Here is a 130,405-nt window from a genome sequence, read left to right as displayed (position 1 = left end):
TCAGTCCTGTCCAACTCTTTGCAATCCCATGGACTGTAGCCCACCAGATTCCTCTGTCCATGGAGATTTTCAACAGACAAGAACACTGGAGTGGAGCCTTTCCTTCTCCAGGGGAGCGTCTCTACCCACGCAGAGAACCCTCAGCTCTCCCGTCTACTGCACTGGCAGATGGATTCTCTATCACTAGGGTCACCTGGGAAGCCCCAAAATAATAATAATGTCTTAAAAGATGGTTATACAACCCAACTTTGACACAAGAGTAGAAAACATGTCTGCAAAGTGCAAAGACTCTTAGGTAGCTTTCAAAACCATAGAGCTACATTGGCTCCTTTTGTAGTTCAGTCGCTAAGTCGTGTCCGACTCTGCGACCCCATGGATTGCAGCACCGTCAGGCTTCCCTGTTCTTCACCATCTCCCACAGTTTGCGCAAATTCATGTCCACTTAAGTCTGTGATGCTAACTAACCAACTCATCCTCGGCCGCCCTCTTCTCCAATTCACTGCTACAGCAGCATATGGATTGTCCCTCACTCTACCATCCCATCCAGTTTAGAACTAAAGCACTTCCTCCAGAAAGCCATCCTTAACTGTTCCAAGTCTGTGTCATTTTCCTTTGATGTCCTACAGTGAGGATTAATTTTTTTGTGCAATGGACCCTTCAGTCTGGTTAAGTCTTTGGGCCTTTTCTCAGAATGTTTCTACATACATGTAAAACCGTACTACAAAAGAAACGAACTATACTGAGACAGTTATAAAAACATTTAAAACATCATGTGTTATGGTATTATACGAGCTCCTTAATTGATACAATCAACATTTAGCTGCTGATCCAGGGAACTACCACAATTCTGAAACAACGAAAAGCGTACATTACATCTGAATGTATCTTCTACAACTTTAATGCTGGGATGTGAAAACATACAGCTAATACTACTGTGGGAGGGTCTTGTTTTGCTTTTCTGTGGGGGAGGAAATCTATAATCATAACTGTAGATTTAATTTTAGTTAGAAAATAGAAGAAACTTTTTCCTGTCCAAGTACAAGGGGTGATCTGAATTATAAACACCCCAGATCAAGAATCCTTGCTCTAAAACATCTGGTTTAAAAAAAAGCAATCCACAGTAGTCGTCACGTAGCTTCTCAGAGTGAGAAAAAGCAGGTATTAAGGGCCAGTTACAGGGAAAACATCCGCGGCAATCTTTTAAATATTCCATACTGTTACAATACGCTTGGGTTTTGTATGACTCAAAGTAATTCTAACGCACATCAAAGTTTGAACATCCCTACAATTTTTTGCAGACGTCTCGACATCCGTGGTATCACGTACAACCACAATAATGTGAATGAGGATTTTAAAGTGTTCTTGCTTGCCTTACATAATTTTATGTCCACTCTAGTTTACTGTTAAACCTCCACTATATAAATTAATAGATGCAGTAATTGTGAAAATTACAGAGCTGTCTTCCTCTGGAAATCAGGCTCTCTACAGTCAGCCTTCACGTTGATCAGAGACAATAAAAACTCAACTTTCAAATCACTGTTAATCAATTATTGCAATTAAACCACTGCCGTACTTAAAAGGCTGACATCAAGGCAACGGGTCTTCACATAAATGAGGACGTAACACCGCATTAAGGCAGTTTTTAATTATCGCTTTACAAGCCATCGCACAGCCAAAGCGCGTTCACGTTCCCATAGGACACCGACACTCCGCTTTTCCGAGATCAAAGGGATGCCTTCGGGCGACACAAAGCCGACCAGGACGCTAGCGCTTTTTCCTCTTGTCCCCACTCACCTCCCCGGGGCCAGCGCCGAAAAACTGGTTCCCGATCAGCGGCGGGGGAAGAAGGGGGCGCTCCTCTGCCCTAAAGCGGCGTCTGCGGCCGCGAGCCGGGAATCCGGGCGCCGGCGGCCATGATGCGCCCGCCATCTTGCAGCGGCCATCTTACAACGCAGTTCTCCCGCCCCGAGACACGAAGCCAACCCCCTCCTGCCGCGGCTCCGCGGCTCCACCGCGAGCTACCCGCTCGCGGCTCGAGGTCGCTCCGGAGCGCCAACCCTCGGACACCCACGCGGACGGGGGAGCCGGAACGGCCGCCGCCGCCTCCCCTCCCCCACGCCACATCACTTCCCCTAACGGCCGCCATGGCGCGCCCGCCGCCTCCCTACAATAGGCTACTTTCTCCGCGCCCTCTTCCTCTCAACGACAACAAACACAGCGCCAAGGCTGTGCCACGAGGCAACGGCTCCCTCTCGCACTCTAACGCCTGCCTAACGATTTCGCCTCCCAAAGGGTTTTTATCCTCACGAAGCACAGAAAAACGTCGCCGCAATGCGCTTTCTCCGCACAAAGTCCTGCCCGCCGCCGCCTCGAGGCACGGCCCTCGCCATCCCCGGTCCCCAAATCTCAACCGTCCCGAGACCGCCTCCCTCTCCGGGCCGTTACATGCTTTGTCCCCAGGGGATCAAACTCACCCTCCTGGAATTTAGGCTTCGGGTCCTGCTTCGGCGCCATTTATAAAAGATTTACCACCGCCGCCGCCGCCTCCTCCTTCTCCCACCACCCCTGACTACCGCCCCCTACTCTCTACCCCACCCAGCTCCGCGTCAGACGCGCCGTCAGGCACCGCCAACTCTACATCCTGGGCCCGATTTGCCAGCGCCCACAGACCGCCCAGCACCGCGACCGGCGCAACTGCCGCTCCAGCCAACGGCTGCCCGCCGCGCACGCGCCCCTGCGCCCGCGCCGCCCCGGGGCACGCCGGGATTGGTAGTTCCGAGGCGTTGGAGGCGCCGAGGGGCGGGGGCGGGGCGGTGGCCTCCTCCCCTCCCCCACCCTTAACGCCCTGCCCCACCCCCATCCCCAGGGGCGGCGGCGTTTTTTTTTTCTCCTAGATTTGATTTTAAGTTCTTGTCTTAGCGAGGGACAGCAAGGCTTTGCCTAACCCACACAAAAGAAGTTGGGAAAGGCTCAGTTGCGGAGGTCCATGGGCAATATAGGGCCGCAACGATATGGGCTTGGGAATGGCCAGAGAGAAATGGCGGCCTCTGAAACCCCTTTCCAGTAGCATCTTGAGCAGTTTCTGCACAGGGAAGCTTCAGGTCCAGCAATCTTGGCCAGAAACGGGGTAGGTCATGGAGTCTGCGTCTGGATGTTTCCTCGTTCAGCAAGCTCACTAACAGTTTGTTTGATGGTGCTGACGGCCATCTGTGGGGTCCTGGGCCTCCCCTTCCCCACCCGAGACCTGCGGAAATGGGACGAAGCGGGCGACACTGGGCAGGCTGAGGGGTCGACCTCTGGCTTTTAGAGATGCTGGAGCTCTGCTTGCCGCCGAAAGAGGCGACCCTGAATAACACTACACGTACACCGTACCGACGTCGGGGTTCTGCACCTACCCTACTTGTGCAGTTTTTTGTCATCTAGTTGTTATTAGGGCACAGTTAGTTGCTGTTACTGAATATACACGAGTCCGCCTGCAATGCAGGAGACGCGGAGGGCGCAGATTCGATCCCTGAGTCGGGAAGATCCCATGGAGAAGGAAATAGCAACCCACCCCAGTATTCTTGCCTGGAAAATACCACGGACAGAGGAGCCTGGTGGGCTCCAGACCATGAGGTCCCAAAGACTGAGAGATTGAGCACTAACTATTGAATATACACAGGATTTAAAGGAATTTTCTCCCGTGGTTCACCTGTTCAAAAAGTCTGTCGTGTGCTTAGCTGCAAAATGGGGAGAATAAGACCACCTTCCCATGGGTTCCCTGTGAGAATTGCACAGGCTGAATGGTGAACTGGTGCTCAACACACAGTTAAGGAGGATACATACCAAAGTCCTTACCTTGGCATTTGAAGTCCTTGCACAAATAGCCCCCAACCGTCCCTCCAGACTTTATACTTGTCCCCATGCCTTTCTAAATTCTGCCCCCCCACCCCCGTGAACAGACGGTGCACCCAATGAGTTCCAGACCCCTCTCCATTTATCTGACTCCAGTTTCTCCTTCAATCTTCCCTTAACACAGCCCCTTCTCTAACCGCAGAAACCCACAAAGAACCCTCACTCCATTTGTCTGTATAGCATCTGCTCTGCACTACTCCTGAAAATATCGAAGAAAGGGGTAGGAGCCTCCTGCCGACGCCACCACCACACCAAAACTCTGAAGTACACGTCTTGTTTTAACGTTTTGAATACAAAATATTTTTAAATTATTCAATAATTCAAAACACGTTTAATATAAAAATGAGGACAGTGAGACTTGCCCTGGGTCTGTGCTTCCAGGGCAAGGGACCCAGGCTGAATCTCTAGTCAAGGAAATAAGATCCTGCAGGCCACCCTAGGTAACCAAAAAACAAGCAAACAAAAAGCAGAAAAACAAAACAAGGCTATGGACTAGTCAGCTATTGCTCTAGGCTCTAGGCTCTTCTGTTCATGGAATTCTCCAGGTAGGAATACTGGAGTGGGTTGCCCTTCCGTGCTCCACGGGATCTGCCTCTTGGAGGGATTGAACTGAAGTCTCCTGTACTACAGGTAGATTCTTTACCATCTGAGCCACCAGGGAAGCCCTATGTTCTCCCCCCCCACCCCCTTATGTTCTTTACTTATCTGCAAAATATACCTCGTTGGCTTAAAAATCAGGTACTATGCTTGAAGCTTTAAAAAAAATAAAGTGAAGATAGAAAAAAGACCCTTTCCCACCTCAGTCCCTTATCTGTTCCTACCTCCAACAAAGGTAAAGCTATTAAAAGTTGTTTAGTATCCTAGCAGCCTCATTGCCTTCTTTCTCCAAATTTTTTAAAGTTAATCTTTTTGCCTTTATGTTTTAATTATAAAAATAATATTTACTATTTGAGTCTCCCACAGTGCAACAATTTAGAGACATAAAATATAGGGCAAAATTTGAGGAACCTTTTGTTTTTCCTCATTTTCCTCCCCATCATTTTGCAGGGACATTTTTCTCTCTAATTGTTTTTTTCTCTTTACGATAAATGGACTGTATATATTGTTCTGTGTCTTCTTTTTTAACTTCATAATATGGCTAGGAAGTTACTGAAATTACATGTGTCCGTCTCACATTTTTGATTGTGATGTAGTATAAGTAGACTATATTTATCCAACCTTGGTTCTGTTGCTTGTAGCTTTTTCACTGTTAGAAATGTATGCCTTTCAACCTAAATCTTTGTGCCTGTTGTTTTTACACTTTCAGGACCCTAGATGTAGGGTCCTAAACTTAAATTTAATGAATACATAATAAAAAATAAATTTAAATTTGTCAAAGTCTTCATCAACTTACCTTTCAAACAACAATTTAAAAGAGGACCTGATCCCCACATCCTTGCCAAACATGGTATTATCTGTCTCTCAAAACGTGTTTTAATAAAAGAGGAAGTCATGTGCACAGGAAGCCAGACATCAAAGACAATATACTTCAACGATGGTATTAGAAGTCTGGATATTGGTTAGCTGGGTTGGAAGGGGGAACTGACTAGAAAGGAGCATTAGGGAACTTCAGGGTGCTAGAAATGTTCTATGACCTTAATCTGGTGTGGTTCCATGGGTGTTTACACATGTAAAAATTTTTCAAGTTGTACACTCACTAGTAATGCGCTTTAATACAACACCTATCGGTTCACTTCAGTCGCTCAGTCGTGTCAGACTCTTTGCGACCACATGAACCACAGTACGCCAGGCCTCCCTGTCCATCACCAACTCCCGGAGTTCACCCAAACCCATGTCCATTGAGTCAGTGATGCCATCCAACCATCTCATCCTCTGTCATCCCCTTCTCCTTCTGCCCTCAATCTTTCCCAGCATCAGGGTCTTTTCCAATGAGTCAGCTCTTCACATCAGGTGGCCAAAGTATTGGAGTTTCAGCTTCAACATCAGTCCTTCCAATGAATACCCAGGACTGATCTCCTTTAGGATGGACTGGTTGGATCTCCTTGCAGTCCAAGGACTCTCAAGAGTCTTTTCCAACACCACAGTTCAAAAGCATCAATTCTTCAATGCTCAGCTTTCTTTATGGTCCAACTCTCACATCCATACATGACCACTGGAAAAACCATAGCCTTGAAAAGACGGACCTTTTTTGACAAAGTAATGTCTCTGCTTTTTAATATGCTGTCTAGGTTGGTCATAACTTTCCTTCCAAGGAGTAAGCATCTTTTAATTTCATGGCTGCAATCACCATCCGCAGTGATTTTGGAGCCCCCCAAAATAAAGCCAGCCACTGTTTCCACTGTTTCCACATCTATTTGCCATGAAGTGATAGGACCGGATGCCATGATTTTAGTTTTCTGAATGTTGAACTTTAAGCCAACTGTTTTACTCTCCTCTTTCACTTTCTTTTTTTCTTTTTTCTCTTTCACATTCATCAAGAGGCTTTTTAGTTCTTCTTTACTTTCTGCCATAAGGATGGTGTCATCTGCATATCTGAGGTTATTGATATTTCTCCCAGCAATCTTGATTCCAGCTTGTGCTTCCTCCAGCCCAGCATTTCTCATGATGTACTCTGCATAGAAGTTAAATAAGCAGGGTGACAATATACAGCCTTGACGTACTCCTTTTCCTATTTGGAACCAGTCTGTTGTTCCATGTCCAGTTCTAACAGGTGCTTCCTGACCTGTATACAGGTTTCTCAAGAGGCAGGTCAGGTGGTTTGGTACTCCCATCTCTTTCAGAATTTTTCAGTTTCTTGTGATCCACACAGTCAAAGGCTTTGGCATAGTCAATAAAGCAGAAATAGATGTTTTTCTGGAACTCTCTTGCTTTTTCGATGATCCAGTGGATGTTGGCAATTTGATCTCGGGTTCCTCTGCCTTTTCTAAAACCAGCTTGAACATCAGGAAGTTCACGGTTCACATATTGCTGAAGCCTGGCTTGGAGAATTTTGAGCATTACTTTACTAGCATGTGAGATGAGTGCAATTGTGCGGTAGTTTGAGCATTCTTTGGCATTGCCTTTCTTTGGGATTGGAATGAAAACTGACCTTTTCCAGTCCTGTGGCCACTGCTGAGTTTTCCAAATGTGCTGGCATATTGAGTGCAGCACTTTCACAGCATCATCTTTCAGGATTTGAAGTAGCTCAACTGGAATTCCATCACCTCCACTAGCTTTGTTTGTAGTGATGCTTTCTAAGGCCCACTTGACTTCACATTCCGGGATGTCTGGCTCTAGGTCAGTGATCACACCATCATGATTATCTGGGTTGTGAAGATCTTTTTTGTACAGTTCTTCTGTGTATTCTTGCCACCTCTTCTTAATATCTTCTGCTTCTGTTAGGTCCATACCATTTCTGTCCTTTATCGAGCCCGTTTTTGCATGAAATGTTCCCTTGGTATGTGACATAATGTTGTCCACTGGATAAGGGAATGGCAAACCACTTCAGTATTCTTGCCTTGAGAACCCCATGAACCGTATGAGAAGGCAAAAAGATAGGACACTGAAAGATGAACTCCCCAGGTCGGTAGGTGCCCAATATGCTACTGGAGATCAGTGGAGAAATAACTCCAGAAAGAATGAAGGGATGGGGCCAAAGCCAGTTGTGGATGGGACTGGTGATAGAAGCAAGGTTCAATGTTGTAAAGAGCAATATTGCCTTGCATAGGAACCTGGAATGTTAGGTCCATGAATCAAGGTAAATTGGAAGGAGTCAAACAGGAGATGGCAAGAGTGATCGTCGACATTCTAGGAATCAGTGAACTAAAATGGACTAGAATGGGTGAATTTAACTCAGATGACCATTATACCTACTTCTGCGGGCAGGAATCCCTTAGAAGAAATGGAGTAGCCATTGTAGTCAACAAAAGAGTCTGAAATGCAGTACTTGGATGCAATATCAAAAACGACAGATGATCTCTGTTCATTTTCAAGGCAAACTATTCAATATCACAGTCTAATCTAAGTCTATGCCCCAACCAGTAATGCTGAAGAAGCTGAAGTTGAATGGTTCTATGAAGACCTACAAGACCTTCTAGAACTAACACCCAAAAAAGATGTCCTTTTCATTATAAGGGACTGGAATGCAAAAGTAGGAAGTCAAGAAACACCTGGAGTAACAGGCAAATTTGGCCTTGGAGTACAGAATGAAGCAGGGCAAAGGCTCATAGAGTTCTGCCAAGAGAAAGCACTGGTCATAGCAAACACCCTCTTCCAACAACACAAGAGAAGACTCTACACATGGACATCACCTGATGGTCAACACCAAAATCAGATTGATTATATTCTTTGCAGCCAAAGATGGAGAAGCTCTACACAGTCAGCAAAAACAAGATGGGGAGCTGACTGTGGCTCAGATCATGAACTCCTTATTGCCAAATTCAGACTTAAATTGAAGAAACCACTAGACCATTCAGGTATGACCTAAATCAAATAGCTTATGACTATACAGTGGAAGTGAGAAATAGATTTAAGGGACTAGATCTGATAGACAGAGTGCCTGATGAACTATGGATGGAGGTTTGTGACATTGTACAGGAGACAGGAATCAAGAGCATCCCCAAGAAAAAGAAATGCAAAAAAGCAAAATGGCTGTCTGAGGAGGCCTTACAAATAGCTGTGAAAAGAAGACAAGTGAAAAGCAAATGAGAAAAGGAAAGATATAAGCATCTGAATGCAGAGTTACAAAGAATAGCAAGGAGAGATAAGAAAGCCTTCCACAGCGATCAATGCAAAGAAATAGAGGAAAACCACACCTATATCATACCATAAAAATACCTTAAAAAATCACCTTTAGATTTTATTATGAAAATGTCAAATGTACAAAAAAATAGAACAAGATATTACATATCATTTTAATTCAACAACTGTGCGTATTTTCCCATATTTGCTTTATATATGTGTGTGTGTGTTGTGTGTGTGTATAAAGACATCAGGGCCTATTATGCCGGATTTCTTCGGTGTGTACTTCTGAAATAGAAAGGCATTCTCCTGCATACCACAATACCATTATCACACCCAACCCAATTAACCATAATTCCCTAAAATTAGGTAATTCCTGTTTCACATTTCCTCACCTGTTCCTAAAATTTTTTATGTTTCTTTGCTTGTTGCTTTTTTTTTCCAAAACAGGATCTATTAAATGACAGTGTATTGCATTTGGCTGTTAAATTTCTTAAATCTTTTAATCTAGACAGAAAGTTCTTAATGTAGGAGTCCATGGATACCATCAAAAGGTCCATGAACTTGGATGGGAAAAAAAATTACATTTTATTGTCATCAAATTCAAGGTGAAATTTAGCATTTCTTTTCATTATAAATAAAGGTAACAAACCATGATAAAATCAGCAGCACCTGTGTTTTTATCACAATAAAAATAGGTTTTTTTCATTATCACTTTAGTTCTTGCATATATCTCAGAGATATTATTTACAGTTATCATTGTTTTGAAATTACTAAAGTTACTAGATCTTGCCTGTGCATGCTGAGTTCTGTTCAACTCTTTTCAACCCCTATAGCTCTCCAGGTTCCTCTATCCATGCAATTTCGCAGGCAAGAATACTGGAGTGGGTTGCCATTTCCTCTTCTAGGGGATCTTCCCGACCCAGGGATGGAACCAGAGTCTCCTGCTTGGCAGGCAAATTCTTTATCACTGAGCCACCTGGGAAGCTGAAATTAATGACAACTACTTAATGTAAGGTATCCTAAAATAAATTTAAAATAAAAATCACCTCCCCAGTAGAACACTGACTGCATTTGCTTCCTGGGGCTACCATAACAGAATACCACGCTGGATGGCTTAAACAACACATGTATTGTCTCACAGTTCTGGAGGATAGAAGTTCAAGAGCCAGGTGTTGGTAGGGTTGCTTCTTTCAGGAGGCCCTGAGGGAGAATCTGTCCCAGCATTTTTCCTCAGCTTTTTTATTTTTAAAAAATATTTATTTAGTTATTTTTGTTGTGCTGGATCTTAGTTGTGGAATGAAGAATCCTTAGTTGCAGCATTTGGCATTTAGTTCCCCAGCCAGGAATGGAATCCCGGGCCCCCTGCATTGGGAACTCGGAGTCTTAGCTACTGAGCCACCAGGGAAGTTCCAGCTTTTGTGTTTTTTTTTGCTAGCAATCATTATCATGTCTTGGTTTATAAACTCATCACCCTGATCTCTGCCTTCATTTCATATGGCGCTCTCCTATGTGTCCAAACGTGCATTTCTAGGGGCATGCCTGTGTCATTTCCCTCTTTTATAAAGACACTAGTCATATTGGATTAAGTGTACATTCTATTCTGATATGCCTTCATCTTATTACATCTGCAACAACTCTATTGCCAAATGAGGTCACATTCTGAAATATTAGGGGTTAGGACTTCAATGAATGAATATCAGGAGAACACAAATTCAACCCATATCACTGATCTTCAATTTAAAATAGATGTATACTTAAAAGTAATATATTATCTTCATTGACTTCTCATCAGTTTACCAGCTTGCTTTTTCTCTGACAGAGTTTGCCTTTTGAAAAATTGTACCTTACTTCGCATCACCTAGAGACGGAGGATTCTTTTGTAATAATAGAAGTACTTAGGGATCCTCATTTTCAATTGCAAATTTTTCCATGTGTTACTTTCAAAGTCTGAAATTGTATCTTGAACTGCTGATAATAACATGATAATTTTGGAGAATGTTTGATAATTACTGGGAATGACAGAAAATATTTCAGATAAGAAAAGAATTTATCGTTCTGAACATAAAAGCAGGAGTAATACCCAAGTCTCTCGGGTCTCTTGCATTGGCAGACAGATTCTTTACCACTGAGACACCGTGGAAGCATGTTTTGAGATATGTTTTTTTTTTTTTTAGTTGAAGTCTTAGTTCAGTTCAGTTCAGTTCAGTTGCTCAGTTGTGTCTGACTCTTTGCAACCCCATGAATTGCAGCAGGCCAGGCTGGAGAAGGCGATGGCACCCCATTCCAGGATTCTTGCCTGGAAAATCCCATGGACAGAGGAGCCTGGTCGGCTGCAGTCCATGGGGTGGCTAAGAGTCAGACACAGCTGAGCAACTTCACTTTCACTTTCATGCATTGGAGAAGGAAATGGCAACCCACTCCAGTGTTCTTGCCTGGAGAATCCCACGGTCGGGGGAGCCTGGTGGGCTGCCGTCTGTGGGGTCGTATGGAGTCGGACATGACTGAAGCGACTTAGCAGCAGCAGCAGCAGCAGGCCTCCCTGTCCAACACCAACTCCCGGAGTCCACCCAAACTCATGTCCATTGAGTCGGTGATGCCATCCAACCATCTCATCCTCTGTCATCCCCTTCTCCTTCTGCCCTCAATCTTTCCCAGCATCAGGGTCTTTTCCAATGAGTCAGCTCTTCACATAAGGTAGCCAAAGTATTGGAGTTTCAGCTTCAGCATCAGTCCTTCCAATGAACACCTAGGACTGATCTCCTTTAGAATGGACTGGTTGGATCTCCTTGCAGTCCAAGGACTCTCAAGAGTCTTTTCCAACACCACAGTTCAAAAGCATCAATTCTTCAATGCTCAGCTTTCTTTACGGTCCAACTCTCACATCCATACATGACCACTGGAAAAACCATAGCCTTGACAAGATGGACCTTTGTTGACAAAGTAATGTCTCTGCTTTTTAATATGCTGTCTAGGTTGGTCATAACTTTCCTTCCAAGGAGTAAGCGTCTTTTAATTTCATGGCTGCAGTCACCATCTGCGGTGATTTTGGAGCCCCCCAAAATAAAGTCTCTCACTGTTTCCCCATCTATTTGCCTAGTTGATTTATAATGTATTAATTTCTGTTCTACAGCAATTCAGTTATACATATGTATATATATTCTTTCTTATGCTCTTTTCCATTATGGTTCATCACAGGATATTGAATGAGATATGCTTTGAGACTCCAGTACTGCTGCTGGAAATATGTTCAGTTTGGGTTAAAAACTTAGGGAAAAAAAAAAAGAATTAAGAATGCCCTGTGTCTGTTCTTAATAGCTCCCTGATTAATCACTGAAACACTGAAATAATCTCACAGTGATTTAAACAGCCTATAATAGTCACTATCCCTTCCCAAAGGCATAAAGTAAATTGATTTACTTAGAGGAATTCAAGGATATGAAGTAAATATGCACAGTATAAACCCTGTGAATTAGAGTTGATCTCTGAACTAATTTTCAGTATTGAGAGCATAAAGTTAAAATTATGCGTTTCAAACATTTTGACAAAAATCACTTCAGAAATATTTATGAACCCTTTCAATTTCATTACTCTTTCATGTCTTCTGTCTCCTAATCTTTGGCATTCCGCTGCCCTTGGAATAGGCCACTCCATAACAAATATTTTCCTACACAGATAATCTTTAACTGTGTATATATCATATGAAATTGTTTACTAGCTTCATTGTTCCCTGTTTTAACTTGTTCAGTTGTAGTAGTTTTTAATGCACTGAATTGTGTGAAAATAAAAAACTCTGAACTGAAATCAGTTATATGTTGAGTTGTTTGAAAATAAGATCCTCTGGATTGAGATCAATTATTATGAAGGATGAGAATTGATAGTGAATTTGAAAAGTTTGGGAGAACAACCACCCAAAGTGGGACTCAAACCCTCAACCCTGGGGTTAAGAGTTCAACGCTCTACTGACTGAGCTAGCCAAGTAGCCAAAAATGGTCCTTTTCCTATGTCTTCTCCAAGTAATAAGATCAGTTTAACTTGTTCCAAGACTTATATTTTCCGTTTAACTTTTTTTCTCATAATTTTTTTGGTAAAGTTTTTACTACTCTCAGAATTGTGTTTCATTTCTGATTCTGTGCACATAAACTTTTATTGTTTAATAAAGTATGTAAGCAGGCCTCTAGTGGTCAGTGGTGAAGCCGGCTGATGCAGGCAATTCTGAACTACTGCCAGAAGAACCGATCTTTTCTACTTTCTAGAAAAGATCAGAATACAAAACACAGCTGCAGAGTGGGCTGGCCTCTCTAGGGCTGATTGGCTTTGTGATTTCTGGAATTTTTCTGTCGCAGGAGGTGGTTTCATGAAGCTATGCCTCATTGTTCACATATAAGAAGATTATTAAAAATGATAAACTGAGAGACTGTGATTGACATGTATACACTACTATATATAAAATACACAACTAATGAAGACCTACTGCACAGCACAGACAGCTCTATTCAATGTTCTGTGGTTACTTAAATGGGAGAGAGGAGAACTCTAAAAAAGAGAAGATACATGTATGCATATGGGGGCTTGTTTGGTGGCTCAGTGGTAAGGAACCTGTCTGCCAATGCAGGAAATGTGGGTTCCTGGGTTGGAAGATCTCCTGGAAGAGGAAATGGCAGCCCATTCCAGTATTCTTGCCTGGGAAATCCCATGGACAGAGGAGCCTGACAGCTACAGTCCAAGGGGTCGCAAAGAGTTGGACAGGACTTAGTGACTAAAACCACCTCGTATATACGTATAGCTGATTCACTCTGCTGTACAGCAGAAACTAACACAACATTGTATAGCAACTATACTCAATAAAAATTAATTTTTAAAAAAGGCATTGCTATAATCCAGTATTTAGGGGAAAACAAACAGAAGTACCAAACATTAAAAAAAAAAAAAAAGCTAATGAAATCTCAGAAATAAATTGAATTAATTATGATGGTTGCTCACACATAGAGCTATTAATAAAAGGTAAAGACATTTATCCTATAGTGTGTGGGAAGGGACCATTATTCCAAACCTCTCTCCACTAAAATGAAAAAAATTAGACATTTATTCTGCTTTTTCAGTAGGAACTGTAGTTTCCAGTAATCAAACAGACCCAGTTGATGAGGGAGTGCTCTACTTTATAGGGTAGGGGGAATGTAGGATTAGAAAAAGCATAAATTGGCAAATCCCAGGATTATCCATTGAGGTTAAACCCTCAATTAGTCGATAAGGTTCAGGCAGGGTCAAAGCAACACTACACAGGTTACTTCCTAGACCAGGGTCCCCAACCTCCGGGATCTCATGCCGGATAATCTGAGCTGAGTTGATGCGATGAGGATAGAAATAAAGTGCATAGTAAACATTAATGCACTTGAATCATCCCAAAACCATCCCCTTGACCCTGACCATGGAAAAATTATCTTCCACAAAACCAGTCCCTGGTGCCAAAAAGGTTTTGCCAATGGTTTGCTAATCTTCAATGAGATTGTGTGTCTTTAGTGGTGATATAACAAAGTACACAAGCTCAATGGTAATTATTTATGCTAGCCAAAAAATGTTTTATGTGGATCCATCAACCATTAGATATTAATTCCAGTTATAGGAAATAAAGAGAGATGAGAAACCAAATGAACAACAGCACAAGGAAGCAAGAGCACAAAAATCAGAAAGTGGGAAATTCTGCAGGACAACCAACCAGGTGTCTTCAACAAGTAAGTACTGTATTTTCTAAAACTATCTTCTAAGTTAAAAGAGAGTGGCCATAATAATCAGATGCAATAGGTGATCTTGGGTCAGATACCGTTCTGTATTGTCTATGTGTTCCTTTGTTTAAATTATGGTAAAATAAATAAAACAAAATTTACCATTTTAACCATTTTTAAGTGCATAGTTCAGGGGCATTAGTATATTCACATTGTTGTGCAACCATCACCACCTTCCAGCTCAACTCCAGAACTATTTCATCTTCCCAAATTGGAACTCTGTACCCATTAAACAGGGCTCCCTTGGTGGCTCAGTAGTAAAGAATCTGCCTGCAATGTAGGAGACCCAGGTTCCATCCCTGAGTCAGGAAGATCCCCTGGAGAAGGAAATGGCAACTCACTCCAGGATTCTTGCCTGGCGAATCCCATGGACAGAGGAGTCTGGGAGGCTACAGTCCATGGGGTCAAAAATAGTTGGACAGGACTGAGCGACTAAAACCACCACCACCATCACCCATTAAATAACTCCTTATTCCCCCTCTGCCCCTGGCCACCACCATTCTATCTTTTTAATATTTATTTATTTGGCTGCACTAGGGGCTTCCCTGGTGGCTCAGCGGTAAAGAATCTGCCTGCAATGTGGGAAACCTGGATTTGATCCCTGGATCAGGAAGATCCACTGGAGAAGGAAATGGCAATCTACTCCGGTATTCTTGCTTGGAGAATCTCATGGATAGAGAAGTTTGGTGAGCTACATTCCACGGGATCCCAATGAGTCGGGCACAACTGAGCAAGTAAAACCACCACCACCTATCTGGCTGTTCCAGGTCTTAGTCAAGAAACGCAGGATCTTCCATCTTTGTTTCTGGCATGTTTCTGACCAGGGGTCAAACCCTGGCTCCCTGTGTTGGCAGTACGTAGTCTTAGCCGCTGGACACCAGGGAAGTTCCCTGCTTCCACCTTTGACTTCTGTGAATCCTGTTGCTCTGAATGTGGTGTACGGATATCCAGTCGATTCCCTACTTTCAGTTCCTTTGGGTGTCTGTCCAGAAACGGAATTACTGGATCACATGGTAATTCTACGTGTAATCTTTGGAGGAAGTTCCTTTGGAACTTTACCCTCTATTGTAAGTCACCTCCATGGTGCTGGTCTATGTTTCTTCTTCTTCAAAATATGAGGTGGAGGGGAAAGACGAGATGAGAGTGAGAGAGGGGAGGCTGAGGCTGAGATGGGATGGGTGGAAAAATGGATAAGCAGAATGTGTGGTCCGTGCTCACAGTGGAATATGACACAGCCATGAAAAGGAGTGAAACTCTGACACAGGCTACAACGTGGATGCTCTTTGAACACACAATGCTTAGTGAGAGAAGCAGACACAAAAGGACACACTGTCTTAGCCTGATTGGGCAGCCTTAGCGAAATAGAAGGCTGGGGCTTCAGCAACAGAAATGAGTTTCCTACAGCTCTGGAGGTCTGAGATGAGAGTGTCTGGATGGTCAGGTTCTGGTGAAGTTCTGTTCTTGGTGGGGGCCGGGGTCTTCACTGCATCCTCACATGGAGGAAGGGCTGAGGGGGCTCCTTGGAAGTCTCTTTTATAAGAGCATTAATCACATTCATGGGGTCTGTACTCATATGACCTCATCACCTCCTCAAGCCACCCCCCCTCCTCCCACCATCACCTTGGAGGTTAGGTTTCACCATGTGAATTTTGGAGGCACACCAACATTCAGCCCAGAATAACCACAAACTATATGATTCCATTTACAAGAAACATCCAGAACAGGCAAACCCAAAGAGGTGGGTGAGTGGTGCCAGGCACTGGGGGAGGGGAAGGGCGATGGGAAGGCCTCGATAAACCCTGCATTTTAGGATGTTCAGGAATAAGCCAGTTCTGATTCCATGTTGGAACTGTTTCTTTGACTTGCTCTCTGTTAATTTTGTTACTATAATCTCCCATAATGGCTCGCCTCAGAGAATCCTGCCCCTCTGCTTGACTATTAAAATAAAGTGCCTTTGTTCAGGAGAAATTAACACATCCTCTGCCTGAGGCTTGCTGTTGTTGTATAAGATATGATTAACGGCCTTTTTAGTTTGTTTCCTCACCTCCTCCATCTTTAATTCATGAAAGAACCTGGCATCCAGACCCTGACAAAATGGTTATTTGGAGACATTAATTGGCCATCTTCTTTGTCAGCCAGCCCTCAGAATGCAGTCCTATTCCTTGCCTCCACACCTCGTGTCATGCAGGGAGCAAAGCAAGCTTGGACTTCTGCGTGTCCACACCGGAGGGACCCCGACCTTGCTCTTGACCTCTGCCCTCAGCTGATTTTAATCTGCATCCTAAGCAGCTCTATGCCAGAAGGTAAAAAGTAAAGTAAAAAGTTTATTGAAAAGAAAGCTACGGACAGAAAGGTGCACGAGTGAGCTCAGAGAAAGAGGCATGCCTTTGAAAGTTTAAATCCTTTCTAAGGGGGTAGTTCTCACGGTCTTTGCCTTCCCTCAGGCCAGTCATCTTGCTGTGTTCCCCCCACCCATTTGTCTGTACGGCATCTGACTGTACACCAAATACATCCCCTGTCTGGTGTTTACTCTTACAACACCCTTCCCCTTGTAGTTACACATCAGAAAGAAGGCCACCGAACTGCCAGACTCAATCAGTGAGTTACTGACACCAGTTTATGACTGTCTTTGAAACGATGCAAGAGGAGGAAATCAAGATCCTGTCACCTTTGTTCCTCATCACTGACTGTGAGACCTCCTCTTACAAACTCCTCATGGGGGGCACAGTTCTTGAGGCACGAGCCTACTGTGTTCCCCGCTTCACCAGCTGAGAATTAAAGCTACTTTCTATTTCCTCCAAACTCTGTCTCCATATTTTTTATTTGGCTTCACCTGGCAGAGAAAGCCAAGATTTTGGCCAGCAGCAATTCTCGTTCTTGGCCATTGTCAACCGTGCTGCCCTGAAAAGAAGGGTGCGCGGGTCATTGTGAATTCTGATCTTCTCTGGGTCTAAGCCCAGACGTGGGATTGTCAGACCATATGGTTTCTGGATCTTTAGTTTATAAGGAACCTCCTTGCTGGTTTTTATCGTTCCTGCACCCGTTTACATCCACACCAAGAGTGTAGGAGTATTCCCTTTTGCCCAAGCTCTGCCAGTCGGATTCTCTCTAGATGTTTTAGATGGTGGCCATTCTGACCTATTGAGGGGACTTCTCATGGTAGTTTTAATTTGCCTGGGCTTAGTAGTTAGTGAGCAGAGTACCTTTCCTGGTGTTTTTTGATCTTGTACAGCATGAGTACAGTTTGCCTCTTGAAATTCTCTTCTTGAAAGTTGGCCCTGTTTGAATTCCTTTACGATGATTTATCCCAAGACATAACTGAAGGGCAGGTGTCATTTACAGACCTCCAGGCCTTGTGAATATTAACAGCCTAAAAGCACCAATTTTAAAGTTGTCCGAAAAGTGGTCCTGAGGAAACAGCATTACTTCCTGCACAACTCTGGTCCTCAGGCAATGAGTCTTATGGAAAACTCTGCTACTGGATCATCCACTAAGGAGAATGTGCCAGAAGAAATACCCAAGGCTTGGGTTTCTTTTCTCTTCCCCCTTACCCTTTATCCCCAGAACACACCAATTTTTGGAACACCACTCTGCAGAGGGTGCTATCATCTGTCAGTGGGGCAGCCCTAAGGACGGAGGCTGGAGTTGGGAAATAGGGGACACACGGTGCCCAGGGGACCATGCGAAGCTTTTCCAGCCCAGAGGCTCCACCATTTTTGGGGTGAAGTAGGTGTGGTTTCTCTGCAGCTGAGCCCACCTGGATCTGTAGATTGGGCGCTCATGCAGATAGCAAGACGCCCTCCAGGTCCATCATAGGGAGCACGTTTCCTGCCACATGCTCCCAGCTCTGTCTGCCCCGAGACCCTCCAGTTTTGAAACCAAAGCCTGCTCAGGCTCCAGGAATGTGACACCAGGCCAGGTCATATGGTGTGAGGGCAAGAGTCAGCATTCTTTATTTCTTTTCTTTTTTGTGTTTTTCTTCTCTAATTTGAAATGGAATATATAGCTGAATGACAAGGTTGTGGGTTTTTTTTTTCTTCCATTTTGGATCTACAGCAACTAGATTCACTTACACATAGATGTACATATGTTCTTTTCTGTGTTCTTGTCCGGTACAGGATATTACAGAGTGTTGAATAGGATTCCTGTGTTACACAGTGGTTCCTGGTGGCTTCATTTTATAATATTAGCCTCCCTATGTTAGACTAAAACAGCTCTTTTCTCCCTGATCCACACCTTTATTTTCTGGGGACCATAGTTTCTTTTCTAAGTCTGTGAGACTGATTCTCTTTGGTAAAGAAGTTCATTTGTATCCATTTTTAGATTTCAGCTAGAAGTAATATATGCTAATATGTCTCCCTGTATCCCTCACTTCAGTTAGTATGGTCATCTCTACTTTCTTCTCTGAGGCTGGACATAGCATTACGCTCTGCTTCTTCATGGCTGAGTGACGTTGCTTCGTGTCTCTGTACCCCATCTGCCTTATCTGTTCATCTGTCCTTCTGTACCTAGGTTGCTCCGTGTCTTTGCCCAGTCATAGGATTGCTAGGTCTGAAGGTACTTCTCTATTTTGTTTTTTAAGAACCTCCATACTGTTCTCCCTGGAATGTGAAGTCAAGTGGGCCTTAGAAAGCATCACTACAAACAAAGCTAGTGGAGGTGATGGAATTCCAGTTGAGCTACTTCAAATCCTGAAAGATGATGCTGTGAAAGTGCTGCACTCAATCTGCCAGCAAATTTGGAAAACTCAGCAGTGGCCACAGGACTGGAAAAGGTCAGTTTTCATTCCAATCCCAAAGAAAGGCAATGCCAAAGAATGCTCAAACTACCGCACAATTGCACTCATCTCACACGCTAGTAAAGTAATGCTCAAAATTCTCCAAGCCAGGCTTCAGCAGTACGTGAACCGTGAACTTCCTGATGTTCAAGCTGGTTTTAGAAAAGGCAGAGGAACCCGAGATCAAATTGCCAACATCCGCTGGATCATCGAAAAAGCAAGAGAGTTCCAGAAAAACATCTATTTCTGCTTTATTGACTATGCCAAAGCCTTTGACTGTGTGGATCACAAGAAACTGTGGAAAATTCTGAAAGAGATGGGAATACCAGACCACCTGACCTGCCTCTTGAGAAATCTGTATGCAGGTCAGGAAGCAACAGTTAGAACTGGACATGGAACAACAGACTGGTTCCAAATAGGAAAAGGAGTTCGTCAAGGCTGTATATTGTCACCCTGCTTATTTAACTTCTATGCAGGGTACATCATGAGAAACGCTGGGCTGGAAGAAGCACAAGCTGGAATCAAGATTGCTGGGAGAAATATCAATAACCTCATATATGCAGATGACATCACCCTTATGGCAGAAAGTGAAGAGGAACTAAAAAGCCTCTTGATGAAAGTGAAAGTGGAGAGTGAAAAAGTTGGCTTAAAGCTCAACATTCAGAAAACGAAGATCATGGCATCCGGTCCCATCACTTCACGGGAAATAGATGGGGAAACAGTGGAAACAGTGTCAGACTTTATTTTTCTGGGCTCCAAAATCACTGCAGATGGTGACTGCAGCCATGAAATTAAAAGACGCTTACTCCTTGGAAGCAAAGTTATGACCAACCTAGATAGCATATTCAAAAGCAGAGACATTACTTTGCCAACAAAGGTCCGTCTAGTCAAGGCTATGGTTTTTCCTGTGGTCATGTATGGATGTGAGAGTTGGACTGTGAAGAAGGCTGAGCGCCGAAGAATTGATGCTTTTGAACTGTGGTGTTGGAGAAGACTCTTGAGAGTCCCTTGGACTGCAAGGAGATCCAAACAGTCCATTCTGAAAGAGATCAGCCCTGGGATTTCTTTGGAAGGAATGATGCTAAAGCTGAAACTCCAGTACTTTGGCCACCTCATGCGAAGAGTTGACTCATTGGAAAAGACTCTGATACTGGGAGGGATTGGGGGCAGGAGGAGAAGGGGATGACAGAGTATGAGATGGCTGGATGGCATCACTGACTCGATGGACGTGAGTCTGGGTGAACTCCGGGAGTTGGTGATGGACAGGGAGGCCTGGCATGCTGCGACTCATGGGGTCGCAAAGAGTCAGACACGACTGAGCGACTGACCTGAAGTGAAGAATTAGTGATGCTGAGCATGTTCTCATGTGCCTAATCACAGTTTGTATGTCTTCCTCTAAGAAATACCCATTTCTATGTTTGGCCCATTTGTGTCTTGGGTTGTTTTTGTTTTCGATATTGAGTTGTATGAGCTGTCTGTGTGTTTCAGAGATGAATTCCTTGTGGGTATCTTCGTTTGCAAATGTTTCTTCCCATTCTGGGTTGTGATTGTCTTTCCTTTAGGGTTTCCTTTGCTGTACAAATGTTTTATGGTTAATTAGGTCCCATTTTCTTACTTTTAATTTATTTTTCATTCATCTAAGAAGTGTATCCATAAAAACCTCGCTGTGATTTATGTCTATATGTGTCCTGCCTTTGTTTTCCTTAAGCTTTCACAGTATCCATCCTCACATTTAGATCTTTATATTCTTTGGAGTTTATTTTGTGTATGATGTTAGGGAGTATTCTAACCTCATTTTCTTTGCCTCAGTAACCACCACACCATCCTTCACAGTGTCTGTTACCAATTTATATTCCCAGCATCAAGGGAGGATATTCCCTTTTCTCCACACCTTCACCGGCGGTTATTTTTTGCAGAGTTTCTTGAGAATGGCCACTCTAACTGGTGTGAGGTGATATTTAATATTTAACAATGTTGACATCTTTTCATGAGATTCTTTTTAAAGGGTCAAAAATTTTATATTCTGTGAAAAATGACAGAATGATCTCACTTCATTTTCAAGGCAAACCATTCAACATCATAGTAATCCAAGTCTATGTCCCAACCACTGATGCCAAAGAAGCTAAGTTGAATGGTTCTCTAAAGACCTACAAGACTTTCTAGAACCAACAGCAGAAAAAAGAGGTCCTTTTCATCATAGGGGGTTGAAATGAAAAAGTCAAAAGTCAAGAAATACCTGGAGTTACAGGTAAGTTTGACCTTGAAGTACAAAATGAAGCAGGGCAAAGGCTAACAAAGTTTTGTTAAGAGAACACACTGGTCGTAGCAAACATCCTCTTCCAACAACACAAGAGACAAGTCTACACATGGACATCACCAGATGGTCAATATTGAATCAGATTAATTATATTCTTTGCAGCTGAAGATGGAGAAGCTCTATATAGTCAACAAAAGCAAGACCATGAGCTCCTTATTGCCAAATTCAGACTTACATTGGAGAAAGGAGGCAAAACCACTAGACAATTCAGGTATGACCTAAATCAAATCCCTTATGGTTATACAGTGGAAGTGACAAATAGATGCAAGGGATTGGAGCTGATAGAGTGCCTGAAGAACTATGCATGGAGGGTTGTAAGACTGTATAGGAGGCCGTGATCAAAGCCATCCCCAAGGAAAAAGAAATGCAACAAATCAACATGGTTGTCTGAGGAGGCCTTACAAATAGCTGAGAAAAGAAGAGAAGCGAAAGGCAAAGGAGAAAGGGTAAGATACACTTAACTGAATGCAGAGTTCCAGAGAATAGCAAGGAGAGATAAGAAGGTCTTCATTAGTGAACAATACAAAGAAATAGAGGAAAACAAAAGAATGGGAAAGACTAAATATCTCTTTCAGAAAATTGGAGATGCCAAGGGAATGTTCTATGCAAAGATGGGCACAATAAAGGAAGAAATGTCAAGGATCTAACAGAAGCAGAAGATATTAAGAAGAGGTGGCAAGAATACACAGAACTATACAAAAAAGGTCTTAATGACGTGGATAACTATGATGGTATTGTCACTCACCTAAGACTCTGATGCTGAGAGGGATTGGGGGCAGGAGGAGAAGGGGACAACAGAGGATGAGATGGCTGGATGGCATCACTGACTCGATGGACATGAGTCTGAGTGAACTCTGGGAGTTGGTGATGGACAGGGAGGCCTGGCATGCTACGATTCATGGGGCCGCAAAGAGTCGGACACGACTGAGCAACTGAACTGAACTGAATTGAGTGCCAGACATCCTGGAGTGCAAAATCAGGTGGGCCTTAGGAAGGATTATTATGAACAAAACTAGTGGAGGTGATGGAATTCCAGCTAAGCCATTTGAATTCTAAAAGATAATGCTGTTAAAATGCTACACTCAATATACCAGTAAATTTGGAAATCTCAGCAGTGGCCGCAGGAGTGGAACATGTCTATTTTCATTCCAATTCCAAAGAAAGACATTGCCAAAGAAAGTTCAAACTCCTGCACAATTGCACTCATTTCACATACTAGCAGTGTAATGCTCAAAAGCCTTCAAGCTAGGCTTCAGCAGTATGCGAACCAAGAACTTCCAGAAGTACAAGCTGGATTTAGAAAAGGCAGAGGAACTAGAGATTGCCAACATTCGTTGGATCATAGAGAAAACAAGGGAATTCCAGAAGAACATCTACTTCTGCTTCATTGACAGCACTAAAGCCTTTGACTGTGCGGATCAAAACAAATTGTGAAAAATTCTTAAATAATGGGAATACCAGATGACCTTACTTACACCTCCTGAGAAGCCTGTATGCAGGTCAAAAGCAACAGTTAGAACTGGACATGGAACAATGGACTGGTTCCAAATTGGGAAATGAGTACGTCAAAGCTGTTTATTGTCACTCTGCTTTATTTAACTTATGTGCAGAGTACATCATGAGAAAGGCCGGGCTGGATGAATCACAAGCTGGAATCAAGATTGCCAGGAGAAATATCAACAACCTCAGATATGCAGATGATACCACTCTAATGGCAGAAAGTGAAGAGGAACTAAAGAGTTTCCTGGTGAGGGTAAATGAGGAGAGTGAAAAAGTTGGCTTAAAACTCAGCATTCAAAAAACTAAAATCATGGCATCTGGTCCCATAACTTCATGGCAAATAGATGGGGAAAAAATGGAAACAGTGACAGACTTTATTTTCTTGAACTCCAAAATCACTGCAGATGATGACTGCAGCCATAAAATTAACAGACACTTGCTCCTTGGAAGACAAGCTATGACAAACGTTTCTTCAGCCGTTCAGTCATGTCTGACTCTTTGTGAACTCATGGACTGCAGCATGCCAGGCTTTCCTTTCCTTTACCATCTCCCAGTTTGCTCAAACTCATGTTCATTGAGTCAGTGATGCCATCCAACCATCTAATCCTCTGTTGTCCCCTTCTCCTCTTGCCCTCAGTCTTTCCCAGCATCAGGGTCTTTTCCATTGAGTCGGCTCTTGCATCAGGTGGCCAAAATATTGGAGCTTTATTTTCAGCATCAGACCTTCCAATAAATATACAGGGTTGATTTCCTTTAATATTGACTGGTTTGATCACTTTGCAGTCTAAAGGACTCAAGAGTCTTCTAGCACCACAATTCGAAAGCATCAATTCTTCACTGCTCAACCTTCTTTTTGGTCCAACTCTCACATCCATATATGACTGCTGGAAAAACAAGTAGCTTTTACTCTCAAATTTGTCTTCACACATTTTCTGCTATTTTTAGACTCTTGGTTCATACTCCATGTAACCATGTAGTGTGGTAATTAAATACTATTAGAAACAAAGTTTTATTTTAAGGATGTGGTTTGCCTACCAGCAGCATAGGAATGTTCCATTTTCTCTAGCTCCTGTTACTTTGGTATGACATCTCAAAATTCAGAAACTCTTACTTGTTGTTATGATTATCAATTTCATTTTAGTTCAATTTGAACAGAGAAGCAAAAAAGTGAGGGGGCCAAGTTTTTCAGGTTTCTTTAGGGAGAGAAAGGAATCTGTTAGAAGACAAAGTACATGCAGCTTGTGGGCTCTTTGAGTCACTCATTGTTTGCAGGAATTTTCTTGTCTTTTTTTCAAGTGTGATCTTTCATTCCTATAATAACAAATAACAGAATTTGAAGAAACTAATTTGAAAAGATGGCTTGCTTCTACTCAGAAAATCTGAACACAAAGGAACCAATGAAAACCGCAAAGATCAGGATGCCAAGCTTTTAAGAATATTTTAGGTTTGCAAATAATAACTAGTATGTTTGGAGAAGGCAATGGCACCCCACTCCAGTATTCTTGCCTGGAAAGTCCCATGGACGGAGGAGCCTGGTAGGCTGCAGTCCATGGGGTCGCTAAGAGTCAGACATAACTGAGCAACTTCACTTTCTCTTTTCACCTTCATTCATTGGAAAAGGAAATGGCAACCCACTCCAGTGTTCTTGCCTGGAGAATCCCAGGGACGGGGGAGCCTGGTGGGCAGCCGTCTATGGGGTCGCACAGAGTCGGACACGACTGAAGCAACTTAGCAGCAGTAGCAGCAGCATGCTTGTTTTTCCAAGAGTATATTTTTACTCTGATAAATAATAAGCTTTTCCAGAAGGCTTCCAGTGTCCACCTCCTGCTGGAGGCCTGGGATGCTGGAATCAGGCGACTTCCTGTCTGTCTTTACAAGACACTGGGCTGCACTCTAAGAATATTTTGGCTCTCCCTAGGATCTGGACCATCAAGGGGCCACAGAAATTGGTACCAGTTTTGTTTTGCCTGTTGAAATGTTTAATGACAAAGGTTCTTTCAATTCCTGATGTGGCTGAAGTGTGGAGCCCAGTGATGATTTCTTTAAGTTGCCACATAAGGATGATTCCTCTGTCCAGCAATGATAGACCCTGCATGTGTGTGGCCTGTACCTCCTAGGAGAGCATTTTCCAGCTAGTTTAAACCTGACCAAGTTCTGTCTACATGGTGGATTTACATCTCTCCGAGTCCTGTCTAGGGGTTCCCTTGTGGCTCAGATGGTAAAGAATCTGACTGCAATGCAGGAGCCCTGGGTTGGGAGGATCTCCTGGAGAAGTGAATGGCTACCCACTACCAATATTGTTGCCTGGGGAATTCCATGCATAGAGGAGCCTGGCAGGCTACCATCCATGGGGTCACAAGTGTCAGATATGATAACACTTTCATTTCACTTTTCAAGTTCTCTGTACACATTGATTATGTTTAACGAGACCGTGTGCTTTCTTCAATAACATTTAGACCTGACAGTGTTCTGTGTGCACTAAAACATGGAGACCCAGGTGGAGACCTGGCCTGGCCTCTGTCTGGAAAACTCCATGCCTGCATCTGAATGTCAGTGCTCAGATGTCTGAGGTCTGGGGCTGAGGTGGGCTTCTCTGGGGAACTGTGCTCTTCTCTGAGTGGGGTTCCATGGCCCTCCCAGGGGTCAATGCTACGGTAGAGCTCTTAGCCTTTTCTCCCTGCTAGGTTCACCTTCCTGGGCTCCTGAAGACTCCTCAGGTGGGCTACCTGGTAATTATTGCAATTTTCCAGCACATTCAGGTTGAGTAGGGAGGCAGGTTCACCTGGTGAATTGATTCCAGGGCACAGTGATCGGGCATAAAGTCAATGGGCAGCAGGTGAGGTTGCTGCTGTGACCTCCTTCCAGTCGACTCTCCTCTGAAGAGAACAGAGCTGCCCCTCATCTTTCAGCCCAGCTCTCCTGTTTTCTCAGCACCTCAGCGGAACAAGAAAGACAGAGCCTGCCAGAACCAAGGTAGTGTGTTCAACTCTAGCATGAGTTTCAAACCAGTAAAAAAATCACAGAGAATCAAAGTGAAAACAGGAGGGGCCTGACTTCTCAGAGACAATTGAGGGGAGAGGAGATGGTCCCTACACTTCTTTTTAGGATCCCAGGGGGTCCCAGAGAACTGACTTGTTTACACATTGGTGGCCCTCTGACCATAGCCATGGTGTCCTGACTGAAGGGATGTGTGACCCCAGGTGGGGGCTCTGGGGACTTTGTGAGTCTTATCCCATCTGCATGGGTCAGGATTATGTGTGCGGGGAGACCACACACAAAAAAATAAGAAAAAAGGAAGAATACATGAGAGCTTCACTTGTGTTAGGAATTAATACTTTATGGTATTCACTTTATACAGGCCTGTGCCTGTTTGCCTCTTTACCCCTGGGAGGTTCACCCTCCCTGGGGCTCCTGGGGACTTCTCAGGTGGCTACCTGGTAATTATTCCAGTTTACCAGGACAAGCATGGCGAGAAGGGAGGCAGGTTCACCTGGTGAGTTGATTGCAGGGCACATGGATCAGGCAAAAGGCCAATGGGCAGCAGGTGAGGTTGCTTCTGTGATCTCATTCCAGTCAACCTTCCCTACTCAGCAGAGACCAGACCTGCCCCTCGTCTCCCAGCCCTGTGTCTGGTGTGTTTTCTCAGCACATCAGTGAACCAAGAAAGGACTGAGCCTGCGAGAACCAAGGTAGTGTGTTCAACATTATCATGACAGCTGTAAAAACAGTTAATATCACACAGACCCAAAGGGAGAAGAGGAAGACTTCTCTGGGACAGTGTGGGGAGAGGAGACCAGCCCTACACTTCTTTCTACCATCACAGAGGGTTACAGAAACCCATTCGCTTCCACTTTAGCTGCCCAAGCAGCAAAGACCTGGTGTCCTAACCAAGGGTCGTGTGATCCCAGGTCTGGGGATTGTGTGGGTCTCACTCCATCCACATGGGTCAGAATCCTGAACCCGGAGACCCCATATCTGCTCTTACCTGCAGTGTGTTTTGTCCCCTTGGAGATTCCCAACGTCTGAATTGAGGGTGTTGCCCTGATTAACCTGTGTTCCTTTTTCTTCCCTTCACCTTGTTGCATTCATATGGGGTCAGGCACCTTTGGGTGGGTTGCTGCTCTGTGTTACGCTGAGTGAAAATCTTTGATGGTGTCATATTAGTATCATAGCCTATCCCATATCTAATCAGAGGGATAACCACTGTTTGGTGTCCACTAGACTGAACTCGGGTAATTTAATTTGTTATTTTATATTGGAGCAGAGTTGATTTCTGGTGTTTTGTTTGTTTTAGGTATATAGACTTGCAGGAGACATGGATTCGATCCCTGGGTTGGGAAGATCCCCTGGAGAAGGAAATGGTAACTCACCCCAGTATTCTTGCCTGGAGAATTCCATGGACAGAGGCACCTGACGGGCTGCAGAACATGGAGTCACAAAGAGTCAGACACAACTGAGCGACTAAAGGGCAACAGCACCTGTTTTAAGGTTTATGTATTGATCTGAACCAGCTAATTATTCCCTGCTCCCTCCTTTCCATTTTGGCAACAATAACTTTCTTTCCTAAGCCTGTGAATCTGTTTCTCTTTTGTAATGAAGTTCATTTGTATCCATTTTTAGATTCCACCAGAAGGGCTATTCTATGATTATCTGTCTTTCCCCGTCTCACTCACTTCATGTAGTATGATCACCTCTGGTTTCTTCCCTGTAACTGGAAACGGCATTGTTTCATCCTTATGTGTGTCTGAGTAATACTGCACTGGGTATATGTACCCCGTTTCCTGTATCGATCCATCTGTCCTAGCATACTGGAGTTGCTTCCTTGTCTTGGATATTGTATCCTGTGCCGCGATGATCTTTGGGGTGCAGGTGTGTTTTTAAATTTTGGTTTTCTCTAGATGTAAGGCTCGGTATGAAATTGCTGCATCACTTGGTACTTCTGTGTTTAGTTTTTTAAGACCCTCTATAATGTATTCCCTAGTGAGTGTACCATTTTATATTCTTATCAACAGTGTAGGAGGGTTGCCTTCTCTTCACTCCCTCTGCAGGATTCATTGTTGTAGGTTTTTTGATGGGTCCATTCTGATCAGTGTGAGGTGACACCTCATTAAATATTTGTTTTACTCTAAGAACTCATGATGCTGAGAATCTATTTGTGTGCTTTATGGCCATCTTTATGACCTCTCTGGAGAAACGTGCATTTAGATCTTTGAGCGATTTTTTTATTGAGTTTTTTTTGTTGTTGTTCATATTTAGCTGTACTAGTGATTTGTATTTGTTTGTTTCAAGTGTACAGGAACTTGGTTCAGTTATATTAATACTTCAGTTCAGTCATTCAGTTGTGTCCGACTCTTTGCAACCCCATGGACTGTAGCACTCCAGGCCCACCATCCATCACCAACTCCCGGAGTCTACCCAAACTCATGTCCACTGTGTCAGTGATGCCATCCAACCATTTCATCCTCTGTCATCCCCTTCTCCTCCTGCCCTCAATCTTTCCCAGCATCAGGGTCTTTTCAAATGAGTCAGCTCTTCGCATCAGGTGGCCAAAGTATTGGAGTTTCAGCTTGAACATAAGTCCTTCCAATGAACACTTAGGACTGATCTCCTTTAGGATGGACTGGTTGGATCTCCTTGCAGTCCAAGGGACTCTCAAGAGTCTTCTCCAACACCACAGTTCAAAAGCATCAGTTCTTCAGCGCTCAGCTTTCTTTACAGTCCAACTCTCACATCCATTCGTGACTACTGGAAAAACCATAGCCTTGACTAGACAGATCTTTGTTGGCAAAGTAATGTCTCTGCTTTTTATTTTTTATTTATTTATTTATATTTTCATTTAAGACAGGGAATACTTTATTCAAACCCATCAGAGAAATGGATAGCTTGGGTCTGTAACAAAGCATCATGTTTTAAAGCGTAGGTCAGTAATTGTATATGAGCGTATACACTGCAACATACAAATTAACTGATCAGACCACAACTTTTCAATGTTTGAAACAGAATAAGCTTCCCTGTAAAAGCAGCACCTTTGTGACATTTTAACTTTAGTATTCCTCTCCTTCTTCCTCTCCTTCTCCTTCCACAGAATCCACACCAACCTCCTCATAATCCTTCTCAAGGGCAACCATGTCTTCACGGGCCTCCAAAAACTCTCCTTCCTCCATGCCCTCACCCACGTACCAGTGAACAAAGGCATGCTTGGCATACATCAGGTCAAACTTGTGGTCCAGGCGAGCCCAGGCCTCAGTGATGGCTGTGGTGTTGCTTAGCATGCACACAGCTCGCTGTACTTTGGCCAGGTCTCCACCAGGTACCACAGTGGGAGGCTGGTAGTTAATGCCAACCTTGAAGCCAGTGGGGCACCAGTCCACAAACTGGATGGTACGCTTGGTCTTGATGGTGGCAGTGGCAGCACTGACATCTTTGGGAACCACGTCACCACGGTACAACAGGCAGCAGGCCATGTATTTACCATGGCGAGGGTCACATTTCACCATCTGGTTGGCTGGCTCAAAGCAAGCATTGGTGATCTCTGCTACAGAAAGCTGTTCATGGTAGGCTTTCTCAGCAGAGATGACGGGGGCGTATGTGGCCAGAGGGAAGTGGATGCGGGGATAGGGCACCAGGTTGGTCTGGAACTCTGTCAGATCCACATTCAGGGTGCCATCAAACCTCAGGGAAGCAGTGGTGGAGGACACAATTTGACCTATCAACCTATTCAAGTTAGTATATGTCGGGTGCTCAATGTCAAGGTTTCTACGACAGATGTCATAGATGGCCTCATTGTCTACCATGAAGGCACAATCAGAGTGCTCCAGGGTGGTGTGGGTGGTGAGGATGGAGTTGTAGGGCTCAATGACAGCTGTGGAAACCTGGGGGGCTGGGTAAATGGAGAACTCCAGCTTGGACTTCTTGCCATAATCGACTGAAAGACGTTCCATCAGCAGGGAGGTGAACCCAGAACCAGTTCCCCGACCAAAGCTGTGGAAAACCAAGAAGCCCTGAAGACCTGTGCACTGGTCAGCCAGTTTCCGAATTCGGTCCAAGACGAGGTCAATGATCTCCTTGCCAATGGTGTAGTGACCTCGGGCCAGTTATTGGTGGCATCTTCTTTGCCTGTGATGAGCTGTTCAGGGTGGAAGAGCTGGCGGTAGGTGCCAGTGCGAACCTCATCAATGACTGTGGGTTCCAGGTCTACAAACACTGCCCTGGGCACATGCTTGCCAGCCCCTCTCTCACTGAAGAAGGTGTTGAAGGAGACGTCTCCTCCCCCAATAGTCTTGTCACTTGGCATCTGGCCATCAGGCTGAATGCTGTGTTCCAGGCAGTAGAGCTCCCAGCAGGCACTGCCGATCTGGACACCAGCCTGGCCAACGTGGATGGAGACGCACTCACACATAGCTGCTGTTTTGCAGCTGCTGAGCAGATGGCGGAGAGGAGGAGAAGAGGTTGTTACTTCTTATAGCGCGACTCTTAGGCGGTCGATGTAAGAGAACCTCTGTCTCTGCTTTTTAATATGCTGTCTAGGGTGGTCATAACTTTCCTTCCAAGGAGTAAGCATCTTTTAATTTCATGGCTGCAGTCACCGTCTGCAGTGATTTTGGAACCCCCCAAAAATAAAGTCAACCACTGTTTCCATTGTTTCCCCATCTATTTGCCATGAAGTGATGGGACTAGATGTTATGATCTTAGTTTTCTGAATGTTGAGCTTTAAACCAACTTTTTCACTCTCCTCTTTCACTTTCATCAAGAGGCTCTTTAGTTCTTCACTTTCTGCCATAAGGGTGGTGTCATCTGCATATCTGAGGTTATTGGTATTTCTCCCAGCAATCTTGATTCCAGTTTGTGCTTCTTCCAGTCCAGCGTTTCTCATGATGTACTCTGCATAGAAGTTAAATAAGCAGGGTGACAATATACAGCCTTGACGTACTCCTTTTCCTATTTGTAACCAGTCTGTTGTTCCATGTCCAGTTCTAACTGTTGCTTCCTGACCTGCATACAGGTTTCTCAAGAGGCAGGTCAGGTGGTCTGGTATTCCCATCTCTTTCAGAATTTTCCACAGTTAATATTAATACATAATATTAATCTATTCTCATCTGGATTCTTTTTCCATATAGGTGATTAGAGTGTGTTCAATAAACTTCCCTATGCTATTCAATAGGTACTTGTTGATCATCTGTTTGATGTACATTAATGTGTATATGTTAATTCCAATCCCTTAAATTATCCCGCCTGCATCTGGAGGACCACAGGCACTCCAGATCCATTGTGGAGGCACACAGCCTGCCACATGCTCCCAGCTCTCTCAGCCCCAGGACACTGCAGCCTTGGGACCCAAGCCAATCAGGCTCCAGGGATGTGATACCAGCCTTTTTTTTTTTTTTTGACCCTTTCCTACTTAAAGTCTTTTTTTTTTTTTTTTTTGCTTTTTAAAAATTTTTATTTTTTTAAATTAATTTCATTTTAGTTGGAGAATAAGTACTTTACAATATTGTGATGGTTTTTGCCATACATCAACATGAATTGGCACAGGTATACATGTGTCCCCCACATCCTAAACACTACTCACCTCCCTCCCCATCCTATCCCTCTGAGTTGTCCCAGAGTGCCAGCTTTGGGTGCCCTGCTTCATTGAATTTGCTCTGGTCATCTATTTTACATACGGTAATATACATGTTTCATTGCTATTCTCTCTCTCAAATCATCCCACCCTCACCTTTCTCCCAACTGAGTCCAAAAGTCTGTTCTTTACATCGATGTCTCTGATCAGAGTCAACATTTCTTTTTTGTTATTTCTGTTTTTTTCCACCATTTGAACTGGAGTATGTAGCTGAATTACTATCTTGTGGGTGTTTTTTGTTCCTTTTCCTTCTACCACAACTTGTTTCAAATGTGTATATATCTAACACATAAATGTGTATATATTTTGTTTTTTTTTCATATAGGTTATTACAGAATGTGGAGTAAGGTTCCTTGTATTATACAGTGGGTCCTGGTCATTTATTTTATAAACAGTATTGGGCATATATTAGTCTGAAGTTGCTCATTTCTCCATGCCCCACATCTTTATATCTTGGTGACTGGAAATTTCTAAGTCTGTGAGGCAGTGTCTCCAGGTAAGAAATTCATTTTTATGCATTTTTAGATTCCACCTAGGAGTGACATCATATGATACTTGTCTCTCCCCATCTGCCTTAATTCACTTGGAATGATCATCTCTACTTTCTTTCCCTTGACTGAACATGGTTTTATTTCCTACTTCTTTCTTATTGAGAAATATTGTATTATGTATGTACCCCATTGTCTGTATCCATTCGTCTGTTCTTCTGCAAGTAATCTTATTCACTGTCTTGGCTGTGGTATATAGTGGAGCCAAAATCGCAGGGTGACCCATCTCTTTTAAAATTTTGGTTGTCTTCACCTAGCTTTCTTGACCCCATCCCAGTTCAGATATGAGACACAGCCTGCTCAGGCTCCAGGGATGGGATAGCAGCCAACGAGAGGGAGGTCGCAAGGAATAAACTAGGCACTGATTTTTTTTCCTTTTCTTTTCCTCATGCCGATCCCACGTCGGAGTATGGTCAATTTGTAGTTTTGTGCTTACTGTCAGCGTACAACACTTGATTCAGTATTGACATATACATACAGGATGTCTGTTCTTTTCTAGATTCTTTTACTATAGAATTTACTGCAGAAGGGTGAGCAAGGTTCCACATGCCTGGAGGTACCGCACATCTCCTTACAGCTTTGACCTGTCAGTGGGCATTTTGGTCAGGTGTTTGTCTCGGCTTTTGTAAGTAGTGCTTCAGTGAACGTTGGGGTGTGTGTGTCATTTTGAATGATGGTTTTATCAGGATACCAGGCCCAGGTGTGGGAATGTCAGATCCTAGGCATAGTTCCCTTGAAAGTTTTTTTTTTTGGCACGTGAAGACTGTCTTTTCCAGTGGCTGTTGCCAGTGTCCCTTCCCACCAATCATGTAGGGAGTTCCCTCTCCTCCTGGCCCTCTCCCCCCTTTACTGTTTGTAGACTTGTGAGGGTGGTCATTCTAACTGGTGTAATTTGATTTCTTGTTGTTGTTTTGATTGGCATTCCTCCTGTAATAATTCGGGATGCTGAGCATCGTGTCCTGTGAAGGTATGGTTTTTTCTTTTTCTTTTTTTTCCCTCTTTCATGGTTGCAAAGAAAATATACGTGTTGCAGTTAACTCTTTGATAGTGGGTTGTATTTGTAATTTGTTTCTGGAGTATTCTCCCTAGGACTTTTTCTGAGGGTAACTGTCATTAACGGCCCCAAGGCCTTGTGAATTGGAGGCGCCAGTAAGCACAGTTCAGGCTTCCCTGGTGGCTCAGATGGTAAAGAATCTGCCTGAAATGAAGGAGACCCAGGTTTGATCACTGGGTCAGGAAGATCCCCTGGAGAGGGGAATGGCAACCCACTCCAATGTTCTTGCCTGGGAAATCCCATGTTCAGACGGGGGGGGGGGGGGGGGTCAAGTTGTAGTTACAGAAAATGTCCACATGGTGGCAGCAGTTTTCATTCCCAACTCTGGTTCTTGGGGCAACCAGAACCTAAGGAAGACTTGGCTTCCTAGGCTGTGAACTGGAGTGGAATGTGCCTGAGCAAACACCCAAGGGCCCGTGTCTCACTACTCGTTCCCCCTAAAGCTTCACCCCTTTCCTCAGAATTTCCTTATCCCAATGGGGGCCACAGCACCCTGCTGAGGTGCTAGGAGGTTGCACTCTCAAGGAGGAGGCTTAAGCTGTGAACCCCAGCCCCAGGAGAACTGAAAGCTAGGTGGCATTTCCAAGGTCCTTGAGGCCAGACGGTCGTCACAACATCGCTTGGTGCACTAGGGACTATGGTCCTTGTCAGAGCAAACCGGAAGGTGTAAGTTTAAGAGGGGGCTCAATTAAGGGCACCCTGTCTGGTGGTTTCAACCCCACCCCAGTCCAGCCTTTGGACCAAAGCCTGTTCAGGCTGCGGTGATGGGATAGCAGCCTGGGTCAGGATGTCAGCAGGAATAAACTGGGCAAGGCTTTTCTTCTTTCTTCTTTCATTTCATGCCTGTGGTATGCTGCAGTATAGTCGGTGTGCAGTGTTGCGCCTGTTGTCAGTATCCAGCCACCTGATTGACCTATGTCATGTATGTAAAGCATATGTTTCTTTTTCAGATTCATCTGCTGTAGAAGTTATTGCAGAAAGTGGAGCAAAGTTCCCTGGGCTGAACATCGCGTCCTTGCAGAGTATCTGTTAACATGTACAGATTTCTGTGGATATGGTAGAGGTACAGATTTCTGTGGATATGATAGAGATACAGATTGCTGTGGAAGGAAGAAAGAAAGGAAGGGGATAATCCTTGTGGATTATCTACTAACATACACGTTTTTGTGTATATGTTAGTCCTGACTTCCTAATTCATCCCTGGCCCTTTGGTTTGATTTATTTATTTATTGGAATTCTTTGTGTTTGAATTCTCTGAGTTTCTTTTTATGTTGTAATTGAATTGCTTTGTATCTCTTTTTTTTCTTTTACCTAGAAGGTACATCGCATGCTAGTCTTCCTCTGTCTGGCTGACTTCACTTAGTGTTTGATCCTCTAAGGTCTATCCCTGTGACTACCAGGGGCATAATTTCATGATTTCAGTAGTAGTATTTCATGCCTGAGTAATAGTTCATTTTCTGTATGTACTACATTGTTTTTAAGCTTTAATCTGAAGGTGGACATTTTGCTGGGTCTGTGTTCAGCTGCTTTAACTAGTGCTGAAGTGAACATTGGGGTGCACGGGGCTTCTTGAAAGATGGTTTTCCTGGGATACAGGCCCAGGTGTGGGAATGTCAGATGGTAGGTTTAGCTTGCATTTATTGTTTGTAGACTTGTAAGGATGGCCATTCTGGTGATATTTGATTTCTCATTGTCATTTTGGTTGGCATTCCTCCTGTAGTAATTAGGGATGCTCAGCATCCTGTCCTGTGAGATTGTTTTTTTCTCCTTCATGGTTGTGAGGAAAATTTACAAGTTTAGTTGATTTTTTGAAAGTCAGTTGTGTTTATATTTTTGTCTGCAATATTCTTCTCTGGACGTTTCCTGAAGGCAGCTGTCGTTAACAGCCCCTGAAGTCTGTTGAATTGGAGGTACCGGTAAGCACAGGGGGTCAAGTTGTAGTTATAGAAAATGTCCACAAGGCGGCAGCACTCTTCCACACCCAAATCATTCTTCAGGCAACCAGAGCCTAATGAAGAGCTGGCTTCCCAGGCTGTGAATTAAAGTGCAATGTGCCTGAGCAAACATCCAAGGGCTTAGTCTCGATACTTCTTCCCCCTAAAGCTTTACCCTTTTCCTGCAGACTAATCTCAGCCTGGACCACAGCACCCTGATGAGGTACTTAGGAGGCTGCACTCTTAGGAAGGAGGCTTGAGCTGGGGACCCCAGCACCAGAAGATGTGGAAGCTGGGTGGCTTTTCTAAGGTCACTGAGGCCAAAAGTGTCAGGACACCATCGATGGTGTGTCCTGGGGACTGTGGTCCCTGCCAGATCAAACCAGAAAGTACAGATTTAAGAGGGGCCTTAATGAAGAGCAAGAGCTTCCCTGGTGGCTCAGACGGTAAAGAGTCTACTTGAAGTGTGGGAAACCCAGGTTCAATCCCTGGGTCCGGAAGATCCCCTGGAGAAGGAAATGGCTACCCACTCCAGTGTTCTTGCCTGGAGAATCCCATGGACAGAGGAGCCTGATAGGCTACAATCCCACCACAGTGCAGCCATGGAAGCAGCCTGCTCAGGCTCCAGGAATGGGATGGAAGCCCAAATCAGGTGAATGTTTCATATCTGAGGACGAGATTGTTGGCTGCATCTAATATTCACAATATTCATACAGAGGACGAATGGCATTATGGACTCAATGGACATGAGTTTGAGCAAGCTCCTGCAGATGGTGAAGGACAGGGAAGCCTAGTGTGCTGCAGTCCATGGGATTTTAGAGTCAGACATGACTGAGCGACTGAAAAACAATATATCCTATATGAACACATGAGTGTAAATTTAATGAATGAAAATACAATTTTCTATATTTCATGTACGAAAACGTGTGCATATTTCATGTCTAAAAATAGAGTTTTCTTTATTATATGAAAGTATGCATGAATTTACATATATAAAAAGACGGGTACATATTTCATGGATGAAAAATAGAATTTTCAATATTTCATATATGAAGAAATGGGTGCATATTTTATGAATGAAAATATAATTTTCTATAATTTATATATGAAACCATGGGTACATTTCATGGATCAAAATGAAATTTTCAAGATTTTACATATGAAAACATGGGTGTATATTTCATGTATGAAAATAGAATTTTCTGTATTTCATATAAATCATGGCTGCATATTTCATATATGAAAATAGAATTTTCTGTATTTCATATATAAATCATAGGTGCATATTTCAAGGATGGAAATAGAGCTTTCTATATGTCATATATATAAACATGAGTGTATGTTTCATGGATGAAAATGGAATTTTTAATATTTCATATATGAAAATGTGGATGTATATTTTATGGATGAATATAGAATTTTCTACATTACATATATGAAAACATGGGTGCATATTTCATATATGAGAATAGAATTTTTGGTATTTCTTATATGAAGCTATGGGTATGTATTTCATATGAAAATAGAATTTTTGATATTTCGTATATGACATGGGTGCATATTCATACATGAACATAAATTTTTCCATATTTCTCATATGAAAATATGGGTACATGTTATACATAGAAATAGAATTTTCTATATTTCATAGATGAAAATATAGATGCATATTTCATAAATGAAAACATTTTTTCACATTTCAGAGAAAAATGTATGTATTTCATATATCAAAAGAGAATTTTCTGTATTTCACAGATGAAAATACATGTACACATTTTATATATGAAAGAATTTTCTATAGTTCACAGATGTAAATATAGGTGCATATTTCATATGTGAAAGAGAATTTTATATATTTAATAAATGAAAAGTTAGGTACAAATTTTATATATGAAAATAGAATTTTCTATACATCATAATTGAAAATGCAGCTGAATATTTCATATATGAAAATAGAATTTTCTACACTTCAAGTAGGATAATAGAAGCCCAGCTATGATAATGTCAGATCCTAGGCTTAGTGTCTTTATAGCTTTTATTCAGCAGACATTGTCCTTTATTGTGGTTGTTGGTAACGCACATTCCCACCAACAGTGTAGGAGGCTTCCTCTTACTCCAAACTCACTCCTGCATTTATTGTTTGTAGACGTGAGTACGGCCATTCTGACTGGTGGGATTTGATTTCTCATTGTCATTTTGATTGGCATTCTTCCTGTAATGATTAGGGATGCTGAGCATCCTGTCCTAGGTGGAAGTATGGGGTTTGTTTTGGGTTTTTTTTTTTTTTACCCTTTAACGGTGTGAGGAAAATAGACCTGTGGCAGTTGGCTTACTGAAAGTTGTTTGTGTTTGGAATTTATCTTGCAGTACCTGCCACAGGACAAAATTCCTGAGGGCAGCTATCATGAGCAGTTGCCCAGCCCTTGAAAATTAGAGGTGCCGGTAAGCATTGGTGGTCAGTTGTAGCTACAGGAAATGTCCACAAGGTGGCAGCACGTTTGGCTCAGAGGTTTAAAGCGTCTGCCTCCAATGAGGGAGACTGGGTTCGATCCCTGGGTCGGGAAGATCCCCTGGAGAAGGAAATAGTAACCCACTCCAGTATTCTTGCCTGGAGAATCCCATGGACAGAGGAGCCTGGCAGGCTACAGTCCACGGGGTCGCAAAGAGTCGGACACGACTGAGCAACTTCACTTCACTTCTGGTTCTTGGGGCAAGCAGAAGATTCAGGAAAGTCGGCTTCCTGGCTGTGAAACAGAGTGGAATGTGCCTGCTGCTGCTGCCAAGTCGCTTCAGTCATGTCTGACTCTGTGCAACCCCATAGACGGCAGCCCACCAGGCTTCCCCGTCCCTGGGATTCTCCAGGCAAGAACACTGGAGTGGGTTGCCATTTCCTTCTCCAATGCATGAAAGTGAAAAGCGAAAGTGAAGTCGCTCAGTCGTGTCCGACTCTTCGCGATGCCATAGACTGCAGCCTACCAGGCTCCTGCGTCCATGGGATTTTTCCAGGCAAGAGTACTGGAGTGGGTGACATTGCCTTGGAATGTGCCTGAGCAACCACTAAAGGGCTTGTGCTTCACTGCTTTTTCCTCTTAAAGCAACACACGCACACGCACACGCACGCGCACACACACACCCTTCTTGATAGCATTACTTTTTCCACCTTAGCCCTCTTGAAAGCTTTTTGAACATGTGGAGTCTGTGCATATACTGACTGTAGCCAATGTATTTTTCCGCCAACAGCTTCAGATCAGATCAGTCGCTCAGTCGTATGCGACTCCTTGCGACCCCATGAATCGCAGCACACCAGGCCTCCCTGTCCAACACCAACTCCCGGAGTTCACTCAGACTCACGTCCATCAAGTCAGTGATGCCATCCAGCCATCTCATCCTCTGTCGTCCCCTTCTCCTCCTGCCCCCAATCCCTCCCAGCATCAGAGTCTTTTCCAATGAGTCAACTCTTTGCATGAGGTGGCCAAAGTACTGGAGTTTCAGCTTTAGCATCATTCCTTCCAAAGAAATCCCAGGGCTGATCTCCTTCAGAATGGACTGGCTGGATCTCCTTGCAGTCCAAGGGACTCTCAAGAGTCTTCAACACCACAGTTCAAAAGCATCAATTCTTCGGCGCTCAGCCTTCTTCACAGTCCAACTCTCACATCCATACATGACCCCAGGAAAAACCATAGCCTTGACTAGACGGACCTTTGTTGGCAAAGTAATGTCTCTGCTTTTGAATATGCTATCTAGGTTGGTCATAACTTTCCTTCCAAGGAGTAAGCGTCTTTTAATTTCATGGCTGCAGTCACCATCTGCAGTGATTTTGGAACCCAGAAAAATAAAGACAGCCACTGTTTCCACTGTTTCCCCATCTATTTCCCATGAAGTGGTGGAACTGGATGCCATGATCTTCGTTTTCTGAATGTTGAGCTTTAAGCCAACTTTTTCACTCTCCACTTTCACTTTCATCAAGAGGCTTTTGAGTTCCTCCTCACCCTCTGCCATAAAGGTGGTGTCATCTGCATATCTGAGGTTATTGATATTTCTCCCAGCAATCTTGATTCCAGCTTGTGCTTCTTCCAGCTCAGCGTTTCTCATGATGTACTCTGCATATAAGTTAAATAAACAGGGTGACAGTATACAGCCTTGACGTACTCCTTTTCCTATTTGGAACCAGTCTGTTGTTCCATGTCCAGTTCTAACTGTTGCTTCCTGACCTGCATACAAATTTCTCAAGAAGCAGATCAGGTGGTCTGGTATTCCCATCTCTTTCAGAATTTCCCACAGTTTCTTATGATCCACACAGTCAAAGGCTTTGGCATAGTCAATAAAGCAGAAAGCTTAGGGGATTCCTTTCCTTTCATTCTGTCTCCCATATTTAAAGTTTGTCAAATTTTGACAACAGCCATTGTGATTGGTGGTATTTTATTTCCCATTGTCATTTTGATTGGCGTTCTTGCAGCCATTATGGATGCTGAGCATCTTGTCTTGTGGCAGACATTTGATTTTGTTTTTTTAGTTTTTTTTCTTTAAAGGGTGTGAGGACAATTTACTTTTGGCAGTTGGCTTCCTGAGAGTTGGCTGGTTTTGAAATATATTTCTCCAATACCTGCCTCATGGCATTTCCTGAGGGCAGCTGACAATTTAGTGAACCACAGCCCTTGTGAATTGAGGTGTCTGTGTGCACTGGTGATCAAGTTGTAGTTACAGAAAATGTCCACAAGACGGCAGCACTTTTGCGTGCCCAACGTTGCTTCCTGGGGCAGCCAGACCCTTAGGGCCAGTCGGCTTCCTGGGGTGTAAAATAGAGTGGAATGTGACTGTGCAAGCAGGAAAGGGCTTGAGACTTACTACTTTCCCCCCCTAAAGCCTCACACAAACACCACGTCCAAACTAATCCCTTCAGGGTTCACAGTACACTGCTGAGGGTGCTTAGGTACCAGGAGGTTGCCCTCTCAGGAAAGAGGCTTGTGTTGGGAACCCCAGTGCCAGGAGAGGGGGAGGCTAGCTGAATTTTGCCTTCAAATTCCTGCAGGCCTTCATGCCATGTGGGACTCTGATCACCCCCAGAACGTAGCAGATGTGCTAGGTCACTTCAGTCCTGTCCAACTCTCTGCAACCTCATGGACTGTAGCCTGCCAGGCTTCTGTCCGTGGGATTCTCCAGGCAAGAATACTGGAGTGGGCTGCCATTTCTTTCTCCGGAACGTAGCAGGTAGTAGTCCTTTAAAAAGCGTTCAATGAAAGGCACTGTGCCAGGCTGTGTCAAGCCCTCCCTAGTCTAGCAGTTGGACCCCAGCCCACTCAACCTTCAAGAATGGGATTTGCGTCCCAAGTCGGGGAGGTAGATAAGAGAGCAGGGACTCCTTTTCTTTCCTTTTCTTTAACCTCTTGCCGATGCTTCTTTGCAGAATAGTTGATTTTCAGTGCTGTGATTGTTGTCAGTGTACAGCTGCCTGATTCAGTATTACATATCTATGAGGTAGCTCTATTTTTTTTTTTTTTGGACCTTTACTATAGAAGTTCAAGTGAAGTGCTGAGCACCAGGTCCTTGTGGAATATCTATCTCAGATACACTTCTGTAATACCAAGAAGGAAAGTAGTAGATCATTTTTGTGAATCATCTCTTAGAGATAACGATTTCTTTGTATAGGTTAGAGATACGTATTTCTGTGTATATGTGGAAGGAAGGAAAATAGGAAGAGGATAATCCTTGTGGATTATCTATTACAAATACAGATTTCTTGTCTATGTAGGCTCCTACCTCCTAATTCATTCCAGGCCCTTCAATTTTTTTTGTTTCTGGAACACTTTGTTTGGCTTGGAATCCTCAGAGTCCCTCTTTGGCTTGTAAATTTGTTGCTTTGTATGTCTATTTTTATTTTTCCTGGCAAGTATATCACATACCATAGACTTCTTCTGCCTGACTGACTTCCCTTAGGGCATGATCCTTCAAGGTCCGTCCCTATGGCTCCCAGCATCATAATTCCCTAATTTCAGTGGCGGTTTTTTAGGAATGAGAAATAGTCTACTGTATATATGTATAAATAGTCTACCGTATATATGTACAACACCTTGCTTAAGCTTTAATCTTGGTGGAGATTTTGCTGGTTGTATGTCTTGGCTATTGGAAGTAGTCCTGCAGTATTTGTTGGGGTTCATGTACCTTTTGATTGATAGTTTGCTATAGGCCCAAGTGTGGGAATGTGAGATCCCAGGTTTAGCCTGTCTTGATAGTTTTTTTATTTTATTTTTTTGAGGCACTTGGAAACTGTTCACATACTGGCTGTAGCCAATATATATTTCCACCGACAACTTAAGGGGCTTCTTTAACTTCCAGGCTCCTTCCCACATTTATTGTTTGTAGATTTGTGGGGATGGCCATTGTGACTGGTGGAATTTGATTTCCCATTGTCATTTTGATTGGCATTCCTGCAGCAATTATGGATGCTGAGCATTTTGTCCTGTGGTGGAGGTTTGGGTTTGTTTGGCAGTTGGCTTCCTGAAAGTCGACTGTGTTTGGAATTTATTTCTCCAGTATCCACACCATGACATTTCCTGAGGACAGCTGGTGATCAAGTTGTAGTTACAGAAAAAGTTCTCTAGGCGGCAGCACTTTTGCATACCCATATTTGGTTCCTGGGGCAACCAGAGCCTTAGGGAAAGTTGGTTTCCTGGGCAGTCTCTTTTTGGGTTGTAAATTTGTTGACTTGCTTGTCTATTTTTATTTTGCGTGAACTGTACCTCATATACCATAGCCTTCCTCTGCCTGACTGACTCCCCTTAGTGTATGATCCTTCAAGGTCCATCCCTGTGGCTCCCGGTGTCCTAATTCCCTAATTTCAGTGGTGATTTGTAATAAGTGAGAAATAGTCTGCTGTATATATGTATACTTCTTGTTTAAGCTTTAACTTCTGGTTGGAGATTTTGGTGGCTGTGCGTCTCGGCTACTGGAAGTCGTGCTGGAGGTTTGATGGGGTGCTTGCGCCTTTTGATCGATGGCTTTCTCAGAATACAGGCTAAAGTGGGGGAATGTCTGATCCTCGGCTTAGCAGGACTTGATAGATTTTTTCAGGCATTCAGAGATTGGCCATGATACTGGCTGCTGCCGATGTATATTCCCACCTAGAGCTTAGGGCAATTCTTTGTCCCCCAGACTCCATCCCATATTTATTGTTGCAAATCTGTGACGTTGGCCATTGTGAGTGGTGGGATTTGATTTTCCATCATCTTTTCGACTGGCATTTCTGCAGCAATTAGGAATGCTGAGCATCTTGTTTGGTGGGGGAGGTTTGGGTTTGTGTTTTCTTTCTTTTTTTTCCTTAAAGAGTGTAAGGACAATTTAGCTTTGGGAATTGGCTTCCTGAAAGTCGGCTGTGTTTAGAATTTATTTCTCCGGCGCCTGCCGCAGGACGTTTCCTGACAGCGTCTGTCATTCACAGAACCCCAGGCCTTGTAAACTGAGGTGCCTGTGAGCAAGAATAATCAATTTGTAGTTTCAGGAAATGTCCACAAGGCGGCAGCACTTTTCAGGCTCAGCTTGGTGCCTGAGGGCAACCAGAGCCTTAGGGCAAGTTTGCTTTCTGGGCCCTGAGATGGAGTGAAATGTGCCTGAGCAAACAGGAAAGGGCTTGAGTCTCACTACTTTTTCCCCCTAAAGCCTCACACAAACACCACGTCCGAACTAATCCCTTCAGGGTCCACAGTACACTGCTGAGGGTGCTTAACGTACTAGGAAGCTGCACTCAGGAAGGAGGCCTGGACTCGGATCCCCTGCACCAGGGGAGGTTGAGGCTGAATTTTGCCTTGAAATTCCTTGGGGCCTGATGCCAGGCGGGACTCTTGTCCTAGCCAGACAGAACACACACTAGACCTTTCAAAAGTGTTCAATAAAGGGTACCCTGCCAGGCTGTGTTGACCCCACCTAAGTTCAGCAGTGGGACCCAAGCCTGCTCAGCCTCCAGGGATGGGAAAGCATCCCACGTCGGGGAGGTTGGACATAATCCAGTAGGCAATGCTTTCTTTCCCTTTTCTTTAACATTTGGCCAATACTACCTTGCAGCATAGGCTATTTGCTTTCTGCCATTAGGGTGGTGTCATCTGCACATTTGAGGTTGTAGATATTTCTCCCAGCATCTTGATTCCAGCTTGTATTTCATCCGCCTGGCATTTCACTTGATGTACTCTGCATGTAAGTTAAGTAAGTGGAATCACAATATATAGTCTTGATGTACTCCTTTCCCAATTTTGATCTAGGCCGTTGTGCCTGTCTGGTTCTAACTGCTGTTTCTTGACCTACATACAAGCTTCTCTGGAGGCAGGTAAGGTGATCTGGTATTCTCTCTTTAAGAATTTTCTACAGTTTGTTGTGATCCACACAATTAAAGGCTTTAATTATTTGAAAGTTTTTAATTTTATGATGTAAAAAGATATACCTTATTTTATGTGTGACATATATACCTTTATTTTTATATATGAGATATATACCTATATTGTCATATAAGGGATATATACTAATATTTTCACATAATACATGTACCTATATTGCCATATAAGAAATATATACATCTATCTTCATATATGAAATATATATTGAATACTACTCAGCAAAATAGCAAAATGAAAATGGGAAATTTTTAAAAATAGAAGATTCCATCAAGATACTGATTTTAATGAGATTTTTAAAAATCACATTTAGTGGTTTCACTCTTTTATGCTTTACAAAGAATTTATCGGTGAAGTCAAGACAATTAATCTAAATATAAGATAGTTTTTTTATTTAAGAAGCTTCTGTCAATGTTCTCTGACAAAACGTTTTCTTTTCATTAGTTTTGATGCCTGCATAGTGATTTCAGTTCTCAGTGCTCTATAAATAGAAGTCATTTAGCATCTTCTTGGAGGAGGACACGGCAGCCCCCTCCAGTGTTCTTGCCTGGAGAATCCCAGGGACGGAGGAGCCTGGCGGGCTGTAGTCCATGGGGTCGCTAAGAGTTGGACATGACTGAGAGACTTCACTTTCACTTTTCACTTTCCTGTATTGGAGAAGGAAATGGCAACCCACTCCAGTGTTCTTGCCTGGAGAATCGCAGGGACGGGGGAGCCTGGTGGGCTGCCGTCTATGTGGTTGCACAGAGTCGGACATGACTGAAGCGACTTAGCATCAGCAGCAGCAGGAATTGTCTAGTTTAAAATTAAGTCTTTCGTAAGTATTAAGATGTAAGAGAGTGTACTTCAGTTAGAAGGGTTATCTTAAGTCTCGAAAAGCATTACTCAAAAGGCACACTAATGATTTTCATTATGGTCCCTGGTCTGGTGTTTGCAAAACTTCTAAATCAGAAGTTCTGGAACTGCCAACTGACAATTTTAGTTAATAAGCCCTCCAGGTGAATCTGAGGCACTGAAGCCAACTGAAGTTTGAGAACTATTGCCCTGGAAGGGTTGGCAAAACTCATATTTTACCAAGCCCAAGTTGTATGAATTATGAGTTATAGTTAAATTTTCATATTATTATGAGTTATAGTAAAATTTTCATTCTTTTGGGTACAGAACAATTGCAAATGAGTGTACTCTGCAAACATATATGTATATTTTGATATATGAAATATATACTTGTGTTTTCATAAATGAAATATATACCTAGGTTTTCACATGAAATATATAACTAGGATTTCATATTTAAAATACATACCTAGGTTTTCATATGTGAAATATATACCTAATTAGCTATAAAGGCAATTAACATAATGGAATTTTCAACAATATAATCCTAGAGATTATCACAGTCAGTGATATAAGTCAGAAAGACAACGAGCAATACCATATAATATCACTTACATGTGATCTAGACTATGACACCAGTGAACTTATCTATGAAATGGAAACAGACTTACAGATACAGAGAACTGCCAGTGGGGAGAGGATGGTAGGAGGGGCAAGATAGGTGTAGGGGATTAAGAGATAGAGACTACTATGTATAAAATCAATAAGCCATAAGGATATATTATACAGCACACAAAAATTTAGCCTTTATTTGTAATACTTTAAAATGGATATGTATATCCCAAAATAGTATTGTAAATAAACTCTACTTCAACTTAAAAGTTGTTGATGGCTATCTACAAAAACAATAAGGAATAAAAAATAAGTGAAAAAAAATGGGAAATTTTTAAAAATAGAAGATTCTATCAAATAATGGATTTAGATGAGAATTTTGAGAATCACATAAAGTAGCTTAACTCTTATACTTTTTGTTTTCCAAGAACTTCTTAGTCAAGACAAGCCAATTAATCTATCTAACACCAAACCTTGCCCAGCTAAGGGCACTAAGCACATTTTGTCACCAAGATTTTCCAAGATGACTCTGGTTGGTAAAGGTTTCTTTAACTTCTCTTGTCACTGAAAGTGAAAGTTGCTCAATTATGTCCGACTCTTTGCAACCCCATGGATTATTTACAGCCCACAGAATTCTCCAGGCCAGAATACTGGAATGGGTAGCCTTTCCCTTCTCCAGAGGATCTTCCCAACTCAGGGATTGAACCCAGGTCTTCCGCATTGCAGGAAGATTCTTTACCAGCTGAACCACAAGGGGAGCCCCTTCTTGTCACTCAGTTCAGTCGCTCAGTCATATCCGACTCTTTGCGGCCCCATGAATCACAGCACACCAGGCCTCCCTGTCCATCACCAACTCCCGGAGTTCCCTCAGACTCACATCCATTGAGTCAGTGATGCCATCCAGCCATCTCATCCTCTGCCGTCCCCTTCTCCTCCTGCCCCCAATCCCTCCCAGCATCAGAGTCTTTTCCAATGAGTCAACTCTTCGCATAAGGTGGCCAAAGTACTGGAGTTTCAGCTTTAGCATCATTCCTTCCAAAGAAATCCCAGGGCTGATCTCCTTCAGAATGGACTGTTTGGATCTCCTTGCAGTCCAAGGGACTCTCAAGAGTCTTCTCCAACACCACAGTTCAAAAGCATTAAGTCTTCGGCGCTCAGCCTTCTTCACAGTCCAACTCTCACATCCATACATGACCACAGGAAAAACCATAGCCTTGACTAGACGGACCTTTGTTGGCAAAGTAATGTCTCTGCTTTTGAATATGCTATCTAGGTTGGTCATAACTTTCCTTCCAAGGAGTAAGCGTCTTTTAATTTCATGGCCGCAGTCACCATCTGCAGTGATTTTGGAGCCCCAAAAATAAAGTCTGACACTGTTTCCACTGTTTCCCCATCTATTTGCCATGAAGTGATGGGATCAGATGCCATGATCTTCGTTTTCTGAATGTTGAGCTTTAAGCCAACTTTTTCACTCTCCACTTTCACTTTCATCAAGAGGCTTTTTAGTCCCTCTTCACTTTCTGTCATAAGGGTGGTATCATCTGCATATCTGAGGTTATTGATATTTCTCCCGGCAATCTTGATTCCAGCTTGTGCTTCTTCCAGCCCAGCGTTTCTCATGAGCAGGGTGACAATGTACAGCCTTGACGTACTCCTTTTCCTATTTGGAACCAGTCTGTTGTTCCATATCCAGTTCTAACTGTTGCTTCCTGACCCGCATACAGGTTTCTCAAGAGGCAGGTCAGGTGATCTGGTATTCCCATCTCTTTCAGAATTTTCCACAGTTTCTTGTGATCCACACAGGCAAAGGCTTTGATAGTCAATAAAGCAGAAATAAATGTTTTTTTTGAACTCTCTTGCTTTTTCCATGATCCAGCGGATGTTGGCAATTTGATCTCGGGTTCCTCTGCCTTTTCTAAAACCAGCTTGAACATCAGGAAGTTCACGGTTCACATATTGCTGAAGCCTGGCCTGGAGAATTTTGAGCATTACTTTACTAGCGTGTGTAGCTATTTCAGGAACAACATTGTTCTGGTAGCAGTATCATGTGGTCCAACAGGTCCTAAGACAACATTACCGAGGGTTTTCTATTTTTCTTTTAGTTTTCATGAAAAAGCTTTATCAAAACTTCCCTCTGCCCTTTAAAACAAGGGTTTTCTTTTTGAATGAGCAACTTAAAAAAGAGTTGTGCTGTACTTCATCTTGTCAATGCTAAATTCTCATGGAGAAAAAGTTACTTGTGAAGCTGTTAGCCCCAAAGCCTTCTATTGTCCCCTTAAAGTGCACCTCTCTTGCATTATTAGGAATTTGGGAACTGCAAAGTGAAGAGATTACTGTGTTGAAGGAGCTGGGAAGTGGCCCATTTGAAACGGTCCATCTGGGCAGGTGGAAGGGGCAGTGTGATGTTCTGTTAAGGTGATCAGGGAGAGCTCCATGTCAGATGAATTCTTCCAGGAGGCCCAGACCATCAGTTAAATTTTTTCTGGGGAATCGTGGTTTAGCCCTCACCATGGGAGTATGTTCATGGTAACAGGTCTGTCTGTAACATCTATAAGGCCTGAATCAAGAGTCCACATATCATAGAATAAGTGGAATATTACTCAGTTGTAAAAAATGACAATGCCATTTCAGTAGCATGGATGGGGGTGGAGATTAGCTCATTAAGTGAAGACACAACACAGACATCATATGATATCACTTATGTATGGACTCTAAACTATGATGCACGTGAACTTCTTGACAAAACAGAAACAGTCTCAGAGAAAACAAGCATAAGGTTCAGTTCAGTTGCTCAGTCGTGTCCGACTCTTTGAGACCCCATAAATTGCAGTATGCCAGGCCTCCCTGTCCATCACCAACTCCCGGAGTTCACCCAGACTCACGTCCATCGAGTCAGTGATGCCATCCAGCCATCTCATCCTCTGTCGTCCCCTTCTCCTCCTGCCCCCAATCCCTCCCAGCATCAGAGTCTTTTCCAATGAGTCAACTCTTCGCATGAGGTGGCCAAAGTACTGGAGTTTCAGCTTTAGCATCATTCCTTCCAAAGAAATCCCAGGGCTGATCTCCTTCAGAATGGACTGGTTGGATCTCCTTGCAGTCCAAGGGACTCTCAAGAGTCTTCTCCAACACCACAGTTCAAAAGCATCAAGTCTTCGGTGCTCAGCCTTCTTCACAGTCCAACCCTCACATCCATACATGACCACAGGAAAAACCATAGCCTTGACTAGATGGACCTTTGTTGGCAAAGTAATGTCTCTGCTTTTGAATATGCTATCTAGGTTACCAAAGGGGAAAGGGATGGGGGATTAATTAGGAATTTGGTATTAACAGATACACACTACTATATGTAAAATCAATAAACAAGGCCCTCCTGTATAGCACAGGGAACTATATTCAATATTTGTAATAGCCTAATAATCTGAGAGCGTGTATGTAGGTGTGTTACATATATATGTATTATATATGTTTTTATATAATAAATATAATGTATATTATGTGCAATACACATGTAATTTATCTAACTGAATCCCTTGGGTATACACCTGGAACTAACACAACATGAAACGACTCTTCTTCATTAAAATGCACCAGTTTTGGATAGAAAAAAAAGAGTCCACATATCATTGATACAAATATTTGAAGTTTAAGTCAATTTAAAACATCATTACACAAAATGCATGTCTTTATAACTGCTTAAAGATGCGTAACCTGAGCTCATCGCCTTGAGTAACATGGTAATGCATGTGCCTATAGTTAGACTAAGAAGAAAGGAAATAGCTAAATATGTAATAAATCCTTGTCTGCGAAAAAATTGTTGAGATGTCAAACATAATTTATTTTACACATCTGAAAATGAAAGATTCATCCTGAATGCTCCTCATTGTTAATTATTTAAGAAATGCAAATCAAAACTTCAATGAGGTACCACCTCAAAAGGGTCAGAATGGCCATCAGTTAAAGCTCTCCAAATAACAAGTGTTGCAGAGGGTGTGGAGAAAAGGGAACCCTCCTACACTGTTGCTGGGAATGTACATTTGTGCAGTCACTGTAGCGAAGAGTATGGCAATTCCTCAAAAAAAACTGAAAATAGAGTTACCGTATGATCCAGCAATCCCACTTCTAGCCATACATCTAAACAAGGCTGTAATTAGAAAAGATACATGCTGTATTCTAAAAGAATCTGTGCATACCAGCTGCGGATCTGACAGGAACCTTTACTCTTAAAGCTGAGATATCAAATTTGATTTCACATGTTGTCTGCTGTATTTAGACTCTGGGTTCATACTCCGTGTAAGGACATATTGTCATAATTAAATCCAAATTGAATGTTAGCTTTATTTTTCAGATGTGCTTTCCCTCCAGCAGCCTAGGAGCGTTCTCCTTTTTCCAGGTCCTGTTTCCCTGGTGTGACATTTCAAACCTCAAAAACTGTTACTTGTTGATATGAATATCAATTTCAATCTAGCTCAGTTTGAATAGAGAAGCAAAGAATCAGGGGGCCTATGTTTTCTGTTTTCTTCATGGAGAAAAACTGTTAGAAGAAAAAGTACCTGCAGCCCGTGTGCTCGTTAAGTCACTGTTTGCAGGAATTTTCTTGTATTACTTTTTAAGTGTGACCTTTTATTCATGTAATAACAAATAACAGAATTAGAAGAAAGTAGTTTGAAGTGATCCTTGCTCCTACCTAGAAAATCAAAGGAAACAATGGAAATGGAAATCACAAAGATCAAAGTGCCAAGCTTTTAAGAATATTTTAAGTTTGCAAATAATGACTAGTATGCTTGCAATTTCAACAATATATTTTTATTCTGATAAAAAAATATCCTTTTCCAGAAGGCTTCCAGTGTGGTTGCCTCCTGCTGGAAGCTTGGGATGCTGGAATCAGGTCACTTCCTGTCTGTCTTTACAGGACACTGGGCTGCACTCTAAGAAATTCCTGGCTCTCCCCTGGATCCTGACCATCATGTGCCTAGAGAAATTGGTAATGTTATTATTTTGTCTGTTGAAAGTTTAATGACACAGATCCTTTCAGTTTCCTGATGGGGGTGAAGTGTGGAGCCCAGTGATGCTTTCTTCTTCAAGAAATGTACATCCTAGTTCCCACACGAGGGTGAGCCCCCGTCCAACAGTGAGAGACCTTGCATCTGTGTGACCTGTGCCTCCTGGGAGACCAGCCCTAAACTAGTTTGAACCTGACCAAGTTCTGTCTACAGTAGACCTCTCCAAGTCCTGTCTACACTGATGATATTTAATGAGACCGTGTGCTTTCTGCAGTGAGAACATTTAGGCCTGACCTTGTACTCTCTGCACTGGGACATGGAGACCCGGGTGCAGGCCTGGCCTGGCCTCTGTCTGGGAAACTCTGTGACCGCGTCTGAGCATCACTGCTCAGATGTCTGGGGTCTGGGGCTGGGGTGGGCTTCTCTGGGAGCCGTGCTCTCCTCTGAGTGGGCTTCCCTGGCCCTCCCGGGGGTCAGTGCTGTGGTCGGGCTCCTAGTCTGTCCCCTTCCAGATTCACCTCCCTGGGGCTCCTGGAGACCCCTCAGGTGGGCTGCTGCTGCTGCTGCTAAGTTGCTTCAGTCGTGTCTGACTCTGTGCGACCCCAGAGACAGCAGCCCACCAGGCTCCCCCGTCCCTGGGATTCTCCAGCCAAGAACACTGGAGTGGGTTGCCATTTCCTTCTCCAAGGCATGAAAGTAAAAAGTGAAAGTAAAGTCGCTCAGTCGTGTCCGACCCTCAGCGACCCCATGGACTGCAGCCTACCAGGCTCCTCCGTCCATGGGATTTACCAGGCAAGAGTACTGGAGTGGGGTGCCATTGCCTTCTACCTGGTAATTATTCCAATTTTCCAGCACATTCAGGTTGAATAGGGAGGCAAGTCGGAGAAGGCAATGGCACCCCACTCCAGTGTTCTTACCTGGAGAATCCCAGGGACGGGGAGCCTGGTGGGCTGCTGTCTATGGGATTGCACAGAGTCGGACACGACTGAAGCGACTTAGCATTAGCCAGCACATTCAGGTTGAATAGGGAGGCAAGTCGGAGAAGGCAATGGCACCCCACTCCAGTGTTCTTGCCTGGAGAATCCCAGGGATGGAGGAGCCTGGTGGGCTGCATGCAGTCCATGGGGTCTCGAAGAGTCGGACACAACTGAAGCGACTTAGCAGCAGCAGCAGAGGCAAGTCACCTGGTGAATTGGTTCCAGGACACAGAGATCAGGCATAAAGTCAATGGGCAGCAGGTGAGATTGCTGTTGTGCTCTCTTCCAGTCGACTCTCCTCCGAAGAGAACAGAGCTGCGCCTCGTCTTTCAGCCCAGCTCTCCCATGTTTTCTCAACACCTCAGCGGGACAAGAAAGACAGAGCCTGCCAGAACCAAGGTACTGTGTTCACTCTAGCATGAGCTTCCAAAGCAGCAAAAATCACACAGAACCAACATGAAAACAGACAGGAGGGGCCTGACTTCTCAGGGACAATTGTGGGGGGAGGAGATCGATTCTACATTTCATTCTAGGATCCCCAGAGGTCCCAGTGTCCTGGCTTGTTCACACATTGGGGGCCGGCTGACCACAGCCATGATGTCCTGACCCAGGGGACATGTGACCCCAGGTGGGGGGTCTGGGCACTGTGTGAGTCTCACCCCATCTGCATGGGACAGGATCATGTGTGCGGGGAGACCACAAACAAAGCTAAGAAAAAGGGACGAATACTGAGAGCTTCGCTTATGTTCAGGAATGAATATTTCACAGTATTCGTTTTATATAGGCCTGTGCCTGTTTGCCTCTTTACCCCCATGAAGTTCACAGTCCCTGGGGCTCCTGGAGACTCCTCAGGTGTCTGCCTCGTGATTATTCCATTTTCCAGCACGAGCATGGCCGGAAGGGAGGCAGGTTCACCTGGTGAGTTGATTGCAGGGCACACGGATCAGGCAAAAGGCCAATGGGCAGCAGGTGAGGTTGCTGCTGTGATCTCCTTCCAGTCGACCGTCCCTACTCAGCAGAGACCAGACCTGCCCCTTGTCTCCCAGCCCTGTGCCTGGTGTGTTTTCTCAACACCTCAGTGGAACAAGAAAGGACCAAGCCTGCCAGAACCAAGGTAGTGTGTTCAACATTATCATGACAGCTGTAAAAACAGTTAATATCACACAGAACCAAAGGCAGGAGACGAGGACTTCTCTGGGACAAGTGTGGGGAGAGGAGACTGACCCTATACTTCTTTCTGCCATCACAGGGGGTTATAGGAACCCACTCATTTCCACCTTAGAAGCCGAACCAGCAGAAACCTGGGGTCCTAACCAAGGGTCATTGGACGCCAGGTCCTGGGTCTGGGGAGGTGGTGTCACCTTGGAGAGTGTGGAAGTGTGCCCCACGTGCAGAGTCTGGGGATTGTGTGGGTCTCACCCCATCCACACGGGTTACATATCTACTCTTTACCTGCAGTGTGTCTGTCAGGGATTCCCAACGTCTGAATTGAGGGTGTTGCCCTGATTAACCTGTGGTCCTTTTCCTTCTCTTCGCTTTGTCACATTCACATGAGATCAGGCACGTTTGAGTGGGTTGCTGCTCTGTGTTCTGAGTGTAAACCTTTGGTGGTGTCATATTAATATCATAGCATATCCCATATCTAATTCATAGAGATACCACTGTCTGGTTTTCTCTCCACCAAGCTCAGGTAGTTTAATTTGTGATTTAATTTTTATTTTATATTGGAGTAGAGTTGATTTCCATTGTTTTGTTGATTTTATATGTACAGGAACTTGGTTTGATTTTACATATACGTATGGAGAAGGAAATGGCAACCCACTCCAGTATTCTTGCCTGGAAAATCCCATGAACAGAGGAGGCTGGTGGCTTACAGTCCATGGGGTCGCAAAGAGTCGGACACGACTAAGCGACTTTCTTTCTTTCTAGGGAAAGGGAGAGAGCAAACTAGCCAAGATGGTGCGCTCAGGCTCTTTCACCCCACAGCCTCTTGCTCTGGGCTCCACGTTTTGTAAATAACGATTATGTAACAGCTGAGATCACTTATAACGCTGGGCATGTGTGTCACGAGGTACTCGCTTGGCCATGGGCTACGTTCTGTACTGGAAAGCCCTTGCGGTTGTACGAGGTTATGTTATGGCTGCTGCGCCAGCCAGGAGAGAATAAATGTGTCTGCAGTTTCTACAGCTCCTCGTGTCTTCTGGCAGCTCCCCTCTCGTGCCTTGCCTACCATGGGTTCAACGAACGGCATTCAACGAGCAGAGATACAGCGAAACTGTTGGCACCGTGAGCAGGATCGGCAGGACAGGAGAGGTATACCTACTCTTTTTCCATTTTTTTCTCGTATAGGTTATTACAGTTTTTTTTAGTAGAGTTCCTGATTGTATTCAGTAAGTCCTATGTGATTATCAATTTGATAAATATTGGTGTGTATATGTTCATCTGAAACTCTTAATTTACCCCTCCCTCTCAGCTTTCTCTCGATGATCATAATTCGGTTTTCTCAGTCTGAGAGTCTGTCTCTGTTCTGTACCTCAGTTAATCTGTATGAATTTACAGATCCCACTTGTATATGATATGCTATTTGTCTTTTTGTCTCTGACTTACCTCAGTATGAAAATTCTTCAGACCGTCCATGCTGCCGCAAATGTCATCATTTTTTCTCTTTTATGGCTGAGTAGTATTCAGTTGTATGGTTGTATCACGGAGTCTTCATTTTTCTTCAGTGGACGTTTTGGTGGATTCTGTGTCTCAGCTGTTGTAAATAGTACCACTCTGAAAATCGAGGGGCACATGTCATTTCGAATGATGAATTTCTGCAGATCTAAGCCTGGGAGTGGGATTGCAGGGTCATAAGATAGCGCTCTGTTTAGTGTTTCCGGGAACCCCCATGCTGTTCTCCACAGTGGTTCACCATTTACATTCCCACCAAGACTGCATGGGGATTCCCTTTTCTGTACATGCTCTGCAGTATTTATTCTTTGTAGAGCTTTTCAGTGATGGCTGTTGTGACCAGTGTGTGGTGACACCTCACTGCAGTTTTGATGGCATTGATCTGATAATTGTTGGTGTGGAGTATCTTTCCATGTGCTCGTGTTATTTCACACCTTGTGAGTACAGTTTACCTCTTGAAACTGGCTTCTTGAAAGGTGGCTCTGTTTGGAATTCCTCTCCGATGATTTACCGCAGGACGTTTCTCGAGTCAGGAGTCATTCACAGCCCTGTTGGACTTCTGACTATTAAGAGACCTTCAGCACCTGTTTCGTGGTGTGTCTATTAATCTGAGCCAGCTAATTGCTCCCTGCCTCCTCTCAACTTTCTTTTTTGGTACCTGTGAGATTCTTTTCTAAGTATGTGAGGCTGTTTCTCTTTTGTAAAAAGTTCATTTTTATCCCGCCAAAATGATATCCTACGATAACTGTCTTTCCTGTTTCACTTACTTCACTTAGTGTCATCACCTCAAGTGTTCCTCCCTAAAATGGCATTATTTCATCCTATTAATTTCTGAGTAATATTACATTGTATATATGCATCCCATCTTCTGTATCCATCCATCTGTCCTTCCACACTTAAGTTGCTTCCCTATCTTGGTTAATGTACCTAGTGCTGCCATGATCATTCGGTTGCAGTTATTTTTTTAAATTTTGGTTTTCTCCAGATCTACATCTAGGCATGGGATTGCTGGGTCACTTCATACTTCTATGTTTTGTTTTTTAAAGAACCTCCATAAGGTTCTCCCTAGTGGATGTACCCACTTACATTTCCCTGCCACATTGGGAGGTTTTCTTCTCTCCACGCCATCTGCAAATTTTATTGTAGATTTTTTGAGATGGTTATTCTGATTGATGTGAAGTGATACCTCATTGGGCAACTGAATTGCCTTTCTCTAAGAACTAGTGAGACTGAGCATTTTTTCTTGCGCTTTATGGCCATCTCTGTGTCTTCTTTGGAGAAATGTGCATTTAGATCTTTGGCAATTTTTTATTGGATTGTTTGTTTTTTGACTCTGTGATGCACAAATTCTTTGTATGTATTGGAGATAAATTCCCTGTGGGTATCTTCGTTTGCAGAAAAACATCTACTTCTGCTTTATTGACTACACTCCAGTTTTCTGAGACTAGTTCCAAAAAAACATTTACTTCTGCTTCATTGACTATGCCAAAGCTTTTGACTGTGTGGATCACAGCAAACTGTGGAAAATTCTTAAAGAGATGGGACTACCAGACCACTTTGCCTGCCTCCTGAGAAATCTGTATGCAGGTCAAGAAGCAACAGTTAGAACTGGACATGGAACTACAGACTGGTTCCAAATCGGAAAAAGAGTACGTCAAGGCTTTGTATTGTCACCCTGCTTATTTAACTTCTGTGCAGAGTACATCATGTGAAATGTGGGGCTGGATAAAGCACAAGCTGGAATCAAGATTGCTGGGAGAAATGTCAATAACCTCAGATATGCAGATGACACCACCCTTATGGCAGAAATCAAAGTAGAACTAGAGCCTCTTGATGAAAGAGGAGAGTGAAAAAGTTGGCTTAAAACTCAATATTCAGAAAACTAAGATCATGGCATCCAGTTCCATCACTTTGTGGCAAATAGATGGGGAAACAATGGAAACGGTGACAGACTTTATTTTGGGGGCTCCAAAATCACTGCAGATGGTGACTGCAGCCATGAAATTAAAAGATGCTTGCTTCTTGGAAGAAAAGCTAGGACCAACCTAGACAGAGTATTAAAAAGCAGAGACATTAATTTGCTAGCAAAGATCTGTCTAGTCAAAGCTATGGTAGTCATGTATGGATGTGAGAGTTGGACTGTAAAGAAAGCTGAGGGCTGAAGAATTGATGCTTTTGAACTGTGGTATTGGAGAAGACTCTTGGACTGCAAGGAGATCCAACCAGTCCATCCTAAAGAAAATCAGTCCTGAATATTCATTGGAAGGACTGATGCTGAAGCTGAAACTCTAATACTTTGGCCACCTGATGCAAAGAACTGACTCATTGGAAAAAACCCTGATACTGCTAAAGATTGAAGGCAGGAAGAGAAGGGGACGACAGAGGATGAGGTGATTTGATAGCATCACCGGCTCAATGGACATGAGTTTGAGCAAGCTCCAGGAGTTGGTGAAGGACAGGGAAGCCTGGCGTGCTGCAGTCCATGGGGTCGCAAAGAGTCAGACACGACTGAGTGACTGAACTGACTGATCTTCGTTTGCTAGAATTTTTTCCATTCTGAGGATTGTCTATCACTGGTGGTATCATTTGCTGTGCAAATGCTTTTAACGTTTATTAGGTCCCATTTGTTTGTTTTTGTTTATTTTTCCTGATTCTAAGAGGTAGATGAAAAAACTTGCTGCATTTTATGTCAAAGTGTATTCTGCTTTTTTCCTTAAGAGTTTCATAGTATCTGTCCTTTAATTTAGACCTTTAATCTATTTGCAGTTTATTTTTGTGTATGTTAGGGAGTCATCTAATTGCATTTTCATTTTCATTGCAAAGGAATCTGCCCAGCGTCCTCCACAGTGGCTGCTTCCAATCTCCATTCCCTCGATCTGTGTGGGAGGGTTCCCTTTGCTCTACACCCTCTACACCCAGCGTTTATTGTTTGTAGAGTTTCTGCCTATGGCCATTCTGACCTGTGTAAGGAGATACCTCATTGAAGTTTTGATTTGCATTTCTCTCACATTTGCTGATGTTGACATCTTTTCATGTGTTTTTTTTTTTTTTTAAACAGTGTCAGTTAAACTTACTGAAACTGGCTTCTTGAATGCCTGCCGTATTTTGGATATTTTCCTATGACCTTGCCTAGGACATTTCTTGATAGGGGTGTCTTATACTTACAGTCCCGCAGACCTGTTGAAAATTTAGTGCCCGTGAGCAATGGTTTCAAAGCTGTTGTTATGATAAGTGGCCACGAGGTGGCAGCATGTCTTTATGCCCAACTCTGGTTACTGGGGGAACCAGAGCCTTGGGGAAAGTCCTGTTCCTAGATTGTCAGTTAGGGTGGAAAGTGCCAAAAGAAACACCCAAGGCTTGTGTCCCATTCCTTCTTCCTTCCTTACCCCTGTCCCCTGGACACATCCCAGTTGCTGCAACACCACTCTAGGGAGTGTGCTTTCATCCATAGGTGGGATGACCCTAAGGAAGGAGGCTGGAGGTGGGAACCCCAACACCAGGAGACATCGAACCCATATCTTTTCAAAACTCTTCCAGCCCAGAGGCTCCACCTCCTTTGGGTGCAGTAGGAGTAGTTTCACTGCATGTGGAGGCTGTGGGCTGATGCAGAGGGGAAGAGGCTCACCAGGGCCATGCGGCAGGGCTCATTGGCTGGCACACCTTCCCCAGCTCAGCTCCATCAGCCCCATAACAGTCCATCCTTGGGAAACAAGCCTGCCCAGGCTTCAGGGATACGACAGCAGCCCAGGTCCCCAAGGCCTGAGGGGAATAGAGTTGGCATTCACTCTTTGTGATTTGTATTTTGTATTGGTATGTAGGTGACTTACAGTGTTGTAGGGTCTGTCTGTTTTTGTTTTAGGTGGACAGCAACATGATCCACTTGTGCATAGACGGGCACATGTGCTTTTTCGGGTTCTTTTCCCGCATGGTTTGTTATGCAGTGTTGAGTAGGGGTCCTCGTTGATTATTTATAAAGAATAGTGTGTGTATGTGTGTATGTTCATCTCCACCAGCTCATTTCTCTCTGCCCACCACCTTTCGCTTTTGGTAACTATAAGGGGCTTTGCTATGTTGTGAGGCATTTCTGTTAAAGAAGTTCATTTGCATCCATTGTTATAATTCAGCACTAAGTGACGTCATATGACATTTGTCTTTGCCTCACGTCACTTAGTGTGATCGTCTCTACTTCCTTCCTTGTTGGTGGACATGGCATGATGTCACCCTTAGTATGATGAGTAATAACGCGCTGTGTGCGTGTACCCCATCTTGTTTATCCATTTATCTGTCCTTATCCACTTAGGTTGCTTCCATGTCTTGGCTGTTGTACATGGTGCTGCCATGAACATCGCATGCAGCTGTCTTTTAAAATAACGGTTTTCTCTGAATCTATGCCCAGGAATGGGATTGCTGGGTCCCGTGGTACTTCTCTCCTTAGTTTTTAATGAACCTTTCTTCTTTTCTCCTTCATGGATTTACTGACTTTCATTCCCACCAACAGGGAGGAGGGTTCTTTTTCTTTCATACCCTCTCCAGCATTTATTGTAGATTTTTTGATGCTGACCATTCTGACCCTTGTGAGGCGATACCACATGGTACCTCTTACCCACAGTTCTCTAATACTTATGGATGCTGAGCATCTTTTCATGTGCTTCAGGCCACCTCTATGTCTTCTTTGGGAAAATGTCCACTTAAATCTTGTGCCCCTTTTTCACTGGGTTTTTTCATTGATGTTGAGGTGCATAAATTGGTTGTACGTCTTGTAGGTAAATTCCTTGTGCGTGTCTTTGTTTACAAATATTATTTCCATTATGAAGTTTGTCTGTTTGTTGTGTTTCTGGTTTCCTCTGTTGTGCCAATACTTTTAAGGAGAATTAGGTCCCATTTATTTATTTTGGATTTACTTTTCATGATTCTAAGAGGTGGGTCAAAAAAGGACTTGCTGCGTTTTATGTCAAAATGTGTTCTGCTCTTTACCTCAAGAGTTTCACTGTATCCATCCTTTTCTTTAGATCTTTAATCTATTTGGAGTTTACTTTTGTGGGTGCATCAGGGAGTATTGTAGTTGCATTCTCACTAACGCTTCTTATAAAACCTGCACACCATTCTCCACAGTCGCTTTTACTAATTTACCTTTTCATGAAAAGTGTAGGATGGTTCCCTTTCCCCCACACTTTCTCTAGCATTTATTGTTTGTTGACTTTTGGACAATGATGATTGTGAACCATGTGAAGAAATACCTCATTATAATTTTGATTTGCATTTTTCTAATATTTAGTGATCTGGCATCTTTTCATGTGATTTTTTAAAAGGATGTGAGTTAAACCACCACCTGAAATTGACCACTTAAACTCCTGCCTTGTTTTGAATCGATGAAAAAGAATTGTCCTAACTCCTAAGACATTCCTTGAGGACATGTGTTTTTTTTACTTACAGCCCCCTTGATCCTTGTAAACATTAAGTGCCCAGCGCCACTGCTTTCCATGGTTTGTTACGGAAAAAGGCCACAGAGGAGCAGCGCTTCTTTATGCCTCACTCTTCTTTTTTTCCCCTTAATTTCCTATTATTTTATGTTGGAAGATAGTTGCAGAATTCCCCATCTTCTGTATCCTTTCATCTGCCCTACTGCTGTAGCCACGCGTTCCGGGAAACAAACTTACTCAGAAGGACAATGCAGATAGCGGAGTGCAGTTTATTTCACCGGCGGGCCCAAGGCGGAGTCTCCTCTTAGCCAAGGACCCAGACCAGTTTTTGTGAAAACCTTATATACCCTAAACATACGTGCCCAAATCCACCTCCCCAAAATTCCCTGAAACTAGTCTGAACAAAGGAAAATAAAGATACAATCAAAGTTAACCGTGATTCATAAGCCTTAAGCCTAGGTAGTTAACAGTGGACAATTATCAATAGGCTTGTGGTCATACCAATAAGCATAATAGAATGTATGATTCCATTAGGTTACACAGATAATTAGTGTATTCTTTTAGGAAATGGAGAGCCCTGGGGCTCTTCCTTCCGGGGGCCTGGTTTTCCAGTTGGTATGTCGTTTCCATAGCTACTGGGCATATAGCTCAGAGTCCACAGTCTGGCCCGAGATGGAGTCCTGCTTTCAAGATGGAGCCTTTCCTCCTTCACTACTTCAATTAGCTTGCTTCTGTGTCTTGGCTAGTGGGACCAAGAGCTAGGGTTACCCTTGTCTTTTAAATTTTAGATTTTCTCTGAATTTTTTCCCAGGTATTGGCTTGCTGGGTCCTAAGGTTACTTCTATGATGTTGACATCTTTCCTTGTGATTTTTTAAAGAGTGTGAATTAAACTTACCCTTGAAATTGGCTTCATAAATGCCTGGCTCATTTTGAATTCTTTTTCGATGACCACGTCTAAGACATCTTCGAGGGCATATGTTTTATGCTTCCAGCCCCTGGATTCTTGTGAATATTAAATATCCAGCCGCACAGTTGTTCATGGTGTTGTTACAGGCAATGGCCACAAGGTGGCAGCACCTCTTCATACCACACATTTCATTTTATTTTTTTCCTATAATTTCCTTGTTACTTTACATTGGAATAAAGTGGATTTCTGATCTTTTGTTTGTTTCAGGTGTACAGGATCTCTATTCAGTTATACATAGACATTTATCTGTTATCTTTTGGGTTCTTTTCGCATTTAGGTGATTGCTGCTGCTAAGTCGCTTCAGTCGTGTCTGACTCTGTGCGACCCCATAGACGGCAGCCCACCAGGCTCCCCCGTCCCTGGGATTCTTCAGGCAAGAACACTGGAGTGGGTTGCCATTTCCTTCTCCAATACATGAAAGTGAAAAGTGAAAGTGAAGTCGCTCAGTCGTGTCCGACTCTTAGCGACCCCGTGGACTGCAGCCCACCAGGCTCCTCTGTCCATGGGAGTTTCCAGGCAAGAGTCCTGGAGTGGGGTGCCATTGCCTTCTCCGTTAGGTGATTGCAGTTTGTTCAATAAACCTCCCTCTACATTTTAGTAGTTGCTGTGGATCATCTTCTTTATATGTATCAACATGTGCATGTTAATTCCAAACTCTTAATTTATCCGGCCTATATATCTGGAGGTTGGCGTCTCTGCAAGGGGCAAGAGGCACTCCAGGTCCATTTTGTAGGCACACTGCCTGCTACATGCTCCCAGCTCCCTCAGCCCCAGGACACTCCAGCCCAGGAACCCAAGGCAATTAGGCTCCAGGGATGTGACACTAGTCCATGTCATTATGGCCTGAGGGGAGTAGTCATTTTTTAAAAATGTTTTTATCCTATAATTTGACTTGCATTATATTGGTAAGTTACATTCTTGTGGGACCTTTGTTTTTTCTTTTTCAATCTAATGCAACTTGATCCAGTTCTCCATAGATGTATATATCTTGTTTGGGAGGGGGGGTATTTTCCCACGTGGGTTATTACAGAGTTGCATAAGTTTCCTTGTGTTACACAGTGGGTCATGGTGACTTATTTTACAAATAGCAGAGTGCATATGTTGATCTGAAGCAACTCATTTCTCCCTGACCCACATCATTCTTTCTTGCTTACTAGAAGTTTCTTTCCAAAGTCTGAGAGGTTGTGTCTCTTTGGGAAAGAAGTTCATTTGTATCCATTTTTAGATTACCCCTAGAAGTGATATCCTATGATACTGCTTCTCCGTGTCTCCTTTACTTCATTTGGAATGACCATCTCTACTTTCTTTTCTATGGCTGGACTTGGCATTATTTCCTACTTCTTTATGGTTGAGAAATACTGCATTTTGTAAATGTACCCCAACTGTATTCATTCATCTGTATTTTCTACAATTAGCTTGCTTCCCAGACTTGGCCATTGTACCTTGTGGGGCCAAGATTTCAGGGGTGCCCCTGTCTTTCAGATTTTGGAATTACTCCAGAAGTATGTCCAGGCATGGGATTGCTGGGTCCTAAAGGTCCGTCTAGTCAAGGCTGTGGTTTTTCCAGTGGTCATATATGGATGTGAGAGTTGGACTGTGAAGAAGGCTGAGCACTGAAGAATTGATGCTTTTGAGCTGTGGTGTTGGAGAAGACTCTTGAGAGTCCCTTGGACTGCAAGGAGATCCAACCAGTCCATTCTGAAGGAGATCAGCCCTGGTATTTCTTTGGAAAGAATGATGCTAAAGCTGAAACTCCAGTACTTTGGCCACCTCATGCGAAGAGTTGACTCATTGGAAAAGATTCTGATGCTGGTAGGGATTGGGGGCAGGAGGAAAAGGGGACAACAGAGGATGAGATGGCTGGATGGCATCACTGACTCGATGGACATGAGTCTGAGTGAACTCCAGAAGTTGGTGATGGACAGGGAGGCCTGGCGTGCTGCGATTCATGGGGTCGCAAGGAGTCGGACACAACTGAGCAACTGAACTGTACTGAAAGGACTTCTATGTTATTTTTTAAATGAAACTTCATACGTTATCCCTACTGTATGTACCTAGGTACATTGTGATCAACAGTGCAGGGGGGTTCTTTTGTTTCCACATCTTTTCTAGCATTCTTTTTTAAAAAATGATTTTACTCGTTTCTCTTTGGTTGCTGAGCTCAGGCTTTCTCTGTCTGCAGCAAGCGGGGGCTGCTCTCTAGTTTCACTGGGCAGGCTTCTCACTGCAGAACGTGGGCTCTAGAGCTCCCACCTTCAGGAGTTGCATTGCAAGGGGTCAGTGGTTGTGGTTCAAGGGCTCTAGGGCACAGGCTCAACAGTTGTGGCACATGGGCTTGGCTGCCCCATGTATGTGGGATCTTCCCAGACCAGGGATCCAGTTCGTGTCCGCAGCACTGGCAGGCTCATTCACTGGACCACCAGCGAAGGCCCAGCCTTTATTCCTTAAGATGGTTTGAGATGGCCGTTCTGACCAATGTGAGTGCTTAGCTCACTGGACTTTGATTTGCATTTTTCTAATAATTAGTGATGCTGAGCACATTTTCATGTGCCCAAGTGCAATCTGTAGGCCTTCCTTGGATAAATATCCTTTTTGATCTTTAGTCCATTTCTTTCTTGGATTGTACTTATTTTTGATATTCAGTTGCTCGAGCTGTTTGTGTGTTTTAGAGAGGAATCCCTTGTGGGTATCTTTCTTTCCAAATATTTCTTCCTATTTTGAGGGTTGTCCTCTCTCTTGTTTAGTGTGTTTTTGGTACACAAATGCTTTTATGGTTAATTTGGTCCCATTTTCTGATTTGTGTTTTATTTTCCACTATTTTAAGAGGTGGAGCCACAAAGAGTTTGCTGCATGTATGTCAAATCATATTCTGTTTATATTTTTTCCTCAATAATTTCATAGTATCCGTCTTTGCATTTAGGTATTTATACTATTGGGGGTTTATTTTGTGTAGAGTGTTAAGGAGTTTTCTAATTTCATTCTCCTTCCCATGGTTGAAGGAACCCTCACAGAGCCTTCTTAATGGCTGTTAACCAATCTACATCTCAAGCACGGGTGGAAGAGTGTTCCCTTTGTCTCCATACCCTCTCCAGCACTTCTCATTTGTGCAGATTTTGGCAATAGTTATTCTGACCAGTGTGATGTGATATCTGGGTGTAGTTTATATTTACTGTTCTTTAATGTTTAGCGATGTTGACATTGTTTCGTAAGATTTTTTTTTAAAGGGTGTGAGTTAAACTTACATCTTAAAATAGGCTTTTTTAATGCCTGCCTTGTTTTGGATTTTTTTTCAATGATAACCCCTAGGACATTTCCTGAGGGCAACTGTTTTTTACTACCCACCTGGATCCTTGTGAATATTAAGTGCCCAGCAGCACAACTCTAATGGAGGATGAAATGGCAACCCACTCCAGTACTCTTGCCTGGAAAATCCCATGGATGGAGGAGCCTGGTAGGCTGCAGTCCACGGGGTTGCTAAGAATTGGACACGACTGAGCGACTTCACTTTCACTTTTCACTTTCATGCATTGGAGAAGGAAATGGCAACCCACTCCAGTGTTCTTTCCTGGAGAATCCCAGGGACGGGGGAGCCTGGTGGGCTGCCGCCTATGGGGTTGCACAGAGTCGGACACGACTGAAGTGACTTAGCAGCAGCAGCAGCAGCAGCACAACTTTTCATGGGCTTCCCTCATAGCTCAGTTGGTAAAGAATCCGCCTGCTATGCAGGAGACCCGGGTTCGATTTCCTGGGTTGGGAAGATTCGCCGGAAGGGATAGGCCACCCACTACAGTAGTCTTGGGCTTCCCTTGTGGCTCAGCTGGGTAAAGAATTCGCCTGCAGTGTGGGACACCTGGGTTCGATGCCTGGGTTGGGAAGATCCCTTGGAGAAGGGAAAGGCAATCCACTCCAGTATTCTGACCCGGAGAATTCCATGGACTATATAGTCTGTGGGGTTGCAAAGACGGACTGAGCGACTTAGACTTTAGCAACTCTTCATACCTCTTCATAGTGTTGTTACCGGAAATGGCCACATGGTGGCAGCACTTCTTCATGCCGCACTCTTCCCCTCACCCCATGTGATTTCCTTATTTCCTATTGAACTAGAATGGATTTCTGATATTGTGTATGTTTCAGGTGTATAGAAACTCGATTTAGCTACACATAGACATTTATTCAGTCTAGCCTTCTTTTCTGCATATGGGTGATTACAGTGTGTTCAATAAAATTCTCTATGCTACTCAGTTTCTAAAGGAGATCAGCCCTGGGATTTGTTTGGCAGGAATGATGCTAAAGCTGAAACTCCAGTACTTTGGCCACCTCATGCGAAGAGTTGACTCATTGGAAAAGACTCTGATGCTGGGAGGGATTGGGGGCAAGAGGAGAAGGGGACGACAGAGGATGAGATGGCTGGATGGCATCACTGACTCGATGGACATGAGTCTGAGTGAACTCCGGGAGTTGGTGATGGACAGGGAGGCCTGGCGTGCTGCGATTCATGGGGTCGCAAAGAGTCGGACACGACTGAGCGACTGATCTGATGCTATTCAGTAGGTACTTTTTATCAACTCTTTGATATATATTAATGTGTATATGTTAATTCAAGTCTCTTAATTTATCCCGAATGTACCTGGAGGTTGGGGGCTCTCCAGATGGTCCCCAACTAGGTCCTTTTAGAAGGTCCTTTTTGGAGGCACACTGCCAGCTACGTGCTCCCAGTTCTCTCAGCCCCAGGACGCTCCAGCCTTGGGAACCAAACCAGCCAGGCTCCAGGGATGTGACACCAGCCCAGCTCAGTATGTCCTGAGAAGAACAGAGTCAGAATGTCTTTTTTGTTCTTTCTGTTTTCATCCCATCGTTTGAACTGAGTATACAGTGAATTACAATCTTGTGGGTGGTTTGTTTTTTCCGTTTCCTTCTACTACAACTTTTTCACTTCCACATAGATGTAGATATGATTTGTTGGGATGTTTTCTTTATAGGTTATTGCAGAGCATGGAGTAAGTTTCCTTGTGTTACACATTGGGTCCTGGTCACTTATTTTATCAATAGTAGTGTGCATATATTAGTCTGAAGCAGCTCATTTCTGCATGCCCCACATCTTTATATCTTGCTGACCAGAAGTTTCCTTCCTAAGTCTGCGAGGCTGTGTCTCAGGCAATAAGCTCATTTGTATCCATCTTTAGTTTATACCTGGAAATGATATCATAGGATACTTGCCTGTCTTGTCTCCCTTACTTCACTTAGGATAATTATCTCTTCTTTCTTTCCTGAAGCTGGACTTGGCATTATTTCTTACTTATTCATGGTTGGAAATATTGTATTATGTACATGTGCCCCATCCTCTGTTTCCATTCATAATTAGCTTGCCTCCCTGTGTTGGCTATTGTACCTCGTGGGGCGAAAATCATATGGTTACCCATTTCTGTTAAAATTTTCATTGTCATAACCTGGGTGCTTGGACCCCAGCCCAGTTCAGACATCAGACACAAGCCTGCTCAGGCTCCAGGAATGGGAGAACAACCCAAGTCAGGGAGGTCGGAGGGAATAAAGTAGCCATTACTTTTCTTTCCCTTTCTTTTCTTTAATCTAGTGCCGATGCTCTTTTGAAGTATAGCCAACTTGCAGTTTTGTGCTTCTCCGTGTCCAGCCAACTGATTAAGTTATGAAATATACTTAAGGCACACTTGTACTCTTTTTTACTCTTTTGACATAGTATACTGAACAAGGTTGAGTAAAGACCTGCTGAACATCAGGTCCTTGTGGAATATCTATTACAGTGACAGATTTCTATGTGTATTAGAGAAAAATATTTCTGTGACTCTGTGCGTGGAAGGAAGTCGGGAGATAATCCTTGTGGATTATCTAAATCAGATATACATTTGTATTTGAATCTCAGAGTTTCTCTTTGTGCTGTAAATTGCCTCCCCATCACCTGCTATTTTCTTCGCTGCTGCTGACTTCACTTAGCATATGATCCTTGAAGGTCCATCCTTGTGGGAAAAATTGGCATAATTTTATAATTTCAGTGGTTTTTTATGTCTGAGTAATAGTTCATTGTATACATGTATCACATTTCTTTAAGATTTAACCTGTAGATGGACTTCTTGGGTCTGTATCCTGAGTATTGGAAGTAGCACTGCAGTGAATGTTGGGGTACCTATGTGTGTCATTTTGAATGATGTTTTTTCATAATATAGGCCAGGTGTTGGTGTTAAAATCTTAGGTTTAACTCTCTTGAAATTTTTTGTTCTGCCCTATGGAGGCTGTCCCTTCAAAGTGCTGTTTCCAATGTCTATTCCCACGGAAGCCTGTAGGGGTAATCCATCATCTCCCGGCTCTCTCCCCCATTAACTGTTTGCAGACTAGATAGTGATTCTGTTAGATGGGGTATGATTTCTTCTAGTTATTTTGATTGGCATTTCTCCTGTAATTATTATGGATGCTGAGCAACTTGCCCTGTGGCCATTTGCATTTTTTTTCCCTTAAAGGATGTGAGGAAAATTTACCTGTTGCCGTTGGCTTCTTGAAAGTTGGCTATTTCTGGAATTTATTTCTACAAAACTTGCAGCAGAACCTTTCCTGAGGGCAGTTGTCGTTAACAGCCCTCCAGGTCTTGTGAATTGGAGTGGAGATGCCAGTCTGCACCAGTGGTCAAGTTGCAGTTACAGGAAATGACCACAAGGCGGCAGCACTTCTTCATACACAGCTCAGGTAGAAACAACGAGCGTTTTAGGAGTAGTTGGCTTCCTGGGCTGTGAATTAGAGTGGAATGTGCCTGAGCAAACACCCAAGGGCTTAAATATCACTACTACTTCCCCCTAAAGCTTTACTTCTCCCCTCCAGACTCGTGTCTACCTGGGGCACCGCTCCCTGCTGAGGTGCCTAGGAGGCCGCACTCTCAGGAAGGAGGCTTCAGCTGGACTCCCAGCACCTGGGCCCTGGATACTTGGTGACTTTACCTTGGCCCTTGAGGCCAGAGGATCAGGCCACCATCGTTGGGGTGCACTAGGGATTCTGGTCCCAGACAGAGAGGTTTAAGAGAGGTCTCAATGCAGGGCACCCTGCCTGACTGTGTCAGCCGCACCCTAGTCCAGCTCTGGGACTCAAGCCTACTCAGGTTCCAGGGGTCAGATAGCATCCCAAGTCAGGGAGGTTGGAGGGAATAAACTAGGCATTACTTTTCTTTCCTTTAATCTCAAGCCAATGGTATGTTGAAGTACAGTTGATTTGCAGTTTTGTGCTTGTCTGCTGTGTACAATGGACTAGTTATTACATATACATGTAGCATATTTGTACTTATCATTTTTTTTTTTTTGCCATAGAGGTTATTGAACAAGGTGGAGTAAATTTCTCAGTGATCAAATCTTTGTGGAGTATTTATTAGAGATACAGATTTATTTTGTATATATGCAAGAAACAAAGGAGTCCTTTTGGATTATCTATTACAGCTACAGATTTCTATGTGTATGTTAGAGATAAGTGTTTCTTTGTATATGTGCTTGGAGGGAAAGAAGAAAGAAAAAGGAGGAAGACAGGAGATAATCCTTGTGAATTACCTAGTAAAGATTTCTCTGGGTATGTTATAGATAGATTTCAGTGCACATGTGGAAGGAAGGAAGGAAAGAGAACTCTTGTGGATTGTATATTACAGATACTGATTTCTGTGTACACATTAGTACTTGCCTGGCCCTTCCCTTTTTTTCCTTTTTCCCAAAAGCTTTGTGTTTGAATCTTAGGGTCTCCTGTTGTGTGATAAATTGCTTCCCTTGTATGTCTTATTTTTGTGGAGAAGGGACATCATCTGCTATGTTTTTTCTATGTTGCTGAGTACACTAAATATATGATCCTCTAACATCCAACTTTGTTTGAATCAGTGGCATAATTTCATAATTTCATGACAGTTTTTCATGTCTGAGTAAGAGCCTAAGGTATATATGTACCACATTTCTTTAAGATTTAATCTCTCAGTGGAATGTTTCTTTGGTCTGTCTTGGCTGTTGGAAGTAGCACTGCAGTGAACGTTGGGGTGCGTGTGTCATTTGAATGATGGGTTTTTTTTTGTAATATAGGCTCAAGTGTGGGTATTGAAATCCTAGACTTAGTGCTTTTGAAATTTTTCATTGATGTCTGTGGAGGCTCTTTTCTAGGGGCTGTTGCCAGTTCCATTGGCAACAGTTCACCCTGATATGTTCCATTCCCGCAGAACATATCAGGGTGTTCCATCATCTCCCGGCTCTCTCCCCCATTTACTGTTTGCATACAGTCAGGGTGGCCATTCTGTCAGATGGTGATTGATCATTTGTTGTCATTGATGATTGGGATTCCTATGGTAATCATAGGTTGAGCATCTTGTCCTGGGCGATTTGGGTCTTTTATTTTATATTTTTTTCCGTAAAGGTGTGAGGCACATTTTATCTGTTCTTGACAGTCAGTTGTATTTGGAATTTATTTCTACAATACTGGCCGCAGGTCTTTTCCTGAGGGCATCTGTCATTGAGAGCCCCACTGGTCTTGTGAATTGGAGGTGCTGGGAAGCAATCATGGCCAACATGTAGTTATAGGAACTGTCCACAAGGAGGCAGCACTTATTTGTGCTCAACTGTGATTCCACACGCAACCAGAGCCTTGGGGAAAGACAGCTTCCTGGGCTCTGAATTAGAGTGGACTCTGAAGGAGATCAGCCCTGGGATTTCTTTGGAAGGAATGATGCTAAAGCTGAAACTCCAGTACTTTGGCCACCTCATGCGAAGAGTTGGCTCATTGGAAAAGACTCTGATGGTGGGAGGGATTGGGGGCAAGAGGAGAAGGGGATGACAGAGCATGAGATGGCTGGACGGCATCACTGACTCGATGGACGTGAGTCTGAGTGAACTCTGGGAGTTGGTGATGGACAGGGAGGCCTGGCGTGCTGCGATTCATGGGGTCACAAAGAGTCAGACACGACTGAGCGACTGATCTGATGCCTGAGCAAATTCCCAAGGGCATAAGTCTCAGTATTTCTTCCCCCAAAGCTCTACCCACCCACTCCAGACTTATCCCAGCCTGGGGCCCGGCTCCCTGCTGTGGGGCCAAGGAGTCTGCGCTCTCAGAAAGGAGGCTTCAGCTGGGGACGCCAGCACCAGAGGACCTGAATACTTGGTGACTTCACCTTGGTCCCCTAGGCCTGAGAGTCAGGCCACCATCTTTTGGGTGCACTCTGGATTCTGGTCACAGCCAGGGAAAACCAGGAAAAACAGGTTTGAAAGGTGTCTCATGAAAGGCACTCTGCTGGCCCCAGTCCAGCCATGGGACTCAACACCACCCAGATTCCAGGGATCAGATACTATCCCAAATTATGGAGGTCAGTGGGCGTAAACTAGGCTTTACTTTTCATTCCTGTTCTTTTCTTTACTCTCATGCCAATGCTATTTTGAAGTATAGTTGATTTGCCTTTTGTGCTTGTCGTCAGTGTACAACGGACTGATTCAGTTATGACATATACATATAGCATATTTGTACTTTTTCGGATTCTTTTGCCATAGAGGTTATTGAACAAGGTCGAGTAAAGTTCTCAGTGCTGAACATCAGCTCCCTGTGGGACATTTATTAGAGGCATAGATGTTTTGTACATGTGTAAGGAAACAAGGAACGAAAGAGTCCTTGTGGATTATCTATTACAGCTACAGATTTCTATGTATGTGTTAGAGATAAATGTTTCTACCTATATGTGTATGGTAGGAAGGAAAGAAGGCAGGATATAAACCTTGTAGATTACCTAGTACAGATACATATTTCTGTGGGTATGTTCAGTTCAGTCGCCCAGTCGTGTCCGACTCTTTGTGACCCCGTGAATTGCAGCACACCAGGCCTCCCTGTGTGGGTATGTTAGAGATACAGAATTTAGTGCCTATGTAAGGAAGGAGATAATCTTTCCAGATTATCTATTACAACTACAGGTTTCTGTCTATATGTTAGTACTGACCTCCTGATTCATCCCTGGCCTGTTTGTTTTTTTTTTTAATTCTTTGTGTTTGAATCTCAGAGTCTTTTTTTATATTGTAAAATACTTCCTGTGGATCTCTCTCTCTCTCTTTTTTTTTTTTTGCCTATAAGGGACAGCATCTGCTATTTTCTTCTTCTGTTGCTGACTTTCTTAGTTTATGATCCTCCAAGGTTCCTCCTTGTGGGAACCACTGGGATAATTTCATGGGTTTTTTTCCAAATCTGAGTAATAGCCCACTGTATAAATATACCGTATTTCTTCAAGATTTAATCTGTCGATGGAACGTATCTTTGGTCTGTGTCTTGGCTATTGGAAGTAGCCCTGCAGTGAATGTTGGGGTGCATGTGTCATTTGAATGATGGGTTTTGTAATATAGGCCCAGGTGTGGATATTAAGATCCTAGGCTTAGCTCTCTTGAAATTTTTCATTGTTGCCTGTGGAGGCTGTCCTTTCTAGAGCCTGTTGCCAATATCCACTCCCATGCAGCAAGAAGGGGGAGTCCATCATCTCTCAGCTCTCTCCATCATTTACAGTTTGCATACAGTTGGTTAACCATTCTTTCAAATGGAATTAGACTGCTTGTCATTTTGATTGGTATCCCTCCTGTAATAAATAGGGATGTTGAGTATCTTGTCCCATGACCATTTGGTGTTTTTTCCTTTTTTTTCTTTAATGGGTGTGAGGAAAATTTACCTGTCACAATTGGCTTCTTGAAAGTCAGTTGCGTCTGGAATTTATGTCTGCAGTACCTACCGTAGGGCCTTTTCTGCCAGCAGCTATATATTCTTTGCAGCCACAGATGGAGAAGCTCTATCAGTCAGCAACAACAAGACCAGGAGCTGACTGGGGCTCAGACCATGAGCTCCTTATTGCCAAATTCAGACTGAAATTGAAGAAAGTAGGGAAAACCACTAGACCATTCAGGTATGACCTAAATCAAATCCCTTACGATTATACAGTGGAAGTGAGAAATAGATTTAAGGGCCTAGATCTGATAGAGTGCCTGATGAACTATGGAATGAGGTTCGTGACATTGTTCAGGAAACAGGGATCAAAACCAGCCCCATGGAAAAGAAATGCAAAAAAGCAAAATGGCTATCTGGGGAGGCCTTACAAATAGCTGTGAAAAGAAGAGAAGCAAAAAGCAAAGGAGAAAAGGAAAGATATAAGCATCTGAATGCAGAGTTCCAAAGAATAGCAAGAAGAGATAAGAAAGCCTTTTTCAGCAATCAATGCAAAGAAATAGAGGAAAACAACAGAATGAGAAAGACTAGGGATCTCTTCAAGAAAATCAGAGACACCAAAGGAATATTTCATGCAAAGATGGGCTCGATAAAGGACAGAAATGATATGGACCTAACAGAAGCAGAAGATATTAAGAAGAGATGGCAAGAATACACAGAACTACTGTACAAAAAAGATCTTCACGACCCAGATAATCACGATGGTGTGATCACTGACCTAGAGCCAGACATCCTGGAATGTGAAGTCAAGTGGGCCTTAGAAAGCATCACTACGAACAAAGCTAGTGGAGGTGATGGAACTCCAGTTGAGCTATTCCAAATCCTGAAAGATGGTGCTGTGAAAGTGCTGCACTCAATATGCCAGCAAATTTGGAAAACTTAGCAGTGGCCACAGGACTGGAAAAGGTCAGTTTTCATTCCAATCCCAAAGGAAGGCAATGCCAAAGAATGCTCAAACTACCGCACAATTGCACTCATCTCACATGCTAGTAAAGTAATGCTCAAAATTCTCCAAGCCAGGCTTCAGCAATACGTGAACCGTGAACTTCCTGATGTTCAAGCTGGTTTTAGAAAAGGCAGAGGAACCAGAGATCAAATTGCCAACATCTGCTGGATCATGGAAAAAGCAAGAGAGTTCCAGAAAAGTATCTACTTCTGCTTTATTGACTATTCCAAAGCCTTTGACTGTGTGGATCACAATAAACTGTGGAAAATTCTGAAAGAGATGGAAATACCAGACCACCTGATCTGCCTCTTGAGAAATCTGTATGCAGGTCAGGAAGCAACAGTTAGAACTGGACATGGAACAACAGACTGGTTCCAAATAGGAAAAGGAGTATGTCAAGGCTGTATATTGTCACCCTGTTTATTTAACTTATATGCAGAGTAGTACATCATGAGAAACGCTGGACTTGAAGAAACACAAGCTGGAATCAAGATTGCAGGGAGAAATATCAATAACCTCAGATATGCAGATGACACCACCCTTATGGCAGAAAGTAAAGAGGAACTCAAAAGCCTCTTGATGAAAGTGAAAGAGGAGAGAGAAAAAGTTGGCTTAAAGCTCAACATTCAGAAAATGAACATCATGGCATCCGGTCCCATCACTTCATGGGAAATAGATGGGGAAACAGTGTCAGACTATTTTTCTGGGCTCCAAAATCACTGCTGATGGTGACTGCAGCCATGAAATTAAAAGGCGCTTACTCCTTGGAAGGAAAGTTATGACCAACCTAGATAGCATATTCAAAAGCAGAGACATTACTTTGCCAACAAGGGTCCGTCTAGTCAAGGCTATGGTTTTTCCTGGGGTCACGTATGGATGTGAGAGTTGGACGTGAAGAAGGCTGAGCGCCAAAGAATTGATGCTTTGAACTGTGGTGTTGGAGAAGACTCTTGAGAGTCCCTTGGACTGCAAGGAGATCCAACCAGTCCCTTCTGAAGGAGATCAGCCCTGGAATTTCTTTGGAAGGAATGATGCTAAAGCTGAAACTCCAGTACTTTGGCCACCTCATGTGAAGAGTTGACTCATTGGAAAAGACTCTGATGCTGGGAGGGATTGGGGGCAAGAGAAGAAGGGGACGACAGAAGATGAAATGGCTAGATGGCATCACTGACTTGATGGACGTGAGTCTGAGTGAACTCCGGGAGTTGGTGATGGACAGGGAGGCCTGGCGTGCTGCGGTTCATGGGGTTGCAAAGAGTCGGACACAACTGAGCGACTGAAGTGAAGTAAAGTACATGAACAAACACCCAAGGGCCTGTGTCTCACTACTTCTTCCCCCTGAATCTTCACCCCTTCCCTCCAGACTCATGCTTACCTGGGGCACCACCTCCCTGCTGAGGTAGCTGCTTAGAAGACTGCATCCTCAGGAAGGAGGCTTGAACTGGGGACCACAGCACCAATAGACCTGGAGTCTAGGTTACCTTTCCAGGGTTTGAGGCCAGATGGTTGACCGTACTTTGGGTGTACTAGGGACTCTGGTCCCAGTCAGAGCAAACCAGACAGTATTCAGTTAAGGACACCCTGCCCAGCTGTCTGACACCACTCCAGGGCAGTCAAGGTTTCAAGGCTGCTCAGACTTCACGGATGGGATAGCAGCACAAGTCAGGGAGGTGGGAGGAAATTAACTAGGCATTGATTTTCTTTCCTTTTCTTTAATCTAATGATAATACTATATGGGAATATAGTTGATTTGCCATTTTTGCTTGTCATCAGTATACAACCACCTGATTCTATTATGACATGTGAGTATATACAGGATATCTGTTCTTTTTTGGGTTGTTTTACGCTAGAGGTTATTGCAGAATTTCAAGCAAAGTTCCCTGTGCTGACCATCAGGTGTTTGTGGAGTATCTGTTAGATATACACATTTCTGAGTAAATGTGGCAAGAATGAAGGAAGGGGATAATCCTTGTAAATTGTCTATTACAGATATAGATTTCTGTGTATATGTTAGAGATGCAGATTTTGTGTTTATGTGGGAGGGAGGAGATACTCCTTATGGATTATCTATTGGAGATACTGGTTTCTGTGTATATAAGGAAGAAAGAAAATAATCCTTGTGGATTTTCTATTACAGATTTCTGTGTATAAGTTAGAGACACGGATTTCTTTGTATATGTGGAAGGAAGGAGGGAAGGTAGGAGATAGTCCTTATGGATTATCTATTAAAGGTACATATCCTGTATATAAGTGAAGTCGCTCAGTCGTGTCCGACTCTTTGCGACCCCATAGACTGTAGCCTACCAGGCTCCTCTGTCCATAGGATTTTCCGGGCAATAGTACTGGAGTGGATTGCCATTTCCTTCTCCAGGGGATCGTCCCAATCCAGGGCTCAAACCCGGGTCTCCCTCAGTGTAGACAGACGCTTTACCGTCTGAGCCACCAGGGAAGTCCTTCCTGTATATATGTTAGTCCCAAATTTCTAATTCATCCCTGGCCTTCACTCTTTTTTGCAGAGGGGGACTTTGTGTTCGAGTTCTCAGAGTCTCTTTTTGTGTTGTAAATTAGTTCCTTTGCAACTCTTTTTCTCCTTTAGCACAGAAGGGAGATAGGATACTATTGTCTTTCCTTGACTGGTTGACTTGGTTCGTGTAAAATTCTTCAAGGTCCATCCTTGTGGCAATAGTCCATCCCAGGAGCATAGTTTCATAATTTCAGTGGCAGTTTTTCATAGTCCATTTTATACATGTACTGCATCTTTTTTAAGCTTTAATCTGTCAGTGAACATATTTTCCTGGGTCTGTGTTTTGCTATTGTAAGTAAGGCTGCAGTGAATGTTGGGGTGCATGTGTCTTTTTGAATGGTGGTTTTTTAGATATAAGCCCATGTGAGAGTATGTCAGAGTCTAGGCTTAGTTTTTCTGAAGATCTTTTTCTAGCATGTGGAGGCTGTACTTTCTAAGGCTGTTGGCAATCTCCATTCCCACTGATAGTGTCGGGTAGGTTCCATCACTACCCAGCTCTCTCTCACATGTATTATTGCAGACTTGTGAGGATGGCCATTCTGATAGGTTGGATTTGATTTCTTGCTGTCATTTTGATTGGCATTTCTCCTGTAATAATTAGGGATGCTGGGCATATTGTCCTGTGGCAGTTTTTTTGTTTTTTTTCTTAAGGGTGTGAGGGAAATTTACCTTTTGCCATTGGCTTCTTGAAAGTTGGTTGTGTTTGCAATTTATCTCTGCAGTATCTGCTGCAGGGCCTTTCCTGAGGGTGAGCGTCTGTGTGCTGAGTCCTTCAGTCATGTCCGACCCTCTGACGCTATGAAACATAGCCCACCAGGCTCCTCTGTCCATGGGATTCTCCAGGCAAGAATACTGGAATAGGTTGCCGTGCTCTCCTCCAAGGGGTCTTCCTGACCCAGAGTTCAAACCAGTGTCTCTTATGTCTCCTGCACTGGCAGGCAGTTCTTTACCACCCTTGGAAGCTCCAGTAGAATCCTAAAAAGTCCTTAACAATTCACCTAGTCATACAGAAAGAGGTCAAGCTGTATCACCAGAGCAAACTGTTAAACCTCAAATGGAAAGGTCACACTGAGGCCTGAGATGTGGGAAGGGTCAGTAGACATGGTGGTCTCACCATGTGCCCCCTCGGTAGTAACTGTATTCGCTCAAGGAACAGCTTGTATTGGGTGGTGGAACTTGGTCCCACCACAAGCCTTCCCTTTGAAGGAAGCAGTGCACATCTTTAAAACAGCTCAAAGATGCAAAACTGAGCCCATCGCCTTGATTAACATGATAATGCATGTCCCTATCATTAGACTAAGAAGAAAGGAAATAACTAAATATTTCATAAATTCTTATCTGTGAAAAAATTGTCAAGTTGAGATGTCAAACCTAATTTATTTTACACATCTGAAAATTAAAGATTCATCCTGAATGCGCCTCATTGTTAATTGTCAGAGAAATGCAAATCAAAACTTCAGTGAGGTACCACCTCAAACGGGTCAGAAAGGCCATCATTTAAAAATGTCCAAATAACAAGTGTTGCAGAGGGTGTGGAGAAAAGGGAACCCTCCTACGCTGTTGCTGGGAATGTAAATTGGCGCAGTCACTGTAGAGAACAGTATGGCAGTTTCACACACACACACAAAAATAGCATATGATCCAGCAATCCCATCCCCAGCCATACATCCATTCAAAGCTATAATTTGAAAAGATACATGAAGTATGTGCATACCAGCTACAGATCTCACAAGAAACCTTACTCTTACATCTGAGATGTCAAATTTGTTTTCATATATTGTCTGCTATAGTTAGACTCTTGGTTCATACTCCATGTAACCACATACTGTCATAATTAAATCCAATTTGAATTTTAGCCTTATTTTTAGGATGTGGTTTCTCTCCAGCAGCTTAGGAGCATTCCCTTTTCTCCAGGTCCTGTTTCCCTGGTGTGACATTTCAAACCTCAAAAACTGTTACTTGTTGATACGAATATCAATTTAATTCTAGCTCAGTTTGAACGGAGAAGCAAAAAAAATCAGTGGGCCTATGTTTTGTTTTTTTCATGGAGAAAAATGCAACTGTTGGAAGAAAAATTACCTGCAGCTCATGTGCTGTTTGAGTCACTAATCTTTTGCAGGAATTTTATTTTCAAGTGTGATCCTTCATTCATGTAATAACAAATAACAGAATTAGAAGAAAATAATTTGAGATAATGGCTTGCTTCTACCTAGAAGATCTGAGCCAAAGGAACCAATGGAAACTATAAAAGCATGGTTTGAAACTTTTAAGAATATTTTAGGTTTGCAAATAACTAGGATGCTTGGAATTAAAACGGTATATTTTTATTCTGATAAAGAATGTACTTTTTCAAAAGGCTTCCAGTGTGGCCACCTCCTGCTGGAAGCCTGGGATGCTGGAATCAGGCCACTTGCTGTCTGTCTCTACAGGACACTGGGCTGCACTCTAAGAAGTTCCTGGATCTCCCCTGGATTCTGACCATCATGTGACCAGAGAAATTGGTAACATTGTTGTTTTGTCTGTTGAAAGTTTAAGGACACAGATCCTTTCAGTTTCCTGATGTGGGTGAAGTGTGGAGCCCAGTGATGCTTTCTTCCCGAACGAGGGTGAGCCCCCGTCCAACGGTGAGAGACCCTGCATGTGTGTGACCTGTGCCTCTTGGGAGACCAAACTAGACTAGACTAGTTTGAACCTGACCAAGTTCCGTCTACATGGCAGATTTACACTCCAAATCCTATCTGCACTGATTATGTTTGGATGAGACCGTGTGCTTTCTACAATGAGAACATTTAGACCTGACCTTGTACTCTCTGCACTGGGACATGGAGACCCGGGTGCAGGCCTGGCCTGGCCTCTGTCTGGGAAACTCCATGCCTGCATCTGAGCATCAGTGCTCAGATGTCTGGGCTCTGGGGCTGGGTGGGCTTCTCTGGGTGACCGTGCTCTCCTCTGTGTGGGCTTCCCTGGCCCTCCCGGTTGTCAGTGCTATGGTCGGGCTCCTAGTCTGTCCCCTGCCAGATTCGCCTTCCTTGGGGCTCCTGGACACCCCTCAGGTGGGCTATCTGGTAATCATTCCAATTTTCCAGCACATTCAGGTTGAGCAGGGAGGCAGGTTCACCTGGTGAATTGATTCCAGGACACAGGGATCGGGCAAAAAGTCAATGGGCAGCAGGTGAGGTTGCTGCTGTGAACTTCCAGTTGACTCTGTCTTCCAAAGAGAACAGAACTGCCCCTCGTCTTTCAGCCTGGCTCTCTTGTGTTTTCTCAACATCCTCCGTGGGACAAGAAAGACAGAGCCTGGCAGAACCGAGGTAATGTGTTCACCTCTAGCATGAGCTTTCAAACCAGCAAAAAATCACACAGAACCAAAGTGAAAACAGGAGGGGCCTGACTTCTCAGGGACAATTGAGGGGAGAGGAGATGGACCCTACACTTCTTTCAAAGGTCCCTGGAGGTCCCAGGGACCTGGCTTGTTTACACACTGGGGGGATCCACTGACCACAGTGATGGTCTCCTTGTCCTGACTGAGGGGATGTGTGATCCCAGGAGGGGTTCTGGGGACTGTGTGAGTCTCACCCCATGTGCATGGGTCAGCAGCATGTGTATAGGGAGACGACATACACACAAAGCTAAGAAAAAGGGAAGAATACATGAGCGGTTCTCTTGTGTTTGGGAATTCACACTTTACAGTATTCACTTTATACAGGCCTGTGCCTGTCTGCCTCTTTACCCCCACGAGGTTCACCCTCCCTCTGAAGACTCCTCAGGTGTCTCTACCTGGTAATTATTCCAATTCAGCAGCAGAATCATTGCTGGAAGGGAGGCAGGTTCACCTGGTGAGTTGATTGCAGGGCACATGGATCAGGCAAAAAGCCAATGGGCAGCAGGTGAGGTTGCTGCTGTGATCTCCTTCCAGTTGATCTCCCTCCTCAGCAGAGACCAGACCTCCCCCTCGTCTCCCAGCCCTGCATCTGGAGTGTTTTCTCAACATCTCAGTGGGACAAGAAAGGACCGAGCCTGCCAGAACCAAGGTAGTGTGTTCAACATTATCAAGACAGCTGTAAAAACAGTTAATATCACACAGAACCAAAGGGAGGAGACGACTTCTCTGGAACAAGTGTGGGGAGAGGAGACCAACACTACACTTCTTTCCACCATCCCAGGAGGTTACAGGAACCCACTTGTTTTCACTTTAGGGGCCCAAGCAGCAGAGACCTGGGGTCCTAACCAAGGGTCATGCGACCCCTGGTGCTGGGACTTGGGATTGTGTGGGTCTCACCCCATCCACAAGGGTCAGGAATCTTTACCTGGAAACCCCATATCTGCTCTTTACCTGCAGTGTGTCTTGTTCTTTCTGAGATATCCAACATCTGAATTGAGAGTGTTGCCCTGATTAACCTGTGGTCCCTTTTCTTCTCTTCACCTTGTCGCATTCACACGAGGTCAGGCACCTTTGAGTGGGTTGCTGCTCTGTGTTCTGGAGAATGAAAACCTTTAGAGGTGTCGCATTAATATCGTAGCATCAGATCAGTCGCTCAGTCATGTCCAACTCTTTGCGACCCCATGTATCACAGCACGCCAGGCCTCCCTGTCCATCACCAACTCCTAGAGTCCACTAAGACTCACATCCATCGAGTCGGTGATGCCATCCAGCCATCTCATCCTCTGTCGTCCCCTTCTCCTCCTGCCCCCAATCCCTCCCAGCATCAGAGTCTTTTCCAATGAGTCAACTCTTTGCATGAGGTGGCCAAAGTACTGGAGTTTCAGCTTTAGCTGAAACTAGTGTTCATTTTCTGAATGTTGAGCTCTAAGCCAACTTTTTCACTCTCCACTTTCACGTTCATCAAGAGGCTTTTTAGTTCCTCTTCACTTTCTTCTATAAGGGTGTGTCATATGCATATCTGAGGTTATTGATATTTCTCCCTGCAATCTTGATTCCAGCTTGTGTTTCTTCCAGTCCATCACATGTCTAATTCATAGGTCACCACTGTCTGGTTTCCCCTTCACCAAGCTCAGGTAATTTAATTTGTAATTTAATTTTGATTTTATAGTGGGTTAGAGTTGATTTCCATTGTTTTGGTTTTAGGTGTACAGGAATTTGATTCGATTTTACATAGACATATATCTATTTTTTCATTTTCTTTCTCATATAGGTTGTTACCAATTGTTCAGTAGAGTTCACTGTTCTATTCAGTAGATTCTATCTGATTATCAGTTTGATAGCTATTATGTGTATATTTTAATCTGAAAGTCTTAATTTATCCCTCCCTTTTAACTTCCTTTTGATAATCATAATTTGGTTTTCTCAATCTGCGAGTCCATTTCTGTTTTGTAAATGAGTTCAGTGGTCTGAACTTATAGACTCTAATTGTCTGTGGTGTCTTACAACACTACCTTTGCTCTCTGACTTACCTCATTTAGTATGAAAATTTCTCAGTCCATCCATGCTGCTGCCAAGATGATTATTTTTCCTATTTTACGGCTAAGTAGTGTTCCACTGTACTGATGCATCATGTGGTTTCATTTTTCTGTCAATGGACGTTTTGGTGGGTTCTATGTCTTGGCTACTGTAAATAGTGCTGGCCTGAAAATCGAGGAGCACATGTCATTTCGAATGATGAATTTCTCCAGATCTAAGCTTGCGAGTGGGATTGCAGGATCATAGGATACCTCTGTGTTTAGTGTTTCAAGGAACCTCCATGGTTTTTCCACAGTGGCTTCACAATTTATATTCCCACCGAGGTTGTAGGAGGATTCCCTTTTCTGTACATCCTCTGCAGTATTTATTCTTTTTAGAGCTTTTTGATGATGGTCACTGTGACCAGTGTGAGGTGATACTTCATTGTAATTTTGATTTGCATTGATTTAATAATTCCTAATGTGGAATATCTTTCCATGTGCTTTTATTATTTTATACCTTGTAAGTAAAATTCACCTCTTGAATCTGGCTTGCTGAAACTGGGCCCCGTTTGAAATTCTTTTCTGATAATTTACCCCAGGACATTTCTTGAGGGCAGGTGTCGTTTACAGCCCTGTTGGACGTGAGAAAACTGTATGCAGGTCAGGAAGCAACAGTTAGAACTGGACATGGAACAACAGACTGGTTCCAAATAGGAAAAGGAGTTTGTCAAGGCTGTATATTGCCACCCTGTTTATTTAACTTATATGCAGAGTACATCATGAGAAACGCTGGACTGGAAGAAGCACAAGCTGGAATCAAGATTGCAGGGAGAAATATCAATAACCTCAGATATGCAGATGACACCACCCTTATGGTAGAAAGTGAAGAGGAACTCAAAAGCCTCTTGATGAACGTGAAAGTGGAGAGTGAAAAAGTTGGCTTAAAGCTCAACATTCAGAAAACGAAGATCATGGCATCCGGTCCCATCACTTCATGGCAAATAGATGGGGAAACAGTGGAAACAGTGTCAGACTTTATTTTTCTGGGCTGCAAAATCACTGCAGATGGTGACTGCAGCCATGAAATTAAAAGACGCTTGCTCCTTGGAAGGAAAGTTATGACCAACCTAGATAGCATATTCAAAAGCAGAGACATTACTTTGCCAACAAAGGTCTGTCTAGTCAAGGCTACGGTTTTTCCTGTGGTCATGTATGGATGTGAGAGTTGGACTGTGAAGAAGGCTGAGCGCCAAAGACTTGATGCTTTTGAACTGTGGTGTTGGAGAAGACTCTTGAGAGTCCCTTGGACTGCAAGGAGATCAGCCCTGGGATTTCTTTGGAAGGAATGATGCTAAAGCTGAAACTCCAGTACTTTGGCCACCTCATGCGAAGAGCTGACTCATTGGAAAAGACCCTGATGCTGGGAGGGATTGGGGGCAGGAGGAGAAGGGGACGACAGAGGATGAGATGGCTGGATGGCATCACTGACTCGATGGACGTGAGTCTGAGTGAACTCTGGGAGTTGGTGATGGACACGGAGGCCTGGCGTGCTAGGATTCATGGGGTCGCAGAGTCAGACATGACTGAGCAACTGATCTGATCTGGACTTTTGACTATGAAAAGCATATCAGCACCTGTTTTATGGTTTATCTATTAATCTGAACCAGCTAATTGCTCTCCGCCCCCCTCAACTTCCTTTTCTGGTAACCATAATTTTCTTATTTAAGTCCCCGAGACTGATTATCCAGTTTTAGATTCCACCACAAATGATGTCCTATGATAGCTGTCTTTCCCTGTCTCACTTCACTTAGCATGATCATCTCAGATTTCTTCCCTATAACTGGAAATGGCATTATTTCAACCTTCTTTATTTCTGAGTATTGTTGCATTGTGTATATGTACCCCATCTTCTGTATCCATTCATCTGTCCTGTACATTTAAGTTGCTTCCTTGTGTTTGCTATTGTACCTAGTGCTGCCATGATCATTGGGGTGCAGGTATGTTTTAAATTTTTTGTTTTCTTCTGTATCTATGCCTAGGTCTGGGATTGCTGTGTAACTTGGTACTTCTATTTTTAGTATTGAGAACCTCCTTAATGTTCTCCCTGGTGAATGTACTCATTTATGTTCCCACCACGTTGTCAAAGGGCTTTCTTCTCTCCACACCTTCTGCAGAATTCATTGTTGTAGATTTTTTGAGTTGGTCTTTCTGATCGTTGTGAGGTGATACCTCATTGGACCATTGATTTGCCTTTCTCTAAGAACTAGTAAACTACAGTACAATTGCACTCATCTCACGCGCTAGCAAAGTAATGCTCAAATTTCTCCAAGTCAGGTTTCAACAGTAAGTGAACCGTGAACTTCTGGATGTTCAGGTTGGATTTAGAAAAGGCAGAGGAACCAGAGATCAAATTGCCAACATCTGTTGGATCATAGAAAAAGCAAGAGAGTTCCAGAAAAACATCTATTTCTGCTTTATTGACTTTGCCAAAGCCTTTGACTGTGTGGATCACAACAAACTGTGGAAAATTCTGAAACAGATGGGAATACCAGACCACCTGACCTGCCTCCTGAGAACTCTGTATGCAGGTCAAGAAGCAACAGTTAGAACTGGACATGGAACAACAGACTGGTTCCAAGTCAGAAAAGGAGTACATCAAAGCTATATATTGTCACCCTGCTTATTTAACTTATGTGCAGAGTACATCATGCGAAATGCTGGGCTGGATGAAGCACAAGCTGAAATCAAGATTGCCGGGAGAAATATCAATAACTTCAGATATGCAGACGACACCACCCTTATGGCAGAAAGCGAAGAGGAATTACAGACCCTCTTGATAAAAGTGAAAGAGAAGAGTAAAAATGTTGGCTTAAAATTGAACATTCAGAAAAACTAAGAGCATGGCATCCAGTTCCATCAAATAGATGGGGAAACAGTGACTTTATTTTGGGGGGCTCCAAAATCCCTGCAGATGGTGATTGCAGCATGAGATTAAAAGACACTTGCTCCTTGGAAGAAAACCTATGGCCATCCTAGACAGCATATTAAAAAGAAGAGACATTACTTTGTCAACAAAGGTCCGTCTAGTCAGTTCAGTTCAGTCGCTCAGTCATGTCCGACTCTTTGTGGCCCCATGAATCACAGCACGCCAGGCCTCCCTGTCCATCACCAACTCCCAGAGTCCACTCAGACTCACGTCCATCGAGTCAGTGATGCCATCCAGCCATCTCATCCTCTGTCGTCCCCTTCTCCTCCTGCCCCCAGTTCCTCCCAGCATCAGGGTCTTTTCCAGTGAGTCAACTCTTTGCATGAGGTGGCCAAAGTACTGGAGTTTCAGCTTTAGCATCATTCCTTCCAAAGAAATCCCAGGGCTGATCTCCTTGCAGTCCAAGGGACTCTCAAGAGTCTTCTCCAACACCACAGTTCAAAAGCATCAAGTCTTTGGCGCTCAGCCTTCTTCACAGTCCAACTCTCACATCCATACATGACCACAGGAAAAACCATAGCCTTGACTAGACGAACCTTTGTGGCAAAGTAATGTCTCTGCTTTTGAATATGCTATCTAGGTTGGTCATAACTTTCCTTCCAAGGAGTAAGCGTCTTTTAATTTCATGGCCGCAGTCACCATCTGCAGTGATTTTGGAGCCCAGAAAAATAAAGTCTGACACTGTTTCCACTGTTTCCCCATCTATTTCCCATGAAATGATGGGACCGGATGCCATGATCTTCGTTTTCTGAATGTTGAGCTTTAAGCCAACTTTTTCACTCTCCTCTTTCACTTTCATCAAGAGGCTTTTGAGTTCCTCTTCACTTTCTGCCATAAGGGTGGTGTCATCTGCATATCTGAGGTTATTGATATTTCTCCCGGCAATCTTGATTCCAGCTTGTGTTTCTTCCAGTCCAGCGTTTCTCATGATGTACTCTGCCTTGACGTACTCCTTTTCCTATTTGGAACCAGTCTGTTGTTCCATGTCCAGTTCTAACTGTTGCTTCCTGACCTGCATACAGATTTCTCAAGAGGCAGGTCAGGTGGTCTGGTATTCCCATCTCTTTCAGAATTTTCCACAGTTTGTTGTGATCCACACAGTCAAAGGCTTAAGGCTATGGTTTTTCCAGTGGTCATGTATGGATGTGAGAGTTGGACATAAAGTAAGCTGAACACCAAAGAATTGATGCGTTTGAAATGTGGTGTTGGAGAAGACTCTTGAGAATTTCTTGGACTGCAAGGAGATCCAACCAGTCCATCCTAAAGGAAATCAGTCCTGAATATTCATTGGAAGGACTGATGCTGAAGCTGAAACTCCAATACTTTGGCCACCTGATGCGAAGAACTGACTCATTTGAAAAGACCCTGATACTGGGAAAAATTGAAGGGGAGGAGAAGGGGATGACAAAGGATGAGATGGTTGGATGGCATCACTGACTCAATGGACATGAGTTTGAGTAAGCTCTGGGAGTTGGTAATGGAAAGGGAAGCCTGGTGTGCTGCAGTCCGTGGGGTCACAAAGAGCTGGACATGACTGAGTGACTGAACTGAAGAACTTAATTATGCTGACAATCTTTTCTTATAGTTTATGGCCAACTCTATGCCTTCTCTGGAGAAATGTGTATTTAGATGTTTAGAAATTTTTTATTGGATTGGTTTTTTATATTGAGCTTTATGAGTTTGTATGTGTGGAGATAAATTCCCTGGTTTCCTTTGCTATGCAAATGTTTTTTAAGGTCTGTTAGGTCCCACTTGTTTATTTTTATTTGTCCTAAGTGGTGAATCAAAACAGAACTTTCTGCACTTCATGTCAAAGTGCATTCTACTTGTTTCCTTAGGAGTTCCATTGTATCTGTCCTTTTATTTAGACCTTTTAAATCTATTTGTAGTTTATTTTTGTGTATGGTGTTAGGGAGTCATTTAATTTCATTCTCATCTTCATGCTAAGGAACCTGCCCGTGTACTCCACAGTGGCTGCTCCCAATTTCCATTCCCACCATCAGTGTGAGAGGGTTCCCTTGGCTCTATACCCTCTCCAACATTCATTGTTTGTAGTTTCTGCCTATAGCCACACTCACCTGTGTGAGGTGATACCTCATTGAAGTTTTAATTTGCATTTTTCTCATATTAATGATGCTGACATCTTTTCATGTGATTTTTTAAAACAATGTGAGTTAAACTTACTTACTGAAATTGACTTCTTGAACCGTGACCTATATTTAATAGTTTTTTCCATTTTCTGATGACTTGCCTAGAATATTTCTTTAGGGCAGGTGATGATTTTTTTTTTACTTACAGCCCCTCAGGCCTTGTGAATATTAAGTGCTCTTGAGCTTTGGTTTTAAAGTTGTTGCTATGCAAAATAGCCACAGGATGGGAGCATGTCTTTATGCCCAACTCTGGTTCCTGCAGGAACCAGAGCCTTGGGGAAAGTCCTGTTCCTTGACTGCCAGTTAGAGAGGAATGTGCCAGAAGAAACACCCAAGGCTTGTATCCCATCCCTTCTTCCTTCCTTACCCCATCCCCTGGACACATCCCAGTTCTTGCACCACCCCTCTGGGGAAGGTGCTTTCCTCCATAGGTGGGGCGACCCTAAGGAAGGAGGCTGGAAGTGGGAACCCCACCACCAGGAGACATGGAGCCCACGGGCTTTTCAAAGCTCTTCCAGCCCAGAGGCTCCACATCCTTTGGGTGCAGTAGGGGTAGTTTCACTGCAGGAGGACCCTCCTGGATCTGGAGGTTGTGGGCTGATGCAGAGGGGAGCAGGCATGCCAGGTCCACGGGGCAGGGCTCATTGGCTGGCATATCCTCCCCAGCTCTGTCAGCCCCATGATAGTCCATCCTTGGGAAACAAGCCTGCCCAGGCTTCAAGGATGTGACAGCAGCTCAGGTCACCAAGGCCTGAGGGGAATAGAATCAGAATTCTTTTATAATTTGTATTTTGTATTGGTATGTAGGTGACTTACAATGTTGTAGGGTTGAACGAAGAAACAGAACAGGCTCCATCTTGAAAGCAGGACTCCATCTTGGGCCGGACTGTGGACTTTGAGCTATATGCCCAGTATCTATGGAAATGACATAGCAAGTGGAAAACCAGGCTCTCCATCACCTAAAAGAATACCCTAATTATCTGTGTAATGAATAGAATCATACATTCTATTATGCTTATTGGGGTATGACCACAAGCCTATTGATAATTGTCCACTGTTAACTACCTAGATTTAAGGCATATGAATCACGGGTTAATTTTGATTGTATCTTTTTCCTTTGTTCAGACTAGTTTCAGGGAATTTGGGGGAGGGGGCATGTACGCTTAGGGTATACAAGGTTTTCACAAAAACTGGTTGGGGTCCTTGGCTAAGAGGAGACTCTGCCTTGGGCCCACTGGTGTAATAAACTTCACTCCACTATCTGCATTGTCCTTTTGAGTGAGGTTGTTTCCCAGAACGCATGGCTACATTTGGTGCATTGGCTGGGAAACTCCTCATTTTAAGGAGACAAGTCCCATTTGGGACTACGCGGAGGCCTTGAGGCTTGAATCTTCTAGAGGGGGGAAGGCGCCTCGCCCTTCTGGAAGGATTCTGCTTCTCAATGCCTAGACCTTTCACATTAGCAGGTAGTGGACGGCAGCAGGGGAACTGAGCACTCAGGTGAGGAGGAACCCACCCAGCAGCGTGGAAGAGGGGGCCTGATCACCCCCCTAGGAGGGACTAGAAGGGGGCACAGACCCACAGAAGCCTGAATAGGCAGGTGGCAGCGATTGCTTGGTACACAGGTCAACGAGTGTGTTAGGGCTTAGGAAGGAAATTTGTGAAGGTCATTTAGGAGGTGTGCCATCTTGGGGAAAATTATTACCAAGTGATCGCCAGGGGATTTTTAGGAAAAGAAACTGGTCCTCATATGCTTGTATTCTGCCCTCTCCCAGGAGGTGTCCCGTCTACTGTGAAATTCTTGACCCCCCCCACCTCGGAATTGTCAGGCTAGAAGGAGGGAGATACATAAGTGAGTATGAATTGGCTTTCCAGAGACAGCCTGGGACATGGGATATTTAACCCATCTGTGTTTTCATCCGCACCTGATCAAGCCCACCAAGGCAGAATGGACTTTAAGGGAGAAACAGTCTTGGACCACGTGGTGCTCTGGTTCAGCCTTGCTGACCAGCAGGTGAAGACACGCAGATCCCCCTTCTCTCTCTGGGATCTGGCAGGATTTGGACGAGGATGACCTGCCCCTCTCCCATACTGGATGACGACGCGCCCACCGGCCCAGTGCCCCACCAGGACCGGAGGCCGCCTTAATGCCTGATCCAGGGCCAGGTGAAGTTCCTGCAGCAGCCGCAGCTCCTCTGCCAGCTCTCCTGGAGGTCGTAGAGCTGCCACCTCTGCAGGCTCCAATCTCGGTGGCAGAAGCCTCTGGCCAACACTTCCAGGATCCGGCTCAGCCGAACCACCCAAGCTATACCCGCCTCTCCCGTGAGTACTGACGGGAAGGGTAAAGGAGATACCGGAATCAAACAGAGGCTGCTGGGTCTCAGATGGTGATTAAATGCAGCCTTTGTGTCTCAAGCCTACCCCAAAAATGTCAGATGGAGGGGCACCAAGTGATTCATGAATTTTTATACATCCCTGAATGCCCAGTACCTTTGTTGGGAAGAGACTTGCTGTGTAAATTGGGGGCAGAAGTGACCTTTCCCCCCAACAAAAGAGCTTCCCTTTGAGTGGGCTCAACCACCTATTTACTCTTTCTCTTGGTAATCCCTCAAGATGAATGGAGGTTGCACGATCTCCTGGAAGGGAAACCGGGTGGGCTGAACGGTGTAGACAGAGAGTTAACATATTCTCTGAGGTCTGGGCAGAAGACAACCCAACTCCCCACAGGCTTGCAAAACAAGTCCCAGTAGTAACAGAACTCAAACCCGGTACAATTACGTCAGCACCCACTTTGGGCCTGCCAGGCCTTGCTAAGCCATTTACTCTTTACGTGACTGAAAAGGACCAGGTGGCTATGGGAGTGTTGTCCCAGACTATGGGGATGTGGGACAGACCCATGGCTTATCTCCCAAAATGGCTGGACAATGTTGCCACTGGGTGGCCGAGATGCTTACAGGCAATTGCTGTGGTTGACTTACTGGTCTGGGAGGCAATCAAGCTGAATTTGGGCCAAGATTTGATCATAAAAGTCCCGCATTAGGTCAACACTCTCCTGCCAGGGGACCCCTATAAATGGCTGTCGACATCAGTCATACACTGCGGAGGACATCAAAAAGAGGATATCCCCCAGGCTCAGGGAAACAGACTGGCAGATAAGACCACTAAACAAGCAGCCGCAGGCTTGGGGGTGACAAGTGAGTCCCCTGTTAAAGTTCTTGTATTGGCAGAGCTGCCTGAGCTAACGCTGGAGTCTCCAAAATACAGCGAAGCCTAAAACAAACTAGCCAAAGCAGAAGGAGCCATCAAGACTGAAAAGGGATGGTGGGAATTGCCAAGTGGCAAATTATTTGTACCGGAGGAGCTGGCACCCACTCTGGTAAGCAAAACACACCAAGCGACCCACCTGGGCCATGATAAACTGGAAGAGCTAATTCAAAAATATTTCTTGGTTCCCCACCTCTCTTCCCTATGTGGACAGAATCTCAGAACTGCACTGCCTGCTCACAGGTCAGTGATGCCTCTCGGCACAGACAGGAACCTCCAGGGATTCAGCTGAAAGGCACGCTGCCCTTTGAACACCTGGGAGTGGACTTGACTGAAATGAAACCTCACCGACACTACTGTTATCCGCTGGTCATGGTCTGTACGTTCTCGGGATGGGTAGAAGCTTTTCCTGCCCAGACTGAAAGAGCATCAGAAGTAGCCCCATGCCTGCTTAGGGAAATAGTTCCCAGATTTGGATTTCCTACCAGCATTGGATCAGACAATGGCCTGGATTTCGTAGCTGATTTAGTACAACAAGTAAGCAAAACTTTAAACATCAAATGGAAACTGCACACTGCATATAGGCCCAGAGTTCTGAGATGGTGGAACGGACCAACCAGAGTATCTTAAAGAGATACTCTCCAAGCGGTTCATAGAGACTGACTGCTCCTGGGTGGACTTGCTTCCGATGGCTCTGCTCAGACTCAGGATGACCCCACGGTCCCAAGGCTATTCTCCATACAAAATTGTGTATGGGAGGCCCCCTCCCATAATAGAGGTGTCAACAAATTTGCCTCAGGTAAGGGGGGATAGGATTTCGCAGCAGATGGAACTGGGTAAGGTAATAAATCAGGTAACTAAGTTTGTACAAGAAAGGGTGCTGTTTCCCCTTGGGGAACAGATTCATGAGTTTACGCCTGGTGACCAAGTATGGGTCAAAGATTGGAAACTTGATTTACTAGCCCCTCGGTGGAAGACCCTTATACTGTTACTCTAACTACCCCTACTGCAGTTAAAGTTGCAGGTATTGCCCCTTGGAGCCATCATATGAAGGTGGAGAGAACATACCACGCAGACCCAGAAAACGCTGAGTGGACTGCACAGACGGATCCCACTTGTCAATCATAATCTCTCCCTGCTGTCTTGATGTAAGCCAGACCTACAGTCAATAGACTCGGGTCATGGGGTTACATATTATGTAAACACCAGTTTCATAAAAGTAACAGAAGCAGTAATTCAAATGAAAATGGTTTTGGACTTGCTCACAGGTGCTCAAGGAGGGACCTGTGCTATATAGTTAAGGTTGAATGTTGTGTATATATTCCTGATTTATCTGGCAATGTATCAGCTGCTTTCAATATCATGAAAAACCAGGTAAAAGCAATAGCAAATGAAAACATTCCTTTCTGGACTTCCGGTACTATCTTGGGTGAAGGGTGATTGGTGAAAAACTATATTTACCATTGTTATAGTTGCCTTGATAGTTCTGCTCTGTGGACCCTGCATTTTACAATGTATTATGAACTTTGTAACCCAAAGGTTGGTGTCGTTCTCCTGAATTGGCGGTCGGAGAGCCAGGGTGCAATATATCCTTATGAATGATGCTCATACTATGAGTTAAGAGCATCAAGAGGGGGGATGAAGGAAGAAACAGAACAGGCTCTATCTTGAAAGCAGGACTCCATCTTGGGCCGGACTGTGGACTCCGAGCTATATGCCCAGTAGCTATGGAAACGACATACCAACTGGAACACCAGGCCCCCAGAAGGAAGAGCCCAGGGCTCTCCATCTCCTAAAAGAATAATTATCTGTGTAACGAATAGAATCATATGTTGCATTATACTTTATTGGTATGACCACAGGCCTATTGATAATTGTCCACTGTTAACTACCTAGGCTTAAGGCATATGAATCACGGGTTAACTTTGTATCTTTCTTTTTCCTTTGTTCAGACTAGTTTTGGGGAATTTGGGGAGGTGGGTTTGGGCATGTACACTTAGGGTATATAAGGTTTTCACAAAAAGTGGTCTGGGTCCTTGGCTAAGAGGAGACCCTGCCTTGGGCCCGCCGGTGTAATAAACTGCACTCCACTATCTGCACTGTCCTTCTGAGTGAATTTGTTTCCTCCTCTTTTGGGTTCTCTTCCCATATGGTTTATTATGCGATGTGACTAGGTGTCCTCACTGATTATTTCAAAGAGTAGCGTGTGCATGTTCATCTGCACAGCTCGTTCCTCACTGCCCACCACCTTTACCTTTTGGTAACTATAAGGTGCTTTGCTATGTTGTAAAGCTGTTTCTGTTTGTAAAGAAGTTCATTTGGATCCATTTCTAGAAGCCACCTCTGCTTCCCGCCCCCCCCCCCCGCCCCCAGCACTTGGCAGTTGGGACAAGGAACGGACAATCTTCTAGAGTCGAGGGACTCAATTTTGTTTGTAGGGTAAGTATATGCAATTCAGTAGCTGGTTCAGCCAGTACGATGTTGTGTGTGTCCTTTTTGTGTTAAGAGCCGATGGGCTTGATTTTCGACACACGAGCTGAGCATCTGTCTAGAGGCCACATAGACACACATGAGCTGTGTGCATGGCCTAGAGGGCTCATAGACACACACGAGCTGAGTATCTGCTGGAACCTTCATAGACACACAGGAGCTAAGCACCTGCTGAGAGCCCTCAGAGGTATACATGAGTAGACAAGGACAAAACTGCAAACCAGCTAGACTTCAACATAGCATCGGCATGATGTTAAAGGAAAGGAAAGTAATGCCTAGTTTGTTCCGTGAAACCTGCTTGACTATCCGAATTGTGGAACCTTAGTTGGCTTGAGTTCCAGGGCTGGACTGGGGTGGGGTCGAGACAGCTGAGCAGGGTACCCATCTTAGATACCCTTCTTAAACCTGTACTGTCTGGTTTGCCCTGGCTGAGGCCAGAATCCTAGTGAACCCAAATCCTAATGGCCTGACCCTCTGACTTGGAGGAACACAGAAAATCACCCAGACCCCAGCGCCATGGTGCTGGGGTCCCCAGTTCAAGACTCCTTCCTGAGAGTGTAGGCTCCTAGGCACCTCAGCAGGGAGCGGTGCCTCAGGTAGGCAGGAGGCTAGAGGGGAGGGGTGAAGCTTCACAGGGAAGGAGTCCTGAGATACAAGCCCCTGGGTGTTTACTCGGGCACTGCTGCTGCTAAGTCGCTTCAGTCGCGTCCGACTCTGTGCGACCCCATAGACGGCAGCCCACCAGGCTCCCCCGTCCCTGGGATTCTCCAGGCAAGAACACTGGAGTGGGTTGCCATTTCCTTCTCCAATGCGTGAAAGTGAACTCGCTCAGTCGTGTCTGACTCTAAGCGACCCCATGGACTGCAGCCTACCAGGTTCCTCCGTCCATGGGATTTTCCAAGCAAGAGTACTGGAGTGGGGTGCCATTGCCCACATTCCACCCTAATTCACAGCCCAGGAAGCCTACTTTCCCTAAGGCTCTGGTTGCAGGTGGAACCAGAGTTGGGCATGAAGAGGTGCTGCCACCTTGTGGACATTTCCCAAATCTACAACTTTTGCATCCGCGCTTACTGGCACCTCCAATCCAAAAAGTCAGTGGGGCAGTTAATGACAGCTGCTATCGGAAAAGGTCCTGTCACAGGTATTGCAGAAATGAATTCCAAACACAACTGACTTTCAAGAAGCCAATTTCAGAGGTCAAATTTTCTCACATCCTTTAAGAAAAAGAAAAGAGATAACAAGAAGCTAGAGAGCCATAGGACAAGATGTAGATAAGAGCTGAGAGTCTTTCTAGATGCCCATGGTCTCACACGAGCTGAGCATCAGCCTTGAGGCCTCGAGAGAGACAGGAACTGAGCATCCACCTCATAGACACACACAAGAGGAGCCTCAGCCTTGAGCCCTCTAGATAGATACGAACTGAGAGTCTTCGTACAAGCCTTACAGTCAAACACAAGCTGAGCATCTGCTTAGAGGCCTCTAGAGAGACACAAACTGAGGGTCTGCCTGGAGGTGTCATAGACACAAGGAGCTGAAAGTCTGCCTCAAGGCCTTATAGTCACACACGAGCTGAGGGTTTACCTAGAGGCCTATTCTTGCCTGGAGAATTCATGAAAAGAGGATCCCAGCGGGCTTCAGCCCTTGGGGTCCCATAGAGTCAGAATAGATTCTTCAGAAGGACATAATGTTCAGCACTGGAAGCTTATTGGACCTTGTTTAATAAACTCCCTGGCAAATGACTGAAAAAAGATATGCGGTATGTATATGGCATAACAGAATAAGAAGCCTGTATACTGACAATAAGAACAAAACTGCAAATCAAATATTGGGCTACATTGTATCAGCATGAGATTAAAGAACAGAAAAGAGTGATGCCTATTTTATTCCCTCTGATCTCCTCAACATGTGCTGTTTGCCATACCTGGAACCTGAGCAGGCTTGGGTCCCATGACTGGATTGGAGAGGGGCTGACACAGCAGGGCCAGGTATCCTTAATTGAGCCCCTCCTTAAACCTGTACTATCTGGTTTGTCCTGGCTTGGACTATAGACCCTAGTGCATCGAAAATGGTAGCCTGAGCCTCTGACCACGAGAACTTTTGAAAAATCACCTGGCCTCCAGGTCCCCTGGTGCTGGGGTCTCTAGCTGAAGCCTCTTTTCTGAGAGTGCAGCCTCCTAGGCGTTTCAGCAGGGAGCAGTGCCCCAGGTTGGGATGAGTCTGAAAGGGAGGGGTGAAGCCTTAAGGGGAAGAAGTAGTGAGACACAGGCATTGAGGGTTTGCTCAGGCGAGTTCCACTCTAATTCTCAGCCCAGGAAGCCAGCTTTCCCAAAGGCTCCGTTTGCCTGAAGAACCAGAGTTGGTCATGAAACAGTGCTGCCTCCTTTTCCTATAACTACAACTGAAACGTCTTGCTTCCTGACAACTCCCATTGACAAGTTCTGTGAGGTTGCTAATGACAGCTGCCCTCAGGAAAGGTCCTGGAACGGGTATTGTAGAAAAAATTCCAAATATAACTGACTTTTAAGAAGCCAATTGCAACAAGGACATTTTCTTCACACAATTTAAGGAAGAAAAACAATTCCCAAATGGCCACAGGACAAGATGCTCAGTATCTCTAATTATTACAGGAGGAAAGTCAATCAAAATAGTAAATCAAATCACTCTAGTCAGAATGGCCATTCTAAGAAGTCCACAGACAGTAAATGCAGTAGACAGCTGGCAAGAGATGTGACACCTGCCTCCCCTACCCAACAGTCAGTGAGATGGACGTTGGCAACAGCCACTGAAAGGAGAGTATCTGCATGCGGGGGTAGGGGGGAATTTCAAAGGAGCTAATCCTAGGATCTGACATACCCACATCTGCCCATATATTTCAAAAAGACACATGCACCGCACATTCACTTCAGCACTACTTACAAGAGCCAAGAAACAGATCCAAGCAAATGTCCACTGACAGATTAAAGAAAAAGTGGTACATGTATACAATGGACTATTACTCAGCCTTGAAAAGCCACCACTGAAATTATGCCATCGATCACTACAAGGATGAACCTTGGGGGATCATACACTAAGTGAAGTTAGTGAGACCGAGAAAGACAAAAGAATATGATATACCTACAGGCAAAAATTTTTAAATACATGAGGGAAAATCATCTAAAACTCAAAAAAAAGTCCCTGAGAATTCAAACACAAACAATCCCCAAAAAGTAACAGTAAAGGGGCAGGGATAAATTCAAAGGGTCACAACTAACATATACACAGGAATCTGTATCTGTAATAGGTAACCCACAAGGATTATATTTTTCCTTTCTTTCATCTTTCCAAATTACACAGAAATCTGCATATCAACATATACACAGAAAATGATATCTGTAATAGATAATTCACAAGGATTATCTCCTCCCTTCCTTCCTTTCACAAATACAAAACATCTGCATCTCTAAAGGTAATCCTGGTAGCATGATTTTCAGCAGATGATACTTTCCTCGGCCTTCTGAAATAAGCTCTGTGGTAAATGAATCCCCCAAACAAGAGATATGTGATATGTGTATGTCATAATTGAATCAGGCGGCTGCCCACCGACAAGAAGCACAAAACTGGAGAGTAAAGAAAAATGAAAGAAAAGGGATGTCCATTTTGTTACCTCCAACCTCCCTGAAGTGGGATGCTATCCCACCGCTGGAACCTGAGCAGGCTTGGGTCCCACTGCTGGACTGGATGGGGCAGACAGCTGGACAGGGTGCCCTTAATTGAGGCCCCACTTAACCTGTATGGTCTGGTTTTCTTGGCTGGTTTGCTTGTGAACAAAGTCCCCAGTGCACCCAAAAGATGGTGGCCCAACCATCTGACCACCAGGACCTTGGAAAAGTAACCTAGCCTCCAGGTCTCTGGGTGCTGGGGTCCCCAGTTCAAGCTTCCTTCCTGAGAGTGCAGCCTTCTGGGCACCTCAGCAAGGTGCTGTGGCCCAGGGTGGGAGGAGTATAGAGGGGAGGGTGAAGCTTTAGGGGGAAGAAGCAGTAAGACACAAGTCCTCGGGTGTTTGCTCAGGTACTTTCCACCCTAATTCACAGCCCAGGAAGCTGGTTTTCCCTTAGGATCTCACTGCCCAGGGAAGCAGGGTTGGGCACGAAGAGCTGCTGTTGCCTTGTGGATATTTCCTATAACTACACTTTGACCAACAGTGCTTAATTGCAGGTGTAATTCACAGGTCTGGGGTCTGTTAATGACAGCTGCCTTCAGAAAAGGTCCTGGGGTGAGTATTGCAGATATAAATTCCAAACACAGCCGACTTTCAAGAAGCCAACTGCAACAGGTAAATTTTCCTCACACTCTTAAAAAAAAAAAAAACAAAAACCAAAATGCCCAAAGGACAAGATGCACAGCATTCCTAATTATTACAGAAAGAATGACAAAATGGCAACAAATATCACACCACACCAGTCAGAATGGCCATCCACACAAGTCTACAAGCAACAAATGTAGGAGAGAGCCAGCAGGTGAGGGAACCCCCATACACGTTTGGTGGAAATGCACATTTGGCTATAGTCACTAGAAAAGACAGTCTCTGCATGTCAGAAGTTAAAGTTCCAAGATCGTTAAACTAAGGTCTGACATTCCCACACCTGAGCTATCCCGAGAAAGCCATCATTCAAAAAGACACATGCAGCCCAATGTTCACTGCAGCATTACTTACAATAGACAAGACACAGAAATACAAAATTTCCACCCACAACTTAAAGCTTAAACAAGATGTGATACATATTTACCATGGACTATCACTCAGCCATAAAAAAGCACCACTGAAATTGTGATATTAGGCCAGTGGTCACCACAAGGGTGGACCTTGGAGGATCATACACTAAGTGAAATTTTCAGGACAAAGGAAGAAAATAGCAGATGAAGACCTTCTAGGCAACATAAAAACAGATAAAAAAGGAACTAATTACAATGCAAAAGGATCCTCTGAGAATTCAAACACAAAAAAAGAATGAAAAATTTAAGTGGCCAGGAGGAGGTTGGGACTAACATACACACAGAAATCTGTTAGTCCAACATATAAACCAAAATCTGTATCTGTAATACATACTGCACAAGGATCTGATGTTCAGCAAATGGAACTTTCCTCTACCTTCTGCAATAACCATTATGGAGACAGAATCCAAGAAAGCACAGATATGCTGTATGTATACATCATAACTGAAAAACACAGCTGTACACTGACAAGCACAAAACCACAAATCAACTATATTTCAATATGGCAAAGGCATGAGATTACAGAAAAGAAAAGGAAATAAAAGAAGTATCTGTTTCATTGCCTCTTGCCTCCATGACATGGGCTCCTATACCATCCCTGGAGCCTGAGGAGGCTTGGTCCCTATGGCTGGACTGGGGTGGGGTCATGACATCAGGAAATGTGCCTTAATTTAGACTCCTGTACTGTCTGGTATCCTCCGGCTGGGACCACACGCCCTAGAGCACCCAGAGAATGGTGGCACGACTCTCTGAGCTCGAAGGCCTGGGAAATGTCATGTAACCTCCACGTCTCCTGGTGCTGGGGTCTCCAATTCAAGGCCCCTCCTTGGGAGTGCAGCCTCCTAGGCAGGCCCCTACCTGGGATTGTGGCCAAGGTTGGGATGAGTCTGCAGGGAAGAAGCTTAGAAGTAGTGAGACACAAGCCCTTGAGTGTTTGCTCAGGCACTTTCCACTCTAATTCACAGTCCAAGAGGCCAGCGCTCCTTAAGGTTCTGGTTGCAGGAGGACCAGAGTTGGGGATGAAGAAGTTGCTGCCTCTTGTGGACATTTCCTGTAACTACAACTTGTACGCCTGTGCTTACTGGTACCTCCATTCATAAGGCCTGCTGCTGCTAAGTCGCTTCAGTCGTGTCCGACTCTGTGCGACCCCATAGATGGCAGCCCACGAGGCTCCCCCGTCCCTGGGATTCTCTAGGCAAGAATACTGGAGTGGGTTGCCATTTCCTTCTTCGATGCATGAAAGTGAAAAGTGAAAGTGAAGTTGCTCAGTCGTGTCCGACTCCTAGCGACCCCATGGACTGCAGCCTACCAGGCTCCTCCGTCCATGGTATTCACAAGGCCTGTGGGGCTGCTAATGACAGCTGCTCTCAGGAAGGGTCCTGGGGAGGGTATTGCAGAAATGAATTCCAAACACAACCGACTCAAGGAGCCAATTGTGACAGGTGAATTTCCTCAAATCCTTTATGAAAAATTAAAAAAAAAAAAGGTACTGGAGAAGATGTTCAGCATCCCTAATTACTACAGGAGGAAAGACAATCAAAACGATAGCATGAAACCAAATCCCACCAGTAAGAATTGACATACACAAAAGTCTACAAACAGTAAATGTGGGAGAGAGCCAGGAGCTGATTGAACCCCAATACAAGGTTGGTGGGAATGGACGTTGCCGACAGCCTCCACATGCCAGAATATAAACATTTCAAGAGAGCTAATTGTAGTGTCTAACATCCACACCTGGGCCTATATCCCCAGAAATCCATCATTCAAAAAGACACATGCCCCCCAATAGTCACTGTTGTACTACTTATAATAGTCAAGATACAGAACAACACAATATCCTCTGACAGATTAAAGCTTAAAGACAATGTGATAAATACACTGGACTATTAGCCATGAAAAAGCAGCACTGAAATTATGAAATTATGCCACTGATGGCCACAAGGATGGACATTGGAGGGTCACACACTAAGTGTATTCAGGAGACAGAGGACAAAAATAGCATATGATGTTCCTTGCAGTCAAATAAAAAAAGAGATACAAAGAAACTAATTCACAATACAGAAAGAGTCTGAAAATTCAAACACAAGGAATTCCAAAGAAAAGAAACAATAAAGGGCCAAGGATTAATTAGGAATTTGGGACTACATATACACAAAAACCTGTGTCTCAAACATATACACTGAAATCTGTATCTGTAACAGATAATCCACAAGGATTATCTTCTTCCTTCCTTGCTTCCACATATACGAAGAAAACTGTATGTCTAACATATACACACAAATCCGTACGTCTAACATATACATAGAAATCTGTATCCATAAAAGATAATACAAAGGATTATCTCCTTTCTCCTTCCCTCCACATATATAAAAAATCTGTATCTCTAATAGATACTTAGAGCTTCCCTGGTGATATAACCTAAGCTCCAGGTCTCTTGTTGCTGAGGTCCCCCGCTGAAACCTTTGTGAAAGTGCAGCCTCCCTGGTGTCTCAGCAGAGAGCGCTGTCCCAGGCTGGGATTAAGGGCACCCACCCTGTCTCAACCCCTCTCCAGTCCAGTCATGGGACCCAAGCCTGGTCAGGTTCCAGGGATTGGAAAGCAGTCTAAGTGAGGGAGACTGAGGAGGATAACATAGGCAGTAGTCTTCTCTCTTCTTTAATCTCATGCTGACACAATGTTGACCTATATTTGTTTTGCAGTTTTGTGTTTGTTGTCAGTGTACAGGCTCCTGATTCAGTTATGACATATACATACAGCATATCCATTCTTTTTTCAATTTTTTTGCCATAAAGATTATTGAACAAGGTTGAGTAAGCTCCCTGTGCTGAAAGGGAGGGGTGAAGACTTAAGGGGAAGAAGTAGTGAGACACGAGGTCCTGGGGCACACTGCACTTTAATTCCCAACCCTGGAAGCCAGCTTTCCCAAAGACTCAGTTTGCCTGAAGAACCAGAGTTGGACGTTGCTTCCTTGTGGCCATTTTCTGTAATAATATCATGAAGAGCTGTGCTGCTGGACATTTAATATTCATGAGGATCTAGGGGCTGTAAAAAAATAAAACACATGCTCTTGAGAAATGTCCTAGGGGTAGTCATGGACAAAGAATTCAAAACAAGGCAGATATTAAAGAAGCCAATTTCAAAATGTAAGCTTAACTCACCCTTAAAAAAAAATCACATGAAATGACGTCAACATCACTAAACATTAGAGAAGCGCAAACCTAAACTACAGCAAGGCAGCGCATCACACTGGTCAGAACGGCCATTGACAACAAGTGCTGGAGAGGACGTGCAGACAGGGGAGCCCTTCCCCACTGATGCTTGGGATGGAAATTGGTAACAGCCACTATGGAGGACACGGTGAGGGTTCCTTCAGACATGAAAATGAAATTAGAGAACTTCCTAACACCACACACAAAATAAACTCCAAATACTATAAATGTCTAAAGGTCATGATGGATACTATGAAATTCTTGAGAAAAATATAAACAGGACACGATTTGACATAGAATGCACCAAGTTTGTTGTGCATCTACCTCTCAGAATAATGAAAACTAAACCACAAATCAGAAAATGGGACCTCATTAAACTTAAAACCATTTGCCTACCAAAGGAAACCCTAACTGTGAGACAATCTCAGCCCTCAGAATAGGGAGAAAGATTTGCAATGAGGATACCCACAGGGAATTCATCTCCAAAATGTACAAGCAGATTGTACAACACAATATAAAAAATAAATATAATCCAAGAACAAAGCGAACCAAGACTGAAATGGATATTTCTCCAAGGGAGGCCTACAGATTGCAGTTAGGCACATGAAAAGATGCTCAGCGTCACTAATTATCAGAAAGACGCGAATCAAAAGTCCAATGAGTTAAGCACTCACATTGGTCAGAATGGCCATTTCAAAACATCTTAAAGAATGCTAGGATTTCCCTGGTGGTGTAGTGGTTAAGAATCAGCCTGCAAATGTAGGAGACGAGGGTTTGATCCCTGGTCTGGGAAGATTCCACACACGTGAAACAACTAAGCCTATGGGCTGAAACTGTTGAGCCTGCGCTTTTGAACTACAACTACTGAGCCCTCGTGATGCAGCTACTGAAGCCTGGCACCCTGGAGCCCACATTCTGCAACGAGAAGCTGCCGCAACGAGAAGCTGCACAGTGAAACTAGAGAGTAGCCCCCACTTGCTGCAGATAGAGAAAGCCTATGCTCAGCAACCAAGACTCAGTGCAACCAAAGATAAATGAATAAATAAAATTATTTTAAACAGAATAAATGCTAGAGAGAATGTGGAGATAAGGGAACCCTCCTCAACTGTCAATCACAATGTACACAGGTTCATCCAGTCGGGAGAACACATGGAGGTTCATTTAAAAAATAACATAGAAGTATTTCAGGACCCAGCAAGCCCATGTCTGGGCATAAATCTGGAGAAAAGCAAAAATTTTAAAGATACGGGAACCCCAGGAATCTCAGCTCCACAAAGGACAATAGCCAAGTCTGGGAAGCAAGCTAATTGACGAAATTACACAGAAATGAATACACAACTGGGTACATATACACAACGCAATATTTCTCAACCACAAAGAAATAGGAAATAATTCCAAGTCCAGCCACAGAAAAGAAAGTCAAGGTGATCATTCCAAGTGAAGGAAGCAAGACAGGGACGGACAAGTATCATATGATATCACTCTAGGTATAATCTAAAAATGGATGCAAATGAACTTCTTTACAAAAGAGAAACAGATTCACAGACTTAGAAAAGAAACTTATGGTTACCAAAAGAGATAGGTCGGGGTTGGGGTCAGGGAATAATTAGCTGGTTCAGATTAGGGTTAGGTGCTATTGTAGTTTAGCCACTGAATCATGTCTGACTCTGTGTGGCTCCTCTGTCCATGGGATTTCCCAGGAAAGAATACTGGAGTGGGTTTCCATTTCCTCCACCAGGGGATCTTCCTGACCCAGGGATTGAACCCATGTCTCCTATAACTCTCCTGCACCGCAGGTGGATTCTTTACCACTGAACCAGCAGGGAAGTCATAAAACAGGTGATGAAGGGCTCTTAATAGTCTCAAGTCTAACAGGGCTTTAAATGACACCTTCCCTCAAGAAATGTCCTGGGAAAAATCATTGCAAAAGAATTCCAAACAGGGCCAAGTTTCAAGTAGCCAGTTTCAAGATGTAAATTGTATTTGCAAGGTATAAAATAATAAAAGCACATGGGAAGATACTCCACATCAATAATTATTAAATCAATGCCAATCAAAACTTCAATAAGCTATCACCTTATGCTAGTCACAATGGCCATCATTGATCTACAAAGAATAAATACTATAGAGAACATACACAAAAATGGAATCTTCCTACAGTCTTGGTGGGACTGTAACTGCTGAAGCCATGAGGGAAAGCAGCATGGAGGTTCCTTGAAACATTAAACATAGAGGTATCATATGATCCTGCAATCCCATTCCTGGGCTTCGATCCAAAGAAAATCATCATTCAAAATGACACGTGCACCTCGATTTTCAGGGCAGCACTACTTACAATAGCCAAGACACAAAAATCCACCAAAATGTCCATTGTCACAAATATGAAGACTACATTGTACATCTATACACTAAAATACTACTCAGCCACAAGAAAGAATGAAATAATCATATTGGCAGCAGCATGGATGAACCAAGAAATTATAATTCTATGTGAGGTAAGTCAAAGACAAAAGACAAACATCCTAAGATATCACGTACAGGTGGGATCTATAAATTCATACCAATGAACTAATGTACATAACAGAAAGAGCCTGAGAACACCAAATTCTGATTATCAAAAAAAAAGTTGGATAAATTAAGGGTTTGGGATGAAAATATACACATGAATAAATATCAAGTTGATAAGGAAAAAGGACCTACTGAATAGAACATGGAAGTCTTCTGAACAAACTGTAATAACCTATATGAGAAAAAAACAGAAAAACAATATATATACATCCGTGTATAATTGAATCAAGTTCATGTACACCTAAAACTAAACATCGGAAATCAACTCTACCCCCAATATAAAATAACAATTCAATTACAAACTAGACCTGAGCTCGGTCTAGGGGAAACCACACAGTCATGACCCTATGAATTGGATATGTGATATGCTGTGATATTAATATGACACCTCCAAAGATTTTCACTCAGCAGAACACAGAGCAGCAACCCACCCAAAGGTGCCTGACCTCACACGAATGCGACAAGATGAAAAGAGAAAAAGGACCACAGGTTAATCAGGGCAACACCCTCAATTCAGACGTTGGGAATCTCTGAGGAGACAGGACACACAGCCGGTGAAGAGCAGATGTGTGGTCTCTGTGTACACAGGATCCTGACCCACGTGGAAGGGGTGAGACCCACACAATCCCCAGACCCTGCACCTGGGATCCCACGACCCTTGGTTAGGACACCATGTCTCTGCTGGTTGGGTCCCTAAGATGGAAACAAGTGGGTTCTTGTAAACTCTTGGCATGATAGTAAGAAATGTAGGGTCGGTCTCCTCTCCCAACACTTGTCCCAAGAAGTCCTCGTCTCCTCCCTTTGGTTCTGTGTGATATTAACTGTTTCTACAGCTGCCATGATAATGTTGAACACACTACCTTGGTTCTGGCAGGCTCGGTCCTTTCTTGTTCCACTGAGGTGTTGAGAAAACATGCCAGACGCAGGGCTGGGAGACGAGGGGGAGGTCTGGTCTATGCTGAGGAAGGACGGTCGACTCGAAGGAGATAACAGCAGCAACGTCACCTCCTGCTCTTTGGCTTTTTGCCTGATCCATGTGCCCTGCAATCAATTCACCAGGAGAACCTGCCTCCCTTCCCACCATGCTCGTGTTGGTGAATTGGAATGATTACCAGGTAGAGACACCTGAGAAGTCTTCAGGAGCCCCAGGGAGGGTGAACCTCGAGAGGGTAAGAAGAAAACAGGCACAGGCCTGTATAAAGTGAACACCGTAAAGCATTAATTCCTAAACACAAGTGAAGTGCACATGTATTCTCCCCTTTTTCTTAGCTTTGTGTGTATGGTCTCCCCACACACATGATCCTGACCCATGGAGATGAGGTGAGACTCGCACAGTCTCCTGACCCCCCCACCTGGGATCACACATCCCCTTGGTCAGGACACCATGGCTGTGGTCAGTGGGCCTCCAATGTGTAACCAAGCCAGGTCCCTGGGACCTCTAGGACCCTAGAAAGAAGTGTAGGGTCCATCTGCTCTCCCCTCAATTGTCCCTGAGAAGTCAGGCCCCTCCTGTTTTCATTTTGGTTCTGTGTGATTTTTTTCTGGTTTGAAAGCTCATGCTAGAGGTGAACACACTACCTTAGTTCTGGCGGGCTCTTTCTTGTCCCGCTGAGATGCTGAGAAAACAGGAGCTCCTGCTGCTGCTGCTGCTGCTAAGTCGTTTCAGTCATGTCCGACTCTGTGCAACCCCATAGATGGCAGCCCACTAGGCCCCGCAGTCCCTGGGATTCTCCAGGCAAGAACACTGGAGTGGGTTGCCATTTCCTCCTCCAATGCGTGAAAGTGAAAAGTGAAAGTGAAGTTGCTCAGTCGTGTCCGACTCTTAGCGACCCCATGGACTGCAGCCTACCAGGCTCCTCCATCCATGGGATTTTCCAGGCAAGAGTACTGGAGTGGGTTGCCATTGCCTTCTCCAAGAAAACAGGAGAGCTGGGCTGAAAGACAAGGGGCAGCTCTGTTCTGTTCGGAGGAGAGAGTGGACTGGAAGGAGATCACAGCAGCAACCTCACCTGCTGCCCATTGACTTTTTGCCCGACCCCTTTGCCCTGGAACCAATTCACCAGGTGAACCTGCCTCTCTATTAACCCTGAATGTGCTGGAAAATTGGAATAAATACTACTTAGCCCACCTGAGGAGTCTCAAGGACCCCAGGGAAGGTGAACCTGGCAGGGAGAAAGACTACAAACCCTACTGCAGCACTGACCACCCTCCCAACCCCAGGAGAGCCATGGAACCCCACTCAGAGAAGGGCACAGTTACCCAGAGAAGCCCACCTCAGTTCCAGACCCCTGGCATCTGAGCACTGACGCTCAGACGCAGGGGTGGAGTTTTCCAGAACAGAGGCCAGGCCAGGCCTCCACCCCGGTCTCCATGTCCCAGTGCAGAGAGTACAAGGTCAGATCTAAATGTTCTCATTGCAGAAAGTGCACGGTCTCGTCTAAACAGCATCAGTGTAGACAAGACTTGGAGAGGTCTAAATCTACCATGTAGACAGAACTTGGTCAGGTTCAGACTAGTTTAAGGCTGGTCTCCCAGGAGGCACAGGTCACCCACATGCAGGGGGTCTCACTGTTGAACAGGGGGCTCACCCTTGTGTGGGAGCCAGGATGTACATTTCTTGGAGAAATCATCGCTGGGCTCCACACTTCACCCACATCAGGAAAGTGAAAGGATCTGTGTCATTAAACATCTCAACAGGCAAAACAACAATGTTACCAATTTCTCTGGTCACATGATGGTTAGCATCCAGGAAAGATTCAGGAACTTCTCAGAGTGCAGCCCAGTGTCCTGTAAAGACAGACAGGAAGTGGCCTGATTCCAGCATCCCAGGCTTCCAGCAGGAAGTGACCACAGTGGAAATCTTCTGGAAAAATACATTCTTTATTAGTACAGAAAACATAGGCCCCCTGATTTTTTGCTTCTCTGTTCAAACTGAGCTAGATTGAAAGTGTTATTCATATCAACAGGTAACATTTTTGAAATTTGAAATGTCATAGCAGGGAAACAGGACCTGGAGAAAAGGGAATATACACCTAAGCTGCTGGAGGGGAAAAAACATCCTAAAAATAAAGCTAAAATTAAAATTGGACTTAATTATGGGCTTCCTGGTGGCTTAGAGAGTAAAGAGTCTGCCTGCAATGTGTGAGACCCGGGTTCAATCCCTGAGTTGGGAAGATCCCCTGGAGAAGGCAGTGGCAACCCACTCCAGTACTCTTGCCTGGAAAATCCCATGGACAGAGGAGTCTGCGAGGCTGCAGTCCATGGGGTCGCAGAGTTGGACACGACTGAGCGACTTCACTTTCATGACAGTATGTGGTTACATAGAGTGTGAACCAAGTGTCTACATATAGCAGGCAATATGTGAAGACAAATTTGATATCTCAGATGTGAGGGTAAAGGTTTCCTGTCAGATATGCAACTTGTATGGACAAATTCTTTTAGAATATTGCATGTATCTTTTCAAATTAAAGCTTTGTCTGGATGTATGCTTTGGAGTAGGATTGCTGGATCATATGGTGACTGCAGCCATGAAATTAAAAGACACTTTCTCCTTGGAAGAAAAGCTATGACAAACCTAGACAGCATATTAAAAAGCAGAGGCATTACTTTGCTGGCAACGGTCTGTCCGTCTAGTCAAAGCTATGTTTTTTCCAGTAGTCCTGTATAGATGTGAGAGTTGGACCATGAAGAAAGCTGAGCACTGAAGAATTGATGCTTTTAAACTGAAGTGTTGGAGAAGACTCTTGAGAGTCCCTTGGACTGCAAGGAGATCCAACCAGTCCATCCTAAAGAAGATAGGTCCTGAATATATATTGGAAGGACTGATGCTGAAGCTGAAACTCCAATACTTTGGCCACCTGACGTGAAGAACTGACTCATTGGAAAAGGTCCTGACCCTGGAAAGATTGAGGGCAGGAGGAGAAGGGGACGACAGAGGATGAGATGGCTGGATGGCATCACCAACTCAATGGACATGAGCAAGTTCCAGGAGTTGGTGATGAACAGGGAAGCCTGGCGTGCTACAGTCTATGGGGTTGCAAAGAGTTGGACACAACTGAGTGACTAACACACACACACACACGTGCATCTTTGAGCAGTTTTAGAGACCTGCATGCTCCCCATAAACGGAAGTCTTGTGTTGGGACCACGGTCTGCTTCCCAATAAATACTGTTCCTTGAGCAAATTCAGTCACTGCCCAGGGGGCACATGGTGAGACCACCTTGTCAGCTGACATTTCCCACATCTCAGGCCTCAGACTGACCATTCCAATTGAGGTGTAACAGTTTGCCCTGGTGATACAGCTTGACCTCTTTCTGTATGACTAGGTGAGTTGTTAATGACATTTTAGGATTCTGCAGGATTAACAGCCCTCTAATAGCAAAATATATGTTTTCAAGTTACACCAGGACATGGGGTTACACCATGAGCCTAAGGAAATTTCTCATTAAAATTAGTTTCTTGATGGAATCTCTATTTTTAAAATTTTCCCATTTTTATTTTACTAATTTTTTTGATTATTTTGTGCAGATAGCCATCAACAATTTTTTTTTAAGTTGAAGTACAGTTTATTTACAACACTATATTAGTTTGGGGTGTACAACAGAGTGAATCACTATTTTTATGGATTATACTCCATTTAAAGTTACTACAAATAGAGTCTATATTTCCTTGTGCTGTAGAATATATCCCTGTAGCTTACTGACTGTATACCTAGCAGTTTCTGTCTCTGTCCCGACACCGGTCTTGCCCCTCCCACCTCCCTCTCCCCCCTGGCACCTCTAGTTCTCTGTGAGTCTGTTTCTGTTTCATGGATAAGCTCACTGGTGTCATGTTTTAGATTTCACATAGAAGTGATAACACATGGTATTTCTCTTTGTCTTTCTGACTTACATCACTTACTATCATAATGTCCAGGGTTATATTGCTGAAAACCCATTATTTTAATCTTTTTTATAGCTGAGTAGTATTCAGTATGTATCTCACATATGAAAACCTAGGTATATATTTCCTATATGAAAATATAAGTATATATATTTGAAGAGTAGAATCCTTTACTATTGTTCTTTAACCAAAGGAATTTAAATTTTACTATAACTTATAACGATACTAATTCTTACAACTTGGGCTCGGTAAAATGTGTTTCACTGGGACTTCTATAGTTCTCAAACTTTGGTGTGCTTCAGAATCACCTGGAGGGTTTATGAACCCAAATTGTCAGATGGCAGTTTCAGACCTTCTGATTTAGTCAATTTGCAAATACCAGTCCAGGGACCATAATGAAAATCACCGTGTCTTTTGAGTAATGCTTTTAGAGACTGAAGATAACCCTTCTAATTCAAGTATACTGTCTTACATCTTAATACATACAAAAGTCTTAATTTGAAACTAGAAGATTGCTAACTGATTTCCATTTATAGGGTACTACAAACTGAAATCAATATGTAGGCATCAAAAATAATAAAAATAAAATATATTGTCAAAGAACATTGAGAGAGGAACTTAAGTTTACAAATAAATTGTCCTGTAATTAGATTCATTTGACTGAATAATTCTTTGTAAAAAAAATTAAGGGGAAAACTACTTTATGTGATTTTTAAAAATTCTTATCAAAATTAGTTTCCTAATGGAATCTTCTATTTTAAAAAATCTCCCACCTTTATTTTGCTGAGTAATATTCTATATATATTTCATACATGAAAATAGAGGTATATATCTCTTATATGACAATATAGGTACATATCTCATATATGAAAATAGAGGTACATATTTTTGTACCATAAAATTTTAAACTTTCATAAAATTTAAAACTCATAAACATTTTCAAACAATGAAAGCTTTTCATTGTGTGGCTCAAAACACACTGTGGAAAATTCTTAAAGAGATGGGAATACTAGACCACCTTAACCTGCCTCCTGAGAACCCTGGATGCAAGTCAGGAAGCAACAGTTAGAACTGAACAATGGACTGGTTCCAATTGGGAAAGGAGTACGTCAAGGCTGTTTATTGTCACCCTGCTTATTTAACTTATATGCAGTGTTGTTGTTCAGTCGCCCAGACTTGTCTCTTTGCAACCCCATGGACTGCAGCACACCACTCCTTCCTGTCCCTCACCATCTCCCAGAGTTTGCCCAAGTTCATGTTCATTGCATCAGTGATGCCATCCAGCTGTCTCATCCTCTGATGCCCTCTTCTCCTTCTACCCTCAATCTTTCCCAGCATCAGGGACTTTTCCAATGAGTCATCTGTTTGTATCAAATAACCAAAATCCTGGAGCTTCAGCTTCAGCCCTTTCAGTGAATATTCAGGGTTGATCTTCTTTAAGATTGACTAGTTTGATCTCTTTGCTGTCTAAGGGGCTTTCAAGAGTCTTCTCTAACACCACAGTTCAAAGGCATCAATTCTTTGGCATTCTGCCTTCTTTATAGTCCAGCTCTCACAACCATATGTGACCTCTGGGAAGACCATAGCCTTGACTCTATGGACCTTTGTCGGCAGAGTTAATGTCTCTACTTTTCAACACACTGTCTAGGTTAGTCATCATTTTCCTGCCAAAGCAATCATCTTCTGATTTCATGGCTGCAGTCGCTATCCACGGTGATTTTGGAGCCCAAGAAGTGGAAATCTGGCACTACTTCCACATTTTCCCTTCTATTTGCCATGCAGTAATAGGGCCAGGAGCCACGATCTTAGTTTTTTTAATATTTAGTCTTAAGCCGGCTCTTTCACTTTCCTCCTTCACTCTCATTAAGAAGCTCCTTAGGTCTTCTTCACATTCTGCCATTAGAGTGGTATCATCCACCTATCTGTTGTTGTTGATGTTTCTCCCGCCTATCTCAATGCCAGCTTGTAACTCATCCAGCCCGGCCTTTCCCATGATGTGCTCAGAGTACAGGTTAAGCAAACATGGTGACAGCAGACAGCGTTGTTGTACTCCTTTCTCGATCTTGAACCAGTCAGTCGTTCCATATGGGGTTCTAATTGTTGCTTCTTGACCTGCACACAGGTTTCTCAGAAGACAGGTAAGATGCTCTGGTATTCCCAACTCTTTAAGAGTTTTCCACAGTTTGTCATGATCCACACAAAGGCTTTAATGTAGTCAATGAAACAGAGATAGATGTTTCCCTGAAATTCCCTTGCTTTCTCTACAATCCAGCAAATGTTGGCAATTTGATCTCTAGTTTCTCTTCATTTCTAAACCCAACTTGTACATCTCAAAGTTCTTGGATCAAACAATGCTGAAGCCGAGCAAGCAAGATTTTAAGCATGATCTTATTAGCATGGGAGATGAGTGCAATTGTCCGATGGTTAGCACATTCTTTGGTACTACCCTTGGGAAATGGGATGAGGATTAACCTTTTTCAGTCCTGTGGCCACTGCTGGATCTACCAGACTTGCCGACATAATGAATGCAAAACTTTGATGGCGTCATCCTTTAGGAATTTGAATCATTTTGCTGGAATTTCATTGCATCCACTAGCTTCATCAACAGCAGTGCTTCTTAAGGCCTACTTCACACTTGACTTCACACTCCAGAATGTCTGGCTCTGGGTGACTAACTACACCATCGTAGTAATCCAGTTCATCAAGATCTTTTTTACACAGTTCTTCTGTGTATTCTTTCCATCTCTCCTTTATCTCTTCAGTGTCTACTAGGTCTACTACTACCATTTTTTATCCTTTCTTGTGCCCATCTTTGGGCGGAATACTCCCTTGATGTTTCCAATTTTCCTGAAGAGATCTCTAGTCTTTTCCCGTTTGTTTGTTTGTTTCCTTCTATTCAGCACTGTTCATTGAAGAAGGCCTTCTTGTCTCTCCTAGCTGTTCTTTGGAACTCTGCATTTAATTAGATGTACCTTTCCCTCTCTCCTTTGCTTTTCACTTCTCTTTGTTCTTCTGCTATTTGTAAAGCCTCCTCAGATAACCACTTTGCCTTCTTGCTTTTCTTTTTCTTTGGGATGGTTTTGTTTGCCACCTCTGTACAATATTACAGACCTCTGTCCATAGTTTTTCAGGCACACTCTTAAGTAGACTGAAAAACACACCTCACCAAGAATATAAAGAGATATGTACACAGATATTTTTTGAAGTGAAAGAAAGAGAAGTCACTCAGTCATGGCTGACTCTTTGGGACCACATGGACAGTAGACTACCAGGCTCTTCCATCCATGGCATTTTCCAGGCAAGAGTACTGAATTCCTTGCAGTCCAAGGGACTCTCAAGAGTATTGGAATGGGTTGCCATTTCCTTCTCCAGGGGAGCTTCCCTGGAGAACGAGTTTTCTCCAATACCGCAGTTCAAAAACATTCTGCCATATTAATGAACAAGAAATGTTCATTAATGAACAAGAAATGTTACCACCATCAGTGATTTCTGGCCCCCAAATGTGAATGCTACTGCTACTGCTAAGTCACTTCAGTCGTGTTCAACTCTGTGCAACCCCATAGATGGCAGCCCACCAGGCTCCACCATCCCTGGGATTCTCCAGGCAAGAACACTGGAGTGGGTTGCCATTTCCTTCTCTAATGCGTGAAAGTGAAAAGTGAAAGTGAAGTTGCTCAGTCGTGCCCGATAGCGACCATATGGACTACAGCCTACCAGGCTCCTCCACCCACGAGATTTTCCAGGCGAGAGTACTGGAGTTGGGTGCCATTGCCTTCTCCAAATGTGAATGAAGGCTCCCCAAATTGTGATCCAGGGGATGCTGCCCCCGCCCCGGTGACTGCTGAGGGGCTGTAGGTGCAGGAAGCAAGGTGAGCAAGGAGACAGGACTGGCCCCAATGGCTGAGGTCGCTGGAAACGAGTGAACTCAGTGAGCCCGAAGCTGCACCTCCCCACACACACAACGCTGAATTCCTTAACCTGATACCTGATCTTTGATGTGCAGACTGCCTGCTCCCTGTGTTGCAAACCTGAATATAGCCTGACTTACCCTCTGCCTCCTTGGAGCAGTTTTCTCAGAGCTACTGAGATGCTGTCTCCTGGGTTTGAAGTCCTAAACATTTTTATGGAAGTTTTAATTTTATGGAATATCTATTTATACCTACTGAGAGATATAAATATCTACCTACAGATGTTAACATCTACACAGAGATATAAAAAATTATATCCTGATAAAAAATATCTAAGGCTTCCCTGGTGGCTCAGATGGTAAAGCGTCTGCCTGCAATGCGGGAGACCCAGGTTCAATCCCTGGGTTGGGAAGAAAATAACTATTTTCAGGTTGTGACTATATTTTTTAGTTGATGAAAAAATGCACGAGGAAGAAATCAAGATCCTAATACCTTTGTCCCTCATGGAGCGGGGGCACAGTTCTTGAGGCATGAGACTACTGTGTTCCGCTCTCTGCCCGCTGAGAATTAAAGCCACCTTTCTATTTCCCCAAACTCTGTCTCCATATTTTTCATTCAGCTTCGGTGGACAGAAAGGCCAAGCTTTTGGCCAGCAACACACTGAAGACAAGCACAAAACAGTAGATCAACTAGACTTCAACATAGCGTTGGCAGGAGATTAAAGAAAAGGAAAGAAAAGTAATGCCTAGTTTATGCCCTCACACCTGCTGGACTCAGGATGCTATTTGATCCCAGGAACGTGATTAGGTTTGAGTCCCAGGGCTGGACTGGGGTGGGGTCAACACAGCACGACAGGGTGCCCTTCATTGAGATCTGTCTCAATCCTGTACTGTCTGATTTGCCCTGACTAGGACCAGAACTCCTAGTGCACCCAAATGATGGTGGCCCAACCCTCTGGCCTCGAGGACAAGAGGTGAAGTCACCAAGTATCCAGGGCCCCTGGTACTGGGGTCTAGCTCAAGACTCCTTCCTGAGAGTGCAGCCTCATAGGCCCTCACTAGGGAGTGATGTCCCAGGTACTGAATAGCCTAGCGTGGAGGGGTGAAGCTTCAGAGGAAAGAAGTAGTGAGACACAAGCCCTTGGGAGTTTGCTCAGACACATTCCACTCCAATTCACAGCCCAGGAAGCCAACTTTCCCTAAGGCTTGGTTGCAGGTGGAACCAGAGTTGGGCATGAAGAAGTGCTGCCACCTTGTGGAAATTTCCTGTAACTACAAATTGCCCACCAGTGCTTGCTGGCACCTCCAATTCACAAGGCCTGTGGGGTTCTTAATGGCAGCTGCCCTCAGGAAAGGTCCTGCCACAGGTATTGCAGAAATAAATTCTAAACACCACCGATTTACAAGAAATCAATTGAAACAGGCAAATTTTCCTTCATATCCTTCAAGGGAAAAAAAGCAAAAAATGGCCACAAGACAAGATACTCAACATCCCTGATTATTACAAGAAGAATGTCAATCAAAACGAAAACAAGAAATCAAATCTCATCTGACAGAATGGTCATCCTGACTGTCTGCTAACAGTAAATGGTGGAGAGACCAGGGAGATGACGGAACCCCCCTACAAATTCTCTAGGAATGGACATTGGCAACAGCCCCTAGAAAAGACAGCCTCCAAAGGCCAAAAAGAATTTCAAGAGAGCTAAGCCTAGGATTTTAATACCGACACCTGGGCCTATATTACAAAAACCCATCATTCAAATGACACACGCACCCAACATTCACTGCAGTGCTAATTCCAATAGCCAAGACACAGACCCAAGAAAATGTCCCTCGACAGATTAAATCTTAAAGAAATGTGGTACATATACACAATGGAATTTACTCAGACATGAAAAACCACCACTGAAATGAAATTAGGCCAACAGTCCCCAAAGGACGAATCTTGGAGGAAAATACACTAAGTGAAGTCAAAAACAGAGGAAGAAAATAGCAGATGGTATCCCTTGAGAGTGAAATTGAAGAGAGATCAGAGGAAGTAATTTACAACATAAAAAGAGACTTTGAGATTCAAACACAAAGAATCCCCCCCACCAAAAAAAAAAAAAAAAGGAAAGTGCTAGGAATGAATTAGGAGGTTGCTACTACCCTAAACATAGAAATCTATATCTGTAATAGATAATCCACAAGGATTATCTCCTCCCTTCCACATATGTACTGAAATGTGTATGTCTAACATTGTTGCTGTGTGTTCACTAGGTTGTGTATGACACTTCGCAAACCCCATGGACTGTAGCCCCCCAGGCTCCTCTGCCCATGGCATCTCCCAGGCAAGTATACTGGAGTGGGTTGCCATTTCCTTCTCCAGGATCTCTAACATAACCACAGAAATATGTATGTGTATTAGCTAATCCACAAGGATTATCTTCCACCTTCTGTCCTTCCTTCATTTCTTCCTTCCAAGCATGTATTCAGAGAAATATTTATCTTTAATATATACAAAGATATCTATAGCTGTAATAGATAATCCACAAGAACTATCTCTTTCCTTCGTTCCTTGCACGTGTACAAAAAAAAAAACAAACTGTACTCTAATAAATGTCCCACAGGGATTTGATGTTCAGCACAGAGAAGTGTACTCAACCTTATTCAATAACCTCTATGGCAAAAGAATAAATAAAAATACTAAAGCCTGTATGTATATGTCCTGGATATATACAGAATCAGTCCATTGTAGACTGCAGACAAGGACAAAACTGCAAACCAACTAGATTTCAACATAGCATCGGCATGAAATTAAAGGAGAGAAAAGTAATGCCTAATTTATTCCCTGCGACCCGCTTGACTTAGGATGCTATCCGAATCCTGGCACCTGAGTAGGCTTGGGTTCCAGGGCTGGACTGGGGTGGGGTCGAGACAACTGAGCAGGGTGCCCATTTTAGATACCCTTCTTAAACCTGTGCTGTCTGGTTTGCCCTGGCTGGGGCCAGAATCCCTAGTGAACCTGAATCCTAATGGACCAATGCTCTGACTTGGAGGAACATGGAAAATCACCCAGACCCCAGGTCTCCTGGTGCTGGGGTCCCCAGCTTAAGACTCCTTCCTGAGAGAGCAGCCTCCTGGGCACCTCAGCAGAGAGCAGTGCCCCAGGTTGGCATGAGGCTAGAAGGGAGGGGTGAAGCTTCAGAGAAAAGAAATAGTGAGATATGAGCTGTTGGGCGTTTGCTCAGGCACATTCCACTTTAATTCACAGCCCAAGAAGCCAACTTTCCCTAAGGCTCTGGTTGCAGGTGGAACCAGAGTGGACATGAAAAAGTGCTGCCTCCTTGTGGACATTTCCTGTAACTACAACTTAAACATTGGCGCTTACTAGCCCTCCAGTTCACAAGATCTGTGGGCTGTTAATGACAGCTGCCCTCAGGAAAGGTGCTGGGATGGTTATTGCAGAAATAAATTCAAACACAACCAACTCTCAAGAAGTCAATTACAACAGGTAAACTTTCCTCACATCCTTTACAGAAAAGAAAAATCCCCAAACGGTCACAGGACAAGATGCTCAACATTCCTAATTATTTCAGGAGGAATGCTAATCTAAAAGACAACAAGAAGTCAATCCCCACCTGTCAGAATGGTCATCCTCACAAGTCTACAAACAATAAACAGGGAAGAGAGCCAGGCGGAGAGGAAACCCCCCTACATGGTCAGTGTGAATGGACACTGGAAACAGCCCCTAGAAAGGACAGTCTCCTCAGGCCAGAAGCTAAAATCTCAAAAGAGCTCAGCCCATGGTCTGACATACCCACACCTGGGCCTGTATCCTGAGAAAACTGTCAGTGAAAAAGGCTCAGGCACCCCATCATTCACTACAGCACTGCTTCCAGAGCCAAGACACAGAACCAGCCAGATGTCACCCGATGGATTAAAGGTTAAAGAAGATGTGTACCTACATACAATGGACTGTTACTCAGTCATGAAAAATGGCCACTGAAATTATACCACTAATTGTCACAAGGATTGACCTTGGAGGATCACAGACTAAGCAAAATTAGTCAGATGGAGAAAGACAATAGCATATGATGTCCCTTGTAGGCAAAATACAAAAAGAGATACAAAGGAACAAATTTACAACACAAAAAGTGACTCAAAATTTGACACAATCAGAAGTTTCCAAGAAAAAGTGATGTCAGGACGTCAGGGCTAACATATACACGGTAATCTGTATCTGTAATATATAATCCAGAAGGATTATCTCTTTCCTTCCTTCCTTCTTGCCAAATATACACAGAAATCTGTATCTCTAATAGATACTCAGGAAGGACCTCATGGTCAGCACAGGGTACTTTGCTCAACCTTCTGCAATAACCTCTATGGCAACAGAATCCAAATAAGATCAGATAAGCTGTATGTATATGTCGTAAGTGAATCAGCTGAAGATAAGCCCAAAACTGCAAGTTGACTATGCTCCAAGACAGCACAGGCATGAGACTGAGGAAAAGGAATAGAAAAGCAGTGCCTAGTTTATTCCCCACGACCTCCCTGAGTTGGGCTGCTCTCCCATTCCTGGAGCCTGAGCAGGCTTGAGTCTCATGTCTGGACTGGGCTGGAGTCAAGACAGCCAGCTTGAGACAACCAAAATTTTAATAGACACCTAACCTGTGATTTCGGCCCCACTAGCTACAACAGCCAAGACAGGAAAGCAATCTAATTATAGAAGCACAGACAAATGGATACAGACAATGGGGTCCATGTACACAACAGAATATTTCTCAATCATAAAGAAGTAGGAGATAATGCCAAGTCCAGCCTCAGGAATGAAAGTAGAGATGATCATTCCAAGTGAAGTGAGGAAGACAAGGAAAGACAAGTATCATATGATATCACTTCTAGCTAAAAACTAAAGGTGGATACAGATGAACTTATTGCCTGGAGACACAGGCTTACAAACTTAGAAAAGAAACTTCTGATCACCAAGATATAAAGATGTGGGGCATGGAGAAATGAGCTGCTTCAGACTAAGATATGCACACTACTATTGATAAAATAAGTGACCAGGACCCACCGTGTAACACAAGGACACTTACCACACTCTGTATTAACCTGTAAAGAAAAACCCCAACAAATCATATATACATCTATGTAAAAGTGAAACAATTTGGGGTAGAAAGAAAAGGAAAAGACAATACACCCACAAGATCGTAATTTACTGTATACTCCAGTTCAAATGATGGAATGAAAACAGAAAAATCAAAAAAGAAATTCTGATTCTATTCTCCTTAGGACACACTGAGCTGGGCTGGTGCCATATCCACGGAGCCTGACTGGTTTGTGTCCCAAGGCTGGAGTGTCCTGGGGCTGAGGGAGCTGGGAGCATGTAGCAGGCAGTGTGTCTCCAAAATGGACCTGGAGTGCCTATTGCCTCTGGAGAGACCTCAACCTCCAGAGACAGGCAGGAGAAATTAAGAGATTAGAATTAACATATACATATTAGTATATATCAAATAGATGATAAAAAGTACCTACTGAATAGCTTAGGAAAGTTTACTGAAACTGTAATCATCTATATGAGAAAAAGAACCCTAAAGAGAATAGATAAACGTCTATGTATAACTGAATCGAGTTCCTGCACACCTAAAACAAACACAACATCAGAAATCCACTCTAAGCCCATAGAAAATAACAAGGAATTTACAGGGGAGAAAAAAATGTGGCATGAGGTAGTGCTGCCGCCTTGTGGCTATTCTATGTAATAACACCACTAAGAGCGGTGCCCCAGGAATTTAATATTCACAAGGATCCAGGGGCTGTAAGTAAAAAACACTCGTACTCCAGGACTGTCCTTGGGGTTGTCATCGAAAAAGAATCTGAAACAAGGCAGGCGTTAAAGAAGGCAATTTCAAGATGTAAGTTTAAGTCACACTCTAAAAAAATCACATGAAAAGATGTCAACATCACTAACATTAGAGAAATACAATTCCAAACTACAATGAGGTATCACATCACACCAGGAGGAATGGCCATTGTCAAACACTCTGCAAACAGTCAGTGCTGGAGAAGATGTGCAGATAAGGTAACCCTCCTCCACTGATGCTTGGGAAGTAAATGGGGAACAGCCACTCTGGAGGACACCGTGAGGATTCCTTCAACCATGAAAATGAGAATGAAGTTAGAAAACATCCTAACACCAAACACAAACCCCAGAGAGCATAAATATCCAAATGTAATGATGGATACTATGAAATTACTGAGAAAAATATAAACAGGACACAATCTGACATAAAATGCAGCAAATTCTTTATGGGTCCACCTCTTAGAATAATGAAAAATAAACCACAAATCAGAGAGTGGGACTGAATTAACCTTAAAAGCATTTGCATGCCTAAAGGAATCCCTCAAGGAAAGACAAGGACAATCCTCAGAATAGGAAAAAATATTTGGCAAAGGAGATATCCACAGGGGATTCATCTCCAAAACATACAAACAACTTGTACAGCTTAATATCAACATACATATAACCAAGAACAAAACGGGCCAAAGATTAAAATGGTTAATTCTCTCAGGAATGTCTATAGATTGCACTTCAGATCAGATCAGATCAGTCGCTCAGTCGTGTCTGACTCTTTGCGACCCCATGAATCACAGCACGCCAGGCCTCCCTGTCCATCACCAACTCCCGGAGTTCACTGAGACTCACGTCCATTGAGTCAGTGATGCCATTCTGCCATCTCATCCTCTGTCTTCCCCTTCTCCTCCTGCCCCCAATCCCTCCCAGCACATGAAAATGTGCTCAGCATCACTCATTATTAGGAAAACACAAATCAAAATCCAAGGAGCTAAGCACTCACATTAGTCAGAATGGTCACCTTAAAACATCTTAAAGAATAAATGCTAGGACTTCCCTGGTGGTGCAGCGTTAAGAATGTGCCTGCCAATGCAGGAGACACAGTTTGGAACCATAGTCTCAGAAGATTCCACATCAGTGGGGCCACTAAGCCCACATGTGCCACAGCTGCTGAGCCTGTGCTCTAGAGCCCCTGAGCTACAACCTCTGAGGCCTCCCACTGCAGCTTCTGGAGCCTGGTGCTCTAGAGCCCGCGTTCTGCAACCAGAAGCCACCACAGTGAGAAGCCTCATTCTGACAGTGAAACTAGAAAGTAGCCCCCGCTCACTGCAGATAGAGAGAGCTGGATTTCTGCAACCAAGGCCCAGTGCAATCAAAGACAAATGATTAAATAAAATTATTTAGAAATGAGTAAATGCTGGAGAGGGTGTAGAGACAAGGAAACCCTCCTGAGCTGTTGATCACAATGTACATAGGTCCATCCAGTAGGGAGAACAGTATGGAGGTTCATTTGAAAAATAACACAGAAGTATTTTAGGACCCAGGAATCCCATGCATGGGCATAAATCCAGAGAAAATAAAAAAATGTAAAAGACACTCCTGCAATCATGGCCAAAGATGCAACAGCCAAGTCTGAGAAGCAAGGTAATTGTAGAAATTTCAGATGAATGGATACACAATGGGGTACATATACACAACGCAATATTTCTCAGCTATAAAGAGGTAGGAGATAATGCCAAGTCCAGTCACAGAAAAGAAATTAGAGATGATCATTCAAAGTGAAGTAAGGGAAACAGGGACAGACAAGCATATGATGTCACTTCTAGGTGTAATAGAAAAATGGATGAAAATGAACTTCTTTTTAAAATAGAGACAGCCTCACAGACTTAGAAAAGAAACAACTGCTCTCCAACATAAAAAGCTATGGGTGAGGGAGAAATGAGCTGCTTCAGACTAATATATGCACACTACTATTTATAAAGTCACCAGGACCTACTATGTAACACAAGAAAACGTGTACAACACTATGTGATTACCTACACATAGAAAAACTGAAAAATAATGTATATACATCTATGTAGAAGTGAATCAAGTTATCCTAGATTGAAAAGGAAAAAGAAAAAGAAAAAAAACGACCCACATGATTGTAATTCATCTATTTACTCCAGTTCAAATTATAGGATAACAACATTAAAAAGAAAAATAAAAAGAGATGCTGACTCTATTCCCCTCAGGCCATAGTGACCTAGGCTGTGGTCACATCCCTGGAGCCTGACTGGCTTGAGTCCCAAGGCTGCAGTGTCCTGGGGCTGAGGGAGCTCTGAGCATGTGGCAGGCAGCGTGCCTCCACAAAGAACCTGGAGTGCTTTTGCCCTCTGCAGAGCCTCCAGATACAGGCATGAGAAATGAGGAGTTTGGAGTTAACATATACATATTAATACGTAATCAAAAAGATGATCAAAAATTAACTGCTGAAAAGCAGAGGGAAGTTTATTGAACACTGTAATCACCTATATGCAAAAAGAACTTTAAAGAGAATAAATATCCATATATTACTAAATTGAATTCTTGTACACCGGAAACAAATACCACATCAGAAATCGACTCTATTCCAATATAAAATAGTAACGAAATTACAGGTTAAAAAAAAAAAAAAAGTGTGGCATGAGGAAGTGCTGCCACCTTGTGGCCATTTTCTGTGATTACATGATGAAAAGTTAGGCTGTTGGGCATTTAATATTCACAAGGATTCAAGCTCTGTAAGGAAAAACACATACACTTGAGGTCTTAGGAGTGGACATCCAAAAAGAATTCAACACAAAGCAGGTGTTCAAGTGGCCAATTTAAGGTGGTAAGTTTAACTCACACCCTTAAAAAAATCACATTAAAATATGTCACCATCGCTAAATATTAGAGAAATGCAAATCAAAACTCTAATGAGGTATTTCCTCATATGATTCACAATTGCCATTGCCCAAAAGTCGACAAACAATAAATGCTAGAAAAAGTGTGGAAAAAAGGAAACCCTCCTACACTGTTAGTGAAAATGTAATTAAATTAGTAATAGACTATGGAGAATGGTGTGCAGGTTTTTAAAGAAATGAGAATGAGAATGCAATTAGAATACCCCTCGATGCATACATAAAAATAAACTCCAAATAGATTAAAGACCTAAATAAAAGGATGGATATAATGAAACTCTTGAGGAAAGGAGCAGAATATACTTTGACATAAAATGCAGCAAGTCCTTTTCTGACCCATGTCTTAGAATCATGAAGAATAAAACAAAAATAAATTAATGGGACCTAACTACCCTTAAAAGCGTTGTAACAGCAAAGGGAATGGAAACATAACAAAAAGATGATCCTCATAATTAAACTAATATTTGCAAAGACACCCACAAAGAATTTATCTTCCAAATGTACAAACAGCTTATGCACCTCAATATCAAAGAAACAACCCAATCAAATAGGGGCACAAGATTTAAATGGGCATTTCTCCAAAGAAGACACAGAGGTGGCCAGGAAGCACATGAAAAGATGCTCAGCACCTGTAAGTATTAGAGAACTGTGGATCAGAAATACAATGTGTTATTGCCTCACATGGGTCAGAATGGTCAGCATAAAAAAATCTACAAAAATAAATGCTGGAGAGGGTATGGAGGAAAAAGAACCCTTCTCCCTGTTGGTGGGAATGAAAGTCAGTAAATCTATGAAGGAGAACAAAACAAAGGCTCATTAAAAACTAAACAGAGAAGCACCATAGGACCTGGCAATCCCATTCTTGGGCATAAATTCAGAGAAAATCATAATTTTAAAGACAGGTGCATGCTACGTTCATGGCGGCACCATGTACAGTAGCTGAGACCTGGAAGCAACCTCAGTGGATAAGGACAGATGAATGGGTAAACAAGATGGGGTACACGCACACAGCGCGTTATTACTCAGCCATAAAAGCGTGACATCATGCCATGTCCAGCAATAAGGGGATCATAGGAAGTGAAATGAGAGAAAGAAAGACAAGTATCATACGATATCACTTAGTGCTGAATTCTAAAAATGGATACAAATGAACTTTACTAAACAGAAACGGCCTTGCAACATAGCAAAGCACCTTATGTTTACCAAAAGGGAAAGGTGGTGGGTGGTAAGAATGAGCAGGTGTTGATGAGTGTATACACATTACTCTTTATAAAAAACCAAGGGGGACCCAAAATCAACACTGCATAATAAACTGTATGGGAAGAGAACCCAAAAAAGGACATGTACACATCTATGCATAAGTGAATCATGTTGCTATCCACCTAAAACAAAAACAAACAGACCCTACAACATTGTAAGTCACCTACATACCAATACAAAATACAAATTACAAAGAGTGAATGTCAACTCTATTCCCCTCAGGCTTTGGTGACTTGGGCTGCTGTCACATCCCTGAAGCCTGGGCAGGCTTGGTTCCCAAGGATGGACTGTCATGGGGCTGACAGAGCTGGGAAGGATGTGCCAGCCAATGAGCTCTGCCCCTTGGACCTGGCATGCCTGCTCCCTTCTGCACGGGCCCACAACCTCCAGATCCAGGAGGGTCCTCCTGCAGTGAAACTATGCCTACTGCACCCAAAGGATGTGGAGCCTCTGGGCTGAAAGATCTTTGAAAAGCCCCATGGGCTCCTGTCTCCTGGTGGTGGAATTCTACCTCCAACCTCCTTCCTTAGGGTTGCCCAAGCTATGGGTGAAAGCATGCTCCACAAAATGGTGTTGCAGGAACTGGGATGTGTCCAGGAAACAGGGATAGGGAAGGAAGAAGGAATGGGACACAAGCCTTGAGTGTTTCTTCTGTCACATTCCACTCTAACAATCCAGGAACAGTGCTTTCCCCAAGGCTCTGGTTCCCCCAGTAACCAGAGTTGGGCATAAAGACATGCGGCCACCTTGTGGCCATTTCCCATAACAACAACCGTAAAACCAATGCTCATAGGCATAAGGCTTGAGGGGCTTAGGTTAAAAAAACACCTGCCCTCAAGAAATATCCTAGGGGAGGTCATCAGAAAAACATTCAAAACAGGGAAGTCATTCAACAAGCCAATTTGAATAATAAAGTTTAACACACTGTTTTAAAAAATCACATGAAAAGATGTCAAGATCACTAAATCCGAGAGAACTGCAAATCAAAACTTCAACGAGGTTATCACCTCACACAGGTCACAATGGCCAGAGGCAGAAACTCTGTAAACAATAAATGCTGGAGAGGGTATAGAGCAAAGGGAACCCTCCCACACTGATGCTGGGAATGGAAATTGGGAGCAGCCACGGTGGAGGACACCAGGCAGGTCCTTAGCATGAAAATGAGAATGAAATTAGACTACAACCTAACACCATACACAAAAACAAACTGCAAAAAAATTAAAGGTCTAAATAAATGGACAGATTCTATGGAACTCTTGAGGGAAAAAAGCAGAACACACTCTGACATAAAATGCAGTAAGATCTTTTTTGATCCACATCTAAGAATCAGGACATATAAAACAAAAATAAACAAATGGGACCTAACAGAGGTTAAAAACATTTGTACAACAAAGGAAACCATCAGTGAAAGAAAAAAAGACAACCAAGAATGGACACAATTCGTGTAAATGAAGATAGACACAGGGACTTTACCTGTACAAACAATTCATACAGCTCAGTATAAAAAACAAACAATCCAATAAAAAATTGGCCAAAGATCTAAATGTACATTTCTCCACAGAAGGCATGGAGATGGCCATAAAGTACAAGAAAAGATTCTTATATCACTAGGTACTTACCCGAAAGGCAAGACAGTTGTCCCATTAGGCATTACCTCACATCAATCAGAATCACTATCTCACAAAAATCTACAACAATAAATTCTGCAGATGTAGAGAGAAGAAAACCCTCCCACCGTGGATAGGAATGTACACAGCTACATCCACTAGGGAGAACATTATGGAGGTTCTTTAAAACACTAAACACAGAGGCACCAAGTGACCCAGCAATTCTATACCTAGGCACAGATCCAGTGAAACCCAAACCTTTAAAAGACACCTGCACCCCAGTGATCATGGCAGTACTGGGTACAATAGCAAAGACAGGGAAGCAACTTAAGTGTACAAGGACAGATGAATGGATACAGAAGATGTGGTATATATACATAATGCAATATTACTTGGAAATAAAGAGGGATGAAATAATGCCATTTCCAGTTACAGGGAAGAAACTAGAGATGATCATACTAATTGAGACAGGGAAAGACAGGTGTCACAGGATATCATTTCAGGTGGAACCTGAAAATGGATACAAATGAACTTTTTACAAAAAAGAATCAACCTCAGAGACTTAAAAAAGAAACTTATGGTTACAAAAGAAGAAAGTTTCAGGGGGCAGAGAGCCATTAGCTGGTTAATTTTAATATATATACCATAAAAAAGGTGCTGAAGGGTTCTTAACAGTCACAAGTCTGACAGGGCTGTAAATGACATCCGCCCTCAAGAAATGTCCTGGGATAAATCATTGGAAAAGAATTCCATACAGGGCCAACTTTCAGGAAAGCAGACTTAAGAGGTAAACTTTACATACAAGGTGTAAAATAACAAAAGCACATGGAAAGATACTCCACATCAGCAATTATTAAGTCAATGCCAATCAAAACTACAATGAAGTATCACCTCACACTGGTCACAGTTGCCATCATCAAAAAGCTCTACAAAAGTACAGCCACTATGGAGAACAGTGTGGAGATTCCTTAAAAAACTGGAAATAGAACTGCCTTATGATCCAGCAATCCCACTGCTGGGCATACACACCGAGGAAACCAGAATTGAGAGAGACACGTGTACCCCGATGTTCATCGCAGCACTGTTTAGAATAGCCAGGACATGGAAGAAACCTAGATGTCCATCAGCAGACGAAGGGATAAGAAAGCTGTGGTACATATACACAATGGAGTATTACTTGGCCATTAAATAGAATACATTTGAATCAGTTCTAATGAGGTGGATGAAACTGGAGCTGATTATACAGAGTGAAGCTGAAAAAAAAACACCAATACAGTATACTAATGTATATATATGGAATTTAGAAAGATGGTAATGATAACCCTGTATGCGAGACAGCAAAAGAGACATAGATGTATAGAACAGTCTTTTGGACTCTGTGGGAGAGGGAAAGGGTGGGATGATTTGGGAGAATGGCATTGAAACATGTATAATATCATATATGAAATGAATCACCACTCCAGGTTCAATGCATGATACTGGATGCTTGGGGCTGGTGCACTGGGACGACCCAGAGGGATGGTGGTACGTGGAGGGAGGTGGGAGTGGGGTTCAGGATTGGGAACACATGTATACCTGTGGTGGATTCATGTTGATGTATGGCAAAACCAATACAATATTGTAAAGTAATTAACCTCCAATTAAAATAAATAAATTTATATTTAGAATTTCAAAAAAAAATGAAATGAAAAAAAAAAGCTCTACAAAGAGTAAATACCACAGAGGATGTACAGAAAAGGGAATCTTCCCACAGTCTTTGTGGGAATGTAACTGGTGAAGCCACTATTGCAAACAGCATGCAGTTTCCTTGAACACTAAACATACAGGTATCACATGATGCTACAATCCCACTCCTAGGTTTAGATCTGGAGAAATTCATCATTGAAATTCATTCAGCGAAATGACACGTGCACCCCTGTTTTCAGGCTAGCACTATTTACAATACCAAAGATGTAGAATCCACCAAAGTGTCCACTGACAGAAAAATGAAGACTATGTGGTATATCTATACACTGGAATACTACTCAGCCAATAAAGAGAATAAAATAAGACATTGGCAGCTGCATGGATGGACTGAGAAGTTTTCATCCCAAGTGAAGCAAGCCAAAGAGAAAAAGACGAATATCCTAAGATATCACACACAGGTGGAATCTATAAATTCATCCCAATGAACTAATGTACAAAACAAAAATGGACTCACAGACTGAGAAAACCAAATTCTGATGATCAAAAGATAGTTAAAAGGGAGGGATAAATTAAGAGTTTTGATTAATATATAAACACTGCCGCTGCTGCTAAGTCGCTTCAGTCGTGTCTGACTCTGTGTGACTCCAGAGACGGCAGCCCACCAGGCTCCCCTGTCCCTAGAAGTCTCCAGGCAAGAATACTGGAGTGGGTTGCCATTTCCTTCTCCAATGCATGAAAGTGAAAAGTGAAAGTAAAGTCGATCAGTTGTGTCCGACTCTTAGCGATCCCATGGACTGCAGCCCACCAGGCTCCTCCATCCATAGGATTTTCCAGGCAAGAGTACTGGAGTGGGTTGCCATTGCCTTCTCCATGTGTGTGTGTGTGTGTGTGTGTTTGCTATAAACACTAATATTTATCAAATTGATAATCAAATAGGCCCTACTGAATAGAACAGGGGACTCTACCGAAAAAACTGTAATAACCTATATAAGGAAAAAACTGGAAAAAGAATAGATATACTTCTATGTAGAATCAAATCAAGTTCCTGTACCAACAAGACAGTGGAAATCAACTCTACTCCGCTGTAAAATAAAAATTAAATTACCTGAGCTTGGTGAAGGGGAAACCAGACAGTGGTGACCTATGAATTAGACATGTGATCTACTATGATATTAATATGACACCTCCAAAGGTTTTCACTCAGCAGAACACAGAGCAGCAACCCACTCAAAGGTGCCTGACCTCATGTGAATGCGACAAGGTGAAGAGAAGAAAAAGGACCACAGGTTAATCAGGGCAACACCCTCAATTCAGAAATTGGGAATCTCTGAGGAGACAGGACACACTGCAGGTAAAGAGCAGATACAGGGTCTCCGGGTACAGGAACCTGACCCATGCGCATGGGGGTGAGCCCACAGAATCCCCAGACTTGGGGTCCCATGGCCCTTGGTTAGGTCACCAGGTCTCTGCCAATTGGGCCCCTAAAGTGGAAGCAAGTGTGTTCCTATAACCCCCTGGGATGGTAGAAAGAAGTGTAAGGTCGGTCTCCTCTCCCCACACTGTCCCAGAGAAGTCCTCCTCTCTTCCCTTTGGTTCTGTGTGATATTAACTGTTTCTACAGCTGTCATGATAATGTTGAACACACTACCTTGGTTCTGGCAGGCTAGGTCCTTTCTTGTTCCACTGAGGTGTTGAGAAAACACACACCAGACGCAGGGCTGGGAGACGAGGGCCGGGTCTAGTCTCTCCTGAGGAGGGATGGTCAACCAGAAGGAGACCACAGCAGCGACCTCACCTGCTGCCCATTGGCCTTTTGTCTGATCCATGTGCCCTGCAATCAACTCACCAGGTGAACCTGCCTCCCTTCCCACTATGCTTGTGCTGGTGAATTGGAATAATCACCAGGTAGACACCTGAGGAATCCCCAGGAGCCCCAGGGAGGGTGAACCTCTCGGGGGTAAAGAGGCAGACAGGCACAGGCCTGTATAAAGTGAACACCGTAAAGCATTAATTTCTAAACACAGGTGAAGCACACGTGTATTTTTCCCTTTTTCCTAGTTGTCTGTGTGTGGTCTCTCTGTACACATGATCCTGACCCATGCAGATCGTGTGAGACTCACACAGTACCCAGACCCCCCACCTGGGGTCACAAATCCCTTGTCAGGACAAGGACACCATGGCTGTGGTTGGCGGGTTCCCAACGTGTAAACAAGCCAGGTCCCTGGGACTTCCAGGGACCCTAGAAAGAAGTCTAGGGTCAGTCTTCTCTCCCCACAATTGTCCCTGAGAAGTCAGGCCCCTCCTGTTTTCACTTTGGTTCTGTGTGATTTTTGTTGCTTTGAAAGTTCATTCTAGAGGTGAATACTTTACCTTGGTTCTGGCAGGCTCTGTCTTTCTTGTCCCGCTGAGGTGCTGAGAAAACAGGAGCTGCTGCTGCTGCTAAGTCGCTTCAGTCGTGTCCGACCCTGTGCGACCCCATAGATAGCAGCCCACCAGGCTCCCCTGTCCCTGGGATTCTCAAGGCAAGAACACTGGAGTGGGTTGCCATTTCCTTCTCCAATGCAGGAAAGTGAAAAGTGAAAGTGAAGTCGCTCAGTCGTGTCTTGACTCCTAGCGACCCCATGGACTGCAGCCTACCAGGCTCCTCTGTCCATGGGATTTTCCAGGCAAGAGTACTGGAGTGGGGTGCCATTGCCTTCTCCCGAGGAAACAGGAGAGCTGGGCTGAAAGACGAGGGGCAGCTCTGTTCCCTTCCGAGGAGAGAGTCGAGTGGAAGGAGAGCACAGCAGCAACCTCACCTGCTGCCCATTGACTTTTTGTCTGATCCCTGTGCCCTGGAATCAATTCACCAGGTGTACCTGCCTCCCTACTCAACCTGAATGTGCTGGAAAATTGGAATGATTACCAGGTAGCCCACCTGAGGGGTCTCCAGGAGCCCCAGGGAGGTGAACCTGGCGGGGGACAGACTAGGAGCCCGACCGCAGCACTGACCCCTGAGAGGGCCAGGGAAGCCCACTCAGAGGAGAGCACGGTTCCCAGAGAAGTCTGCCCAGCCCCAGAGCCCAGACATCTGAGCACTGACGTTCAGACGCAGGCACGGAGTTTCCCAGACAGAGGCCAGGCCAGGCCTGCACCCGGGTCCCCACGTCCCAGTGCACACAGAACAGTCAGGCCTAAATGTCCTCACTGCAGAAAGCACACGGTCTCATCTCTCAACATCATCAGTGTAGACAGGACTTAGAGAGGTCTAAATCTACCATGTAGACAGAACTTGGTTAAGTTCAAACTAGTTTAGGGCTGGTCTCCCAGCAGGCACAGGTCACACACATGTAAGGTCTCTCATCGTTGGACAGGGGCTCACCCTCATGTGGGAACTAGGATGTACGTTTCTTGAAGAAGAAGTCATCACTGGGCTCTACACTTCACCCACATCAGGAAACTGAAAGGATCTGTATCATTACACATTTCAGCAGGCAAAACAACAGTGTTATCAATTTCTCTGGCCACATGATCATCAGGATGAAGGGGAGACCCAGGAATTTCTTAGAGTGCAGCCCAGTCTCCTATAAAGATACACCGGAAGTGGCCTGATTCCAGCATCCCAGGCCTCCAGCAGGAGGCGGCCACACTGGAAGCCTTCTAGAAAAGTACATTCTTTATCAGAATAGAAATATGTTGTTGAAATTGCAAGCATTCTAGTTATTATTTGCAAACCTAAAATATTCTTAAAATCTTGGCACTCTAATCATTGTGTTTCCCATTGGTTCCTTTGTATTCAGGTTTTCTGGGTAGAAATAAGCCATCATTTCAAATTAGTTTCTTCTGTGTTTTGTTGTTATATGAAATGAAGGGTCATATTTGGAAAAAAAATAAAAATTTTCCTGCAAACAGTGACTCAAAGAGCCCACGAGGTGCATGTATTTTGTTTTCTAAGAGTTTCATTTTTCTCCTTGAAGAAACCGAACAAATAGGGCTCCTGGTTTTTTTTGCTTCTCTGTTCCAAATGAAAAAAAAATTATTATATCAAGATATAACTGTTTTTGAGTTTTGAAATATCATACCAGTGTAACAGGGGTTCAAGGAAGTGGAATGCTCTTATGCTGCTGCTACTGCTGCTAAGTCATTTCAGTCGTGTCCGACTCTGTGCGACCCTATAGACGGCAGCCCACCAGGCTCCCCCGTCCCTGGGAGTCTCCAGGCAAGAACAGTGGAGTGGGTTGCCATTTCCTTCTCCAATGCATGAAAGTGAAAAGTGAAAGTGAAGTCACTCAGTCGTGTCTGACTCTTAGCGACCCCATGGACTGCAGCCTACCAGGCTCCTCCATCCATGGGATTTTCCAGGCAAGACTACTGGAGTGGGGTGCCACTGCCTTCTCCCTCCATACACTACCATGTGTAAAATAAACAGCCAGTGCGAAGCTGCTGTATAACACACGGAACTCAGCTTGGTATTCTGTGATGATCTAGAGGGGTGAGATGGATGTGGAGGGTGAGAGGGAGGCTCAAGAGGCTCATGTATGTATGTATGCATACAGCTGATTCGCATTGTTGCAAGCAGAGATTAATACAGCATTGTAAAGCAATTACATTCCAATAAAAAAAAGAAAAAAACTATAAAGCAAACATTTTCCCAGTTGCTGATGATAAAATATAGCATGAACTTGTCGTTCTGTTGCTCAGTCGTGTCTGACTCTTTGAGACTCCACAGACTACAGCATACCAGGCTTCCCTGTCCTTCATTATCTCCTGGAATTTGCTCAAACTCATGTCCATTGAATTGATGACACCATTCAACCATCTCATCCTCTGTCGTCCCCTTCTTCTTCTGCCCTCAATCTTTTCCAGCATCAGGGTCTTTGCCAATGAGTTGGCTCTTTGCAACAGGTGGCCAAAGTACTGGAGCTGCAGCTTTAGCATCAGTCCTTCCAATGAATATTCAGGATTGATGTCCTTTAGGATGGACTGATTTGATCTCCTTGCAGTACAATTCGAAAGCATCAGTTCTTTGGCGCTCAGCCTTCTTCATGGTCCAACTCTCACATCCATACATGACTACTGGATAGGTTGAACTGGCCCAACCAAACCTTTGTGTATCACTTCATGTTGTTCATATGTGTACCTGATCTCAAGGCCATCTTCAATATGCTTAATCATATGCTCTGTATAATAGTAAAATGACTTTAAAACTTTATTTTTAAAAATATTTAAATAATGTCATTGTTCTTATGGGGATATAATAAATGATTACTAATTGGATTCATGTCTAATTATTCTCATTTTAAAGATGTAGAGTCTGATGCAGAGTGATTAATTTTCTTGAGGTCATATGGAATCCATGAGTATAATTGGTGAGATATTTTGAGTTTCCCAGATAAGTAATATCATGGAAAAAAAGACCCCTGCTTATACCCCTCCCCCCCTACACACATAACTAAATGACAACAAAATACCCAAAGGAGACATAGCAACCAATGGCAATATGTGCCCATTATTGGGATTTTAATTCAAACAAAGACACTATAAAAACTATAGAACAAATTTTGGTATCTATTAGATATTTCATATTAGAGGATTACCATTAATTGTGTCTTAGGAGCCATTATGATTTTGTATAAATATATAAAAAGTGCAATAAACACATACAACTATAGATGAAATTACATAAGGTCTAGAAATGGCTTCACAGTAACATGAGGAGGAGGAAATGTGATGCAATGGAGGGAGTGTATATAAAAAGCAATAACCCTAGTATAATCATGAGAAAAATCGCAGACAAATCTCAGCTGAGGGACATTCTACAAAAAAACTGACTAGTAATCCTCCAACATATCAAAGCCATTCCAAACAAGCAATGCCAAGAAACCATCACAGTCGAGAACAGCCTCAGGAGACAAGGTAACTAAACCTAATGTAGTAGCTGGATGGGATCCAGGGCAGAAACTAAGAAAACCTGATAAAGTATGTTTTAGTTAATAATAGAGTATCAATTTGGCTCATTTACTGTGATATAGGTACCATACTATTAATAGTAAAACATTAATATTAATAATATATATTTTTAAAAGAACCTAAAGAGATTAACCATTTGTAATAAGTGAACCTTGTTTGGGTCTTGATTAGAACACATAAACTCTAAGGACATTCGTGAATCAATCTAGTAAATTTGATAAATTTGTGTATGATGCTGAAGCTGAAGCTCCAATACTTTGGCCATATGATGTGAAGAGCTGACTCACTAGAAAAGACCCTGATTCAGGGAAATACTGAAGGCAAAAGGAGAAAGGGGCAATGGAGGATGAGATGGTTAGATAGTATTACTGACTCAGTAGACATGAATCTGAGCAAACTCTGGGAGATAGCAGAGGACGGGGCAGCCTGGTGTGCTGCAATCCATGGGGTTGCAGAGAGTTGGACACAATTTTTCGACTGAACAGTGGACTCCAGCAAGCTTCTGTTGAATGCACTTCCACTTTCTATGAACAAGTTTTAAAGTGGTCATCAGAGCATTCCTTAATCTTCTTCCATTTTACCTTATCTTCTAGAAACTTCTTGAAGCATTTAGTGTGTGGAAGGCTCTCTTTCTCAGTTCCTAGTGCTCCTGTAGATTTCCCCTAATTAAAAAATAAAAAAAGAAACATATCTGCTTCTACTGGATGGAATTCCTGCTTTCTTCCTTCAAATCTTTATTCAAAAGTTAGAAGCTTATGAGAGAATTCTGAACAGTCACTGATTATCCTTGAGCCTTTCTTTTCTTACCTGTAAAGTGGAAATCACCTTGTAAAGTTGTTGCCAAGGTGAAAGGGGGTGTGGCATGGATTGGGATATTAAGATTGACATGTATACATAAGTATGTATACAATAGACAACTAATGAGAACCTACTGTATGGCTCTTTGGTGACCTAAATGGGAAGGAATTCCAAAAAAGAGGGGATATATGTATACATGTAGCTGATTTACATTGCTGTACAGCAGAAACTAACGCAACTCTGTAGAAGCAACTATACTTCAATAAAAAGTAAAAAAAAAAAAAAAGATTTAGTAATAGCATGTATGTTGAGTTTAGCACAGAGCCTGGAGCATGTTAGTCACTCAGTCCTGTCTGACTCTTTGTGACCCTATGGACTGTAGGATGCCAGGCTCCTCTGCCCATGGAATTCTCCAGGCAAGAATACTGGAGTGTGTTGCCATTTTCTTCTCCAGGGGGTCTTCCTGATCCAGGGATAAAACCCTAGTCTCCCTCATTGCAGGCAGTTTTCACCATCTGAGCCACCAGGAAGCCC

General features: G+C 43.5%; 1 protein-coding gene, 2 long non-coding RNA genes, 1 other non-coding gene and 1 pseudogene across 8 annotated transcripts in view; 3 read left to right on the top strand and 2 right to left on the bottom strand.

Moving 5' to 3' along the window:
* MORF4L1 (mortality factor 4 like 1) overlaps positions 1-2,561 on the bottom strand; it is a 17,847-nt gene extending 15,286 nt beyond the window's left edge. For all 4 annotated transcript variants that reach the window (XM_061394548.1, XM_061394549.1, XM_061394550.1 and 1 more), the window contains exon 1: positions 2,475-2,561. In XM_061394548.1, the coding sequence (XP_061250532.1) occupies positions 2,475-2,514 (40 nt within the window). In that variant the 5' untranslated portion in view covers positions 2,515-2,561. The remainder of the gene's footprint in view (positions 1-2,474) is intronic.
* A 26,294-nt stretch (positions 2,562-28,855) lies between these two features.
* On the bottom strand, positions 28,856-30,427 carry LOC133234240 (tubulin alpha-1A chain-like; annotated as a pseudogene).
* Positions 30,428-49,826: 19,399 nt separating this feature from the next.
* On the top strand, positions 49,827-52,055 carry LOC133234238 (uncharacterized). The gene is made up of 3 exons (XR_009732073.1): positions 49,827-49,951; positions 51,237-51,346; positions 51,946-52,055. It is a non-coding gene; the product is annotated as an uncharacterized LOC133234238 (long non-coding RNA).
* A 961-nt stretch (positions 52,056-53,016) lies between these two features.
* LOC133234237 (uncharacterized) lies at positions 53,017-89,113 on the top strand. 2 transcript variants are annotated; one of them, XR_009732072.1, is made up of 5 exons: positions 53,017-53,260; positions 76,633-76,704; positions 77,448-77,514; positions 78,120-78,234; positions 86,515-89,113. It is a non-coding gene; the product is annotated as an uncharacterized LOC133234237 (long non-coding RNA). The 2 variants fall into 2 exon arrangements; XR_009732071.1 differs by having other exon boundaries at positions 85,547-89,113.
* A 21,039-nt stretch (positions 89,114-110,152) lies between these two features.
* On the top strand, positions 110,153-110,224 carry TRNAC-GCA (transfer RNA cysteine (anticodon GCA)). Its single transcript has one exon. It is a non-coding gene; the product is annotated as a tRNA-Cys (tRNA).
* The last annotated feature ends 20,181 nt before the right edge of the window (positions 110,225-130,405 follow it).

This window comes from Bos javanicus, chromosome 21 (genome assembly GCF_032452875.1).
Source record: "Bos javanicus breed banteng chromosome 21, ARS-OSU_banteng_1.0, whole genome shotgun sequence".
Taxonomy (NCBI): domain Eukaryota; kingdom Metazoa; phylum Chordata; class Mammalia; order Artiodactyla; family Bovidae; genus Bos; species Bos javanicus.
The sequence above is the reverse complement of the archived record's forward strand: the minus strand, read 5'-3'. Positions and strand labels throughout refer to the sequence as shown.